Source organism: Pteropus medius, unplaced genomic scaffold, assembly GCF_902729225.1.
Source record: "Pteropus medius unplaced genomic scaffold, Ma_sr-lr_union100, whole genome shotgun sequence".
Classification (NCBI taxonomy): Eukaryota; Metazoa; Chordata; class Mammalia; order Chiroptera; family Pteropodidae; genus Pteropus; species Pteropus medius.
Window position 1 is genome coordinate 2,917,812 of NW_024356249.1, and position 144,179 is coordinate 3,061,990.

At 40.9% G+C, this 144,179-nt stretch overlaps 4 protein-coding genes and 1 pseudogene across 8 annotated transcripts in view; 4 read left to right on the top strand and 1 right to left on the bottom strand.

Annotated features, from left to right (window-relative positions):
* Positions 1-2,236: 2,236 nt before the first annotated feature.
* On the bottom strand, positions 2,237-39,298 carry IFT56 (intraflagellar transport 56). The gene is given in 18 exon segments (XM_039861080.1): positions 2,237-4,552; positions 5,954-6,087; positions 10,629-10,735; positions 11,599-11,668; positions 12,597-12,680; positions 12,883-12,971; positions 14,399-14,462; positions 15,452-15,505; positions 16,575-16,630; positions 17,931-18,033; positions 22,669-22,743; positions 30,965-31,136; positions 32,079-32,224; positions 32,842-32,897; positions 34,398-34,512; positions 36,002-36,094; positions 38,236-38,373; positions 38,914-39,298. Coding segments are annotated over 18 exon segments (1,671 nt in total). The 5' UTR covers positions 38,917-39,298; the 3' UTR covers positions 2,237-4,440.
* Positions 39,299-44,366: 5,068 nt separating this feature from the next.
* Positions 44,367-101,044, top strand: ZC3HAV1 (zinc finger CCCH-type containing, antiviral 1). Of its 3 annotated transcripts, none has more exons than XM_039861079.1 (13): positions 44,367-44,549; positions 68,206-68,341; positions 72,260-72,512; positions 75,706-76,863; positions 77,297-77,395; positions 79,779-79,902; positions 81,833-82,007; positions 84,919-85,039; positions 86,257-86,359; positions 90,183-90,273; positions 91,032-91,162; positions 91,524-91,657; positions 97,090-97,352. In XM_039861079.1, exons 3-13 carry the CDS (start codon positions 72,395-72,397, stop codon positions 97,350-97,352), a joined length of 2,517 nt encoding a protein of 838 aa, XP_039717013.1. In that variant the 5' UTR covers positions 44,367-44,549; positions 68,206-68,341; positions 72,260-72,394. The 3 variants fall into 3 exon arrangements, with proteins under 3 accessions (XP_039717013.1, XP_039717012.1, XP_039717011.1); XM_039861078.1 differs by lacking the exon at positions 44,367-44,549 and adding an exon at positions 52,940-53,704 and having other exon boundaries at positions 90,186-90,273; positions 97,090-101,044; XM_039861077.1 differs by lacking the exon at positions 44,367-44,549 and adding an exon at positions 52,941-53,704 and having other exon boundaries at positions 97,090-101,044.
* LOC120601415 (uncharacterized) lies at positions 65,967-66,090 on the top strand (annotated as a pseudogene).
* Positions 101,045-103,628: 2,584 nt separating the features above from the next.
* On the top strand, positions 103,629-111,624 carry ZC3HAV1L (ZC3HAV1 like). Its single transcript, XM_039861081.1, has 4 exons — positions 103,629-104,097; positions 105,050-105,185; positions 106,898-107,156; positions 108,302-111,624. Exons 1-4 carry the CDS (start codon positions 103,736-103,738, stop codon positions 108,436-108,438), a joined length of 894 nt encoding a protein of 297 aa, XP_039717015.1. The 5' UTR covers positions 103,629-103,735; the 3' UTR covers positions 108,439-111,624.
* A 15,031-nt stretch (positions 111,625-126,655) lies between these two features.
* Positions 126,656-144,179, top strand: part of KIAA1549 (KIAA1549 ortholog) — a 109,024-nt gene continuing 91,500 nt past the window's right edge. For all 3 annotated transcript variants that reach the window (XM_039861040.1, XM_039861041.1, XM_039861042.1), the window contains exon 1: positions 126,656-126,818. In XM_039861040.1, the coding sequence (XP_039716974.1) occupies positions 126,671-126,818 (148 nt within the window). In that variant the 5' untranslated portion in view covers positions 126,656-126,670. The remainder of the gene's footprint in view (positions 126,819-144,179) is intronic.

Here is a 144,179-nt window from a genome sequence, read left to right on the forward strand (position 1 = left end):
TAAAGAATAGGTACAATTAAAGATTAAATATCTGTAAATATTATTCATGACTTCACTTATACCATTATTGTCATCCGACATAAGTGTTTACTCATTCGCTACCTAGTTGAATTTTGTGCTTCAAGTTTCACCTTAAGATTCGCTTCTCTCATGGAGCCTTTTCTATGTAACCTGCTGCACAGTGTTTTTCTCTGTTGAATTTCCTCAGTAAATGCATAAACTCTAGCATCCCATCATTTCATTGCTTTTACGGTACCTTGCAATTATTCTTTAGGTCACTATTACCTACATTTTTATCCTAACATATGCTTGTAATTTTTAAAACTTGAAATGACTTGTCTTGGCTCCACCACATTAATAACTACTCTTCAGTCAAAAACTGGCAGAGAGTATAGTTTTATGTTTATAGAGGAAATTAGAAATTGATGGACACATTTAATTAGTTAACTGAGTCGTAGGAAAGAACTGTCCCTGTTTAGAGCAATGAGAGTCTCTTGAAATTTTTGTTAAGCATGTAGTTATGTCTAAGTTATAGTGCAGAAAGCCTAATTCAGAAACACCTGAACAATCAGAGATCCTTGAGGATCCAGGCTCTACTGCCCCTTAGGGCATTCATTCACACACAGACTATGAATTTTCTATCTGGTTGTGTTTCTCTCTTTGCTTGGGTTGGTAAGAAGTCTTAAGGGGAACTTCTGGTATGCAATTTTTGTCTATGAAATTTACTCTTCTCTTCCTTTACTCTTAAATGCCTTCTATTGTTATTTTGGAAAATTCTCTCAAATCTGGAACCCAGTGGGATATAAGTAAGTGACCAAGTAAATACACAAGTACAGGAATGACTATACAAAAAATAGGATGAATCAGATTAGATAAAATACGTCCACAGTTTATGCTATGGATGCCCAGATCTGTGCTTCCCATTGTCCTCATCTGAAGCTTACCCGGCAGGGTGCTCATTCCTCGCACTTGAGGTTTGTAAACTGTTGCCCTAAGGAGGGCAGCCTGGGTGGTGAACCTGCTGCGTCTGCTTCCTTTCCTCTCATTTGCCCTGACCGCCAGGGAAGTTCCTAGTTGTATTTGGCATCTGGATTTTTTTTCAAAGAAAGGGTTTTCATGCAAAAAAAAAGTGCCAGCTTGTCTATACGCTACACACTCAATACGCACACGTCAGCTGATTGTATTCATCTAGTGTTTTATTGTGCACTCTTATATTCTTTGCATATTCCTGTGGTCCAGAGTCAAGGTGGGGTACAGACACATTGTCAGGTCTCCAGTTCTGCTTCTCCGAGAGCATCTCTAAAGAAGCAGAATACTGTTTGAACATTATCATAAAATACATACAAGCCTTAAAAGTATTTTATAGGATGAAGAAGAGAGATAAGAGGACTATCCAAGTCAAATTGAGACAGTCCTAAATATAGGAACTAGTAAGTCACTAATTTGTTTTTGCCACTGGAAAGTAGATATAACTATTGTGATATAATGCCTACCTGCTAGCGAGTTCTTCAGTGTGCCAAGCTGTAATAGAGGAAAGTAGTCCTTTGTCTTCTGTGTGCCTGAGTGTATGTTGCATGTGCTGCACACGCGGCAGAAGCCTGTGTATCTCGCTGTTGCATTTTAGGATCCGTTCTAACTGCTTCTCCTAAATGAGGTGGGGGTGTCCCATTTCTTGGCCATAAACATCCCCATCGCCTTCCTTTACCTCTCAAGGCTTTGTTTCTACTGACAACAACAATCATGTTAATGTGTTTAGTTGCGTAGACTCTGTTGGATGGAGCTCCTTAAGGGTCAGGACTGTAAGTTGTTTATCTTTGTGTTCCTAGCACCTCGTATATGCTTGGCACATGAAGAAACAATAATTAGATGGGAACCAAAACATAAGAGGTCAGGTCTCACAAGTCTCCTGCTCTACTATGTACTAAATGTTTAATTATTCAGTAAACAAATATTTGAGAGCTTTCTATATGTGAGGTGTTATAGAATGCACTGGTCATAACAATTTCTGGAATGGGCTATAACTTAGCAAAGAGCCAAAACTAATTTGATTTAGCAGGAACCACAAGCATTGGTGGGCAAGGATTCTTAGAGAATATCTACTTTCCTCTCTTATAATAAAAAAATAGCTTATGGAGCCCAAAATTTTGTTTTTTTTTCCCTTTTACTCTAGGGTCAGGAAAGAGAGAAGGCACTTGACATTCCCAAGGCTCACACTCACCACACTCACAGAATATCATAGTAAGAACCAAATAAATTTTAATTTGAATATATTACAGTAGAATAAAATTCTCTTGAAATACAAAAATAATTGCAAAATTTCTTTCCATTCGCAAGTAATATTTGTTACAGGCTATAAATGGTACATTGATGCTATGAACTGTATAGATTATGCTACACTGTCTCCTATATCACATGAAGAAAAGCAGCTGTGCAACACTATTCTGCAGTCTTGAGACCCTGCCAAGACATTTCACAAGCAGTTATCCCTAATGGCAGAATCAGATGGTTATTGCTCCTAACTCAGTCTTTATGTGTTTTGGCTCAATTCTATAGATTAAAAACTTTTTAAAAAATTAGTATAAAATTCAGGAAATTGCTATTTTTGGAATATCTGATTTTTTTTTTTGTCCCAAAGACACAAAAACACAGAGAGAAGTGTTAAATTCAACAAAAACTCATTTAAAAGTAAATCACCATCAATGGAAAAGCTTTTCAAGTATAGGAAATTTGAAAATAACAGCAATTAATGAGAAGACGCATTTCATTGCCAAAAGCCACTGAGGGGTTCCATCTGTCTTTTTCCACTATTCCGTTTCCTAATATTTGAAGTGAGGTAAGAATCACAAGAAGGATTCTAAGAATTATAGCAGGTTCTGCCTAGATCTGGCCCACCTACTACTTTAGATTCTGAGAACCAATTATTTAAAAAGTAGGAACCACCTAAAGAGGAAACAGGGAAGCTTTGGCATATGAAAAAGGATGTAATTTTGTTTTCTAAAATTCCATTTAGGCCAGTTCATTTTGATTTGTGCTCTGAACTATTTGTGGTCTAAGAGAAAAGACAAGAAAACTGGTCATCTTCCCGAGTAGAGAGCTGAAAGAACCTCTTGGCAACTGCCTGGGAGGCGAAGGCTCTCTGTGGTCAGTGGTCTTCTCTCCTCGGCTGCTTTGCCTCCCGCCACGTTCCCATCTCCATTCCATACACCTCCTCCATGCACGGTGCGATGCTGGGGGCTTAGGCGAAACAGCTGATGTGGTGCTAACAGGAATTCTTCCGTTTTCAGTGTTTCAAGGAACTATGACTTTCTTTCAGTTCTCGTGCTGGATAGGAATGGCTCTGCACTTTCTACATCTATAATACCGGGTACCTTAAACTAATAGAAAAAGAATGACATAGTGTAGAAATAAAGGTGTCTGGTACAGAAACACATGGCGGTCTGTCTTCTAGAAGAAAGTAGCTTGTGAGCCTAAGAATGCTCAGTTGTATAATAGGTTCGTGCTGTGAAAGCTCAGACATGGGGCTGGAATTTGACTGAGAACAGAGAGTAGCCATTAGGAGACCCCTCAAAAGGCTCTACACAACCCATGTTCTATATCCTTACATCAATAAATGGCCATAATGCATACATATCATCTTTGTAGCCCTACTTTCAAAATTCATGTTTATTCAGCAAAATACATGAAGGGAAAAAACACCTAAACTGTTTTGTTACCTAAAATATAAGGGAGAAGTGATGAATGCGATTTGTATACTTTGCTTTCTAAATAACCTTATATGTGCCGCACAGATTTTTTCATAGCATTTACCTTTTAAAAAACGGCAATACTCACGTTACTCCACTGTAACACGTTATCAAGAATTCAATTACTGCAGAGTAATCCCAGAAGCTTATATTCTCTATTAATGACTGGATAGCTTGATAAAAGATCTTACTGCCATTCTTCGAATCATATAGCTATTTATAATCTCTGGTCTCCCAAGATTCAGAGATGCATTACAGGAGTCTTTCTGGAATTCCTCAGTACAAAGGGGTAGTGTACAGAGATGGCTGGGAATGAGAAGACAGAATGATGGTGACTCTTAAGCATTAACGGCATTTGTCATCGAAGCTTGGAGAAAATGCTATAGAATTTTAATATAAAAAAAAAAGTTACGCCGTTCTCCTTAAAGTCATTAAATTATATTAGAGTAAGAGTATTTTTGGAAGAAAGGCACCAGACAAGTCCAAAGTCTTATTGCTAGTCAGATCACACAGAGGCCACAGCACAGGCTGTGGCACTTAGTTCATCCAGGAGGCAGGGCCTAAGCAAGCCAGTCACTGGTCTTGAGGTTTGAAGAGCAAGGAGGGAAAATGTCAATAAAATAGAGCCCTGCGTCCTTACATTAAACGCGAAGAAAATGATTTCCAGTTTTATGTCAACATGGTGACTGGAGCTATTTTAGATAGGCACTCTGTTTTCTTTGGCCCATTTCTTCATAATCCGGATGATGTACTCTACTTGGGTGTTACCAGTGCTTCTCAGTAAATGGAGCACTTCTCGAAGAGTCTCTCTAAGCAAAGGATTTAAAAGGACAAAGTGTTTCAATAGGGAATGAAAATTAACAATTAAATAAACTCAGAGCTATTCTTTGTATACTTCTAGTAGAGCAATTTTGGTGACAGACTCACTTCCTGTGTATTCATTAACTAATTATAAACTTACTAGCCTTCTAGTCTTATGGTGGCATAGTAAAATGAAAAGTCTATGACATCTTTCTCTCCAACCCAATTTTTCCTTGTTTACTTATACTATCTATATCCATGCTGTTAATCTTTTTGTCCCACTACAACATAAATATTTCCATTTCTGTCCTCATTCTGCATGACAGAGTAGAAAGAGGGTATATCAGGAGCTGGGTTCAAATTCTAGCTCCATACCAATATGTCACTCAACTTGTCTGAGTCCCAGATTTCTTCTTTGTTTAAGGTGATAATCACCTTGAACTTGGTGTCACTGCCATATTTATAAAATTTTACGAAGCCAGAGGAATAGATGATTTCTCCATGAAAAACAATATATTAATAAACATGGAAGACAGGAAAGGTAAGGATCAAGATTTGGTAAATGTCAGTATTTATAAGTATTTTAAATTTAATTACAATTAAAATTCATGTTTTAAGTAATGCATACTAAAACTTCCCTATTACCTAATCAAATCTACAGGTAACTGCTGATTGACCCTCTTCCCTAAGAGTTCTCTCGTATTTTTGACTTCTTTTTTTCCTGAGCAACCTCTTTTACTTAACCAAATTCTTTTAAACTTTAATTTAGGACTGGAAGTAGATACAAGGCAGGAGGTAATTTTTGATAGATTATTTACTTATAAAATAATCACATCTCCTATTCATACATTGGTAACAAGTACATTCTGTGAGGTTATTTTTAGAACACTGAATTTCATTTTAAGTATTTTAATTTTTGTTTCAAATGAAGCTACAAGCAACTTAATTCTATATCATCTAATGTCTCAGTATTTCCTGAAATATGAGAAGGCAAAAGAAAAAAAATAATTTTTAATCACATCCACTCCATTTCTAATTCTTTGAAGCCTAAACTAAAAGATGCAATAAAAAGCCAATGGGCAAAAAAAAAAAAAAAAAAAAAAAAAGTAGAAGATATTGAAAAAGACTATGAAATGGCACTTCATTTGGAGCCATATATATATCTTGCTGTCATAGCTGAGAGGTTTAGTATACTCAGCGTGCCCACTACATATGATTGAGAATCTAAAAAATAAATTCCTGGAGGAAAGAGTTCAGATAGAAATACACAACATCTTAACCTTTTATTCATCATTCTAAAACATCATTATAATTTTGAGTTTTCAGAAGACGATGCCTTCCACAAAAGCAATTCCTTTATCTCACAAACCAGCAAATGAATAGAAGTTGTGTTTCGTCTCTTCACTTACTTGGGTTCCCTTCCAGCTAAGATCATCTGGAAAATGCCCACACAGGCACCCCTCTTGCCTTCCCAGTATTCGGGGTTGGGATCCAGTCTCTCCAGGACATCAAATGCTTTGGCTGAATAGTAAAACTGGCCCATCTGAATAAAAGAAAGCATTGTGGTAATATCTGTAGTCACAAGATCGCACAGAATGAAACTAAACGTGAAGATACCATGAAACAGCTGCATAAAATGAGTGCGTGGGTAATGACAACACTGTCGGTTAGATAAATTTAAATTCCTTATTAAAATAAGAAAAAGGAAAATTACTGTTTGGGTACGTTAGTTCAATTTAAATCACTCTACCGTCATTCAGGTTTCAACAATATAATATTTTTTCTACATATAATCAAGTTATGTTATAATCAACACGTTATCACTTCTTATTCTAATCTTGAGGATAAACTCTGATGACTGCGATTTGACCTGGGTATTTTTCATGTCTTCTCAGTACATTCTGTGGATGATTACCATCATTTATTTTATGTTAACTTGATCATTTTCAATCCAAGAGGATAGTCTTCCCCTAGACTTGTTCCTGACTTCTCAGAGTGCCTGGGTGTACACTGACTTACTGCTCTAAACGCCAAATCTTTTAACCATTTATTTTGGCAGATATCTTTCCCAAATAGACGACACATTTCCTGGGCATTCTAGAATATGCTGAATACCATTAAATTTGCTTACATGAATTTTCTTGATTAGCGATCATAAATGTACAGAGTTACCAGTTTCACTGAAGGCTTCAAGTTGCTGACTAGTCCTTTAGCTCAGTGTGGTTCGGTTACTTCCCCATTCCTGTGAAGTATTGTTTTAAACCTTTGTCAAGTTCCTTAAGGTCTCTACTGAATTCTTAGCTTAGCTGCTTTCTGTACTTTGTAGAGAAAATATAGCTTTCCTCCCTTCGGTTCAAATTATACCTTTATTCATTCTGCCCTCTTTTCGCTTATCTCCCGGGAAATTTTCTTATTCTTTTTTAAGGTTAATCCTTCTTCCTATGTTCCCGTAAACATTTTTTTGGGGGGTGGGGGTGAAATAACACCCATAGAGAATGATGCATGACACATAAATATATAGTTTGATGACTAATTATGTGACTGCAAATGTAACCACCACCCAGGTCAAGAAATGAAATTTTGACAGCAAAACAGCTCTGTGTGTCACTTCCAGACTACAATCTTCTTCCCACCAGAACTACTTTTCTGACTTTTATGGTCTTCAGTTCTTTGACCTTCTTTATAGTTTCATCACCTACGAATACATTGTTAGACAATATAATTGAGAATTTTATCTATATGAAATAATGCTGTAAATATTCTTTTATGTCTTGCATGTGTTTGTAAGATTCATCTATATTGCTTGGATATAGCTCTAGTTGGTTTATTTTTTAAAAACTTAAAATTTTGAATTATAGATCGACAGAAAGTTGCAAAGACAGTACAGAGAAGTCCCATGTACCTTTCACCCAATCTGCACCCCCGCACACACACCTTACAGCTTATGTAACAATATCACAATAACAAAATCAGGAAGTTCACACTGCTACAGTGTGTGTATAGTTCTGTCATTTTGTCAAATGTGTAGATTCACATAACCGGCATCACTATCAGAATACGCAACTATTCCAACACCACAAAGATCTCTGTCGTGGTACTCCTTTATAGTCACATGCACTCCCCTCCCTGCTCACCATCCCTAAACGCCGGCAGTCACTAATTTATTCTACATCTCTATAATTTTTAAGAATGTTATATATATAAAATCAAGCAGTTATGGGGCCCATTGAGATTGGCTCTTTTCTCTCAGCATAACGTCTTTGTTTTTCCAAGTTACTGTATATATCAATAGCTTGTTTCTATTATGTAACCCCGTAAATGCACAGGTGGTTCTGGCAGTTTGGTTTGGATGTCGAGAATGATGATGCCACCCACACGCCAAGAGGGTATGAGGTTTTCTACTTACGTAATTGAGGTCTCTGGGGAGAGTAGGGCAGGGCCCTCAAGGAGATCTAAAGTGGCTTGAGAGAGCAAGGAAAGGAGAGCGGCCTGGGTTTTTCCTGTGGTTGGGGGCGGAGCCCAGGTGAGGGTTCCTGAGAAGGTCAGGGGCTTGTGTGGTTTGCATCACCTGATGGTGCCAGAGAAGGGAACAACCAGGGAATCTTATAATTTTCTCCAGGGCACAAGGGGACTTGGACAGGGCGAGGCTTAAAAGCTGTCAGCAGTCAAACATCAAAAAATGGAGTCAGACCCGTCATTACAGTTCCTCTTTTTTTTGCCAAGTAGTATTCCATAACAAACTACAGTTTATTTAACCCTTCGCCTTCTGAAGAACACTTGGATTGTTTCCAGTTTGGGGCTGTTAAAAATAAAGCCACAACTGACGTTTGTGAACAGGTATTTATGTGGATATAGGTTTCCCTTTCCTTGGGATAAAATGCCAAGGAGTGAGATTGCTGGGTTGTATGGTACGCATATGTTTACTTTTTAAACAAACTGCCTAATAATTTCACAATATATATTTTTCCATCCTTTAATTTTCAACCAATTTTTATCATTATATTTGAAGTGAGTTTCTTGTAGAGAGCACCTAGTTGGGTCATGTTTTTTTTTTTAATCTACTCTGTCGATATCTTTTAATTGGTGTATTTAGACCATTTACATTTAATGCAATTATTGATATCTTAGGACTTAATTCTACCATTTTGTTTCTATTTGTCCTTTCTGTTTTTCCTGCCAAGAACATGTCTTACAGTTTGTAGATGGAGAAAGATATGACTGTGCAATCTGCACACAGGAAGGACAAAAAAGCCTGTGCTTGACCTCTCTAGTCTTTGCCTATACATAACTCTTTCCTGTTGTTCTGCAGTGTAATAAGTCTTAGCCATTAGTATCTCCTTATGTTGAGTTGTATGAGTCCTTCCAGTGAATCTTGGAACTAGTGGGTAGTCGTGGGAGCACTGAGACACGAGGTAATGCTGAATTGTTTTTCAAAATCATTATTTTCCTTTAATCTTAACCCCACTTCCCTCTCGTCTCCTCTAGGGCCTTACTCCAACAAAAATGCTCCCACTCTCTTGAATCTTTCATCTCCCTATATAATGGCTCCTCTTCCTCTGCCTAAAGATATACTCTTACTCACTATGCTAAAATAAAAATAACTCTCCCTCCACCTGCAAAAATAACGCGCCCCCAAATCCCTAACCTTGTTTCCCCTTTTAAGTTAACACATTTTTCTCCTTATCCTCAGTATCAATCACATTTTTCTCCTTATCCTCAGTATCAATTTTTCAAAAGGCGGTGGTCTACATTATATCCATTGCACCTGCTTTTTAATCCGATTCTCTTCTCTATCTACTCCCGTTTTCTCAGGCCTCATGCAATTCCATCTAGTTGAAGATTTGATATTCTCCTTCCTCGGCTTTTGATAAAATAGCATGTGGGGTTAAAAAGGTCATGGAAAGCACATTTTTCCCTCTCCTGGGTTTTTTTTCTTTCTTTTCTGTTCATCTTCATCCTCTCTTTCCCTGACTCTTCTTCCTATTTCTGTCCCATAAACACTGGTGTTCCTCATGGTTCCTTACACCGTCCACTAGTTAATCTCTCTCCCCCATGCTCTCCTGCTGCTCCTGCTGCTGCTGCTCCCACCGCCACCACCACCACTGCTGTTAACTTCTGAAGCCACATCTCTAATCCTGACCTCTTGCGTGAACACCTGATAATTTCCACATGTAATACCTCTGCCTGGGAGCTCCAAACACACTTCAGATTGATTATATCTCAAACTGAATTCAGTTCCTGTCTTTTAATGCTTTATTTTTCCCTCTGCCGCCCCTAAGTCACTTAACGTCACCAAGCCATGTTAAACAATTTCAGGTTTCTAATGTTTTGAAACCTCTTCCACCGATGGTGATTCACTTTATTTTTGTAATGATTCACTTTGAAATGAGCCATTGTTGATTAATTTAACACTAGACTCTCTTTGTCTGACATTTTCTTGTCTTTTGGATAGAAAGACGTATTTCAAAAATAAGAATTTCTGGAATTTGAGGGTAACTTTTTAAAAAGTTTTAATCTATAGGATAGGGCCCAGAACTCTTCCCTGCCTTTCCAACCCCACACACACACACACACACACACAGAGTCCTTTATTAAATGACTACTTTTTAATTCTCTTTTTCTGGTTCCTTTGTCTTTCCTGTCTACTATTTATATCTTATCATTCCCCAAGATTTGGTTTGAAATCTCTACTTTTCTCACTCTACTTCCTTATCTGGGTAATCTCACTGTTTTTCAGGGTTTCAATTACTCCTGAAATGATGATTTCTCCAAATCTGTCCCTAGATGTCAGAGAACATCTTTCTTGAGCTTCAAAACAAAATTTACGACTGCCACATGAATATCTCTATCTGGATGTTATCTAAAGATTCACAGCCTTTAGAAATCTAAAACTTCCTCTCTAAATCATTATTTCATGAAAAGCTGAGTTCAGTTCATTCATAAAAGAGATGACATTTCTGATATCACTATGCGAATCCTCTCACCAATAGCCATTTAGTCTCTAGGCCACTTTCCCCTAATATTTAGCCAGTGCGGCAAAGTGATACTGATCTTCGGTTTTCCTTTATTCGCAGTCTGGCTCACCTTGTAGCAGTCATTGGCAATGAGCTGTAAGAGGCTAAAGGATTCGCCAGAGGTTTCCATCTTGAGGTAAAGTTCCCAGGCTAGTCTTGGTTTCTTATTCATAATATCTACAAAAAGAAACAAATGTTTTTGCTTTTTAAATGTACAAAAATGCATTTCTGCACCTTGCTATTCTACAGATTTGCTTCTATGTTTCAAATATACAAAGTGATGGTAAATAGCTCCTACATGGAAAGCTTGCAATTTTGGCATTAAGCTGGTTCTGAGCTCTACCATACTTAAATTTTTCCTTTACGTTAGAATTCAGTTGCTTATGTCTTCTTAGGTTGGACTGATTTCCAGTAGTTCCCACTCAGTTCATCTGCTTAAAAGAGGACACCTATCATTTATTCAATCTTACTCATATAGTTTCAGCTTCACTTACTATCTGATTGTTAAAATTTTCCCATAACTTCAAAAACTCAGTGAATACTTTAAATCAAGTGAACAAAAGGAACAAGAAAGGATAGTGAAGAGAGAGAGAAAGACAGAGGTTATAGGCTAAACAATACACCAAAAAATGATGTTTTTGACATTTTGCCACTTTTAAGGCCTGCATCATAGTGAAAAGGTAGAATGAGCATAACAGGATGATTTCACACACACACACACACACACACACACACACACACAGTGTAAACTGGGATTCTGGAAACTTTAACAGGGCTAAAGGAAGAACTTGGAGTCTTTTAGAACTGCATATGCTTGGTCAATGTTGTATGGTAGAACTAATCACAGGGCAAACTAACATGATATATGTACATGGTCACCCTCACTGATTAGCATTGATAACATAATTTTGATGTTTACTCATTTTACAGAACAAAATATAAAACAAAATTAGAAAATGCTCAATATAATTTCTAACCAGAAGATTATGCAATAGAGAAGAAAAAGAAGATTCCTCTGTGACATTTAAAAGAAGACTCACAGCATCGAGCTAACCAACTGAGGTAAATGTAATCATTTTTCATCTTCTCATTTTGGATTAAAAGAAAAACCTGTGAGAAGAGGAAAGAAAGAATAAACATGAAGATGCTTTTGCAGTGAAAACATTCATATCAGCTTACCTAACATTCATAATTAACATAGTCTTATGGATGACCAAATTCTATACAGGCTGCTAAGAAAAAGTGAAGAACAAAATTGTGGTGATTTTAACACATTTCTCTCAGTTATTGATATCACAAGCTGACAAAAGGGTGGTAAGGATAGAGAAGATTTGAACAGAATAACTAACAACTGCATAATACAGATTATTTTCAAGAACACATGACCAAGCTACTGGACAATAAAGCAAGTCTCAACAAATTTTAAAGGACTGGTGTTATACAGACCACGTTCTATGACAATACAATTAAATTAGAAATCAAAATAAAATAATCTGGAAAGGATAATCCATGTTTAAAAATCATGAGACACATTTACAGAAATTAGAAAATATTTGCAATTTAAATCATACTGAGTTGAATAATTTGTTTAATAAAAAAATTCAATTGAATAATTCAACTGAATCATTTTGAATAATTTAGACAAATCAATTTATGAAGTTAGATGTCAAGATAGTGGTTAGCCTTGGGAGAAAGGGAGTGACACAAAAAGATGAGGCGGTTCCTAGCGTGATGATCAAATTCTATTTCAAGATTTGGGTACTGTTTATTTGGATATGTTCACCTTAAAAATCCATCAAGTTGTATATTTTGATCTGTATACTTTTCTCGATGTATGCATTTATAAAATTTATAAAAAAGGAAAATATTAATGTGGTTATGATATCTATATATCTAGTCACATTGCATTTTTTAATGTAACCTAATAACAAAGGAACTTTTAGTAATCTTTTACTCCTGAATATTTTATTTAAGTGAGAAAAAGATAACAATATTTTTAGATAGAATCATTCAAATGCCTTCCAAAGCAGGTACCCACCTCTTCACCCTCACTGGTATTGCCTGTTGCAGCTTTGGCTTGGGCATAATTAAAGTTAAAGATGTCATCGTTATAGAAGTAACTCTGAAAAACATCCCAAGAACAGGTCACATTGAGCATGAACATACAAAATATAAAAACATCAGATATACCAGAGAAACACAAAAATAATCTTACCGAATTAACTGATGCCACTAATGCCACAATAGTAAAGGGGCCATCTTATCTCTGACACATTATATACAGTATTTTGTATAGAAAGTCCTCTAGAAAAGTCTATACTGACCTTAAATGAATTGAGGTAAATCAAGACATCATCAAATTGCTTAAGCAGGAAGAAACAGGAAGCCATGCACTGCCTCCCTGGTATTGTATCTGGAACGGAATGGGAAAAGAAACCATGGGCATTCATGTGTACTCATGAAATTAAAAGTTCCCTTTAGCTGTGATTTATTTTATAACTTAGATAGGAATGTATTCCGAGACATCTTTCTAGATTCTGAATTACAGATGCTATTCAGTGGACAAACTCTGAATAGAGTTTTCTCTATTCAGTTAACTCTCAGAGCCCAAAATAAACACATGGCCTGCAGGCTCTCCTCCAGATCTTTTTCCAGGGCTTTGATTCTCTCACTCAACTCCAATACCTGCACATGCAACTAATGTGGCTTGGTCTCCATCATTACTCACCTAAGACAACCTGGCGCTTTTAATCTCAAAGAGAGAAATAATTTGCCATGGAACCATCTGATCCTGATCCTTACTCAACTTTTTGTCTGATATCACAGTCCTATTTGGTGTAGCAGATGATTAGTATAACTCCCTCTTGCCACTCTCAACCCCCCTTATTCTGTCCAATTCATTCCCCATAGCACTCATCACAACACACTACATAATCTATTTATTATGCTTTTAGCCCGTCCCACTATGCTGTACACTCCACAAGCGTAGCAGGATTTGTATGTTATGTTTACTGCTGCATCCCCAACACCTCGATAAATTATTGTTGTCTGAATGAATGAAATAGGGAAAGGAAATACTATTCAATAAATGGTTTTAGTGAAACATTTGAAAGAAAATGAATGTCTAAGAGTGATAAAAATAATAACCAGTTCAGCATGAATACTGTTCAGTGGAATAGATGCCAGCCATAGACAACCAGTACAGAGAGCCATATCCTTAACTGGCTAACTATCAGCCCTTTTTATAGTCCTTACTCAAATTTTACAGTGAATCTTAACTGATGAAATCAATACTTTAATAATAGAAATGAAGTCATAAAACTACTTTTGGAGAATATAGGTGAATATTATGTAACTGCTAGGGTAGGAAAGCATTGTCTAAGCTTGGTATCTACATAAGAAATCATTATAGAAAAGATACACTTAATTCAATGAGATTTAAATATTTTTATATAGGAAAAAATATGATAGGTAAAGTTAAAAGTCAAATGATCCATTGGAAAAAATATCTACAACATAACAAATGTTTACTACATAAAGGGCTCTTGAAAAATCAATAAAAGTTAACGTTTCAAATCAAAAATGGAATCAAAAATTTAAAACTCTCATGAACCAAAGAATACATTTATTCTCCTCTATTTCTAGATTCCCTCATCCCGTTTTAGATGAGACGGTGAGAAGAGCTAATTCCAATTTTCTCCCCTGTGTCTGACTCCCCCACTTCATACTGGAAAGTCTAACATGTATCCCTGGGCGAGAATCAAACTCCATCAGTCAGCACACAACACAGCCAGCTCCCATCATGACTTGTGGTCACAAGCATGGATCTCAGACACACACCGCATTCACTAGCTGATCCTCCCACCAGCTGGAAGAACTGCTGGGCAATTTTCATATGATCCCTCTGAAAAACAAAGCAGAGCAGATACAGAAGAATAAGCTGAAGATATTTCATTTGTATTATACTTTATGGTTTTAATGTATTTGTCAGGATTTAACATATGCCCTTGTTTTCGGTCCTCCCCAAAACAATACTAATTCTAATTGGCATAAGCAACAAAAACCGATAACCTGAAAATAAATTAAAACCTACACCGGATCAGATAGAAAAGAAGAAAAAAAAAATCTACCCCCAAATTCTATCCTAAAGTACTTTCATTAAATGAATTCATTCATTTATTCAACAAATATCTATTGCTCTTTTACCATATATCAGACCTTGTGGTAGGAGCTATGGTTATAACAAGGAGTATTTATTAAATTAACTCATTCATTTATTCAATAACTATTTACTACCTATCTGCTATATGAGGCACTGTGAAGTGAGCTGGAGATAAGATTTACTTATATTCTGCTTTGTTCTGAAAAGAACTTAATATTCTTATTTAGAATATGAGAATTCCAAAAAATAAAAGAATTCTTATTCTTTTTAGAATATTAGATGAATAATATTTAGATGAGTCGGAGCTTAATTTTAGACAGTGTTTTGGAGTTTATGAAAAGCTTTCGCAGAGACACAACTATCTCCATTTCACAGAGGCCAAAATTAGAGCTCGGAGGTGTGCGATGTTAAAAAAAGAAATCGCTGAAAATAAGAATGGAGCTGTGCACTGATTTGTTGTTGTTGCTGTTGTCATTAGATAGAAACACTGTTTAAAAACTGGGCTCTTTTTCAATAAAGCAGCAATTTTTAGCACAAAAGCTCTTTTTTTTTTTTTTGTCTTTAACATGGAATGTTTTACAATGGAAACTGGATTAGGGGATGTGGAAAATGAGGAGCTACAGAAGAGCCTATTTATAAGCTGATTGCTGGTTGAACTCTGACATTCATTTTGACCCTTTCCATACACTATGGCTTTGCAAACTGTAGACGACAAGCGATTTCACACTCACCGAACCCATTTCCTGGCCGAGGGCTGCATTGACCACTCCTTTGAGGATATACTCCTAGAAACATGAAATGACTCTGATTTAAAAGGAATGTGGAGCTATGAGATATCTTTCAAATCAATTAGTTTCATCATCGCGATACTTTATATTATCAAAAGTTACCCGGGGGCCTCCTTTTTCTGTTTCTTCCCTGGCTTGAATGAGAACTCACTGTTTGTAAATCCTCAGGCTTAAGCAGAAATAACTCAGTGGAAACTTCCAAGAGTTAAGTTTTGTATTATTTCAATTTGATGGAAAAAAAAGTTAACCGTAAAATGTTTACGTAATAATTTTATAATCTTATTAGCCACTTCCATTTTCTGTGACCACATCATATATATTATTTTCCCTTTCCACTGATATAATGACCTTTCTTGGCTAGTGATCCTTTCTTCAAAAAAAAAAAAAAAAAAAAAGTCTTCTGGTTTCCGTTTGTAAGGTATTCTCTTTTGGCGTCCTAGGGCCTCACCTATATCCTTTTCAGACTTGGTTCTATTCTTCAACAGATACGCTTCTTAGCGGCTTTATCAATTTTTATGTGGATATTATTTTTATTTAAGAAGTCTCATTAAAAGAATAGTACAAAAGATACTGAAACTCTTAATACACTCAAGAAATATACCTGGATAGACTTCATGGAGTCTGGAAACATTTTTCAACAGTCTTTCATTCAGTAAGTAAAGTGATTTCTGAGCGCCTAGTGTACAGAGCATTGGAGACACAATACGGACACAGTCCCTGCGTGCAATAAGCTACAATCTAGTGGGGGAGAAAGACGTTACAGACAGCTATGCTAGTGATAAGCAGCTATCACTGCTTTCATCAGAATTCTAGGTTTCAGTATCTTCAAACTTCTACCCTTCTGAGGAAATGACCACATATAGGGAGTTTAAAAATATAAAAAAAAAACAAACATTCATTCTTACATCAAAAGTCTCACTTAACATTCCTAGATCAATATACATATATATGAACTTTCTCGGGATTCGACAAGCAGGAAACTTCTCTAATATGTCTTCCAACTACTACTGTTCCGAAGTTCCGTTTTCAGTAGAACTCAGTAAAAATATAACACATTCTCGATTACCTGAGGAGTAGTAGGTTCGAGATCCTTAATTAAATTATAAGCTTCTTGTACATCATCTGAAATATAAGAAACAAGTAGCTAGTTGTTTCTGAAACTCTTCTGAAACAGTCCCCCAAAGGTATGATCCTTCTGTACCCAAACATTCATGGGAAATAGGATCTATTTTAGCTGTTCCAATACTCTATCAAGTTCGATGTTGAGTAGTTATCCTAAAGATAACCAAATATCCTTAGGGAATCCATATTAAGCCATAAAGCAGCTAAAGAAATGTTCAAGCTAAGAATTTGGATGGGGTGTTATATACCAATGGCATTATAGTTATCTAAGAAAAACAACCATTTTTAAAAAAGAGATATATTAAGTGTGTAGGAGTGAAATGACATGAAGACTGGGATTTGTTTTAAAACATTTTAGCAACAAGAAAGGAAGAGGGAGGATAGATGAAAAGTTTGTCAATATCTTGAAAACTGTTGAACCTGGGATTAATATTTCAGTGTTCATTTTGGGTGTTCATACTAGTTATGTTTATGTTTGAAAAGTTTTATAATAAAAATTAATATATAAAATATACAAGATGTTTCTTTAATACTTGTCCAAAAGGCAAGAATTCTTTGTGCTTATATAAAGAGAACTCTTTGGAAGTTCATGTTCTTACTTTAATAAACACATATTTTCCTCGATGAGGAATATGTTGTCTGGTTGATTTCTGCCAGGCCTCTAAAAAAGTCCACACTGTTGTTAGTCCAAAGTCCATTCCAGAGTGTCACCCCTTGCCACTAAATGAGTGGTTGTGACTTCCCTGTACTTAGAGCTGTTATATATTAGACTGCTTTAGGCATCTGTCTAATAATAATTTTAACTTTACTTAGAGGCAAAAAATATCACATCCTCTTTGAATCATAATATTTCTGATAAGAAACCATGGGTACAAAGCAATAGAAAGGCTGACAGAGCAAAACAAAACAAAACAAAACAGTTAATGATAAAAAAGATGTAAGAAAATGTAGATGTATATTATACATGGGGGAACACTAGGGAAAAAAAGAACTGCAAAGGAGGGGAAGGGAAAACAATGGGAAAACTGAAATACAATGGGTAGAGAACAAAGGAGAGAAAAATAAGAGGGAAATAGAAAAAGAATGGGGTAGAAGGTTGCAAGCAACAGAGGAGGAGAGAGAGGCTAAAGAGTAAAAGCACAACAAATAAGCACCAATAAATTCAGTCTGTCCTATGAGCCGGCTGTGAATTCATTTTTGGAAATATTATGGATTTTACAAGTTAACAGAATAGTTCAATTAGAGATTAAATGTTCTAAAATATATCATTATAAGCAAGAACAAGACAACGTTTTTGTACCTTGACGAAGGTAGTAAATCACTAAGTTTAGCCGAGCTTCTGGAATGACATCGACCAGGGGAGGCAAAACCTGCAAAGCCCCTTCACCTCCTCGGAAAACAACCTAGAGACAGAGAGACTGTGTTTCTGTGGCAATAAGTACAAGTATGTTTATCGGTGGAAATGTTTAGGAGCTCCCACTTATAACTGAGTACATGATGTCCAACTGAAGTAGCTCTGGGAATCAGTGAACATGTTGGGAACTTTCACACTCACTGAATGTATTACTGCCTAACTATTGCCTGTGCCTCTTACCAGTTCTCTTCCCTCTTCTCTGATTCTAATCTTTCTATTTAATAGCCTATCGTATTGAAATAGGTCATTTTTTTATACTATTTAAAACCTACCTACCGCCACTATCAACCTCTATACCCTTATCTTTCTTTATTTTAATTCACGGCACTCACAACTTCATTTTATGTATCTTTTGTCTGTTTATCTGTTACACCCACCAGCATATATACTCCATACAACAAGGAACTTTGCATTCACTATGTACTCCTGGGTCCTAGAACTATAACTAGTAAAGCTGGCACTCATTTATTCTTTGAAAGAATGAATATATTTTTGAAGTTCTCTATATTATACACATGACGTTGACGTCATTGAAAAAAAGCCATTGTCTAAATTATAGTAAGTATAAGAAGCAGAATAAATGTATTGCATACTTTTTTTTCAAAAAAACTGCAGAAAACTCTTAAAGTACCAAATAATTCCTTTGCATTTTTTATTTTACATTATACATAGTACAGTGGTTACATATTTATATAATTTATGAGGTGATCCCCCTGATTACTCTAGCACCCATCAGGCACTACACACAGCCATTACTACAATATTGACTATATTCCCTATGCTGTACTCTACATCCCCGTGACTGTTTTTTAACTACTAATTTGAAAAGTACCGTATAATTAAACAATTTTCCTAGACAGATATTCTACATCGAAAACCCCATGAAAGAATTTATATAACCTTTCTGAGCCTGTTTTCCTCATCTCTAAATGGCGTTAGTAATGTCTACCTTTCAGGCTTATTATGAAAATTAAATGAGTTAAAGTGGGATGTGTGGCACGTTATAGATAATATTTCATTTAATTCAGTAAATATTCATTAGCACCTACTATATGCCTGGTATTATAATAAGCAGCAGGGTTACGGTGGGAACAAGCCACTCCTCCTGTCACTATATAGGCTATATTCAAGTAGGAAGAGATCTTCAAAAAGCAAACACATAAGTATGTTTTCATATACTAATAAACGCTGTAGAGAACAGCCAAATCAAAAACACCATCCATGAGAGGACAGTTTTGTGTACTGTGGTGCTCCCAGAGGCTAGGTTGTTTCACAAGTAAATAATGCAGAAATCAGGACCATCAGACATGAACTCCCTAATCCCTTCTTTCTACCTCAAAATACCTATTTGGTCATCTCTTTTGGTTCCTTCTTGTCTGAGATGTTCCCTTCTTTTGCCAAGATTAATTCTTTTACCTGTCTTCTTGAATTCATGACTTCTAACTCCATATGAACTTTGTTTCTCTATTAATTATTCTATTTTCATTAGCCCTGGTTCTGCTTCTCAACTTTAAATATACACAAAGGTTTTTGCTCTCTTGGAAAGTCTTCCACGTGGTGCCATTGTTCTCTCTGAATGGTGCCCTATCTTTCTCCTTTCTCCTATGACCTACTTCTAAAGTGTGTGGCTTCCTGTTTCAACTATCTTCTCATCCTCTCACTCCTTAACGTCCCAGAAAACTGGCTCCTGCTCTCGGCACACAAGTCACAAATTAACCCCTTTAACAATATTCAGTGGACTTTTGTATTTAGTAAGTAAATGCTTACTCTATGCCAGATACTTTGGGAAGCACCTTCCACAGATTACCTCTGTAGGGGCCAGGGAAATTTCCCTTACCCCTTCTGTTCTTTTGGCAGGTCAAATATTCAAATGACATACAGCAGATTAACAGGAGAAAATCGAATTTTAATATGTATGCACAGGAATTCACATAAGCATGAAAATTCTAAAGAGATGAGGCAAAATAAGGTATATGTGTTATTTTGGGCTAAGAAGGGAGAAGGGTACACAATTCACAGGTAGTTGAGAAAGAGCGAAGATTTGGTAAACGATTTCTTGCAGGGCCACCCAGAAAAAATGGGACACAAAGGGGAACCTAACAAACAGATTTTAGCTTGGATCCTTCCTGTCTGCCACACTTAATTCATACGTGCTAAGGCGAATCTGCAGGTTCCCTTCCTGAAGCAGGTCTTTCTATCTGAATCTCTTCAGGCAGGTAAGGGGGAGATAAAAGGCTCTTCCTGAGTTTGTTGGGCTTTTGTGTTCAGCTCCAAACAATCTGCATGCCAGGGTGGCACATTCTAGGGAGATTCACACAGGCCTCCCACACCTCATTTAACCCTCACAAGAACATAAGGTAGGTACTGTAATTTCCCCTATTCCACATGTGAGAACACTGAGACTCAGCCATGTTAAGTGGCTTACCCAAAGCTACAAACCTAGTACATAACTTGATTGTGATCTCAAGTCTGTTTACAAAAGTCGATGATCATAATAACCATTTATATTGCTCAATATTTTTCAGGTTTTGTTTTAAACTTTAATATGCATTCATTGGGGAAGAAACTTACATACAATATTACAAAAGCAAAAAGGAAAATTTCCATATTCTCTCTTTTCTCTTTAATGCCACACCCCAAGAATAATCTCCATTTAGTAGCTGATACTCTCCTTCCAATCATATATTCACGTGGTGGTTCTTTACTCTGGTCGTACGTTACAACCGACTGGGAAGCTTTTAAGAAACACACTGATAGCTGGGCCCCAGCCCAAGCATTAAATAAAAATCTCTGGGGAGGGGGTGATGGAGCCCATGCATCATTATTTTTAAAAATCTCCCAGGTGATTAAAATGTAGAGTTGTAAATGGCATTACATTATCTAGATGTTCTTTCTTGCCTGCCTTTTCTTATTTGCTTATTCTCCTTCCTCCAGCCCCTTAAATACAGATGCTCTCTTGGAAACATATTTTTCCCTGTGTTTGATCCTTTCCTTCATATATAGTTGTCAAGATTTTGGCAATCACTTCTCTTATGAAAACTCCTAAACCTGTACTCCAGTCTTGATCTCTCACCAAGCTTAATATCCAAACTACTAACTCTAATCCATCATTTTCCACAAAAGTGCATCTGGCTTTAATTTATAAACTACATTAGAAGTGAAAAGATTAGAGGCAGAAGCTTATAATAGAAACTATCCAAAGAAAAGTCTATCTGTGAAGCAGGCCTGAATTGGAGAAGGAATAGAATAAATATAAGACGTGGCCAAGAAAGGATTAATAGGTTAAGGGACTGAGCAGATATCAGAAATAAAGAGGGAGAGAGAGAGTCTAAAACAATGATGGTTTTCAGCAAGCATATTGGGAGAATTGGTGCCAAAGAAAGAAATAGAGCAATCAGAAGGAAAAGGTGTAGTTACTATTATTGCCATGTTTAGATGAGGAATCTGAAACTCATCGATATTAAATAATTTGCCCAATGTCCCCAGATGTCTGAGTTGAAAGTTGCTCTGCATCCACCATGTTGTACCATGTTTTGATTAGTAGAATCAAACTTAATCGGAGCCTGGAGTTTTTAGTAGTGGCCCTCATGATTCAGCGCTAAACCTAACCACCCCTTACTTTTTCACTGAGTACAGCTTTCCTTTCACTATCCCCCAGTTCAGACTTTCTGCCTAGTGAGCTCAATCTGCTCACAACCTTTCACATGTGTCATCCTAATTCTATCATGTATGTCATCCTAGTTCTAAATCTCAGGCAAAGATGGGCTCAACTCTTACTTTCACCCGAAAATCCTTCCCATTTATTCTAACCCAGGAAGATATATTCTTCTTTGCCAACAAACTGAACACTTGGATCTACACGGCTTACACTTCTTTCTAAATGTTACATATGTAAAGAGGAGCAGAGTTTGCCACCCCAAACGTGACTTTTTTGGGATAGTGATTATTTTAAGTTGGTTACTTTTAAGAAACAAATGACTAAAGGAATGTATATAGAAAAACCTGCTCCTAGAAAGAATCTATCATCATAGATAATTGTATTTTCAAGGGACCTAGTGTGGCAGACAAGGAAGAAACCTCAAAGTCTGTTTGTTAGACTTCCCTCTGTGTCCCATTGTTCCTGGGTGGCCCCACGAGAATTTGTTTACTAAATGTTTGCTCCTTCTCTACTTGTGAATTGCTTGCCTTCCCTTTGAACTCCAAACTACTATTCTCCTTTCTCCTTAGCTCAAGGTAGCTTCTAAGCCTCAACTGCCTGATTTGTCCTCAGGACCCATATTCTTATGAAGCTCTTGTATGCACACAAGTAATAAATTTGGTTATTTTCTCTTGTTAATCTGTCTTATGTCAATTTGGTTATTAGACCAGCCAGAAGAATTTAGAAGGGTAAAAGGAAAATTATTTTTCCTCCCCTACATACGTATTACTGCCTTCCCTATAAGTATTTACTTGATGAAACGACCTGATATTTTAAACTCATTTTCTCTCCTTGACAACAAGGAGGAGTTCACTTGGAATAGAGAAATATTTGCTGAGATATCTCCCTCCATTTATCATTCTAACCGCTGAGATGTACCAAATAGGTCAGGGCTCAAGTCAGTCAAAACGGGAAACAATTACTCACCAGATTGTGCCTGATGAGTTCTTTAGCAAATTCAAAGGAAGAAGAAGCGTTGTCCATCAAGCTTTTGAGTTCGGCCTAAAATTGAAAAAGGAAAGACTCATGAAAATGACAACTGTGTAGTTCTGACACCACATATTTGCACAATGCTTTATAGTTTACAAAGAATTTAACATGCTATTTCATTTATTCCTCAGGACTCTAAGAAATAGTCAATGTAATTTTTATTATCTCATTTTACAGCTGAGAACATTGAGGCTTACAAAATTAAGTGACTTGAACCTTACAGCAAGTTTGAAACTGGTAAACTCAAGTCTGCCTTCTAGAGTTAGTCTTTTCTTTCAGGGCAAAAGGTAGTAAAGGAACTAAATTTTTAACAAATGAGGTTGATTCTTCAATCTGGCCATTCTACCTATATCCTAAATTCTCACAGTACTTCCTTCCTGCTGAATTGCTGTTTATTTACATAACAATTAAATACCTTCTTCCCACTATTTTATTATTTATTAGACCTATCAGATCTCTTCTGTGTTTTCCTGCCCTCTTCACACCCCTTAGAAAAAAATTGGTCAGCCATTTCCAGTGTCTCCATTGGATTCACTTCCTCCTTTTTCTGCTATTCCTACCTTGCCAATCTATAATTTTGAGTAATCCTCCTCTCTTCCTTTTTCTACTTTAGCCAGTGAATAGCTAAGCTTTTCTGGATAAAACAACTAAATTCCTGATTGCTCTCACTGGCCACTACCAGATCGGATGGGAGTGCACGTCTACTCGGCAATCCTTACATTAAGCAATTCCAGAATGTTGGGTAATATTAGGCTAGATCAGCAGTTTTCAAGCTTTCAAATCTTAATCCTAAACATTATTAGGATCCCGAAGAGTTTTTGTTTATGTGGGTGTTAGTCATCAGTATTTATTGTTTTAGAATTTAAGTATTCAGTTAATCAGAAATGCTAAAAAAAAAACAACTGGTATACATTTACATAACATGTTTTATTTAAGAAAACTGTATTTGCCAAAACAAAGATTTTGTGAGTGATACAGTTTTACATTTTTGCAAATCTCTTCAATGTCTGGCTTAACAGAGCACTGCTAGATTAGCATATCTGAAATAGCATTTGATCTATTTTGAAATCGTGTTGTCTCTGGAAAACTTAATTGCACACCTGAGAGCATGAAAGTGAAAAGATGAACTCTTTTACATTATGAGGATAGTTTTAATCTCAGACAGGGCTAGCTGGAAATAAGGGTATGGCAGGTGAGGTGCCCAGGGCACAGAATTTAAAGCAGCGTTCATTCATGTCTGTGCAGTGGTGCAAGTGCTCACCTTTCAATTTTGCACCCAGGGAGCTTGCTTGCTTCATACAAGTCCTACTCCTGCCTCACAAACCCCATGAAATGGAGTCCCAGATCACACTTTGACAGCCACTGGCCTAGTTTATTTAAATCAATTATCCTACTGAAAACAACTAAATAAAAAGTTATATTATTAAAACATTTTCTTAAGAATACCGAAGACAGTAAGGAATTCCCAGATCAAAAATGAAAGAGAAAAGATGCATGAAAGCCATTTTTGCCTTGAAGGCTTTAAAGAGTCTATAAAATTAAAATCTTTAATTGACAGTTTTGCCAGGCAACGAGGACAAAAAACAAAGCCTGGGACCTGCACAGGAAGTCTAGCAGGAGGCCCTCCCCACACTCAGCCAGGACTCCACAGAGCTCCACTGGCAAGGGAAGGATGGAATAGAAGTAGAACTAGCACATCCCTAGCGCAGAATCACACCCCAGCTAGGAGTCCGTGGGCAGTCCAGGCAATCTCAAGCCTTGAATGAGGTTTAAGGTGGTCCTAAACTGGTAGTTCTCCCAGGTATGTGGAAGAGCAAAGGCCTATCACACAGGGAGGAAAGTGCCTTCACTGTAGGCCTTAAATTATTGCTATAAGTAATTTTTCAAATACTGTGTGGAACTCACGAAGATAAGCTGACATGCAAAGAAACTAGATTCCCCGAGGGAGAACCAGGAGCAACAAGAGAAAATAGAATCAAACCCACAAAAATTTCAGAAATTCAAATTATCAAACTCAGATCACAAAACAAGCAGGCTGACGAGTTTAAGAAAATAAAAGACAAGCATGAAAGCAGAAAATGGACACTGCAAAAAATGAAGATTTTTAAGAAAGAAAGAAAGAACTTTTAAAAATATAAAATATTGCAAATAAAATTAATCACTAACTAGATGGCCAGGTGTTATATATACGAGTCAAAAATGGCCACCGTATATTGGCCTCTAGGTTGTTTATTTTTTCACAGCAGCCCAAGACCAAATAGCTCAAAAGTTTTCTGGCACCAAACTCAAATTTTACACATCTAATTGTTTTAAACGTAGCTCACATAAGCAGATTTTTAGCCTTTAACATCCTGGCTGTTTTTTATACTCCACAAACTTCCCCCCAAATCTGCTAGCCACAGATAAGATAAACCCCAGGGCTATAAAGCGGTTGTTGCCTATCAGACCTCAAGCAGTCTCTGACCCAATACCCCCTACTCTGCTGCTGAAAGATAGCATCTAGCCACATAGCTCCTATCCAATTCCCCTTCTGCCTAAGAGTTATCTTGCCCTCCTCCCATTCTGGATGGTGGTCCCTGTGCCATAGCCTCTGGACAATCACATGCTGTGAGGGACTTCCCCCCAACAAAAACCCTTAGAAGAGTCACCCAAATAAAGTTTGTACATGTTGCTGTCACATGGTTATATCTTTGCCCTCGATCAGCCCTTCCTAAAATCCCTACACCAGGTTTTACAGCAGATTAGACATATCATAAAAAGGAATTAGTGAATGGGAAATAGATGTGAAGAAATTCTCTAGAGTATAGCATGGAGAGTCAGAAGGAGGAAAATAAGAAGAGAGGGTAGGACTTAGATGGCACTGTAAAAAGATCTAACATACGCTTACTCAGTTTCTGAGTGAAATATGAGAAACAACGGGAAGAAGAGAAATCTGAAAGAAAATGATTGGGAACTTTCATTAACTGATTAGAATCATTAATCCACCAATTCAACAAGTCCCATAGTGAAACTGGAGAAAATAAAAGACAATGGGAAAATTTTTAAAGAAAAATTTTTTAAAACGATAGATTACCTTCAAATAAAGTTAGATTGATAGTTGACTTCTCAACATAAAAATGTGCCAACAAGGTATCTTACACCTAGTAAAAATACCTTATAATATAAAAAAGGCAAAATAAAGACATTTTCAGACAAACAAAAACAGAGTTTGTCACCAGACTTTACTAAAGGGATTCTGAAGGATAAACTTCACTTCATTCAATAGGAAAAAGATCCCAGATGGAAGGTTTGTTACAAATAAGAATAAAAAGGAAATAATACAATATTTAAATATGTTGATAACACTAAATAAATATAGACTACATTTAGCAGAAATAATTTAAAAAATAGAATACTAAAGTACATTGCAACAATGACATATGAGTTAGGAAGGTGGTAAATGAAGTTAAAATGTTGTAAATGAAGTTAAAATATTGTAAAGTCTTTGTACTGCTTAGGAGGAGAGTAAAGATGAACATTAAACTTGATTAAATGAAAGATATCTATAGTAATTTTTATGGTAACCACCACAAGTATGAAAACAGAGTGTATGACTTCTGAAACTAGCACAAGAAAAAAATAAAGATAAAAAATAGCCAATCAAAACTAATTCTCCATACCCAAAAATAGAACAAAATAGGAGAGAAAAAGAAACAGAAGATACAGTAACCAAATAAAAACACAAAATAAGATGGCAGATTTACACCTAAGCAACCAGTATTACAATATAACCAGTAATTAAATCTAATTCTATTAAATACTCTAAAAGACAAAATTTCAGACAAGATAAGCAAAATCAACTATATGATTACAAGAGACACACTTAAAATATGAATTTGTAAAGAAAAGGGAAAAGAAGGTTAAAAAAAAAAAAACTATATCCTAGGAATGCAAACTACAAGAAAAACTAAATTAAGAGCACACAAAATGGGCTTTAAGGTAAAAAACATAATTAGAGGAGAGTCACTTTCTATTGATAAAAGGTTAAATTCACCAGAAAGATGTAACCACTTAAAATTTGTACCTTCCTAAAAAAAATGGCCTCAAAATATATAAAGTGAAATGTATCAGAAGAGAAAAATTCATAGTAAGAGATTTTAACACACTTTTCTCTGTAATTAACAGTAAGCAGATACAACAAAATTAGTAAAGTGATAGAAGCTTTGATATATTATAAAAAACTAACTTAATGGACACATATGGAATCTACACCAAATACTTCAGAGTACACATTCCATTCAAGTACATAAGGAAAGCTTAGAAACACTGGCCACATATTGGAGCCATACAACAAGCTTCAAGAAATAAATACCAAAGGATTAAAATAATATAAGATATGTTCTCAGGCAACAATATAATCATGTTAGTAATTGTAACCAAAAGATAACTAGAAAATTTTCCATGTATTGGGAAATTAAGAATTCTTCTAATTAATTCAAAATAACATACTGGAAATTAGAAGTTATATTGTGTACTTAATCTTAGAATGTAGTTAAAGCTATACTTGGAAATTTATTACTTTAAATGAATATTTTAGAAAAGAAAGGCTGAAAATTAATAAGCTAAACATCCATTTCAATAATTTTTAAAGTACAGCAAACCCACTGAGAGAAAACAGTAGGAAGGAAATGACAAAAATAAGTATAGAAATTAATAAAGTAGAAAACAACTAAACGATAAAGAAGATTAATAAAAACAAAAGTTGGGTTTTTTTGAAAGACTAAAAAAATTGTAAACGAAATGGTCAAACTTCTTGAAAAATACAACCCGCTAAAAATAATACAAGAAGATATAGAAAACATGAGTAGTCCTACAAGTATTAAAGAAATTGAATTAGTAATTTCAAACCTCCCAAGCCTAGATGACTTCATCAATAAGTTCTAGCAAACATTTGAGAAATCCTGACAGTCTTATACAGGCATACCTCATTTTATTGTGCTTCGTTTTATTGTGCTTTACAGATACTGCATTTTTTTACAAATTAAATGTTTGTGTAACTCTGCATTAAGCATTGGCATTATTTTCCAACAGCATTTTCTCACTTTGTGTCTCTGTGTCACATTTTGGTAATTTTTGCAATACTTTACATTTTTTCATCATTATTATAATTGTTATGGTGATCTGTGATCAGTGATCTTTGATGTTACTTTTTTCATTGTTTTGGAGCACCACAAACCGTGTCTATATAAGATGATAAGTGATGTGTGTGTTCTGACTGACCAGACATTCCCTTGACTCTCTCCCTCTCTTTGGGCCTGAGACATTGAAATTAGACCAATGGAAATTAGACCAATTAATAACCTTACAATGGCCTCTAAGTGTTCGAGTGAAAGGTAGAGTTGCATGTCTCTCGCTTTAAATCAAAAGCTAGAAATAATTAAGCTTAGCGAAGAAGACAAGTTGAAAGTCAAGATAAGCCAAAAGCTAAGCATCTAGTTAGCCAAGAAATTGCCACAGCCACCACCCTGATCAGTCAGCAGCCAACAACATCATGGGAAGACTGTCTACCAGCAAAAACATTATGACTTGCTGAAGGCTCACATAATGGTTAGCATTTTTTTTCAGCAATCAAGTATTCTTAAGTGAAGGTATATACATTGTCTTTTAGACATAATGTTACTGTACTCTTAATAGACTACAGTATAGTATAAACATAACTTTTACATGCACTGGAAAACCAAAAATTTTGTGTGACTTCCTTTATTGTGATATACGCTTTATTGCAGTGATCTAAAACTAAACTCATAATATTTCTGGGGTATACCTGTATAAACTTTTGAAGAAAATAGTAACATATGGTCTCTCTCCATTAGGTTAATGAGGCTAGTATAACCTCTGTACCAAGACCTGACAAGATCTGTATCAATAAAAAATGAAATTATAGATTAATCAAATTGATAAGTATTGATGCAAAAATCTTAAATGGAATATTAGCTAACTGCATCCTGTGAAAATTTGTTATAAAGCTGTAGTAGTTAAGGCAACATGGTATTGAGAACAGGAACAGAAAAATGGATCAAAAGACTAGAACTTCAAAAGAGAACTTCAAAATCAGATGAAAAAGGGTTTGAGACTTGAATATGCCTCTTGTAAAATCTTGGGCAACTTATTTAAAGTACATTAAGAATTAAGTCTATCATTATATATTATTTCATGCTTACTACGGAAGAGCAGAATGCTGTTGGTGTTTGTGGAGAGAACGAGCCATATAATATAGAACCCATTATACAAGTTACTAGAAGAATGCCTTATTGTAGATGTTTTAATAAAGTTATCATAAGTAAACATAAACTACATCCTATTGCTACAAAAAAGTTTCTTAGGATACACCTGACAGAGTCATCTATTGCTGGAGTACATTATAAAATCAATATGTAAACTGCACTGAAATGATTGTAAACGAAAAAGCATGCCTTTTTCATTGGGAAGTGCAGTTTGGTGACCTGACTTGGACAGCAAAAGCCCTACAGAATATTGGTTAACTGTGCTACTCATACCAGACTATGAAAAGAACACGTGCAGATAAAATGTTAACATTTAGTATATTGGACCTTATATCAAAATTGGCAAAGTCCCCAAGACTGACTCAAGGTAGAAAGGTAAGAATATATTTCTTTTATTTGTTCTTACTAATGAAGAAAACTCGAAAGAGATCAAATCGCAAACTCAGCTTACTATTAAACTGCTGATGCTGGAAACTGGCCAATTAGGGAGACTCAAGGGACTCCTTAGTTGAAATGAGTATACCCAAGAATGTATTTTATATAATATTTAAATGGATTGTCTGATTGTATACTGAGCAATTTAATTGATGGGCATTTCTTTTGCCACAACTGGCCACTTTTTCCAACATAAGCCATGAAAAGTGAATCTGGGCTTGTGTTAAGGACACGTGCTCTCTACCCACCTGTCTCCCTCCCATTACTAAACGCTGTTTTACTCAGGAGATGACTCTTCTGTCAGCATGAAGCATGTTCATAGTGCTTCTTGCTATTTCGTTTTCACAATAAATTTTACTTTGATATAGTTAATTTGCTGGCTTCAGCATGATGCCATCTGGAACTGTTTTTAGGGCAAAGGTGGGATTTAAAAATTTTAGCATGTGCAGAAATTTTACTTTTAAATTTTGGTGGCTTCTGACATTAACTAAAGTAATGGCTAAGGTAGTAATGTCCAAGCATGGCCCCCTCATAGGGTTAACCTAAAAATATATCTGTATAAAGTATATACATAAATATGCATATGTACACATATTATATATATACCTGAAACTGTATATAGATGTAGTATAGAACATGCTGTCTAACTATGTATTTATATCTATATCTATATGTATGTATATATGTGTATGCATGTGTGTGTATATACATAAAATGTTAAATAAAAGGGGGTCCCCTATATGGCCTCCTGTACACTCTCAGTTTCTCATAAAAAGAGAGCTATAACAGAATTTATCCACGGGACAGTTAGGGAAACTAAATAATAAATATAAAGTGTTCTGCACAGTGCCTGTAACTACCTAATTTCTACATATTTATAAAATGTCTACCACTATTGCTGTTTGAGGTAACCTTACAGGAGACACTGAGGTGTATCAGCAGAGAAAGACATTCCGGGAAATGGGAATGGTGTATGCAAAGCCGTGGTAGCAGGAGAGTATGGTGTATGGAACAAACTCAGTGGCTGGACTGGAGAGGACGAGACTAGTGTCAGGGAAAGCACTGAAATAAGAGACGAGGACTAGAACAGTGGCAAAAGAGAAAGGAGGGTGGATAACGGAGATATCGAGGACATAGAACTGATGGGAACTGGTGAATGGTTAGATGGGGGATGAAGAGAAGAGAGGTATGGATGTCCCAGGTTCTGATGTGAATTACATATTCCTGACATTGAACCACAGAGCCTCAAGCATATTTTAGAGGAAGAAGTGAAAATGTTTGGTATTTGAGTTACGTAAGGCTTCTAGGTAAAGATCATCTACAATATGTCGGGCACACACAGAGAATTCAGAAGTCAATATTCTTTTTAGATTTGATCAGTGTAAATACTGAAATAATTAGGCTCTTATAGAGTGACGCTGGCAATAACAAAGGGATGTTGATCAAGAGTTAGAGATTATAGTCATGAAAACCTGGGAAATAGAGGGTAATTCAAATGAAATTAAGTTAAGTTGAAAACAAATTTCCATCACTACCTCGGCTGCTTTACCGTTGTAAAGGCGGAAATGATTACAGGCCTTAAGGTTGAGTGCGATGGTACTATCAGGGATTTGTTGGAGGTAAACAGCCAGAACTTCCTGAGACACATCATAGTAATCCAACTTGTAGTAACACAGGGCCACATAAACATTGAGGGCAAGGTACTCCCTGTTAGATGAAAGAATTACAAGTTAACGGTTTAAGTCTACTTCAGAGAAATGTCAAACTACAAAGACTTTTTTAATGGCTCAAATGAATAGCAAGGCAAAGAGAATATGAATTTTCCTTTTGAAGAAAGAAGGCAAGATATAATCAGTACGATATTTCTCTTTTGTATTCTCATGTTTGGGGAGTTTTGATATAAGAACTGATGACAACGAGAGGACAAAAAGAAAAGTTCAATTCCTACCTGTTCATGTAGGAGTTGAAAACTAACATATGCTGTAATTGAGCATAAACACAAATAAACACATACCATACAGAGAGGACAGACAGACAAGGCAAGTAGACTCGAAGACTGAAAATGGGAATGGGTGGGAGAATGTAAAGATAAAGCAAAAGAAGGAAGAAGGGACATGGATGAGATAATTTGGGGACATGGGACAGAGGCCAAGTGGTCCGTGATAAAGTTGGAATGTTAATTTTTCAGAATTGTTTCTCTCTAATTTTGTCAGTGAGTTACCCACAATGTAATCATTACACTGAAATTGATACATCTAGACTGTGCATCTTCAACAGGGTTATCATTCCAAAGGGGCAAAAATTGGTTCTTATAAGGAGGTAGGAAATTGTACTCATTTTATGTATGAAGACTACATACTCATATAGTACATAAACAGATATACAGTATATCTGTGGTATTAAAATTTCATGGGAGGGCGATCAGGAAAAACAAGAGTCTAAAAATGCTCCTTGGCAGGGTGATAACGAAATAAAGGTGGATAAACCTTGGTCGAGACAATAAGGATGTATTAATCTCACTGGATTATCAGCTACACAGATTTGAACACATGGTGATTCTATATCCTAAGGACACCAGGTCCTCAGCCAAACAAGCTACAAAAGAAACTAATGGAATGAGATTTTGAGTAGGCGTAAAGGGACACAGACCTGTTATCTAGCAGTATTCGCTTATAAATATCAATAGCTTCTTGATAGTGAGAGCGCATATAGTGGATTGAAGCCAAACTGAGTTGATCTTCTGTGATATCCTGGAGATTCTGATGAAAGTTCATCAACTTCTTCTCATCATTAAACTAAAATTGTGAGGGAGAAAAAGACTTATAAAGATTCACATTAGAGTACAGTCAGAGAAATCAATACCTTCAGCTGTTTAACTCTCTGTGCTCCCTACTTTCCTTTAGTTTCCTGTCTTCTCCTTTATTTCTCCTTCAGAGGAAGAATGGAAATAGCCTCCGGAGGCATTGCCTTGACCATGAAAGCCTTTAAGTCACAGCTCATATTAATTACATGACCGCCCACTTCCTCTTACCTTTTTTTTCTTTTCTATGTCTTTCTTTATATTTTCTCCCTTTCCTTTTTTTTTCTATGTCTCTTGATCTTTTTTCATATGCAGTTTATAAGAGAGACATTTAAGTTATAAGGACACAGAAAGGTAGAAAGTAAAAGGATATAAAGAGATAGGATAGGCAAATAGTAACCAAGAGAGCTGGTGTAGCTATACAAATGTGACAAAGTAGACATTGTGCCAAACAGAACTTTTACAGATAAAGAAAGACATTCATAACGAAACTTTTAATCCACTAGACTGACGGAACAAGAATTTCTAGTTAATTATTTTTCACCATTGTTGGTAATGGAAAAAAAAAAAGAAAAAGATATTTTAAAAACAAAAAGTCTGAAATGAGAATACCTTGTGAGCCAAGTGAAAGAGGAGGCGTGTGTTTCTTCAAAGTCGGGCTTTTTGAGCTGAAAAAAAAAAAAAAAACTAAGCTGCTTATTACAGAACTCAATTGTTTATGGCACTTAGTCCCATGCAGGAATGACATGAGACTCAGATAAATCTTCCATAATCCTTATCTGCTCCTGATATGTCTCTGCTATATAATATATGTTATTCTAGTCTAGTCTGTACCTGCAGTAGCAGCAACAGTATCGAGAACCAGAAGAAAAACGTTCTCCCTGGTTCTATTATGGTGACTCAGACTACAGCAGTCCACACACACAACCCTTCGCTGTGTTGTTCACTAACCAAAGACTGAAAACAAATAGTTACGGTCATCTCAGCGCGTGAAGGAACCCACTCTCGGTCAGCTGTTCTTTCCAGTATTCCTTGTCAATTCCTTCTGAAATCTCGTTTTCCACAATTACACTGCTATATTTTCTAAAATTCTACCCAGCCCCTACTCCACAGATCTTCTAGCATGATAATCTGCCAAAATGAAACAGGTAGCCAAGCAAAAAGGTTAACACTTTTCAAGTTCGAAATCCCCTTTGCACTCTTGGAGAATTTTCCTAATTCTGGAAACCCAATCTTATATCTCTATGCAAAAAAGTCATATGTTAGTGTATAAAAAAGAAAAACATATATGGAAAGACAGATAGCTACCTTGATCACCTTCTATGTGTCTAACACTGTTCTAGGCACAGGTAAAGTCTAGAAACATGAGATAAAGTAACTTAAAGGCCCTTCTAACTAAATTAGGAAAAATTACATTAGTACATATGAAACAATTTGGGTACAAATCAAGAAAGGCTTCAAGTTCCACATTATGCATGACTTTGAGTATGAAGTCTTTATAAATGTGTATATGTCAGTTAATTCACTAAGAATTCTACCCTGGAATATACTCTTACCTAACAAATTTCCTAACAAACATTCTCTTACCTACATTCCCTATAGTCTTTTGAATTTAATTTGATTCATACTCTAATCATTCTTAATCTTTCTTCTCTTTGTCCTACATGTTTCCCTTTGTCCTACTCTCATTTGCCAATTTGAGTCCAGTTCTCCTAAGATGACTGTTATGACAAGTAAAGCAAAACGAAAGACATTGGAATTTTTCAAACTGAAATTACCTGGCTTCTCACTCAAAAGCAGGAAAAGCAGCCTTAAAATCCACATCCATTAGAGCCTGAATAAATATACCCAACTCCTACCAACATGGTGAATATCCTACTATGATGGGGCTTAAGAAAGAAAGACATCTTCCCCTTTTTCTTCTCTCATTCTTCTGCCAGAAGCTGTAGCTTCTGGGGAGCCAGGCTGGGGAGAGGAAGCAGCACAGATATTTACTCCCTTTAAACATAAAGTTGTTCAAATCCACGATTCTTGAGGAGCAAAGCTATTTTTTAGCTTTCTAATGTCAATTGGTTTTTGCTCAACAGAAAAAGTAACCAATTTTTAAATCTCTGAAATGACTCTTACTATTAGTGATGAGTACTAGATATTAAAAGGGCCCATTTTACCTTTAAATCCAGCAGCTTCGGCTTGTTTATACATTCCGAGAAAAAAGTAGGTACAGGCTAGGTTCACCCAGACTTCAGGATTGCAATTTTCCTCCTTTGTTGCATTTTCATATTCCTGAAATTTATGTTAAGCAGTGATCTCCTTTTGACAGTTAAGCAATCGACAGGCCATCTTTCTATAATGGAATAGGATTTCTTTTTTTTTAAGTTTTTAAATTCTATCTATCTATCTATCTATCTATCTATCTATCTATCTATCTATCTATCTATCTATTTTTAATGCCTACAGCACCTGGTATTCTTAGGTGGTCTCCCATCCAAGTACTAACCAGGCCCGACCCTGCTTAGCTTCCAAGATTAGGATTTCTTACTGAGACTGGGCAGCTTCACATTTAGGGAATTCTACATGAGTAACTCTTCTATACTTGTAAGATTAAACACTGGAGCTAAAGCTCAAACCTATCTATGCAAGGCCATTGTCCATATAATTTTACATGTATTTTTCTTCTCCTTTAACACTTATATGGGCTAACCATGGAGAGGAAAAGTAACTAATATATTTTATTTTTGCTAACTTAAAAAGACATACAAAAGAGACCTGATTAAAAATGCATAGGTTCAGTGAATTTAAAATCTGATAACCTTAGTATACTACAAATTCCAATTCATTCTAATTGTTTTCTAGCTTTGTTTATTTGGCTTTATATTTTTAAAGGATATATTTTTTCTTTCCAAGGACCCTTTCTGAGATTCACTGTCAGCTACACTTTCTGTATACTCTTAGTATTTATCAGTCTTCACCAGATGCCTTTGTTTCTTTTTCTTACTACATTTGGGTTACTCCCTTTCTCTTACATCTTCACAAATACTACCAGCCTCTATTCCATCCTTTTCACATCTTCCCTTTTCCTTCACTGATTTTGTTGCTTTTGTTCTTGATCTTATCTCCTCATTACCTGAGCTTGGATCTTAATTATGTACGTTCTTTAAGTATCCTTAGATTACATTTTGGGAGTAAGAACATATGGGAAATGTTTTAAAAATTTCATTTATGAATTAAAAATTGCTTGACATAACACGTCTATAATTTTATTTAGATCTATAATCCTACAGACTGTTCATTAGATAGGTAGGGTTGACAATGACCAAGAAAAACAACTTCTAAAACTATACTTGCAAAAATATATATCTTTTACTATGTGCAAATATAACCAAATAAAATAAAAAGGAACTTCTTTTAAGAAAAGACTCATGAAAATTTTTCTCTCAAAATGGTATATTTTTCTTCTCCTGGAGACTTACTTAAGAAATATAGATGTTAATACATTGTATAACCTCATTAGTTTATGTCTAAACGCAAAAAATAAACAAGATATATATACCTACTTGAACGTATACAGAAGATTTCTGAAGCAACGCATCAAAAAATAGCTAATGGTTTATCCATTAACAAAGAAGTAGAACTGGGGATAGCATACGGGATGACTTTTTTTTCCTTTGTTCCCTTCTATGTTATTTTATCATGAGCATGTATTATTATAATACAAAGCTTCATAACATTTTCAAAGCCCTTCTGTTATGTATATATATATTTTTTTACTAACCTCCAAAGCTCTCTTGTAGTCTCCCAGGTGAAAAGCACAGTATCCAATCCATAAATTAGTATCTTCTTCTTGTTCCCCAACATGACGTTTGAACTTCAGGTTAAAATTTCATTAAAAAAAAAAAAAGAAAAACTTTTAAAAGTAAGCCCTCTGTTTTAAAAACATGCTACATTAAGTGACTGATGAATAATAAGAAATCGTAAGTAATAGAAGCTAATAAATACCCAGTTTAATTAAATTTATACCTACAGAACTCAGCACAATTACTTTCTAACTGTCATAGAAATTAATATTTTTCAAACTTTTCATTTATTTTTCTCACCTCAGCCCAGAAAATATTTAAATGCGATCCTCATAACAATTCTGGATGATGTATAATGAACATGAGAAGTATGTGAAATATTTAGTTGCAAATAACTGAAGGTTAGAGAGATTAAGCAATAAACTCAAGGCCACACAGCCAGTAAGTGTGGTGGCAGGGACTTAACATAATATTTGACTCCAAAGCCCATGTTCTCACCCTCCATGCTCTGCTGCATTCACTCTCATGCTTCAAATCTGTCCTACTAGTACACACATGTATTTACTCATAGGTTATAACCATTCACTGAAGACAAGCCATTAAATCATTCTATGACCCTTGACCAAGCTAACCAGGACTTAGAAGAGTTAAGGATGTTCAGAATACTGGCATCATATATGTCCACTATGAATAAATATATATGAATTCATCACCCCATAAAAGAAAAGTCTTGTTTTGGAGGAAAGGATTGAAACTCTGAAGGTAAAGTCTGAACTACCATAATAAGGTGAGAGTTTTTCATTCCACAGAGTGATAAATCAAAAACATGGGTGAAAAATTAAATAGTGAAACACATTTACAGATATTGCTACAGAACTTTAGGTGCCATAGTTATTACAAGATGAAGATATCCTTTGGTACCTTCTTGTTTGGGATAACAACTTACTCCTGTAGCTAACTCCATTATATCACAAATCCTCCTCTCATCAAATGTTATGAACTTAAGTTCAGTGTCTTAAGTCTGAAAAAAAATCTTATTTGAGGTCTCCCTGAATTTGCCGCAGGAATTTAGGAGAGCTCATGAGACTTCTTCATCCCAAACCATGGAAGTTCTCATTTCCACACATCATGGCACTTCTACTGGCTACTTAAAGGCAGTGTGAACTTACACAAGAAGGAAAATGTGGTCATTGCCTTAAAGGAAAGAGAGAAGAAAAACAGTGACTGAAAAAATGTAGACATATACCTACCACTCAGTCCACTCACTGATTTACCGAGCTAGATGGTCCTTCCATGTTAACTCCCCACTTTAAAGATGAGAAGGCTGATACAAAAAGTTAAACAATGTGCTCAGTACCGGCGCACTAGGAAGAAGTGTAGCACTATCCGTGGAAGACTAAGAAAGATATATAAAGCTACTTAAAACAGTTATTGCTGATAGATTATCAGTAATATGTCTGGAGTAGTGCTCTGGAGAAATGACCGTGGCATAACGTAACCAAGCTTGCTGTCAAACATTATCTCTTCATTCTTTGGTGCACTCCTTCATTCTCCTACAGCATGTGCTTCTCACAAAGCACTTTCTCAAAGTGCAGTGTCCTTGAACCATCTACGTCAGAAACACTTTGGGTACTTGCCTAAAATGCAGGTTCCTAAGTATCACTGAAGACTTATCCTGTAAATAATCAGAGTCCCTAAGGCAGAAGCCCAGGAATATACATTTTAATAAGCACTGCAGGTAATTCTGATGCATATTAAAAGTTGAGTACTACTGCCACATAGGTCGAAATATTTTCTGAAGATATACTATTTTATACAATAAGCATGAAGCATAGTAGATTTAAGTTTCATCAAACTTTTATAATACATAATAGGTATAAATCATAAATTGGTCAGGGGTTGGGATAAATAATGTGTGAACTGTTGTCGCATTAAATGACCCTCCATATTTTTAGGTTGGATTCACCATCGGAGGGACTAGACATAATTTAAAATGTCCCTCAATAAATAAATCTATCTTTTTTAGTTCATCTTTAATCAGATTTACAGTTAAGTCTGGAACCTGTAATCTGTGCCTGGCTAGATTTACAGGAACCCTCAGAATGCACCCCCCCTGTTCCAACAGCAGAGCAACCAGCATTCACCCAAACATTCGTCTATATTCTAGTATTCACCTCCTAAGAAGCAACCTTCTTTGGACATTGGACATTACCTCCAATAGGGTAATAGCTCCAGTGAAATCTCTTTGTGAAAGTAGCTCCTCGAGTTTTGGAATCTTCCTACCTTTCTTCTTTCTTTTGTCAGTGTGCGGTAGGTCTCCGCCTACAGCAGGTTTGGCCCTTGAAAGCATCTGTGAAAGAAACAACAGACATCTGTATGAACCAATTCAGATGGTCAGTTTTAAACGGTGAGTGACAACTCCGGGATTTATAAGTCAAATCCTTAAAAACGAACCCCAGGAAAGCCTATTCGAACTCTTTTAGTAACACGTATTTTACTAAAAGGGCACTTCTACTGGCTACTTAGAGTACTTAAGCAGGTTCCACCCTGTACTTAAGCTGAACCAAATAGCTACTCTCAACTTCTTTGTCTTCTCCAATTAGAGGGAAGTAAGAGATGCTTTCGTGCAGCTTCGGTCATCTCAGCTTTCCCTTGGTCTGCTTTTCATCCCACGCACAACTCAGGTGTGGGGAAATCGAGAAGCAGGAGGGAAGAAAGCTTCAAAGTATTTACAGCTGCATCCCTGTCCCCTGTGGGAAGACGGGGAGGACAGGGAGATAGATCATCCTCCGCTGACACTCCTAGATTTTACCCAGAAGTGTACTGGGAACCTCTAATCTCCAGTCCAGGACTTATTCAAAATTCTCCCTCACTGTTCAGAGCCACTAACCATCTTGGCGTCGGTCCTGTGAGCCCCCTCCGCAGAGAGACAGTAAGGGCCTGGCCTCAGCGCTCCTCCGCATCTACAGCTCGCTCCGTCTCCATGGCAACCCCGCGGGGGGCGGAGTGGGGAGCCTGGTCCGTTCCAGAGAAGCGCTCGTGGGAGAACCGGTGCCTTCTGCTCTTTGGTTCCACGCCGCTGCCGCCGCTTCACGAGTGGAAGTTCCTCTCTTGAGAACGTAGTTTTCTGTGCTGAGAGCGAGAGTTTGACTGTATCTCTGTTTATGAGTTTACTTTAGGAAAAAGCGAATTCGAATGGCATTATTTTCAAATATGGTTTCTTGGGAAAGTAATCTTCAAGGACTACTTCCGATTTGGACCGCGTTGGGCTCCATAGCAACCCCCGGGGCTGACTGACACATGATCTACTTCTCCTGCGGGTGCCGGAAGGTTAGAAAAAAAATTCTGCTGAACCGAGGAAGCTGATGTTTGGAGGCGGGAGTTCATCAAAATGCAACTTCTTATTTCCATAGATACACCTACACACAAAAGGTACCGTAATAAATATGTGTTGATTGGACGATTTTATTTTACTCATGAGCCCAGCTAACACGGCTGAAAGGGTGTTCTAATGTTAGAACTGGATGAAACCTTTAAAGGGCATCCAGTTCAACCCTCAGAACAGACTAAGGAACTAACGTCTGGAGAAGGGCAGTAATTCTCCCGGTTTATAGGTAGTTATGGCATGGTTGAATCACATTACATACCATTCAAAATAACTAGCCCTATGTAGACTCAACTATACCATAAGCTCAGAGAAGGCAGATATGATTTCTTAGTTTCTTTTAGCATCTTCTTCGTGCTCCATTACGCCCTGCCCCGCAATCACTTAGAGAGTAAATGACTACATATCTTAATTCATATATATATGTGTATATATATATGTGTGTGTATATATGTGTGTGTGTGTATATATATACATACTTTTGTATACAAACAAATATAGATATGTAAAGACACATACAGATAGGAATATGCACAGACTTCAGAGATGTACAAATTCACCAGCACTATACACCTGCCCCCATCACCTCCCAGCCTGTGGCAACTACTAATCTATTTTCTGTATGAATTTGCCTCTTCTGGACTTTTCATATAAATTAAATAATATAAACAGAGGTCTACATACCATATGTCTAAATATTGAAACATTTTATATATCAGCCTAACAAACTGTTACAGTGTGTTGTCCTCCTACCTTAACAAATATACCATCCTGAAGGTCAGGCTTCAATTTGGAATTCTCCAACCTTGACAAATATACCATCCTGAAGGTCAGGCTTCAATTTAGAATTCTCCGTCTCTCAGAATTCTGTGCTGCAGGTGACGGTGTGGAGAGAGCCAACACCAGCCCTCAGTCCAGACCCTTCTCTTCTCAGCTCAGGCTCCACCCTGCACCATGAGGGGCTTTGCACATGTGTGTGGATACCCAGACAACAGATGCAAGCTCTAGTCACCCACTGGCCTGTGAGTTGTCACCCCCTGACAGACTTAAAGGGAGGTCAAATCTAAGGCTGGGAAATAGGCTTGGAGTTGTATGGGAAGGGAATTCAGAGTCCCGGACACCACAGCATAGTGAGGAGGGTTGCAAGAACTCTGAAGAGAAAAAAATTCAGAGATGTTCTAAATTAAATTACAGCGGCTGGAGAAAGAGAAAAACTGTTAACAGTTAACCTGTGGACCAGCTCTGACAAAAGACTGCTCATATTCCTGTATATCTGTTGGAATTTAGGATTAATTTCCAGGTGGCCATTTCCCCAATTATCCTAAAGAGAGACTAGCCAGACTCCATAGAACCCCAGGACCCTCCACTTATTTGCACATGAACTTTCCAGTGTGCTGCCCACAGCCAATCACAGGAGTGGACTCTTCTTCCTTGCAACTAGCTCCTGCTTCACCTTCTCCCATCCCCTTTGTCTTCAGCTAATAAAAATCCTTTCAGACCAGCTTACATCTTTCTCCCCGCTACCTGATGTATAAAAATCTTGCAAAAATGATGGACATGTTGTCTTTCCTACCTAGCCATGCTGCTGGTGGTTTGGACTTCATGCCCCAAGACTGGTCTTTTTTTTTTTCCCCTAGCAATGGGCTGATAAATTCTTTTAAAAAGACTTTCAACTGTGGAAGTTAAATTTTTTTTTTTTAATTTAACAACCCCTTAGCTCCATGGCCTCTTTACATCTGGTATAGGGTGCGGTCAGAGTCCAGAGCAGGAGCCGTTCACATCAGGGTCTAGGGACAGCATTGCTGATAATACCGTAAACAACCCTGTTGAACTTGCTAAATCTATTGAAGTGACCTCTATTTTTCAGCAGTTTGAGATACTGCTTTAAGCCTCTAAATCCCTGCAGAGGCTGTTTGAACTGTAGCTGCAATTATGAAGGGTAGAATATGGCATTGAGTGTGCTCGAGAAGTAGTTATTCTCACCTACAGCTCTAAGACTCACCCAGGTGTTATGAAACACATAATAACATAAACACACAATAGCTGGCTGCATGGGTAAGAGGCAAAGTTGGAACTTGCAATTTTATTGCAGTTGCAATAGAACAGAAGTTTCTGAAGGATTGTAAAAAGTAATTCATATTGTGATCTTGGTCGTATACTATGTAAATTTACTAAAAACATTGAATTGTATATACACTTAAAACAGGAATTTTATGATGTGTAACTTGCATCTCACTCTATCTGTGGGGTTTTTTAAAAGAAATAATCCAACTTTGAGCTCAGAGTGATGTTCTAGAGTCACTGTTACTACAATTTAGCCCTGATGCACAGTGATACTGACTCTGGGTCCTAGGAATCATGGCCTCATTATTCATCAGAGGGAATGTAAAAGACAGTAAGAAAATTTGGCTTTTTTTTTTTTTTTTGCTAGGGTGGGTTTTCCTTAAGGAAAAAGTCCCATGAAAAGAAGAACCCTCAGCATTTCTGCTATAGAACCACGGTAACTCTGTTCATCAGCTCTATTGAGTGCTTGGTTCTTTCATTCTTTTGTTCACTGGCTTCACGAATATTCTAACTTACCGTCAAAAGGAATGTTTAAAAACAAATTTTATTTCACTCCCTCCTAGCGAGTTACATGGGCTCATAGAGGGAGGACCCCTTTTTGACTGTTTTAAGCAAGAGAAAGAATGACTCTGGGATTAAACATTTGAAAATATAGTCCTTAATAAATATGTTTTTCTATTATTTTAAAATAACTTATTTTTAAAACTTATAAAAGGACTACGTATTTACTATAGAAAATTTGGAAGTTACTGAGAATTAAAATGGATAAAATGTAAATTATCTATAAATTTATAAGCAAGAAACACCTATTAACATTTTGCTTTTTAAAAATTTATTTAACCAGTAAGTACTAAAGTATAATATAGTCATGGCTGTACTACTAATAAATTGGAGAACTAGCTAATAAGAAATCTATAGGTGATAAATGTTGAAGCTAGGTGATGAGTACATGAGTGTTTATTTTACCATTTTACTTTTGTGTATGAATTTTCCATAATCCAAAATGAAAAAGAGACATCTACTTAAAAACTCCCAAGTTCTCCTTGATGACCAATTTTTTAACTGAAGAGAGCTAAAGATATGATAGTTAATATTTATTGAAATATAAAAGGTAACTTTTATATATACCAGTTAGAATTAAATGGATTTGTCTCTGTGAAGATACAGAGAAAAATAATTTTCAACTTCTGATTATTAATGCAATTATTTATTTGGTGGAAAGATCATTGGAAAATTGGAAAGCAATATAAACATAATAAAATGTAAATAAGAAAAATAACAGTCTTTGCAATTCATCAGCCGGTGGCTGAGGTGTGAGATCCTGAGGAGGCCTAGCTCAGTTCATCCCCTAGTCACCCAGCCTGTAGCAATAGCTGAAGGTAACATAGGGTTGTATGCTTTGGAATCAGCAAGACCTGAATTAGAACCTGCCTCCCCCCACCTCTAATTCCTCCTACCTGTGTGACCTTGAACATGTTACTTAATCTGAGTTTTTGTTTTCTGAGGTAAGAAAACTCATCTCACTGATATGCTTAAGACTCACCTGAGATTATTTACAAGCTAGAGGTAGTGTAATGTAGTGGCTAAGTGTGCATGCAGCCTCTGGAGATAGACTGCTTGGGTTCAGTTCTTGGCTCTATCACTTGCTTTAGCTGTGTGACCTGGGCAAGTCACTTAACCTATCTGTGTCTCAGTTTCCTCACTTGGTAATGATAGTAATAGTACCTACCTCCTAGGTCCATTGATTATGAAAGTGTAGAGGAGGAAACATTTTTATGCCTTTCTAAGTTCTTCTGTCTGGTCTAATAATTGAATTGACACAAGACAGATTAACAGGAGAAAATAACCAAATTTATTATGTTTGTACATAAGGGGGTTCTATAAGAATCTGGGACCCAAGGACAAATCAGGCAGGTAAGGCTTATGTGCTTATCTTGAGCTAAAGAGAAAGAGGGGTCTGTGGTTTGAGACTTTAAAGGGGAGAAAACCAACTCACATGGAGACAGATGTTTACTGGGCCATCTTTAACAATGGGACACAGAGAGGACTTTGATCAAACAGGCTTTGCTAGGTTCCTCCCTGTCTGTCACACTTAGTTCATATTGAACTGTAGTTATCTGTATGATAACTCCCTTCCTGGAACAGAGCCTCTATCTAAATTCTTTTAGGCAGTTAGCAGGGAGTCAGAGTTTCTTCTTGAGCCTTTTTTTTCTTAAAAATAACCAGCTTAATATAATGGATATCCCCAAAAAGGCATATTTTGGGGTGGCAAAACTCTGCTCCCCTTCAGTAGTTAAATGAATTATATACAGAAAGCACTTAGAATAATGCTGAGCACCATTGGTGCTATTATATGTGCTTCAGTCTTATTATTTTTTAATGAGATATAATTGGCCTACCATAAAATCCATAAAATTCACTATTTAAAGTGTACCATTTAGTGGTTTTAATACATTCACAAGATTGCCCATCACCATTATCTAAGTTTAGAACATTTTGTCACCCCCAAAAGAAATTTGTACTCATTAGCAGTCACTCCCCATTCCTCCACCCCCTGGCTCCTGGCAATCATTGCTTTATTTTCTGTCTATGTGGATTTGCCTGTTCTGGGCATTTCATATAAGTGGAATCATACAATATGTGATTATATATGTTTGGCTTCTTTCATTTAGTGTAATGTTTCCAAGGCTCACCCATGTCATTAACATGTACCGGTGCCTCATTCTTTTTTATAGCTGAATAATATTCCATTGTATGGATATGTCACATTTTATTTAAGTCTTCATGTTATAAAAGCACTTAACACATAGTTGAGGAATAGAGTGAAGAAATAAAGTTACCATGGTCAAACTCTAAGTTATTAAATTTAAGTAGGCTGTTTTAACTGGTTCTAGGAACTTAAACTTCTGAAATTTCCAGTCTTTCATCAATGCCTGGACATACATCAGACCCTCAGATGATCATCTCAATGACCTCAAGAAGAAATTGTTCCATTGCCCAGACCACCAGACATCTGAAGATTAGCCTCTTGGACCAATCCAGGGGTTAAGGATACAGGACTGGTTCTTTTCAAGAAGGTACTTTTTACTCTAAGAACCCTCAGCTTTTCTTTCACCTTTGGAACTCTTGTAGGTTTTGCCTAGCTGTGTTCCAGTTTGCAAATTCTAAATCTTTGTCATTTCTATCTAGCCAAAGCTTCTTAACTATTTGAGCACATTCGATGTAGTAAACGCTCAGGGCCTGGAGTCTTGTCAGCATCTGACCCAGTCAGTGCCTTGGGGTTCAGGGCACAGTCTGAATCCTATCTCCTCCCAGGTGGAACAGTACTCAAACGAGAAGGCCAAACTGTGAAAGGCCACCCAGATGCAGCCTGCCGCTGGGCCTCTCTCTGCCTGCCAAGCCCAGTCCTGCCTTAACTTTTTATACACCGGCCTCAGAGATCTAACATTCAGTGTTTACCCTCTCCAGCCACACACGACCTGGTAACCTGTTGAAATTCCCGCCCCCATCCAATCTGCCCTCTTCACTTAATCCGTTTTTTCAGCCCTTTGGACCTGATTACTCACCCAGTTTCTGTCCACATTACTTTGTGTTTTGGACCTTTGTTACTTTGTGTGTTTGGGTATATTGTGTTAATTATCCATTGCCGCATAACAATTTACCCCCAAATTTAACGGCTTAAAGCGATCAATGTTCTTATCTCCCGTAGTTTCTATCGAGTAGCTTAGCTGGATGGTTCTGGCTCAGAGTCTCTCCTAAAAGTTGAAATCGCACTGTCAGCTGGGGCTGTAGTCACCTGTTTCGGCTGTTGCTGAAGAGTCCCACTCCAAACAGCTCACCCACATGCCAGGAAGGTTAGTGCTGTTGTTGGCAGGAGGTCTGTTACCTGCCACGTAGACCTCTCCATGTGGCTGCTTGAATATCCACACAGCATAATGACTGGCTTCCCCAGAGCGAGTGATGAGAGAGTGAGCAAGATGGAAGTCACAGCGTTTTTATGACCTAGTCTTGGAACTCATACTGTTGCTTCTGGAATATCCTATTGATTACACAGATCAGTCCTATTGAACATGGGAGGGGACTACACAACGGTGAAAATATCAAGAAGTGAGACATGCTGGGGTGAGCCAGCCACCACATCAGGCCTCCTCATCCCCACATTAGCCCCGCCTCTAGATTAGGACACACTTGTTGCCTCTGATTTCAGACAAGTGACAGGATGGTTTGCAGCCTGAAGTTTCTCATTTTAACACCACCAAAGCAAAGTCTATAAATTTATCCTCAATGAGGGAAACAACCCTTCTCACTGTAAAGTTAACTCCTCCGCTGCACAAACAGCTTCCTCCCTTCCCAGTTCAGTTCTTCCAAGGGAGACTTGCTGCCAGGTAGGTTCAATCTAGGGAAAAGCCCTCTTCCGCTCCTACCTCCGCCCCGCTCTGTCTGGCTGACTAATGTCTCCTCTGACTCCCGTGTCTCCTGGAGAACACCTGTTTACCATGGACTTTGGACATTACGTCTGACTCAATCCTCTGATGTTTATAGCTGACTCATCACTGCCTTATGTACGTTTTGCTTCCTTTTTCGATTGGTGGTGGTTCAACTGTTTCACGTAGCCTGGTATCACACTAATGAGCCCTAGAAACTGTGGTTTTGACTCTCCCCAGATTTATCTCTGTGAAATTTTCACATATACCCAGATCTTCCAGTAATACACAAGCAAACACATTTTAAAAATCTTCCTCTAGCTACCTGAATAATTCCTCTCCTTTCCTCTTCCCTCCTCTCCCCTCTTCTTTCCTTGTCAATCTTCTAAAATGAGTAATCCATTTTGATTTTAAACCTTACCATTCTGGAAAAAACTGTTCTATCAAGAGAGCTAGAATATAAGACTCTATACAGGAGAATTTATTGATATAAGAGCATTCTCGCAGGATATAATCTTTAGCATCCCGGCAAGGACCAAGGGATGGTGCCAAATTGCTGCTAGATGGCTCGTAGAAGCCTGGAAAATTGATGGCCCATTAAGAGTGAGGTTGGAATGCCTACATTTCTGGGTCAGACAGTAGAAGAAAGGATTAAAAGACTCAGAAAAGTGGACATGCTGGAATAGATATATGATATTAAGGCCAGAAGGCCCACCAGAGCATTAGGCTCCACAGGTGGCTGAGAGGAGTCACATTCATCAAGACTACACTGGTGATAGGGACACCAATATCACTAAGAGATTCAGTGGTGCTTTCCCTGTAGGACAGAACTGATGGAAGGAGGGGCTGTCCTGGAATTTGGCTCACTGACAGCCATGGGGATGATAAGACCCTGATGTAATAGATACCAGGTAATGGCCCTTAAGTACAGAAGCCAGGGGTTTGTAACAGCAAAGTCAGAGTGGCAGCCAGGGGACCTGACCTGTAGAGAGCTTCAGAGACTATGAACAGAACCGAGTTGCCCTAGGAAGAAAATAGATGAGTAGCTAAAATGTACTGTTTCACCTGTGTAATCTAAAAAGAACGAGAATTAATAGGCAGGGCCATGAGGAAGATGGTCACCCCTCAATAAAAGGTCACAGTTCTTGCCCAGTTTTCATACCCAAATCAATGTTCAGAAGCAGAACCTGATGACTGAGAGGTGGCCAGGTTCCCAGGGAGAAGGGCCTATGACACTATGGCAAGAATGGACTGTAGTAGTTTCTCCAGTCCTTCTCCAAAGAGATCTATAGCAGTTACTTGGATGACAGAACCCTGGCACATTTTGATGACTGTGGGGTCAGAAGTCAACTAACACTGTGAGACTTGAAGCCTCTTCATGGACCCCCCGTTAGAATGGGAGCAACTGGAGTCCTAAGGTCCAGGCCACAGTGGGTCCCTTGGGTCCATGGACTCACCGGTTGTCATTCTCTTAATTCCTAAATACACGGTTAAGAATGACATTCTTGGAAGTTGGGCTAACCCTCACATTGCATCCTCGTGATCCTTCCCTACTGCATTAGCTCTCACCCGGGGAGCATCTGAAACTGCACCCTGTCCCCCCACCTTCAGCTCAGTATAGTAACCACAAAATATCATTGCATCCCGGGTTGGGGAGGGTGGCAGCTGTTAGTGCCACTCTTAATATCAACGAGAGGAAGGAATGCTGTCCCTATCCTGCCTCTGTTGAACGTGTCAATGTCGACATGGCAGCAAGCGCATGGGTCTAGAGAAGACGTCAGACTACTGCAAGGAGGTGGAGCCCCTTTAACCTGCTGCGCCTGATGTAGCAGCTTGGCTGGATTGGAGTTATGCAGCCTCAGGTACATGGCTTGTGGCCGCTGATTTGGCAAATGCATTCTTTTCAATCCCAATCAGGAAAGGTCAGAAATAGTTCATACTCACACGGAATGGATACCAACAAGCATTTATAGTCTTGCCACAGTTTTCTGCTTACCCTTCAGTCCTTATAGACCAAAGAGAACCGGAGCATTTAGACATCCGCATATCATCACCTCCATCCACTGCGTCCATGATACCACGCTGCTCAGGCAGGATGAGAAAAAGGCAGCGCATACACTTACGGCTTGGTGTGACACATGTGATCCAGAGAATGAGAAATCCTACAAAGGTTCCATGACCTGCCACTTCACTAATGATGCTAGATGGAGCAGTGTGCTGGGACGTTTCCTCCTAATAGAGACATTGTTGCATCTCAGATCCCTTACTGGAAAGAAGGAAGCACAGGGACTGTTAGGAATTTGGGGTTCTTGAGGAAACACATTCTACACTGAGAAATACTACTGATACCCTTGTCCTGGGTGACCTGAAAGGCGGCCAGCTTTGAGTGGGGCTCAGAGCAGGGATGAGCTCTGTGGCAGGTCCAGGCTGTGATACCAACAGTCCTTCTGCTTGAACTATTCAACCTGGCAGAGCCTAGAGTGTTGGAGGTGTCAATGACGGGAAAAGATGCAGTGATGGCAAGTCCCAGCAGAAGGGTCATGATGCCGGCCCCTGGGATTATGAAACGGGTATGCCAACTGCAATGAAGAAAAACACTTTTGAAAAACAGTTCCTAGCTTGCTGCTGGGCACTGGTAGAGATAATGAATGACCATGGTTCAGAACTGGCCATCATGAACTAGGTCCTACTGGACACATCAAGTCATAACGCCAGGCGGGCCCAGCATCAGAGCCATCATAAGATGAATCTGATACAGCTGGGACCGAGCACCATCAGGACTCATGAACCGAGTGAGTATGTAGCCCAGGTCTCCACGTCACTCATTACGGTTGCACTGTACCTCTCCCCCAGAGTATACCTTTGATCATATGAAGAGGGTCCCACAGAAACAGCTAAAAGAGGGGGAAAAAGACCAAGTTTGAGTTACGGGTGGGTCATTTAACTATGTGGGTACAAGCTAAAAATGACGGTGGCTTTATTACAGTCTTACTCAGGGAAGACAGCAGGAAACAGTGAAGGAAAATCTCCACAACGGCAGGGGCTCTGGGATGGGCCTTGGTCATAACGGAAGGACAATGGCCCAAGGTTAAAATATTCGTGCACGCATGGGCAGTAATGAGTGGCTTGGCCTGGTGGAGGGCCTGAAAGAAAAAAGATTATGAAATCAAAAGCAAGAAGGTCTGGGATAGAGAAATATAGGTGGACCTGTAGGAGTGGACACAAAGTGGGAAGTTGTTTGTATCACGCGTTAAGGCCCACTAGAAAGTAGCTATCACAAAAAATGTGCCAACTAGACAAAATGACTTAGCCTTTATCAGAAATCTCTCTCCCCCAACTACTACGTGATGGATGCTTGAACAAAGAAGCTATGGTGGCAGAGATGGGGGCAATGCAAAAATCTAACAGCATGGACTGTCACTTACCAAAACAAATATAGCTACTGCTACCTCTGAATGTCCGACCTGCCAGCTAAAAGGCCAATGCTCGCTCAGCTTTTATATTCCAGAAGGAGGTCAACAAGGCTACTTGGTGACCAGTTGACTACATTGGGCTCCTTTTTACCTAAATGGGCCAGAAGTTTGCTCTCACAGGAATAAACACTGATTCTGAGTTTGGGGCTGCCTTCTCTGCCTGCAAGGCCTCAGTGGCACCACTCCCTGGGGGCTTAAAGATCACCTGAGCCACAGATGTAGAATTCCATGTAACACAGCATCTGACTGGAGGACTTTCTCTGTGGCACAGAGAGCGAGGGAGTGAGCCCACGAGTGTAGGATCTTCTGTTCACATCACACACCCCACTGCCCAGAAGCTGCTGCACAGATAGAGTCAAAGTTGCAGTGGAAGCTCCAGCATGGAGGTGAGAGGTTGCCATGGTGACATTTCCTCCAGAGCGTCACAGTATATGCCTTCAATCAGACAACTTAGACACCTGCTTCGGCAGCACATATACTAATCAGACAACTTAGTATGGTGCTGCATCCCTAATAGAAAAAGTACATGGGTCTGGGAGCAAGGGCCAGAAGCATGAGTGGCCCCAGTTAGCATCATTCCAGTGACTCATTGGCCTCCCTGTCTCCACCACTCTGGGCTCTGCAGGGTTACAGGTCTTGGTCCCCCAAAAGGGAACGTTCTTGCCTGTGGTAAGAGCAAAACTTCCATTGGATTATAAGTTAGTGGCTGCTACCAGGCACTTTGGCCTTCCTGTGGTCAGAGACTGACAGGTAAGACATGGAATAGCTGTCTTATCAGAGGTAATTGACCTGGTCATCAGGAGGAGGTAGGGCCACTGTTAGACAGTGGGGGCAGGGAGGAATATGCATAGACTCCAGTGACTTATTTGGTTGTCAATTGGTACTATTTTGCCCAATTGTGACTGTGAATGGACAAGACAAGATCAGCAGCCCTAGTCTGAGAAGGTGCTCAGACTACTTAGGAATGAGGATTTGGGGCGCCCACCTCGGTGAGCTACTGAGAGCAGCTGAGGTAGTAGCTGAGGGTGAGGGGATTAGACTGGATAGCGGCGGAGGTATAGCATGAGGCCTAGTCATGGCTTGGCAACCCTGACAGGGCTATAGTTCATGCCATTAGACTTCCCTCTGGTAAGTTTCCTTTTAGGGATAGCACCCTACAGGGCCCTGAAGGAACTGTTCCCTGAATAGAGAGAGAAATAGATACACGTGGCACAAAGGGGGGACTATAGCAGACAGGGTGTCACTCGGATGCCCCTTAAGCTAGGGCTTGTTGCCCAACTCAAGGAGTATGTTTACGTGATAGCCTCCAGCTTTAGCTCCTTCAAGATCTGCGTTTGAGCTAAAACATTCTTCCCCGGGGGCCCCTCCCCCATGACTGAGTAAGGCAGTGGCCCAAGGCTAGACTCCTGCTCCCTGCTAGGCTGGAAGAATTGTGAGGTCTGCATTGCAGTCTGATAGTTACCATGGACCAATGGACCAATCGTGCTTCTTACCCTGCCTTTCTGTGTTACACCTCACGAAACCTTCTGTACTCCAAACTTTATATCAGTGTCTGCTTCCTGGAGAAGTCAACCCATGACAGCACAAATTTCAAAATTTCACGAAATGTCTGCCTTTTCCCTTCCCACAATCCCTTAAAGCATTTTTCATGGCTTCAAATTGAGGGGAATTTTATATTTCTATTCTCAACTACTTTAGCCAAACTGTACTCTTCCTTCTCAAACGTCTTGTATACCAATCGCAATGTTTAACCTGTTAAAAAGCAAAATTCAGCTGTGTAAATTTGAAGACCTAACTGGCTTTATTGAAGGATTCATGAATTGCACAGCATCCCATCTGGCAAGTAGAAGGGCTCTCTGAGGGGTTGTACAAAATGGAAAGTTTTTATAGGCAGAAGATTGTGGCAGGTGAGTTATTAGCAAAAGAAAAGAAATGACTATTTTTAGGCCAGGACATCATCTTTTTTGGTGAAAGGAAGGGCAAGGGTTTTATCGTATAAATTGTCTCTTCTTCCTCTGAGGTGGAGGGCAGTGTGGCCTGGAGAGAGCCTATAATACAGATTACCTTACTGGTTCTTGACCAGAAAATTCCAGACTAGTTGATTAAAATTATATTTCTGGGAGAGGATGAAACCACAATTAAATCAGGTATTAAATCTATGTTTAGTATCATGGGCTTTTAGCACAAGCGATGCCATTTTGGGCATGTGGTTTTCTTTTTAAGAAACCACTGATTCCCTTATGTTTGAATGTTTTTCTCATGTCTTCCCAAACACAGGTTCTTTGAGGGCAGGCACTGTTTCTTAAACTTCTGCATGTTCAGAGCGACACATTGATGTAAGGGCCACACAGAAGATCCTGTGTTGAATTTGATTTGATAATGAAAGCGCTGTCCTGGCAACCTGTCAGACCACAGATAAGGCCAAGTAGATCAAAGGCAACTATGAAAGTAACAGCTAGAGGGAACGAGAAGTCAGATGATCCTGTGTAAGCCCCACATTTGGCTGGTTTTCATACCAAAGTATGCTATTCCCGAGGGACACAGTTCATCTACCACGAATCACTAAACTGAGACTTCCCATTGATCATTTTGAAGACTTTCTAATTTGACAACCATAGTCTATCCTTTTTGGAAAAGGTTTATTTCCAATCTGATTAGTGGCCCATTTATTTTACTTGGGAGTGTTGTGGGGAAAAACCTTTTCCTCTCCAATTTGGGTCCAGTGCTTGAGGACCTGCAAATTAAGTGACAGTAGACAGGAGAAGAAAAGACAAAAAAGATTTATTTACATCTTGGGAGGGGTGGAGAATATCCAGAAATTTCTCTCAATTTAACAAAAGAGAAGGATTTTTAGGGCTCCAGTGGAGAGTATGGAAGGTTCTGTTGGGGCTGTCTCCACTGGACAACTGAATGGGTAGGCAACGCCTTTGGAAGGGGGTCGCTGGAAGTAGCTGCATTTCCAGGAGGCTCTGCTTTAGTCAGAGTAAGAGAATTTCAGATAAAATTTCTTCAGCATCTTCTGTAGCTCAAATATTTTCACTTTAAAATAATGTTTATACCAACTCTGGGGGCCCAAGCCCCGGAGGGTAAAAGGTCTTGTCCAAATACCTAAAGAGAGAAACCGATCTGCAATCCTGGGTTATGTCCAGACGTGCCGGCCTGAGACTGCTGGCTGTGGAGAGGCAAGCGATGCCTGAGGCACCGCGGTTAGCGATAACAGGCAGGCAAGAAAGGTCAAGAAATGGTTCTTCAAAAAGCTCGAGAGAAGGCAAAAGGGAGGGAGAGGTATAATCGCTCCTTTTTTAGGAGGACATGGTGGTGTGGGAGAAAGTGCACATTGGCCCTAGCCAGGCGGTCCACGATCTGGGGCCTGGGGGCCAGATTTGGGGGACCTCGGGTAACACCCAGGCTCCAGCTTGATGGCTGTGCGTGTGTGCTCAAGTTTCTTCCTTAAACACAGAGCGAGGTTAATAATACCTAACTCGTGGAGGTTTTGATTAGATTGACTGATAGCGGAGGCAGGGCGCCCAGCTCGGAGCAAGCGCTCACTCACTAGGTATGCTCTTTCCCGGGATGGGTGGGGTGCAGAGAGAACTCCTCCAGGGGGCTCCCAAACTCGCGTCATTCGCCACTTGGGCTGGCTTATAAAAACTGCACCAGCGCCCCGAGATCATTTTTAGTTTCTCTTCTTTCGGAGGAAGCCTCACCCGCTGGGGAACCTCACCCTCGTGGACGCCGGAACCCAGCGGGAGCCGCCGTCCTGCTGCCCGCTTTCCTTCCATTCGGTTGCCGTCGCGGTTGACTTAAAATCCGACAGGCGGATCGGGTCGCTGACATCTGCTCTGTTGACCCGGAGCCGAGTGGGAAACCGAAACCACTGGGCTCGGTTAACGGCGGCGGAGAGCGCGCGCTCGCGGGCCCCGGGCGCGCCCAGCCCAGCACCGCCCGCGCCCGCCCCCGGGGCTCTCATAAGTTTCGATTCTCCCCGGAGCTGCGTCCCGCGCCGCGGCAAGGCCAGCGCAGCGCCATGGCGGACCCGGAGGTGTGCTGCTTCATCACCAAGATCCTGTGCGCGCACGGGGGCCGCATGGCCCTGGACGCGCTGCTCCAGGAGATCGCGCTGTCCAAAGCGCAGCTCTGCGAGGTGCTGAAGGCGGCCGGGCCCAACCGCTTCGCGGTGTTGGAGACCCGCGACGGGGCCGGGGTCACCCGGTCCGTGGTGGCCACTACCGGAGCCCGGATCTGCCGTCGTAAGTTCTGCAAAAAAGGCTGCGGAAACCTGCACCTCTGCAAGCTCAACCTGCTGGGCCGCTGCCACTATTCGCAGTCGGATCGGTGAGTGCGCTGCGAAGGAGGGGCGGCTCCCCGGGTCCCCGGCTAGACGACTCCGGGGGCTGCTGTCCGCGAGGGGCGCGCCCTCGAAGGGACCTCGCACCCCACAGCCCCTTCCTTCGCCCCCTCACTTCTCTGCTCCGGTGGAGAGACCTTCCTCTGGCGCCTCCAGACCTTGCCGGGAGTATGGCTAACGCCACATTGCCCCGGGGAGTCCGCTTAACTCCCCGCCCCCATAAGAGTAAAGTACTTTGGGGGCCCGCCAGGCCTTGGGCATTGGGAGGCAGGCTTGGGAACGAAGGAAAGTGCCTCCACTCTCAGGACTGTTGAGTCTTTCCCCCTCTGCCATCTCCGTCCCTAGGCGCGTTGCGGTCTCCCCGGCGCCCACGCCACGCTCGGCACCCGGATCCTTCTCCACCGCCGCCGGCCGCGGGTCTAGCCGCCCCATCCCCCTCATTGTCGCTTTTCTGATATCTGACGCTCGTCCACACCGCTTGACAGAATAGTCCTATTCCAGGTTACCAATGGTGTGTCCTCTCGGGGCGCTCCTTCGCATGGTCTCTCCGCGGTGATCCAACCGCTGACATCCCGCCCTGGGAACCACTTTGACATAGTGCGGCTTACTTCTCAGGCAGCTATTTGTTTTTCCAGGTTTTTTGTTTTGTTTTGTTTTGCCTCGTAAATATAAGTGTGCCCCGAGGTTTGAGTTAAGCCTTTTGACCTATCTACCAAGTCTCCCCGAGAGTTCACTCCCTGGGGTTCAGCTGTCACGTCTTCAAAAATGGCTGCGCACCTGCCCGCCCAGGCCTTCCAGCTGAATCTATGTTCTCTGTCTCAGTGTCTGACTATCCCGCCAGTATGAGTCAAACTCATCTTCTGTCCCCCAGGGCAGGGTCTCGACATTCCCCCCAAACCCTCTCTTCATCTTTAATCACCAAGTCCTTTTCCTGAAGTCTCCCGTCCCTTCCCGGAGTGTCTTCCTTCTCATCTCATTTCCGAATGAATGTCTTGAATTAGTGAATGATTCTCTGGTCTATAGTCTTTCTCCCCATCGTTTCTGTTCCTGTGTACTTCCGCTCAATTATTTTTCTTGATATAGTACTTTTTACTCTCATCAAAAACTTTAAGTGATGTCCCCGTATCCAAAATGGCAGTCCTCAAACTTTTGATCCCGCGCTTGTTAGTGAACTTTAGATCACTCACTCCCAATATATGTAATAAGACATACAAAAGACATTTTAAATGGATAAGGCGGATAAGATAGTGTTTTAAATTTTTTTTATATTTGTTTAGGGCAAAACTCAAACTTTTTAAAAAGTGCTTGAATATGCTTCGTCATTTAAAAAATATTTTTTTGAATATGTTTTGAGGCACCAATCAGAAAGTCTGTGTCTGGGTTTTGGGAAGTTATGTGTTTAGAAGGAGACATCTATTCACAGCAATGGTTGAAATCGGGAAGCAAGGAGGCAAGAGGGGGGAGGATAGAAAGAAGAAAAGGAAGGAACATTCTAGCACTATACTGAATAACAACAGTTGGAAGTCTTCGTCATCCTTTTTTTTTCTGTTGTGAAAAAATTTTTCACTAACTAGTTGGCTTTTAACTTACTAACTTTTAAATACATATGCTTCTTTTAATTTTCAACTACGGATATTTTCAAAATATACTGTCGTAGTAAAGTAATATATATCATTTCGCTTCAACAATTTTCAAAATAGAGACAATCTTGTTTCATTTATTTTCCCCCTCCCCATCCCTGTCCCCAACTCCAGTGTGTTATTTTAAACCCAAAAAGAGATCATTTGCTTTGTAAATACTTTAGTATTTCTAGAGGATAAATACTCTATTTTATTAACATAACCACAGTACAATGATTGCATTGTTTTACAATTACAATTTTAATATCATCTAAGATCCAGTTGGTTTTCCAATTTTCCTGTCATATAATCTAACTTGCATTTTCAGGTAAAAACCTACGCAGACATAATCCATAATTGTTTCAATATATTACATACCCAGTATATTTAGAAACTTTGTTTTTGTTTCTTACAATATGTTAAGAAACTTTCGTTTTTTGTTTTATAAATTTTATTGGTTTTTTTTTTTTTGGCCTGGTTGAAACATCAAAACCATTTTAAGCTCATAAATTGGGTTGTTAACCCGTACTTCCTCTATATTTTAGAAGAATATATGTAACATAGGGATAATTTGGTCAATGTACGTTTGGATGGATCTTTCAGGGAATTCATTAACTTTTTTTAGTGAAGTGGTAAATTCTTATTTCTTACATTTATTGGTCTTGTCATATTTTAAATTAACTTAATTTTCTTTTATATCACTTTTGAATTAGAGAATTACAGATTTTTAATCCATTAATGTACCATGTGTCCTCGCAATAAAGACCCTTGTGAGAATCTTTTTTAGACCCAAGCCTAGAAAATGTTTTTTTTTTTCTCCCTTAAGTATACTTAAAAAATATTCTCTCTTTTTTAGCAGCTTATGAAAGCTTATCTTCTAAAGCTAGAAGTGTGGGAGTGTAAGGACTTTGTGGATTACAGGTTAATGGGATCTGTAGCTCAGTTGGTACCCAGTTGAGATTACCATTCAGTTTGATAAACTGTTGCCTGTTTGCCTGAGGACAGTTTGCATTTTTCTGGCTTTATAAAATTTCCCCTCTGATATTGTTATTCATAAATGGAATGTCTCCTGTCTATTCTGTAGCTCTCCTCTTCTCCTTTCCCTTGTTTTTAAGCCATACGTATCAGTCAACAGTAGGGCTTGCTCCAGTGTTGGAGGATTATTTGTTTTGGTGCATCAATTTGGATATTTCTATTTGCTTTTCTTAATTATATGCCCACACAGGGAGTTCTAATCCCAGTTCTGACACAAACATTAACTACCATTTATCGAACAAATAACTATGTGCCAAGTACTCTGATAAGCACTTTACAGATGGTATCCAAGTTAGTATTTACCGTGATTCTTGAGGTAGGTATTATAAGTCCTATCTTACTTAACGTAAGGAAACTCAGGCCTAGAGCAGTTCAGAAATTTACCGAAGGTCTCTGAGCAGGTAGCTGGCAGAGTTAGTGTTGAACCTGGATCTGCATGACTTCTTAACTAGCTTTCGTGTTGTCAAAGCTGTGTGAGTGTGATCTTCCATTCGTTATTTTTTTGCAAGCGTGATTTCTGTTTCAAGCCAGTTGTCTGAGTGTCTTCGACTAGCTTTGTGGTTTCTGCTAATGTGGCTATTTCCTCTGAGCTTTTTCCTGTTTGTATGCCTTTCCTGTGTGGCTGACTGAAACTTTGGGTGGGGGTGGGTAGATGAGAAGAGGATTAGTTGACTATTTCATAAATCGAAAAGAAAAAGTGCAAAGAATAATATAAGGGGCATTGGACTATATGTATTCTGAGTATATAATATGACAGAAGTTAGATATAGTATTATAAGCTTATAACTCATCTCCCAGAATATTTACATTTTTCATTTCTGCTTCTTATCTATTAAAATAAAATAAAAGCCGTAATAGTCCTAAGGTTATATTTTTTCTCTTCCCTAGTCTTTTCCCAGAAGCAAGCTCAGTTATGATTTTGGTGTGTATTCTGCCCTTCCATAATTCTGTAATTTCCTTACTTAGATGTTTTTATTCATATCTTAAATGTAGTATTGTTTTATGTGTTTTAAATTTTTTATTCAATGTTATGTTTTGGGGATCTTATCATGTTGTCATAAGAGTCTAGTTCATTAATTTTAACAGCTGTATAGTATTACATCATATGATTTATACCACAGTTCAGTACTTATTCCTCCAATAATGGGCATTTGGGATATTTCCAATTTTTTGCTGCAACAAACCACGCTGCCAAGAATATACACGTCTCTTGGTGCTCATGGCGGGAGCTTGTAGGATGGATCATTAGGAAATGAAAGTGCTGGGTTGAATGATTGTACAGCTTCAACTTTTCCATATTCTGACAAATCGGTATTAAACTGGTTGTACCAATTTATACTTTAATGTTTGAGAGTCCCAGTTGTCTCCATTTTATGGCCAATGAGCACTTGGTATTTTCAGACTCTTGATTTATGCCAGTCTGAAAGATATAAAATGGTATCTTTCATTTTAATTTTAAAAGAATTTTCTCATTAAAGTTTTTACTACGTGATACTTAAGTCTTATGAAAATATATAAAGCATACAATAAATATCTGTATACCCACAAATCAGCTTCAGAAGTAGAATATTCCAGAGTTAGACCCCCCCCTGAATTCTCTTCCTTGATCATCTCCCCCATTGTAAAGGTGATCACTACAGATAACCACTTTTTTTTCCCTCCAGCTTTATTCAGGGTATTATTGACTAATAAACATTATATATATTTAAGGTATACAATGTGATATTTTGATATACAGCAAAATAATTCCCTTGATCAAACTAATTAACCAGTCCATTGCTTCATCTGTCTCCTCCCTTTTTTGATGATGAGACCACTTAAGATCAACTCAGAAAATTTCAAATATACATTTTTATTAGCTATAGTCACCATGCTGTACCTTAGTTCTTCAGAACTTACTCACCTTATAACTGAAAGTATGTACCCTTTACTGATATCTCTCCATTTCCCTAACCCCAGCCCTGTCAATTCTTTTATGAGTTTGACTTATTTTAAGATTCTGTGTATAAGTGAGATGTAGTATTTGTGAATAGCTTATTTCACTTAGAGTAATGTCTCTTAGTGTGATACATGTTGTCATAAGTGGCAGGATTTCCTTATTTTTATGGCTGCATAATGTTTTATTATATACACATATACCAAATTGTTTCTCTATCCGTTCATTTGTGGATGGACACTTAGGTTGTTTCCATGTCTTGGCTACTGTGAATAATGCTGCATTGAACATGGAAGTGCAGATATCTCTTCCAGATAGTGATTTCATTTCCTTTGGATAAATATACTGATGTGGGATTGCTGGATCATGTGGTAGTCTGTTTTTAATTTTTTGAGGAACCTGCATGCTCTTTTCCGTAATAACTGTACCAGTTTACAATCTCAGCAGCACTGTTCTGCATTTGGTGTTTATTTTTCTCATTTATTATTTTTCTACGTATGTGTATATTTCTAAGCAATATTTAGGGTTGTTTTGCCTGTCTTTAAGCCTATAAATGACATCAATATTAGATGTACAGACGTTGCTTTATTCACTCTTGTTCGTGCAGCATGGTGTTTCTGAGACTCACCCCTAATTTACAGAGCCCTATTTCTGTACCACCTTGAAACCTGAGCAGGGTAGACTTCTACCCTGTGCCCTCTGCTCTCCAGGACCAAGTTCCGGGCCCCTTCCAGTAGTATTCTTACTTTTTGAGGAGTCCATGGGGCCGAGGAATCATGCTCATTTAGAATCTGTGGCCCTACCATGTTCTAGACTATTGTCTGGGTTCCTGGGACCCTGGAGTTCCCAAGCCCGCTTCCAGAGCCTGTGTGGGCTTCTTTCCCAGGTCTTCCTGCACGTGGAAGGAATTTGGCCATTGCGTCCATTGCCTCTACATGAGCAGTGTGGCAGAGCCTGGCTTGGGAAGAGAATGGTGGGCTGGAGCTGGGAGCTACGGCTGACCTCGTTCTTTCTGCTGTAGTCTGTCATAGAACTCTGAGGAGTCTGAGAACTCTAATCCCAGCTTGGCCTTCCTGGTCATCATGGAAGTATGTTTGTCAAGACAGGAAGATAGGCCATATTTCATTGAATCATTTCTTAGCTTGATTAGTTTTAAGTATTTCAACACTCGGTGTGTGAACCTCCATTTTATCTTGCCCCAGCCCCACAAATTTTAGAAAAGAGACTGTTCATTCAAATGTATAGCTTTCTTTTGTATGAATGTGCACAATTTACATATCAATTTTTCTCATTAAAATGTAGATTGGTTTTAATTTTTTGCTATTACAAACTGTGATGCAATGGACATTTTGATATATCTTTCCTTGTGTACACGTGGAAGAGTTCTAGGTATCTATTTAGTAGTGGAATGCCCATACTTATCTTAAGTTTTATAATGTCAAATTGCTTTCCAAGTGTTTATACCAAGTTTTATCCCACCAGAAAAATATGAGTGTCTCCTTGTTTCATATTCTTGTCAATTGATATCTCGTCAATCAGCCTTTTAAAATCTGCGCCAATACAAGGAATATGAAATGTACCTCATTGGGGGTTTCTTTGTATATTCTGGGTTTCTAGCCCTTTTAAGCCATAATGCTTGTTTTTAACGTTTGTCTTACTTGGTGTGTAATTCGTAGTTGCTTCTTATTTGCCTGTTGCTTTTTTGGTCATCTTCACATTCTGTTTATTTTTGTCTGTAATAACCCTTCTTTTCTTTTCTTTTCTTTTCTTTTCTTTCTTTCTTTCTTTCTTTCTTTCTTTCTTTCTTTCTTTCTTTCTTTCTTTCTTTCTTTCTTTCTTTCTTTCTTTCTTTTTCCATTTTAAAGTTCATTTTATAGTTCAATAGCAATAAGTACACTCACGATGTTGTGCAGCTGTCATTACTGTCTAGTTCTGGAACATTTCCATCACCCCGGAAAGAAGCCCCACACCCATCGGCAGTCACTCCTCACTCCCCGCTCTCCCTAGCCCCTGGGGACCTCCATCTCCTTTCAGTCTTCGTGGATTTGCCTCTTCTGGATGTTTCCTATAAATGGAATCATACAAGATCTGCCCTGTTATGTCTGGCTTATTTCACTTAACATCGTGTTTTCAAGGTTTTCCTTTTACTTTTGCATGCTATGTGTCATTCATGTGGGTGTATTTACCCAGGAGGCATCTTTCTGGAAGTTCCTTGTCTTACTAATTGTGCTCTGTCCGCGGAGTCACGTTGTCAGGCCAGTGGCCTTAGAGACACGCTGTTCAGCATGAAAGGGTGTGTGCCCCACAAGAATCATTTGAGAACTTCTCTTCTGCTTTCAGATTTGCTTCATATTTATTTTAATTTGATCAAATTTGACTTTCATTATCTATAGCTTTCTGCAGAAATTAAGCCAAGAAACCACAACATTATAAGTGATACTGTGAATCGTGATAAAATCTTAAATAGTGACAAATAAGCATCTGATAACAAAATATTTTCTACTTTTTACACAATATAGAGATGGTGAAAGTAAACAAGTGAAATACGTATAGATTCGTTTTCCTTCTGCATAAGGGTTCTAACTTGCTTAGCGCTGCTAGTCACATTTACCTCCAAACATGTATCTGTGATCGTCACTTATATGCTACGTTGGAATTGACAGGGCTCCAAGATGGCGGTGCAAAGGCAGTAAAAGAATCCGGGACGACCTCGGATTTCAGGCCCGATGAGAAATCAGTGTAACTGAACTGAATTCGGGTTGGGAGCAGAGAGTAGAGACCCAGGTCATGGTTCTTTAACACCTCCCCACTGAGAAGAGCTCTTAGCACGTTTCAAACCAACTCGAGCATCAGGTTAAGAGAGGTCATCCAGGGACTTAGTCGCCAAACATTATTTACATAGAAGAAAATATACCTGTTTAAAGTTACAGTTTGAAGAGTCTGACAAAGGAATACACCTATGTAACCACCACGATCAAGATAAAGAACATTTGTATCAGTCCTAAAGGTTGTTCCCTTGTTCCCCTCCTAAATTAACGCCTCTACTCTTCCACCCCTATCAGCCCAAGCAATGAGTTTTTTACTTTGTTAAGGATAGAAAATAAATATAAAGAGTCATTACTTTTTTCCTCACATGTCGATGGATCAATCTTGGGTGGCCCCAGCATCGGAGCAGTACTTCTCAAATATTGATGTGTATCTGAATCACTTGGGAGGATCTTATTAAAATGCAGATCCTCAGGTCACACATCAGAACTTCTGGTTCAGAAAGGATGGGTTGGGGCCTGGACTCTGCATTTTAACTATCACCCTAAAGATTCCTTGGTCCAAGAACCACACATTAAGAAACAGTATCTGGGGTGCACTTCCCAGCAGAGTACAAATGCAAGATTTTATGTGGCTTCATTGCTTGAGAGAATAAAAGAGAAATGGACCTTTAGTGCAGAATGAACAAAGATGAAGAAAGTTATTTTCTCTAAGTTTAGGGTGACATGTCTGTTACCCATACAATAGAACCAGAAGACGTTCAGGAAACCGTGGACATTCCAGGCACCCCATCAACAAATATTTCTTGAGCACATACTTTGTGTTGCAGACAGTAGACTGTTTTTGAGGAATCTCACTAAAGAAATCCTCAAACACTGTTTATTAGTTCATCTTTCTCTCTCTATTTTAATATTCTTAATTTTGAAGGTGATTTATGTTGGTAAGATGGCAAGGGGCATGTGTGAAGAGAAGAGCCTTATGTGACCTACTTCTTCTAATCAAGATTTTAGCAATCCCGTCACCACCTCCTACCCTTTACCCTTGTCACTTACTACACTTTTCCTCACTCCTGATGTGGATGGTTTCCAAAGTTTTGCTGCACATCGGAACCACTTGCAGAATCTTTAAGAAATACTGATGCCCAGCTCCCACCTCTAGACGTTCTGATGTAATTGGGATTTTTTAAAAAAGTCTGTTGGTAGTTCTAACAGACAGCAAGGTTTTGGAACCACTAATTTAGGGGACCAGAGAAATAAGTCAAGACTGGGGAGATTGCCTACAATAATAGGTGATTTGGGGGAGGCACGAGCACTGTTTGCCCCACTCTTGGTGCAACTCTAGAATATGCCCCGTTCCTCGGGGAGGCCCCTACCTCTCCCACCCTCAGCAGGCCGGGTCTCCTCCTGTTGCCCTCTGCTTCCCAGCGTCTTGCAGCCGACCAGATGCATGCTTCTCCAGGCGGAGGCCTGTAGCTGTCGGCACCTGGGCTCACCGTGCAGCAGCAGACAGCTGGTGGTCTCTTCTTTGTGCCTGGTGTGTTCGTGGTAACAGTTGTGGTTATAGCGGGCCCATTTCTTCTGCTCCACCCGTTTCCTTCCCCCCACTGTTCTTACTCCCCCCCACCCCACCCCTGCTCCCTACTGGTCTGCTCTGGTTCTCCCTCATCTTACTAGGAGTTCCAGATTCAGCGAACCACCCCCGCCTCTAGTAACATGGCATTTTAATCCTGAACATCAGAAGTACAAACATATAGAGAATAGGAGCCTCGTGACTTTAAAATAATACTTCACTAGTGTTGTTTCATCGATGACATTTTATGTTTTAGATCAGTGTTCTCTAGATTTTATCTTTCACACATCCTGGTTCCTTTTTCACCTGGCTTATATCATGGTGAGCTATTTCCTGTTTTCTGTACAAATGAACTCTCTTTATTTTTATCAACCCCCATGAAGTGTTGGGGAGCAGAGGGGGTGAGGGGGGGAAAAGGGAAGGAGAGTTTAATAGAAATGATTGTCAAAAATATTAAAGCTCTCCCTTAGGTTGTTTTCCCCATTGGTCTGGTTGGTGAGCCTAGAGCTGCCCCTGAGTTTACCGACTTGTGAAGTGCAGCAGGCCAGAGGTGAACATCTAGTTCAAGAACCTAACTTAGAATCTAATCTGACAAGCGCAGCTGGTGATTCTCAGCCCAGACTGCACCGTTGAGTCACCTGGGGCCCCACCTTCTGTCACACTAAATCGGTCTCTGATGTGTGGCCCAGGCTTAGAGGGATTTCTAAACACTCTCCAGTTGATTGTTATGCGTAGCCAGGGATGAGACCCACTCTGCAGGCTAGGCCTCATCCGTGGTGGGGGAGAGTGTGTTGCCAGGGTTAAAATAACATTTCGTTCTGTGGCTGGAAAAGAAAAGTGAAAAGATCATTTGTTTTTAAGCTTTTGGTCTGAGATTCCTGAAAGAGAGACAATTCTGCCTGTTTCAAGGCCATCTTCGCTGTTTTTTTTTTGTTTTGTTTTTGTTTTTTATCTTCTAACTCTCGCTGTTTGAAGTTTATCTGCTCCAAGTGCAGGCAGCATTCTGCAAACACCTGTTTATCCCTGGGCAGTTCATGAGGGTTTGTAGGAGAGCTCTTTTCTGTGCCAGGTGGTGGGGAGTCCCTGTGGCTGCGAACTAGCCTTCTGTGGGACTCATTGTCCTTGGCTGGAGAAGGCAACCTTGAGCCCCGATACTCCAAGCATACTCTCTGGATCAGACCAGCAGCCTCAGCATCACCCACGAACTTGTCAGAAATGCAAATCTACAGTCCCCGCACCAGATCTACTGATTAGTAGGGGGTGGGGCCCAGCAATCTGTTTGCTCTCTAACCCTCTAGATAATTCCTATGGGTGATAAAAGTTTGAGACTCACCCAGAAGTTCCAGGATGGGGCTTGATAATTTGCATTTCTGACAACTTCCCAAGTGATGCCTGTCTGGGGACCTCACTGAGAACCACTGGCTCAGAGAACCCCAAGAAGCCATGGGAGACTTTCACACTATTTCTTAGCTAAAGCCTTCAAGCCAGTATTAGAGACCTGGAGCTGGGACAGAGTGACCAGAGGAGAGTGGGAAGGGAGCACCTGCCACCTTAAACCTGAATGTGACCTCCATCAAGCCCTAATGTGACTGGTGCTCCCGAGCTTATATTCTCAACGCCAATTGTAAGAAATAGTCATTTACTGTGTCCCTCCTACACCCTTTATAAGGTTTACGCGTGTCCTCTCCTTGTATTCTGCTCTCAATTTTCCATTTAGTGTGCGGAAACAGTGGTTTAAATAATCCAGAATGCTTTTTTTCCCCCCCCGATTTGGAAAAGTTTTAGATTTGTCTGTTTTTATTTTTCCAGATTAGGTTTTTAGATGTTTTTTGAGATCTGGGTTCAGTTGTCAGATCCTTCCTCCTATCTGAGATATCTTTGGTTTCTATTTTTATCCAGCCTCAGTTTCCCAAAGTAAACTATTACCTCATAGGATTATTGTGAGAACCAAATTAAATAACAGGTGCAAAGTTCCTGTCACCTAGTAAATATGTACTAAATTTTAGTTTCTGTACTTCTGGTCTTATTTACCCCCAAATAGGTGAGTACAAACGCTTGCCCCCCGCCACCCCCGCCCCAGACCTTGTAGTTGATCAATATGCTGAAATTAGGGAAAAGATAAGATCTCTTCTGAGAAGTTGAGAGAAGTCTAGGGAATGTGGGGGAATGGAGCTGGGCCTCCCAGCGAGGGAGCTGCATGTCAGAAACCAAGACTAGATGTAGATGTTGCAGACCGAAGCTGGGTTCAAGGTAACATAGAATCTAGAGCAGGGAGCAGCTTACCCAAGGATGGAGAAGAGAATGAGAAGTGAAACTGGGCCCTCGGACGGGCAGCATCGAGGACCCAGACAGCACAGCGTGTGCAGCCTGGGCTCTTCTTCCAGGCATGGGTGTCTTAGGTGGGCTTGGAAAAGCCTGGACGCTCAGGGCTCCAACAGAGGGGTCTCCGTTAGGCTGCCTGGCTACCTTTAGTTACTTAGAGGAAATATTGACTTCAAGGACCTTGGAGATGCCCCACCCCTCCTCGGTTGGGACAGGACAGACACAGGACAGGTATGAACAATGCTGCATCTCTCCGGGACCTGAGTCCTCTTCTATGACTTTAATTTGGCCACTGGAGAAGTTCCATGGTCTTGGCTCCATGTTCAGGATGTCTGGACTGGAGCTAAAAAGAAAGCAAATATTCTTAATTCCCTCTAATTAATGGTTGGCCAATATCTCCAAGCCAGAGAGCAGTACCCATCTAGCTTGTGTGAGATCTTTCAACGGGGTCATTTTCAACTCCATATCGAGAGGATCGTTGATGACAACGGCCAATGGAGTGCGATGCCTCTTGAGGTGATAAGGGGAAGCCATAATGGCGGGGCTTTCTGCTTTGAGCTGAAGGCTGGGCCTTTCTTGCTGTAGATTCACTTCAGATCCTTCCTCCCACAGCGGTTGGGAGTGAGATAAGGTGGAGCCTTAGCTCAGCTACTGAGGGCTCTTAGTGATGGGGGCTGCTGGGGAGCAGTTATCTGAAACCACAGAACCCAAAAGCAAGCAGAGAGCTGAGGTCAGCCTTATCAAGGAGCGCCAGAAACACTAAAAGTCAGGGACCCTGGGTGAAGAAAGCACAGAGAGGGCCCGCCTGAACAAATGGCTGGGACAGAGGCTGTTGCCAGAGTCTGACCAGCTGCCCTCGACTTCTCCATGAAGCAAGGTGTGTGGGAGGTTTGGTTGGGTTTTAAAGTGGCTGACACAAGTGTTGAATCTGTAATCTATCTAATGAGGCACCATAGCTAGATCTGAAAGCAGTTCCAGTGGGTTTCAGAAATGCCTTACATTGTCTACAGCCATGCCACCCTGAACACGCCCGATCCCATCTGATCTTGGAAGTGAAGCTAAATAGGGTCGGGCCTGGTTAGTACTTGGATGGGAGACCACCTAGGAAGACCAGGTACTGTAGGCGTAAAAAAAAAAAAATGCCTTACACATAGGCAGCAGCATTTCAATAAGCAACTTTCAAAGATTAACTCTTAGAGAATAACTTTATATTTAAAAACAAACTATTTCATGCTAAGTGAAATAAGTCAGACAGAAAAAGTTGAGAACCATATGATTTCACTCACGTGTGGGATATAAAACTGAAAGCAACAAACGAACAAGAGAAACAAACAAAAACTCATAGACACAGACAACAGTTTAGTGGGTAGTGGAAGGGAAGAGGGCAAGGGGCAAGTAGATAAGGGTAAAGGGGGTCAAATATATGGTGACGGAAGATTTGACTTTGGGTGATGAATACACAATGCAACATAGAGATGATGTATTATTGAACTGTACACTTGAAACCTATATAATTTTATTAACCATTGTCACCCCAATAAATTTAATTTAAAAACCACATTATCAATTTCAGTAATTTCGCAAAGTCATTTGCATTTTTGTTTACCATAAGATAATTTTGTGAAGTCATTTTCATTTCTATCTACCTACTGACAACTAAAAAATCTGGTGGCAACAGACAAATGTTTAATATTTGGGAAATGAAAGAGAACTATTAAGGGAAAGATTTGAATTCTCGATAAGGAAAATAAAACAAGAATTGAATAAATGGAGCTATTTATTAAATGCAAATTAATGATATAAGTCTATTTCATACCTATCAAAGTAACAAAATAATAAAACTCAATGTTAATGTGCTTGTGGGGAAATAGACACACTCATAAATTGCTGGTATGCATTCTGGAGATCAGTGGATCAAAATGAAAAATGAGTTGCCAAAAAAGTAATTGTGTCCTTTGGGGAACAGTCCCGAAGGAATAAATTCTAGGGAAATAATGTAAAGGGAGAACGGTTATTTGTGAAAAAGTAATTGTAGCCACGCTATTTTGTATAGTAAAAATCTGGCCATTACCTAACAACTTGACAATTTGATAATGGTTGTGCAAACTAGAAAATATTAATATCCTATCATATGAATAACTATTAAAATCATAAATCTGAGGACTTTGGTGATATTTTGGGTGGCATATATAAGTTAAAAAGTGGAATGAGTTTGTTATGTGGACATTGATAACTGTCAAATTATGTGTATCTACTGTGCTATCAAGATTTCTCAATGATCTAAATCAGTGCTTCTTGGACTTTAGTGTGATTAAATCATTTGGGAATGTTGTTGAAAGAGATTTTGATTCACTAGGCCTGGGGGTGGGGGCGGGGGCGGGGGTGGCTGACATTCTATATTTCTAACAAAGTCCCAGGTAATGGTGGTGTTACTGGTTCTCCCACTACACTTTGAATAGCAAAGGTCTACATCTCTGCCCTTTAGTGTGGTACTACCGGTCAGGTGTGGCTATTCAAATTAAAATAATTAAAATAAAGTAAAAGAGAAAACTTAGTTTCTAAGTCTCACTAACTATATTTCCGTAGCCATATAGGGCTTACATCTCGGAAAGGTCAGATGACAGAACCATTTCACCATCATAGAAAGTTCAGTTGGACACTGTTGACCTAAATCATCAAGGCCTTAAAACGAAGGGGATTTTTATCTTTTTTTCCTAGAGTGGTTTGAAGTATACAGTTAAGAGCTTGTTCCATTCCTTTGTAGTCACAAATCAAGTTTACATTGGTATGTAAGATGTAGAAGAGACAAAGCTGTGAACAATTTCATGTAATTGAAATGTTTGATAAACAGAATTCTGTTTTCCCACGGACTTCATTGTCAGTATGTTACCCTAATCATTCTTTGTCTCTCAATGGACAGTCATTTCTAATAAATTGGTTTCAGTTTCTTTGCTAGTTTTTTTTCCTCTTCTCACATTATTAATGTATACTAGATGAGATACTGTTTAAAGAAGTATTGTAATAACTTATAGATGTTTATAATTTGTGAAAAAATATACATACTCTCATCTAGATGTTTCATCAATTTATATTTTTGAAGTGTATTCTGTAAGCTGGACCAATCTGTATTAGTTATCAAAAGATAAGGGCATTGATCTTCAATGGCTAAAAGTTCCCTAGATGATTTCTTTTTCTTTACTTCTGTGAATTGGAAACACTGACAATTGTCATTTTCTTCTAGGAATTTATGCAAATATTCTCACGATGTTCTCTCGGAAGAGAATTTCAAAATCCTGAAACAGCATGAGCTCTCTGGACTGAATAAAGAAGAATTAACAGTGCTTCTTGTCCAGAGTGACCCTTTTTTTCTGCCTGAGGTAAGTTACAATTCCTTGGTTTGACAAGCAGGAAGAATATAGTTGGCAGTGTTGTGTCACGGATGTATTGGAGTAGGAGCAGGAGCAGGGGAGAACTCATAGTCAACATCAGGGCTCTGCAGGTCGCCACACCAACAGGTGACCTAAGAATCTCCAGCAATTTCCTTCCTACTTGAAATATTGTAAGAATTTGAGTCTGGAATGCCTCCTCTGCTAGGTTGCTAGGGAACCCTGTGTGAGCAAATGTGATCTGAAGATGCAGTGGACTAATTGATGCTTCACACCAGGGTGGCCTTCTGGAACAGGTGGACTTCGAATTGAAGTTTGGAATTGAGGGCCTATTGGTTTAGGGTACAGGCCAAGCTGTTGTAACAAAGAGACCCCAAAATGTAGTGATTCAAATAAAATATAATTTTATTTCTCTATCACTTGATAGTCTCGATCAGGAGTCATCAAATTCCAGCCCATAGTCCAAATCTGGCCTGCCATTTCTCTTTATAAATAAAGTTCTGTTAGAACACAGCCACACCCATTCATTTACATATTGTCTATTACTGCTTTCTATATACAGAGGTGAATTGAGTAGTTGCGACAGAGACTGAATGGCCTGCAAAGCCTAAAATATTTATTATTGGTCCTTCACAGAAAAATATTTGTCGACTTTTGGTCTTGCCTATATGTAGGCAGGTGGGGCCAGTAGAAAGCAAGTATTTCCTTTTTAAAAAGGTGCCACCTGGACGTTGTACTCAGCGCATCTGCTTTCATCTCATTGGCCAGAGCTTATCACATGGTCACACTTAGCTGGATGGGAGACTGGGAAATGTAGTTTCTGACTAGATAACCAAGTGTCCAGCTAAAATTTGGGAGCTTCTATTACTAGAAGATGGGGACAGTGGTGGATAATTAACCTTCTATCCATACGGTAATATTGACTTGAAAATTAGAGAATGTTGTTTAAAGAATGGTGCCTAACCAGAGAAAAATCTTTGGAGTAGAGAAGTTAGCCTCATACTGAAAGAGAGGTACAGAAACATAATGGAAGACCCAAGTGGAGCGGGTGGAAGGGATGGAGAAAACTTAAGCAGGGTTGAAATTTAGTCGTGTTTTTATATATGACAAGATAGCTATTGGGGACCTCTGGAGGGTTAAACACTTTTTGACTCTAAGCTCAGTGTGTTTTCCTGAAGACTTAAAAAAAAAACTTATGACATGATGGGTGATCTGGGGCTGACCACTGAGCTCAGGAGAGAGAGGAATGCAGGGTACTCAATAAAGATTTGTTTAGGGAGAGGGAGAAGGAGGAAAATATATCTCATATCCTCTCCCCACCCCACTTATTCTTTCATCTAGGTACTTGGATTTGTCTCTTTCTGTTTCCAGGAGCCCAAGGTTTAGAGGTCTTGTTTTGGGATATCTATGGCCCTTGGCCTACGTGCCAGCCTAGTCCCCATGGAGAAAAATGCCCTACGCACCAACCTCGTTAAAGGTCCTGTTGACAAAAAGAGGCATCCTCTCCTTTCCCTTTTATGTGAAGGAATGATGAGATGAAGACTTGTTATGACATTTGAGAAGAGCGTTGACCTGTGGACCACCCTAGCTTTAAACTTGGAGGTTTGGAAACGTCAGTTATCAGGTCCAATCTCTGCTTAGTTCCTCAGAATCACCTAGGAATTTTTATATCAAATCCCTACAGAGCAAGGGGAGTGGCCACTCTTCCTTATCTAGGGACGAGGTCAGCCTAAGAACCTAGTAGAAAGTGCTGTTGTGGAGGGATCCCAGAGAGCCCATGGACAAAAGCACTGTAAGGATCCTCATAGGGGAATGCTCTCGTCATCCTTCTATCTTCAAAACAAGGGGGCAGTGTCACCTGAGGCTCCCTTTCCTTTTTAAGAATTCAGTACCTATGATTAGTAGGTGGGGAGGTTCATGTCTGAAGTTTATTTTTAGCTAATAACTTAATTGCCGTTTACCACTTGTCAGGGTTAAGATCACAGACTGGGAGACTGCACTGTTTCCTGACCTAGAGGTCTTCCTGTCGTGGAAAATTGACCAGAGCATCATGAGCATGTGTCTCCTCGAAAATGCTGGGCAAGAAAAGTCTCTAAAGGAGTGTTTTAATTTGGGGCATTAGAGCAGAATATTTTTGTAGGGTTTTAGCAGGAGGGGATCAGCTAGGCTCAGCTACTTCCAAGAATAGTTGGTTGAGGATGTTTCTTCCAAGGATGCTCCATCTCAGAGTCTGGGCTCTGCCGCTAACTATCTGTGTGATCTTGGACAAGGCATTTAATTCTTCTGTGTCTCCCTTTATTAGTTTGTTTTCATTTGTTCAGCTACACTTAGAAATGCCTGCAAGTGGAGGCAGCAGTGGACAAACACATTCGCTGCCCTAAAACACTAAAATCGTTCACACTTTTTTACTGGGAGAACAAAAAGCATCAGACAAGCCTGAATTTCTAATATATATATTAGAAATTCTAATATATATGTATACTTTATATAGAATTTCTAATATATATATGTACTAATATATATATATATATACTATATATATATATATATATATATATATATACACACACTTGTAAAGTTGAAATATGCTTATTAAAGGGAGAAATGCTTTCATTTGCTGGTCTAATTAAGGCTGGGAGCATTCTTACTTAAACATCGGTACGGTAATAGGAATGTCAATCAAAGCATCATTTGTGAAGTTGCTAATTGCTCTTTTTATGCTAGAGCCTCTAGGACCCTTGTTCTCTAGCTTTATTGTGCATTAGAGTTACCTAGAGGGTTTGTTAAAACACAAATTGCTGAGCCCCACCTCTGGTGGTTCTGATTCTGTAGATATGGGGTTTGCATTTCTAATAAGTTTCCAAGTAGAGCTGATGCTCCTGGTCCAAGGCCACACTTTGACAAATGCTGGTCTAGAATCAGAATCTGGATAATAGGCTCTATAGCAATGATATCTATTTGAATCAGGTTGTAGAAGTTGCTAGAGTCTGAATCTATGTCTTTGCCTAAGGGTTCAGATCACAGACTGGGAGACTGCACAGATAAATCACAGTGAACCATGTTTGATCTAGTTTGTTCAGTCTATTGAAACAGCTTGCAAATGTTTTGATCTTTAAAGTTCTTCAGGTTAGCGATTCAAACATTTGCATCGCATTTTATATTTTGCATAACACGTTCACATATTTTAATATTTCATCTGCTCAACAATGGCTTAGGTAGACAGAGCAAATATTTGTCTCCTTTACAGCAAAGGAAACAGAGGCTGGGTGTAAGTAAGTAATTCAGGTGAGGTGGTTCCAGGGCTGCAGACTTAAGATAACATCTTCTAGTCCTGCATTACATGGTCTGGCCTCAGTGGTAATATTTCTTCTGCCCTCCTTTTGGTAAGAACTACATCTCATCTCTGTAGAGTTAGATATGTAGATACATATACATTTACATGGAAATATAAAAATTGTCTTCTTTGGTTACCCTTTGGAGAGTCTTGACCATGTTCTGCCTAGCAGAGACTAGCATCTGGATTTTCCGCAGTTGCAGGTAAGACCTTGTCCCTGCAATAGTAGAATGATGTCCAAAGGTGGTCCTTCCTCTTTGGGGTACCCTTATAATGTAGGGCTCACTTTGGGTCCTGTTTGGTCCTATCCTATCTGTAGCTGGCCACCTTATTTTGAGTCTTCCAAAGGGTTATCAAATTCATGTTTCTTTCAGTTACTTTCAGTTACCTCTTCTGTCTCAAATAAATGATCACTTGAACACAGTTCATCAAAGATTGTAAAATACACATGCACTGTTTTCCTTTGGTGTATCTCTACTTGCTTCAGAAATTTTTGGATATTTAAACTTTCCTTAGTGAATATGTGGCCAGTACAGAAAGGTGTTTTATCTCTCGCTATTCTTTCTCTTCTGTAGATATGCAAAAATTATAAGGGAGAAGGTCGAAGGCAGATTTGTAACCAGCAGTCACCGTGTGAAAGGCTTCACATCTGTGAGCACTTCACCCAAGGGAACTGCGGTTACGCCAACTGCATCCGGTCCCATAACCTGATGGACAGAAAGGTACTGGCAATCATGAGGGAATACGGACTGAGCCCAGAAGTGGTCCAGAACATTCAGGACATCTGCAACAACAAGCACAACCTCAGGAAACCCTACGGGTTGAGAGGTAAGTGCTCGTCCTACTTTTTTATTAATAGGATTGACAGAAATAAACAGAAATCCTGAGGAAATAACTTTACTGAGGCTCACTCTACCTCACCATGTAAAACTCCATTTTCCATTTCAGACCTTGTCCACAATCTTTACATAATTGTAATCACAGTGTATATGTGATTATGTGATTTGAATCTCGTGCTAAGCAGTATTCCCCTCACCAGGTTTTTAAAAATGTTTATCATTTCTTTAAAAGCTAGTTGATACAGCATTTTCCTAATGAAAAAAAATATATAAAATTTTTTAGATTCATCAGCTGTTAACACTTTGTCACAATTGTTTTAGCACTTTCTCCCTGCACATGTCCACATAGATACACACACATACATTTCTGTGGTTAAAGCATTTGACGTACGATGTCAGTCATCAGGAAGCTGCAAACGTAAATGTGTGTGTACCACCTCGAAACCAGGCCAATCTCTCACAATAACCACAATACAATAATACAGGAAATTTAGCATTAATGTAAAACTACATACAATTTAATTTATTGTCCTCAGTACTGTTTCTTTAAAATTTTTATTTTTATTTTCTAAATTGTGGTAAAATATAAAATTGACTGTTTTAACCATTTTTAAGACAATTCAGTGGCATTAAGTACGTTACCATGTTGTGCAAGCACCACATTCTTCCATCTCCACAACTCTGTCATCTTCCCAAACTGAAATTCTATACCCATTAAACAATAACCCCATTCTCTCCTCCCCTCGGCCCTCAGCAACCATCACTTTCGTTTCTGTCTCTATGAATTCGATTACTCTAGGAACCTTATAGAAGTGGAATCATACAGAATTTGCCGTTTTGTGCCTGGCTTATTTCACTTGGCATAATGTCTTCGAGGTTCATCTAATCCATGTTATAGCGTGTCAGAATTTCCTTTCTTTTCAAAAAAGAATATATGTATGTGTATGTGTATGTATGTATATATATATATGTATATATATATAATTTTTTTAATTGTTGGTAAAAATACTCTTATCCTAAAATTTATCATCTTCACAGTTGTTAAGTGTTCAGTGGCATTACGTATATTTACATTGTTATGCAACCAATCTCCAGGACTCTTTCATCTTGCAAAATTGAAACTCTCTCCTCATTAAACAATAATGCCCCATTTCTTCCTCCCCCTAGCTCTGGTTAATCACCATTTTAGTTTCTGTTTCTCTGAATTGACTACTCTGGGTTACTCATAGAAGTGGAATCATACAGCATTTTTCTTTTTGTGACTGGCTTAATTCACTTTGCATAATGTCCTCAAAGTTCATTTATGTTGTTGCCTGTGTAGGAATTTCCTTCCTTTTAAGGCTGAATAATATTCTATTGTATGTATGTGCCACATTGTGTTTGCCCATCTGTTGATGGGCACTTGGATTGCTTCTACCTTTTGGCTATTGTGAATTATGCTGCTGTGAACACGGTGTACAAACACCTCTTTGAAACTCTACTTTCAATTCTTTTGTGTACATGTTCAGAAGTTGAATTGCTGGGTCACGTGGTAATTCCACACTTAATTTTTTAAGGAAATTTCGTACCATTTTCCACAGTGGCTGCACTATTTTACTTTCCCACCAGCAATGCACAAGGATTCTGTTATCTCTACCTCCTTGCCAACACTTGTCATTTTCTGTTTTGAGGATAATAGCCATAATGGGTATGAAGTGAACAGTACTATTTCTTAAGCATTTTTATATTTTTACTAGTACGAACACTTACAATTTTAAATGTCTTTATGAGATGAATGTGGAAGAGGTGAATTTTGTAAGTAAATAGAATATATAATTCTAAGATTCTGTAAGAGGTATAAACAATTACACCTCCTTATATTTGAGAATTGCTTTATAGTTGACAAGGGACTTTCACCTAAAATACCTAAAATATCTTGTCATTGTTCCTTATAGTAAAACCATGAAGAAAGGCAGGTATATTATCACTTAATGGGCAAGGAAATCAGTCTTGGAAATTTTAAGGGACTTTTATTGCAAGTAGCCTTAAATCATTTTTCGAAGAGTGAAGGATAATACTATGAATACATAAAAGTAATGTTTTCAAGGCCTCACACCAGTAGACAGCACCAGAACTCATGTGTTCTGACTCCACATCTAGTGTTTTCTCTCTCATACTACGATGCTCTTTCCTTGGGGGTACAAAAACAGGGATAGTTTTTGATGTACTTTCCTAATATGAATTTACTGTGTGTGAGAGATCTTTACTGTCACTTGTAGTTAATCTACTTAATTATTTTGCTGACAGGAGGAGGTTTGCTTTTACTATATCCTGCTGCCTCCTGGGTTTGGAAGACAGGACTTTTCTTCCTTTTTCCGTAATAGTACAAGTCACACACACTGCACACACCACACACGTGTATCCTACTCATACCAGCTATATATCACACACATGACTGTACCTGTCTCACACACTCATACTCCCTGCACACATGTATGCTACACATGCACATCCTACATGCACATATAAACCTCACGCTCGTGTGTATCACATGCACACACTTCACACACACTCACAAAAACATGTGCTCACTCACTGCTTCCTGGGGAGTGTGACTCATCAAGCTTCTAGAGAGAGGCCAGCTCTTTTTAATATCGCTCACTTAAGTTTGGGCATTTGTAGGGGAAGAACTTGGGAAGATTTTCTGGTTTAAATGAAATTAGACCTTTAGACTGTAGTTTCAATTTTTTTTTTTTTTGGTTTGTTTTAAGTTTGTGAATCCTTACTTGTTAAGGACAGCTACATCACAACATGGGCAAAATCTAGATGATTTTTGGAAAATCCTCGCTGATTTGCACTAGTCTGCCTCTCCCTTCACCACAGTGGTGAGGTGACTTGAACCAGCGGATGGTGGACAGCCCCACCTGAGAGTCTGCTGCTCGGGGGCTACCTCTGAGCCCCAGGAGAGAGGCTGAGAAGAGCCAGGGTTCTCCCGGTTTGTGGGATGGTGTTTTCTTCTGTGCTGGTAGAATGGCGGGATTCCTTCATCGCCACGATCACCCTTCTCAGGGTTTTTAGACACCATATTAAGACATGTAATTTGAGAGAACATGGGTCGCAAACCTGGAAAAGCTAGGAGGAACAGTGCTGGTGAGACCTCAATTACGTCAGCTCTGATTTTCATTGTTTCCTTCCTTTCCTAGCTCCTCCCTTACAGCGCCGAGACAGGGCGCATGGAGGTCGAAGCAAGAGTAAAGATCGATTCTACCGGGGTAGTTTAGAGTTTCTTCCATCCGCCGCAAGCTCTGCGGACAGGTCCGGCACGTCCAGTCCAGATCAAAGCGGCCGCAGGTCGCCCCTGGACGCTGTGGAAGACCTCACCCACAAGTTCCTGCGTCTGGGAAGCCAAGGTGGCCCGCAGCCCTCCGCAGCCTCCTCGTCCCCGGCTGCCGAGGTCGGAGCGCCGGGCCGGGCGGGGGCAGGCCACGCGTTCTCAGAGAATGGCAGCCCCGAGGGCTTCTTTTACGGCAGTCAGGGCGGCACTCAGCTGCCTTCAGACTTCGCGGCGGCCCCCTGGCGGAAGGACCCCGCGACCTGGCTGAACGGCCAAGGCCCCAGCAGAGAGAGTGTGTTTCCGGCGAGTCCCGCCGCCTCGCGCTCGCGGCTCGCTGCTCCGCGCACACCCGACACCGCGACCGCGACCGCGACTGCGACCGCGGCACAGGGCGCGGGCCTGCGCTCCTCGGGCCACCCGAACGTCGAGGGCAGGAGTGGGAAGCACGACGCCCAGCACGTTCCGCTTTTCGATGGTGATTTTAATGGACTGGGCACAGATACCACTTCCGCGAGATCGTCACATTACAAAACCGCAGCCACGAGGGAGAGAGAGAGATCGTTACCGAGGAATCAGGAGGCCGCAGCCGCTCACACCAATCTCCAGACCGGCAGCCAACTCCCCGACGGCGATGAAGCTGGAGTGGCGTTCGGTAACAGCAAAGACAGGGAGAAGATGTTTTGGATGGGCCAGTCTGTCCACAACGCACGAAACGGCTCTAGTAAAGTTCTGTACGAAACTACCGATGTGACCAACACTGGTGTCGTCGGGTTTGGCTTCACATCGGCAGTCAGAGGGGACCAAGACGTGTTACACTCTGGAAGCCAGAAGCCGAGAACCCAGGTCCTGCCCACACCTGCGGAGCCCACGCCCCCCACGCAAGTCAGCGCTCTGCCCAAGGCGCTGCTTTCTATACCTTCCCCGAGCAACAGAGCTGCAGCCTGTGAGGCCCGTGGTCTGAACTCTGATCAAATGCCCCTTAGCTCTGCCGGCGAGCTCACACGACGGACCCCAGACTGTGCTCTGAGTAAGTCAGTAAAGGACAAAAGGGCCCCCTGTCTTGTGTCTGCGGGAGAGCGGCTGTGGCTGGTGCTCTTTGGATGGGCTCCAGCGGTTATTAAAGGGCATAGAGTTAGAGGGTTCGTTAAGGGGAGGAACTGGTGAAGTGACTGACATAGAAGATGGAGAGACCAACCAGTAGAACAGTATGGAATCAACTGCTACGTTTATCGAGAACAGGAATAGCTTGACAATGGTTTAAGAAATACATGTAACTCCCATGTGATCCTAATGTTCACGTTTGCATTTATGGAGGGCTGTCTAGGTTCTCATGAGCAACACATGAATGGTAGGAATTTTCTTGAACATTTTAGACATTCTTTCCCATTGTGAGACCAGGGATCTTGATTTGGGGTTTAAACATTAAGATTGGCGTACATGCATCCTCTTTTGTTTTATAGGTTCCGTATCTGATGTTGCGAGTACCGCATCTTCCGGAATGGATGATCATGACTCAAAGGAAATTTGTCTTGACCATCTGAATAAGGGGTGTCTACTTAGTGAGTAACTTAAGGTCTTTCTGGAAGCAGAAACTTTATTAATAGTAATATAGCCAACATTTCTGAGCATTTGCTATATATCAGGCACAATACTAAGAGCCTTACGTGCATCTTCTTTAAACTTCATATCAACCGTAGAAGTAGGTTCTGTCTTTAACCCATTTTACAGTTATGGAAGGCGGAGGAATAGAGATGTTAAGACCTCACATACCCAAGTAACAAAATTGGGTTTTGTCCCTACACCACCCAGCCCACCTGTGTTCTTCACCACTGCGTGATAGTATACTTTCTCCTTTTGCAATTCAGTTTTAGGTGAAATAGACTTAATCAGGGACCCATCTTTTCATATACTAAAAGCAAGCTGACAGACAAATCCAAATCACAAAGGTATCCTAGCAGACACATTTTCAAAGTTCATTTCCTGTCCTTTAGGCATTGTCTCTCTTCTGGACTCTGGGCTGTTTGCATTCCTTCCGAACTCTTGCACTGAAGAGACCTGTGCTCTACATGATCTGTGTGTCCTCCTAGTTGCAGAGCCACACCTGGTCACTGTCCCCTCCCACCAGGCTTCGTATAGAAATGATTCCCATGGGACTACGCTGGGGACAAATTGCTGTACTCTCACTCTTATACCACTTTCTCACCTTTATATCTCTGTCCCAGGCCTGGGCACTGTGTCTGATTTCATTCACTTGATCACTAGTGATCTGAGACTCATTTGCCTTATGTCTGAAGGGGAGGATTCTGCCCTGTGTTCTCTCAATCAAAAGTCTTTAACTTAAAATTTTGTGTTTTTTTAATTGTGGTAAAATATATATGACATAGATTCCTCCCCATCTTAATCATTTTTAAGTGTACAGTTCAGTTAGTGTTAATTATACTCATATCAAGATCTTTTTATCTTGCAGAGCTGAAACTCTGTACCCATTAAACAATAGCCCCTCATTTTCCCCTTTTCTAGCCCCTGGTGGCCATCATTCTAGTTTCTGTTTCTATAAATATGACTATTTTAGGTCTGTCATATGTGTGGAATCACACAATATTTGTTTTTGTGCAATGGGCTTATTTCACTTAGCATAATGTCCTCAAAGTTCATTCATGTTATAGCTTGTGTGAAAATTTCTTTCCGTTTTAAGGTGGAATCATATTCCGTCGTATGTATATTCCACACTATATTTATCCATCTGTTGATGGCCACTTGGATTGCTTCTACCTTTTGGCTATTGGGAAAAATGGTACTATTAACATGGGCGTACAAATATCTGTTTGAGATTTTGCTTTAAATTCTTTTGGGTATATATCCAGAAGTGGAATTGCTGGATTATATGGTAATTCTATGTTTAATTTTTTTGAGGAACTGCCACACTGTTTTTCATAGCAGCTGCACCATTTTATTTTTCACCAGCAATGCACAAGGGTTCCAGTCTCTCTACATCCTCAGCAACACCCATTCTTTTCTTTTCTTTTTTTTTTAATAGCAGCCATTCTAATGGGTGTGTGGTACGAACTATAAGGAATTGTTATATACTTTTGAATCAGCCAAATCTCAGGCAGTTTCATTCTATGAGTTCCCTGTGATGTCTAAACCTGCCTCTTTTTGTTTTAAAATACTCACATACCTTGTGGACATTTCGAAACAATTTAAACATAACATAATGAAAGTTGTGAAAAACAACTGTTTTCTGTATTCCTGTATTACAAGCTTATAACATTAATTCGTTATTCAGCAAGCATTCTTTTACTAGCTATCTTTGGCATGCCCAGCTCTACGCCAGTCCTGCAAGGGAAATATAAGCTAAACAATGATATAAGCTGTTCTTCAATGATATGTAATTACAGTAGGGTATCAGAACTTCCACAAATGAGAAAACTGCATAAAATAAGTAAATACATAAATTAAAAAGCACAAACGATACTGAGTGCTGGCTAAGGGAATACAGAATATAAGTCAGATCAGAACAGAGAGAGATGAGTGAGGGAATCTTGCCGGAAGAGGCAAATAGTAGGCGAAGCTTCAAGGAAAGACAGCAGTGGCCTGTGCTGGGGAGCATTTTGTCTGCATATATCCACTTTGGTACAGAGAGGGTAACTTTAAATTTATAACGACCTCAAATTTACATGTGGGCAAAGGGGCTTTTTGGGGAGTGGGAATCTTTTGTTTTCTGATGAGTCTCCATTGATAATAAAGGAACTCAGAGACATAAGTATGAGACAATTCAGGCAGCAGCCAGCATGAGCAAAGGTGTAGATGGGAAATGTGCTTGCATAAGGTCTGGCAGGGTGCAAAAGGCAGGCCTTGATGGGGAAAGTCGGCAGTGAACTTGGTTGAACTAGTTGGAACCTCCACTCAACAGACCCTCAGACCTCCTCTCTGTCTTTGTAGACGACTGCAACAAAGTCCACTTCGTCCTGCCATACCGGTGGCAGATGTTAAATGCCAGCACCTGGGTGGACCTCCAGCCCATGGAGAATATTGAGAAGGCCTACTGTGACCCCAAAAACAGCGTGTAAGTCGGTGGCTGGACTCTGGATTGTGAGAGCCAGGATATCATCAAAGGAAAACAGTGCTAGCCTATGGGAAGAAGAAAAGAGTTTCCTTTAGAATCTCGTTCAAGTTTGAGATTAAAACAGCAAACGCCTGCTGAGTTAATGAAAAAAACAACAACAACCACCCATTAGCTGAGTAGATTTGGAGTCATGCAGAGCCTGACTGATACTAAGGATTCTGGGACTGTTTTCCTAACTCATACAAAGTAAACAGTGACATGATTATTTGTTTAGTTGCTATTTGTCAGTGTATTCTGCAGATAAACACAATGCAGAGGTTTGTTTGCGTTCCTATCAGCTTGTGGTAGGACTATTAAAAGTACTGAATGATTAGCTCAAAAAAGGCTTCAGCTTAATTTCATAGTTTTAGAACATGATTTGAGTAATTGCATATAGTTCTGGTGCAGAATTTCGTTGTTTACTTTGGCATTTTATAAATAGCCTTTATGTTTGCTATTTCCTCTGTCCTGGAGATACCTCACGTTTTTGTTTCTGTCAGGACTGAAATGGGTGATACCATTCGTGACCATATTTATAAGATGCATCCTAGTTTTATAAAGAAATTCTTTGGGGCAGAAAAATTACATACATTTCATCATCTGCAAATTTAATGAATTTTTGTTGGAGATTCTGTTGCTGCGTTTTGCCACTAGAGGGTGGCATCAGCTATTTTCTTGTTTCTAGGTGTTTTTTTTTTTTTTACCCCCTCAGTAAATCTGAAGCAGGGTTTCTTTTCTTTTCTTTTTTAAGTTTATTGGGGTAAAATTGGTTAATACAATTATATAGTTTTCAGGAGTACACTATAATTTGACATCTGTATATTCTATTGTGTGATTATCACCCAGAGTCCAGTTTAGGGTTTCTTGACTAAAGCACTATTTTTTGGGCCAGATAATTATTTTGTGGGGGCAGGGGGTAGGTTAGTAGCATTCCTGGCCTTTATCCACTGGGTGTCAGTTGTGATAACCACAGTTCTCTTTAGACATTGCCAAATGTTCCCCCAGGGGACAAAATCATTCCTGGTTGGGATCAAGGGGGTACTTCTTAGAGCAATAATTCTCAAACTTTTTGGTTTCAAGACCCCTCTACAGTCTTAAAATATATTGACAATCTCAAAGAGCTTCTGTTTATGTAGAGTATAGCTATCAATAAAAAAACAAACAGAAAAATTAAATATTGATTCATTTAAAAATAACAAACTCATTACATGTTAAAATAAAGGCATTTTACATAACTATACTTATATAATTGTATGCAGTAGTTCTATGCATTTAACTATACTTGTATATATGTATAACAAAAATTAACTTTTCAAAAACAAAACAAAATTCATTGAAAAGAATGACATTGTTTTATACATTTGGAAATCTCTTTAACCTATTGTGAAATCACACATTATGTAGCTTCTGGAAAACTCCACGGGGCACCTGTGAGAGTATGCAACTGAAAAAAGGCAAATAATGTCTTAACATTATAAAAATAAATTTGACCTTGCTGCCTCCCTGGAAGAGTCTTGGATTACACTTTGATAACTATTTAAATAATATAATTGAAAAAACTGACCTACTGAGAGTTTCTGACTCACTTTCTAACATTGAGCCAATCAGTTGTTTTGTGGGCACAGTTTTATTTTGGGATATTTTTTGAGGAAAAAATACATTTTGGGACACCATTAAATATGTGGAGTAGACAAGTTACATTACCGCTCTGTATCTCAGTTTTTGGTTTTGTTTTTTTTTTATGCGTTAAGACCAGGAGCTGTATCAAGAAAATTTGAAGGTTCCTTTCAGCTCTAAAATTTTAATTCTTTGCTTCTGTTAGGAAAAACCAGATTGTAGGAAACAGAAGTCACTGAAGCATTTTGTTAACTTGAAACTTTTCCCCTCTCAGCATTTCTTTGGGAAATTATAGAATCGATTTCAAGAAAATGACTTGTAACTTTAATCCCATCCGACGACTCTCCACGCCTTCATCTGTCCGGATTCCGAACGGTCTCACCTTCACCACGAAATGGATTTGGTATTGGAAGAGTGAATCTGACACATGGGTCCAATATGGGAAGGAGGTGAGTTCCATCCCTTCTTGTGGAGGCACGTGTTTAAACTTGTCAATTCCAGAAGAAAACCATTACTAAAATGTTTGACGCCTGCATGATTACCCATGGAGAGTGGACGTGGTAGAGGAAGTGTTGCTTTTTTATGTTATCCACACTGTATTTGCATTTTTATTTTTAGCAAGCATGTAGTCTGATTGCAGTCATCAACAAAAACATCTATTAGCTATTTTTAAGGAACTGCTTGAGACATGAGTCAGCTACATGTCCTTTTTTCCTCACTGTCAAGGACTGGCATGGAACGTTGAGCTGGCTTTCTATGTATTAGTAATAACTGTACAGAGACTACTGCTTCCAGCCAGAAAAGAAGGCAAGAGCGAAGAATCAGAGGGCTGATATAGATGGTCACTAGAATTCAGAATCTGGATTCGGATGGACTACAAAGACTGGATCTAGAAGAGTCTAGGCTTAGCCATACAGCAATATAGTAATGGAATGGAAGTTAGATAAGCCGAGCCTCTGTCTAGTGTCCCTTTCTCCTTTTGTTTCATCAGATTAGAGAGAGAGAGAGAGAGAGAGCAAACGAGCAAGAGCGAGCTTAAGTACGTTTCCAGGTTAGAACCTCCCTAGTAGGAACTGAGAGGCAATGAAAGCAGAGTGATGAGAAAGAGAAAGTAAAAGCAAGAGATTAAAACGAAACTCAAAGACAAAGAGGGACACGGAAATGTCAGCTTAAGGTTCGACATAGTTAGAAGTCAATGGGCCGTAAATTTGGCTCTGAGTTGCCTAGCTGCCAAAGCAAACACAGAAACAAGCTGGTACGAGACGCCCTGGACCCTATGGGGAGAACGAACAGTTACTCAGGAAGAGCTATGCTTTTTTCTGTTGGGGCCAAAGGAAGACATCTGCTGTGGAGCCACATAGAGGAGACCGTGCATGCTGTGAGTGAGGCCCTCAGCGGGAGTCCTACCGGCACTGTGTACGTAGCACAGCGGTTTCCCAGCTGTCCTGTGTTCAAACGGTCCTTCGCGGGACCGCAGTGAGCACGCTGGAGTAACAGGAGCCGCCCTGTGCACATAGGCCCGGGGCTCAGAGCCGGGCTCTTGGTCCCCTTCCCCTGCTCTCCTCTGTCCTGTGGTGGCCGCTGGAGCACCTTGGTGTGAAAACCTCCCCGATGTTGAGCTTTGTACAAGTTCTTTTTGTGTTCAGGCCAAGGATGGTGTCAAAGTGCAGGTTTTTGAAAGTGATTCTGTGAGATGCCTGTGGAGATAGAAATTATAAAGTCCAGTTAATTAAAATAAACCATGGACCTCAATGGTATTAAAGTCAAATGCTTGAAGTTTTCAATAAGATAAGAGAAAAAGGTTGGAAAATATTTACATTCTAGTGACATTAGGGTCCCAGAGACTAAGGAGAACTCTCTATGGGGCATAGATGATATTTAAATTTACCCAAGTTCCGTTATTCCATAAAACATCAAGAAACTTCCTGATGAAACTTCTTTAATACAGGATTCTTCCTGGGAAATTTAGTCTGTATTAAATGCAGAGTTTTGGAATGTAACTTTCAACCTGTGAACATATAACATGTATTCATTTAGTCTGTAGCACATATCTGTTATAAGAAGTGTTCTTGAAGATGTGACTAAATTCCTACTGTCTTATATTAATTAGAACCATTACTATATAAAATGAGTTGGTTCTTCTGTTATTAAAAAAAAAGAATGTGGCAACAGAAAGAAATCTAACTATAGGTAATGAACATACAATGCAAAAAATATATATGCCTTCCTGTTGAATCGTACAACTGAAACTTACTAGGTTTTGTTAACCAATGACACCATAATTTAAAAAATAAATAAATAAATATTTTTAAAAAGAAAGGAAGGAAAACAGGATCTATATTTGGTGTTTTTCTAGCTGGCTGTCCAATTAAAATAAAAATGGCCGTTCCAGGAGATTTGAATACAAACATAATGAGCAGCCTGGTTTCTACCATTCTTTCTTGTAACCGAATTTTAAATAAGAGTTGGGCAACTGAGGTTTCCAGGTTAGTTCCTGGCAGGAACTGGGAGAACAACCTTTTGCCAACAAAGGGTAGGTACGTATGCTTTGACAGTGAACTCTCTGGAAGGTAGACTTGATATCCTTTTATGTACATTCTGGTGCTTAACCGGGATTTCTACCAACAGAGATGGTAGACACGAAGAGGACGTGGTTTCAGGAGGAGCGATGATTGATAAGACAGGCAATTGGGCAGAGATGATGAAGGATGGAGTTATGGCAGGAGTGGCAGGTGGCAGAGCCTGGTAGGCACGAGGTGCACATCTAGACCCTCAGACATGTTTACCAGCAGGTAGCTAAGTTTAGTAGCCATGAAAGCTGGCATCGAGGAGTGGCAGGAGACCATGCATGGCCTGAGAGAATTACTCAGGGCAGGGGCAAGACATAGCTCTAGAAAGGCAATAATGTAGGTACATTATTGTACAAAAAAGCCAAAACCTGGTTACTGAAACAGGCGTACATTTGAGTCTCCTGGAAGAATAACTAATTGAAGGTTCTACCATTCTTTCATTCACTCCTTGAGAACTGGAGTACAGTGTGAGGGCAGGGCCAGAGGAGGGTCCAGCGGAACCATACTCAGCCGTGCAGATACTCAGACACCGACTCATTGGCCTTGTTCTGTCCAGTTTCTACAGGGTGGACTCTTTTCTCCTGGCAGGCAGTTGAGAAATATAGGACTTATAGACAAGACTGTAAACGGGTGTGGCGTGGCCCCAATATGGAAGCCTTTATAACCTGGTTTGGGAGGCAAGAAGCATTCCTCTTTTAATCCCATGACTAATGTAAAATTATATAAGATACAATGATAGAGATTTATTAAAAGCCTACCCTGAAATCTTTACTTTTCTTTTTTTAATTAGGTAGGCAATCAGCAAATTTCAAATATTGACTCTTCATACCTGGAGTCTTTCTTCCTGTTATATCCAAGGGGGATTGTGCCATTTCAGGCGGGTTCACGGAACTACGAGCTGAGTTTCCAAGGTAAGATTTTGCCTCTGGCAGTGGTGCCTGTCGTGGGATTCCGGCATGAGGTGGACAAGAGCAGAGCGATGTGCATGCTGCACCCAGGATCAGGGTTCTTTTTAATAAGACCGGAAATATAGGGTGTGGAAGCCAGTGGCTGTCAGAAGGCCTGTGAGCACCTCGCCTCTGACACACAGTGGCCGTGTAACTCTGTGAGGAGCCCCTGGCCTCTCCAGGCCTCAGTTCCCTCATCTGTACAATTTGTTTTATCTATTCTAGGACTTCATATAAATTAAATCTCTGTCACCTCCATACTCTGCATGTAGCTGATTTCTTTCACTCTGAATGTTTTTTTTTAGATTTATCTATGTGGTTATATGTATTGTAGTTCTTCTCTTTTCATTGCTAAGTATATTGTAAGACTATTTGTCTGTCTGTCTATCTATCTATCTATCATCTATCTATCTATCTATCTATCTATCTATCTATCTATCTATCTATCTATCTAATCTATCCATCCACTCACATACACACACCATGGTTTATTTATCCATTCACCTCTTGATGGATATTTGGATTGTTTTCACTTTTTGGTTATTATGATACTACCAGGAACATTTAACTGCAAGTCTTTGGATATAGGTTTTCATTTCTCTTGGCTAAAAAGCAAGGAGCGGGATTGCTGGATCGCACAGGCAGTGTATGTTTATAAGAAACTGCCAAACTGTTTTCCAAAATGGCCGTGCTATTTTACCATCTCACTAGCAATATCTGATGACTTCTTTTTCAAAGAGATCACTCTGTTTGCAGCTTGGACCTAGATCTACAACACGTCCGAATTGGAAATGGCATTTCACACTCGATGTAGAAACAAATCTTTAAAGTATATCTAACTCACGCCAACTCTTCATCATTGACGCCTGGTTTAGGGCAGCTTACATGGATGATGTGACTTGGTTACCCTAGCCTCTCCTCTTACCATCCACCTTTGATTTAAAGATTAGATTGATTGCCAAATGCTCATTTACCTCTTTGTTTTCTGGGTCTTATCAAAAGGTCAGTGACAGTTACAAGTTTTTATCATAAGCAGTTTCCATCCGAAATGATTTTCTCTATTCATACATGTACAGTTCAGACATGAATATTCGCTGTTACTAGCCTCTGAAAAATAACAATAAATCATTTTCCAGAATTAATTCTTAATTCTTGTTTGTTTTCTTTTTTTCTGTCTAAAGGGATGATTCAGACAAACGTAGCTTCCAAGACCCAAAAGGATGTCATCCGAAGGCCAGAATTTGTGTCTGCCCAGGATGTGGCACGGATGAAAAGTGGGCCAGAGTAAGTGTTCTGAGGCACTGCTTGCCGGCACGTTTGAGATGGTCACGCATTGATCTCACCGAGTCATTCTCGAATCCGCAGCCTGTTTTCTTGAAGTGTTCCTGTTGTGTTACATTGCAGTTTCCATTTGCGTTATCTATGGGCAAAGTGCTTGCTAAGCAGCAGAGTGTGATGGAAAGAGTACTAGAGCAGGAAATCTGTCATTCCCTGTAACTCATAGGGGACTTCCCGCAAGTCCCTTAGCTGCTCTCGGCCTCAGCTTCTTTGACTGCGATGACTATATGAATGGGGCGCACCTCGGAAGTGATCAAATGCTTCGGGTTTTGTTCTGCTGTGGGTTCTTCTGTGTAGCCTTTGTTTTGTTGAGGGAATTCGTAGAGGATGGGAGGCTGAGAAAGAAATGGGGACTGAGGGAAAGAGTTAAGGTAGCTGCCTGAGCAAGGGGATTTGGAGATACACTTGACAAAAAAGGAATTTTGAAAGAAATTTTGCTGTGTGGGATTCAGTGTAATACTCCTGTGTGTGCTCATAAAACTCAGTAAACTCAACATTGTTCATGATCATTTTTTGGAGTTGGATTTTTTTTTTCCTGGGTGATGTGCGATTATATAAAAGAGATTTCAAGACAGGTATAAATTCAAGGTGTTCTAATTAGCTTCTTTTGGTTGTAGGAATTAAGGTATTTAATGAAAAAAGGAAGTTACTAAAAGGATAAACATGGTGTAGTAAAGAAAACATTTCATGAGAATCCAAGGGTGGGAACTGAGCTATATCAAGGCCTCAGGAATGGGCACCTGTTCTTATTCTGCTTTGGAACCTGAGCAGCCTGGGGTCACAGGTCCTTGCTTGTGACGGGGTTAACAGCCCCAACTCTCGATCTACATTCCAAGGTTCAGATTCTGCCTGCTACTCATGAATTGTGTGGATTTGGGCAAGTGAATTACTCTGCATCCCCTCATCTATAAAATGGGCTTAATGATAGCACATTTGTCAAGGTTGTTTGATGAATGCATTCCAGACACTCAGGACAGTGGCCGGCACGTCAGACTGTTCAGTAAATGTTAGCTGCTTTTCTTCTTACTAGTTTTATTCCTCTGCTGTTAACAGACTCAATGACTGTATCTGTATCTATTTCTATATCTATATCTCCTAATACTTTTCTGTGGCTGTGGCTCAACAGTTTTTAACCTCAGAATTCCAATCTTCATATCTCTTCAGCTTCGCCTTCTGCCATTACTGCCTAATTATCTCTGAATATCTTAATTCAGACTCCTAGACTTGGAAACAGATCGTCCTAGCCATCCAGAGCCCCTTCCAGCTCTTTCATATTCAAATTAATAAAGTAAAAATATTGCAGCGTGGGGAAGAGTAAAGTTTGTGCCCTCATTGGAGCTTACACTCTGATGGATGAGACAGGATGTCTCTCTAATGTCTTCAGTTAGTAAGAGGTGTTAGCAGGGCAGCAGGACAGGAAGCGGGTGCTCTTTTTATTCAGGTGACTAGTGAGGTCATTGTAGTTTAACGTCTTATTCTTTCAAGTGGTTCTGGCAGGATGTCTCAATAAAAAAAAATTTAAGCTGTATTTTCTTAAAGCAACCTGCAGTTTTGACTTTTCAACAATTCTTGCACTCCCATTTGGTCTCCACCAGTGAGACCATGCTTTGTTGCCTTTCAGGAACTGGCCAGACTCTTCCTTTTTAACTTCAAGCTGGATGATTCCTTCTGTGCACATATAATTCCAAGGGAAGAATTTGGTTTGTGACATTTCCAAATATTTCATGAAATCAGTCCATTGTCTGTCTCAATAATTTACATGCCATAGTTACCTCTTGCTTTTCCATTTGTTCTTCCTCTTCTCCGGAAACATCTTCCCCATCACTCATGTGAATCCAGCGTCTTTCGTGGCCCAGCTTGAATGCCACTTTCCCCATACAGACCATACTTGGGACTGTCCTCCAGTCTTCTCCTTTGCCCTCCAGTAACACTTCGTAAGTCCCTTATGGTACTGACCCATTCGACCTTGCGATGTAGTTTTCTGTGTAGCCATCTCCCCTAGCACAGCTCTCCCTACCTCTTCCCTTCTGTTCTGTTGTTATCAGCCCCCTAAAGCTCTTGAAATATTTTGCACAATGAATGGTACATAGTGATACTAAATGGACAGCTAAGAGAGTGAATGAATAAAATGAATTGAGAAAACCCTGTTAGTGGGAGGTCATGTAGAGAACCAGCTTTAATCCTGCTGTCACCAGCCCGGAGGAGACACATTTGCTTTAGGATAGAATAAGGGCTGTGAGTGCTCTCTCACATAGTCCAAAGAGAAATGCACTCTGTAGCACACTTTTTTGTCGATGGGCACCTTAAAACAATTTAATCTGCTCTCTACTAGACAAATTCAGTATGGAAATCTTGAATTTAAAATATAGACACGTTGGAGCCAATCTCTCACCCCAAAAGAAACTTCATTTTAGAAAAGGAGATCTTGAAAGAGTTTTTTCCTTAAAGCATTTTTTAAAAATTTAGTATTTCATTATGGAAAATTTCAAAGTTGGAGAAAATTGTACTATAAGTCCCTATGTATGTGTGTGTGTGGGGGGGGTCAAGGAATCAATATATTTTATCATTCTTATTTCATTTATCTCTGCCATCATCTCTACGTTTTTTATTTTGCTGTAATATTTTCATGTAAATCCCACACATCATATCATTTCACTGTAAATACTTAAAGTGTGTCTCTAATAGATAAGAAGTTTTAAAAAACAAAATACCATTAACCCACCTACCAAATTTGATAATTCCTTAATATCATTTAATACCCAGTTCATGTTCTATTTTTTCCCCATTGCCTCAAAAATAACTTTTTACAGTTGATTTATTTCAGTTTATATCAAAACAGGGTATGTATATTAAATTTGCTATATTTGTCTCTTTAGCCTCTTTTAATCTATTAGTTTCCCCGCCTTCACTTTTTTTTTTTTTTTTAAAGAAATGAGGTCATTTGACCTATAAAATCTCCCCAATTCAAAATGTAGCAAGTTGTATCCTCACGGGGTCATTTGAGTGTAATTTTTGTGAATTGATTGTTAGATTTAGAGGGTTGATTAGATTTGGTTTCCATTTTTGATCGAGAATACTATATAAGTGGTGATTTGTACTTCCTGTCAAGTATTCTTAAGAGGTACACAGTGTCTCGCCATCCTGTTTTTAGTGATGAAGGCGGGAGAGTGGTCACTTTAGTCTGACCCCTCCATTATAACATTCCTCATCTGATATGTCACTTAATGGTTTTAGTATTTATTGACAGTCCTTGTTCAGATCCATTATTAGGGGTTGCAAAATGTTGGTTTTCTAATTCTGTCAATTCTTCTGTAATTAATAGCTGTGATTGTCTATAAAGGAGAATTTTTCCTCATGTATAGTTACCCTGAAATACAGTTCCTAGGTAGCAGGATTCTTTCCCCTGTATCTCTGAGACTTAAAATGTTTATCATTTGACACGGTAGCTGTAAGACACACTGAATTCTAACACGTTAAGACCCTTGAAGGCTGAGCAGGAATATCGAAAAAGAATCAATGCTTTTACATTTTAAATGAATGGGAAAATAACATTTAATTAATTTACCAAAATATGAATAATTTCTGCATTTTAAAAAAAGCATGATTACTGGTACATCTATATCAGAAATATGCAGGAATGTAGTCCAAAGAAAAGTACAAAGGAAAAATTCTCTGAGAAACCTTTGCTTAGTGCCCGGAAGTTAAGGACAGAAGCGACTTGGGCTCCTAGGATGGGGAGCCAAGTGAATTCTTGCTCTTTCGTTTGTAGCAGTCAGCCGGCGCAGACCCAGCTGGAGACTTTGACCTCAGCATTCCTTCCTCAGGTGGACTTTTCCTTCCCGTCCTCGAACAGATATCAGGTACTTGGTTTTAACTTTTTGGCGGGTGAATTATTTAAAGGTGAGGAAAAGTACTTTGCTACAGATCAGTGTGTGAGTGAAAGAATGAATGAATCGCTTCTGTAAAACTCTTGGATCGTGATTCAAAGGTGGACATCTGAATGGCGATTATGTCACTGTCCCAGCGGAGGACTGGCCCCCCGCAGGGCATCCTGTTGTCTCCAGAGTCCAGCCACACAGGATCTCAGTGGGACAGACTCTCAGGACAACCCCGTGAGATAGATACTAGTCTCTTCCTTTACCGATGAGAAAACTAGAACTCAGAGAGTAAAAGTGACTTGTCCACTGGTTGGAGTTAAAAAGCTGGGAGTCGCACAGACTGTGCCTCACCTCCTCACCTAGCCTGGTTGGGGCAAGACTTTCTGTATTGTTTAGCCTCCACATTATGCTCCATTTTGGGGTGCAGGCTGTTTGCTTGGGCTCCATGGGTGCCGCCACTGCCTCTGCCCCTGCACTGGCTTTGGGCAAGGAACTCGCCAGGTGACTGAACTAAATCAGACACCTCAGGGGCCTCCCTTTGCTGTTAGCCATAAGTCACCCTCAACAGATGGGCCCAGTGCCAGCTAGTTCACTACTAGAATGAACTGCCACATGGGGAAACCTAACCCAGCTTATCCCACCTGTTTTCTGAGGCCTGGCAAGGATACCCCATGACATGTGGACATATTGTGCTTTAAATGTTTCCTGTTTCACGTTTTCATATTTAAAAATTTTTTTAGTTGTTAGAGCTCAATAACCAGCATCCGGAATATGTCAAAATAAGCGAATATTTTAAAGTAAGCATGAAAAATGTCAAGATTGAAAAGATAAAGAAGATCAAGAACACACAGCTCTGGGATGCTTTCGAAAGGTTGGTGGCCACATGATCACGTTTCTTTATAGAAAGTTTGAAAAGATGGGTTCAGATCTGTCCTTTAAGACTTACATTCACTGATGTCTTTTACTGGTCAGCAGTTTCTTCAGTCTCTACTTTTCTTTGTGTAAACTTGAGCTTCTCTCGTTCAGCTTTAGTTTTACAATTCAGTGATTACATGTGTCCGTCATTTAAGTTTTCATGATATTTTATAGCTGTTACCTTAATGTTAGTAGCTCCCTTCTGAACTCTGCTGAAATAATATATTTAGACAATTAGACTGTAGTTAGGATTACTGTCATTAACCAGAGTGGGAGAGAAATGTTCTCAGTATTAAGTTTTACATTTCCTGTATTAGGAAAAAAATGAAGATGAAGAAGAAGAATGAACAAATGCTATTTTATGCAACATGCCGTGCCAATGTGGATTTTATCTGTGCGAATAATTTTGACTGGGCCTCACATGGAACTGTTGAAACCAAATACGGAAAAGGTTTGTGCTGGAATAGAGCAGCCTAGCTAGTAGAGTCATAACTCGGCTCTATACATGCTTCTCATATGAGGTATATGTAATTATTTTGTATTAACCAGAATATTCAGGCTTTCACAGTGATGGAGAGAAAATAAGCTCCCCTTAACCTTAAGTGCCCAAATTCAAGTGATAAATTGACTTGGGACTTGATTGCTACACCTTAGCCTGGCTTTTGTCTTCTGTGATTTTTTGGTGGGGTGGGAGGAGGGGAAAGACCAAAGAGTCTCATACATGGTTGCAAACTATTACACCTGTTGGCTGCATTGTCTGCCATTACTACTCAGTTCTGGCTATGGCTCTTCCTGACCACATCCATCCCTACAAAGCCCCTGGGAATAGTCTTCTATTGCCACTCATGGATTCTCATTAGAGGTAGGAGAAGAGGCCTTTCCCCATCTCAGAGTCTCTCTTATGTCAGAACTGAAATATCTATCTTAGAAAATGGAAATACAGTATAAATGTGTTCCCAGTTTGGGCCATAACTGGCTCTGATAGCGACATACATGGATGCTTAGTCTTTCTCCTCTTTTATAAACAGAAGGGTACTGAAGCCCTCTGAAATATATTTTGCTGATTTGGTAGTGTTACTCACTTGCTATTATTTTTCCTTTAATTTGGCAAATGAGGGAGAGTCGTTGACAGCCAAGAAGACACCCTCGTGCAGCAAGGATGTAGCCTGCAGTTCTCACCGATAGGCAAGGTGTTTCTCCAGGAACTTTGCCCTTTTTCCCCATGCCGCCCTCCCTTGTGAAGGTCAGGGAGTGATCCTTCTACTTGGCCTGTCTCTTGGTACACAGAATTAGGAGGGGTTTTTGTTTTGTTTGTGTTTATTTTTAATGTCAGTGTTCTGTTCCCATCACCCATGATGCTATTATTCCTGGCTAGATAGGCTGGTGCGAACCACCGGGCCTACAATCTTAAAAGGTCAGGCAGTTATCCTATAAGAGGCCAAGCGGTAGATCTCAGAGATGCTGCTACCTGCTGAGGGAAAGCAAAGCCCCCGTGGTGCGCGTGTGAGACCACTCTGCAAGGCTGTTATCTGTGTGATTTTCTAGAGACTGCCTTCAAGGGGTATCGAGTGAATAAGACATGCCTGGAAAGATAGAAGGGCTCTGGGCTACAGCTTGATAAACAGGAGATAAAAAGTGGGTATCTACTGGGAGATGGAGGATAATCATGGACAGCGTGTTAGTGAGAGAGGTCCTAAGAGCTGATCAGTCTGGATGGAGGACAAGAACCACAGCAGTTAGGGAAAAGCCACTCAGCTCTAAAGAGGAGACGATAAAAACTGAAATTTGGATAAAAAGTAGAAGAAGGTGACATTTGGAAAAGAAGCACGTATTTGGGCGGTAGCTAAGCAAAGGACCCGTCCTGGCACAAACTGGACTTGAGAGGCTAGACGGGAGGCGCATAAGGCCAGGAGCGTGTTTCAGATGTGAGGTCCTGCAAGGCTTCACGACGTCTATAAAACCACCCAAGATTCTGCAGCCCAGGTGCATCAGGATGCTAAATGGTTAGAAAGAAAGAAACGAAAATGTTATTTTTAAAGATAATATGGGTGTCTAGATAGAAGAAAGCAAAAGAAGCTACAGAGAATTGGAATGTTGGTGCTCCACACAGGAGGTGAGACGCATGCTTCCCTCTGCCGCCGGACCGCTCTGGCACCCCTTCACTTCCAGTCCAGGCCCGGGGTGGCGGGGCCTGAGGCCCCTGAGTGACCAAGTCAGAGCTAACTGGACCCTTTTGGACTGTCAGCCTAAAGAGGGTTCCTTCCCTGGTCTTATTCATAGTTTTTTTTTTTTTTTCCTCCTAGCTAAAGCCTTTTATTTTTGGCAATGCATTTCTAGATCCTATTTTGGTCATCAAAAGCTGGCCAAGATTCTTCCTTTCTCCTTATGAATTTCTTCTAATGATTCTAATTCTCTCTAAGGCAAATCATGTGTCTGGCTAAATAAAAGATGGTTATTTATAAAAAAAAAAAAAATTGCGAAAAAAACCACAATGCTTTTGACAGTATTATCGCATTACATCAATTATATCGTGTGAATCGAAAAACAAATAAGGTAGATTAAAGAAAATCAGCATATTGTGAAGTCTAAGTGTGACCTGTGGAACAAACAAAAGCTAGCTAGGCCAAAAAAAAAAAAAAAAAAAAGTGGGAAAAGAGCGTTTATGGAGACGAGAGATTGGCAAAGGCCTGGGAGGCTGTAGCTAGAGCAGCACATTGAAGGTGTGGTGGGAATGACACAGACGAGGCCGGAGCTCTAGGCTGGCGTCAGATCCTGATAGGCTTCACAAGCCATGCTAAGGGGATGGAGTTTTTTCCCCGAGGGCAACAGTAAACCATCAATGGCTTTAGGAAGGAATGACGTGATGAAGATGGATGAGACCAAGACTGAAGGTGGAGAGAACATTTGGAGGTTGTTTGAAGAGTCCAGGCCAGAAACGAGGGTGGCTTAGAACCAGGTAGTGGCAGAGAGATGAAGAGGATGTTGGGGTTCAGGGGATCTAGTCCCTGTATTTGCAGCAAAATGGAGTTCAGGTCTTAGGAAAATGGGCCATAAGGTTGGATCATTTAAGCAAATGTAGATTCCAGATTATGCAAACACGATTTAAAAACAACTGATACGTCATTTTGAAAGTCAGTCGTTTAGGGTAATGCTTACTCTTTTCTGAATGGAGAGTGTAGGACTATAATACCTGTATAAAGAATCATTTCTCATCGACTCAACAAGTCTTCCATTTGGTTATCACTGATAAACAAAAATAATTGAAGAATCAAATCAGCGCTCAGGCTTTCTTACAAAATAGGAAAAAAAAATAATTGAACAAGTGTAAAAGTAACTCAGTGCCATTAAAATGTATGTACGGCTATCTCTGAATGTTGAAAAATAAGTTTTAAGACTTCATCAAGCAATTAAAATGCACATCGAAGAAAAATATGAATGGAATTCCTGCCTATCGATGTAATCCCATTTGCTTTAAGTCAAATCTCCTTTTACCTGTAACTCTGTACTGTTTATTTTACACCTTTTACATGCATAACTGGAAATGTTAGCTTTCTGGAACGTAACTCAGAATCCGAAGGAATGAACAACTGTGTTATGGTAGGCAGAGTCGTTGTCACCAGATTCCTGTACTGAAGATCATGACTGTTTATCCTTGGAAGTGCCTCAGAATCCACTTAGCCTTATTTCAGAAAGTGTTATTTTTTTCCCTCAGCCCAGCAAGTATGCAGCGTGGGAGTAAGGTGCTAGATGCAGGCAGCAAGAAGAAAGTGAACAGCTTTTAAGTAGGAAATGAGGAAAAATGATCCGCAAGACACAAACACAGCTTAATGTTTTTTTTTTCTCATGCCGTGGCCATTAGTGTAGGGGTGACGGTTCTACCCGCCTTTAGTAGCTCCCGAGAGCAGTCCTGTGTTGTAACACCATGTGTCGGAATTCCTATCTACCTCTCACGCATCAGTAAAAGAAAGGGTAAAATGAGTTTGTTCTATTCTTTTTATATCAGAAAAACGTATATGCTATAAATTTCTTTCCGAAATAGCTTAAATTGATTAGGAGTTCTGGAAATTGAGGTAAGAGGAATAGTTCTTGGCAGACACTTAAGAAATGAGGTGTGACCGATGCAGAGAGATGGTAGTGTGATCCAGAATATGTAGTGGTTATCTGTCACAGTGAGAAATGATACAGAGAACACACAGCCTCTGCCCCCGTCTGCTCACGGAGGCTATAGCACAGCAGTGCAGGATGCAGCTGTAACTGTCGAGCCATTAACACTGAGGAGCGGGGATGGAGCGTCGTGGGCAGTGACCGAGGTGGAGTGAGTGGTGGCCAAATAGAAACGTGGTGGGTTGATGATTTTTGTTTGTGTCACAGTCATTTTCCAGGCTTGTTTTGGTTACACATCAGTAAGAGAAAGACATACGATACAATAGGAACAAAAAAGATGAAAAAGCAGTTCAGAGAAAAAGCATATGAAATGTGCCAATAAGCATATGAAAAGATGCTCAATGTCATTAGTATTCAGGGAAATATATTTTAAAATCAGATTTTTTTTTTTTGACCAGTATATTGACAACAATTAAAAGGATAGATAATATCCAGTGTAGGTAGGGATGTGGAGAAACAGGACTTTCTTCGTTGTCGGTGTTGAAATTTTTATATCGCCTTTGGAGGGCAATTTTCAATATCTGTCAAAATTGTCCCTTGATTCAGCCATTATAGTTTTGCAGTCTGTTCTACAGAACCACTTATATGGGTTCTCAAACATAATTTACTAGGATGTTTTAGAAGTTTTTGGTAAGAGCAAAAGTGAAATCAACTTATGGTTTTCATCGATACAGGATTAGTTAAATTATGATACATCCATTTGATGGAATCCTAGACAGCCATTAAAAAGAATGATGGGGGTTAGATGAACTGACATAGCAAGATTTCTAGGACTAAAGTGGAAAAAAAATTGTAGAACAGTTCGTATAGTATGACCTATTTATGAATAATTAAATGAAAACAAAACCATTTCAGAGTATATGTGCAATATGTATGTAAATGCAAAGAAACAGGTGTGAGAGAATTCTCACCAAGCTGTTATCTGCGTTTGGGTGGGCGAGTAGGACTGGGAATGGTATACAGGTGGACTTTCATTTTTTATTCTAAATGTAGTTGAACAAACAAAATAAATGAAAAAGTATTAATCCTTTGTTACAATAAATACAACATTCATCTTTTATGTTAATTTTTGCATAGAGAATCAGAATTTGCAATGTATACTCATTTCCTTTAAAAGGGCAGGGAAAAAGCTGGCAATGATAAAAATAGGACATTTTAATTTGCCAGGAAATCGTTGATCTGCTGAGTGTGGAAACATCTTTGATTATCAGAGGTTATTCTAGAGTTGAAAAGGCTGAATCAACTGCTTTGACAAGCTTTCCCAGGGCCAATTGCTTGCTCAGGCTACACCTCTCCCTTTCCCATTTTCCAGGACCTTCCCATCAACAGTAGATGACCTTTGTCCTTTACAATATTTGATGACCTCTGCTGGAATATTTTTGGTTCATCAGTCACAATTCAACTCATCTTGCGTGAACTGCATGGACTGGGCCACTGTGATATCGCCACTTTGGCCATTGATCCCAGTGGCTCTCACCATCGCCGTGAGCTCTGCACAGCAGCAGATGTTTGTTATTTCACTAGGGCCATACACTGTACTCAAGTTGACTTGTATAACAAACATTTTCTTAAGTACAAGGGAAAGTTTATAAGTATCAGTAAGGTATTGTTGACATACGCTTAGTCAATGCCTATCCTCTGAATATTTGTAAACAACCTTACAAACTGCATACCTTCTTTTATAATTGTTAACCTTTTTTTTTTTCTGATTATTTATAGGAAATTACTTCTCAAAAGATGCCATCTACTTTCACAAAAATTGCCAGCATGATTCCAAAAACATCGTTATGTTCGTAGCCCGAGTCCTGGTTGGAGATTTTATTGAAGGGAAAATGAGTTACACGAGCCCTCCTCCATTGTATGACAGCTGCGTGGATACAAGGTTTAATCCCTCGGTTTTTGTCATCTTTCAGAAAGATCAGATTTACCCAGAATACGTGATTGAATATACCGAAGCAGACAAAGCCTGCGTGATCAGTTAGAAAGGATGAACATAGCATCACAGAGGATGAATAACCGTTTCGTGCACCCATCGAACCAGATCGCCCCGGATATTATGCTATTTTATATTTTCTTGCCTGGCTATCAGATGCCTTAGATTGATGGTTCCCAAACTTTGCTGCACGTTTGGATCATCTAGAAACTTAAACGAATCCCGATGTTCAGAATGCACCCCATTCCAACTAGATCACACTGTTTCTGGGTGAGACTCAGGTGTGAAGATTCAAACGTGTCATAAAGTTTGAGAACCACTGTCTTAATGTAAAGACTGATTTCTAAAACTTCTGTGATTGCAGCAACCTCCCAACTACTCTTTTAGTTTACTGTATGGCATGGTTTTGTTTTTGTTAAATTGAAAAACAAATTAATTTGGGAAATCGGAGAGAAATCTGAAAATGCCCATTGAAATAAGGATATGAGACAGTACAGCCTTGGATAGAAGATTGTGAAAAGTTGGCGGAGGGTGTTTTGGAATATGTGGTAGGGGGCGGAATATTAAAGGTAATTTAAATGCTATTACAGACATAACTGCAGGACTGTGCCTTTGTGGTGACACTGATTTGAGGCACACATTTCATTATTTCTACGTTTATTTAGGGGACTCTATCCAGGTTGACTCTGGAATTCAATTTAAAGAGCTGACAGGTGTGGCTCAGAGAGAAGCAACCAGCTGGAGTTAATGGCCCATTTGGCCAATTTAAGTAATTATGGTAAGGTAGACATTTATATTCTAATCAATATGATTCCAGAGCAGACTTTTTTCAGGTTAGACCTTTATGAAATACCTCTATTTTGGGAGTACCGAGTTAGAATAAACAGAGTCACACAAGCATGATCGATAAATCTGAGTGCTACTGTAGTTGTTGGCTGTGACCGATGAGGCTCACCTAGGAATGAGAAACAGGGCCATCCTATGGGAGGACGGGCCCCCTAAGGAGGCAAGGTTTGTTTCCTGGTGAGCACAGAATCAGAACAAAGAGAACAGGGCCTCAAACAGGCCTTGCACCTGCAAGAGGCCTCTTTTTCTAAATATAAGAAATTGTATGGAATTGTAGTATAATCAATTTTTAAAGCAGTTGAGGTGTCTGGACCAAGAGTTCCTTCCTTATTCTGAATCACGGTTTTCTTTTCAATTTTCCTTTTTCAACATTCCATACCAATTGCCAAAATCTCCTGTTATAGTTCCTTCTAGCAGATCTGTTACAAAAATTAATTATCATTAGAGATTTTACGTTTTATATTTTCAATCAGTGCAAAAGCTTGCTACAACTCCTTGGTTTAAAGGGCTCCACCAGTAACAAATAAATATACAGAGCTTTTTTAGCGTAGGGTTATTTTCTGGGAGGCTTGCCACAAATAGTTACTCTCATTCACTTATTTTTTTTTCTCGATAGCTTCCGTTTTGGAGTTTTCCTTTCCTGATCTTGACCCTCACATTGCAGAGACGCAATTTATCCAACTCTTTCCGACTGCCTATTAGATATCTCTAAGTGGATATTTCACAGGCATTTCTACTTCAGCATTTCCAAAACGGAATTCTCGATCTGCATCCCCTAAGCGAGCCAGTTCCTTCCCAGTGTTCTTTATATAAGGATGTGGAATCTCCGTCCACACATCTGTCCAAGCAGCATTCCAGAAGCCATCCTTGACTCCTTCCTCTCCCTCCCCCTGTGCATGTTCCCAGATCTAGTTTTTCCTCTTAACTATCTCTGTTTCCCCTTCTAAGTTGTTCTTTACTTAGCAGACAGGATGGTCACATTTTTAAATTTTGTATTTAGTCATAATCTTTCAAAACACAAATATCATCATGCTTTAGAATGAAGTTCAAAATCATCATCGTAGCCCCACGTGACCACTCCCTTCCCTGCCTGCCTGCTATTATTTGTTTTCTTCCACACAAACCACTCTGGCTTTCTTTCAGTCCTTTCGTACCCTTAGCTCAGTGGTTCTCAACTAGCACTCCTGCCTTTTCTTTTTTTTTTTTTTAACCACAAATACTTTATAACATCCGCTTTATGATCTTCAAGCTGCCATTCAGTGGTTATATACTCTAGCTACACACAATTTTAGAAAAAAATAAAAAATTAGATAAAATTAATATTAACATAAGAGGGAAATAAAAGTTCTATAACTTGGACACGACTATACTAAAAGACCTAATTAAGTAGGCAGCTGTATATACCTACTTACAATGAGTGAATTTGAACTTAAAAGAAGGTAGGACATCAGAAGCTGCTTTGTACAGAGAAGTATGAGGAAATGAAACAGCAGGGATATGAGTGGACATTAGAATAAAAACTAGTGATACAGTAACTTATTTGCATATAATACTTATTTCTATAAGGACGAAATAGCCTTAACTGAAATAAAGATACTATGCAAGAAAATCTACAGGTTGTCGAAATGGAGAAAATGAGGAAATATATTTTGCAGACGAGCTGTAGGTCATACACGAATGTCTAGTGAGACATTCAAAATTCGTATAGGGTGCAGAATAATGCCTTGCTGTGAGGAACTGTCCAAAGTATTGCCAGACGTTCAGCATACTTGGCTCTCACATACTAAATGCCAGTAGCACCCTCCCCGCCCCCCAATCATGGTGACAGCCACAAACCCAATTAGCTCTAGTCATCTTTTTCAGAGCAGATGTTTTGTGACATCCTCTTTGCTGTCCTGAGATGATTCATAGATATTACAGTCTACTTACACACATGCATTTCTTAAAAAATCATCCTACTGCCCTATATTGTAATGAAGAAACAGAAGGAAAGAAATTTGTAGTAAAAATAAACTGAATTTCAATATGTAAATGCTCAGGCATGAATACGCTATACGACATCATGACATAAATATTTACTCCTACTTATAGTGGATAGGTGTGGATTTAAGAGTCGACAGAGGCTACTTCCTGTAAAAGAAGTACAGGGAAATGAAAAATAGGAATGAAGACCACTGTTAGGGTAAGTCATAACAGACCATATACCTTATCTGTATATGGTAAGGGGAAGAGCGAAATTACCTTACTTTACATAAGGACAATAGGACAAGACAAATTACAGGTTGTCTAAGAGGGAAAAAAACCATTATATTCTCTCAGTCAAGCTATAGGTCCTACATAGATGTCCAGCAGGACATTAGAAAGTCGTATAGGTACAGAATAATTCTTCGTTGTGTGGGGCTAACCCGTACACTGCAGGACCTCTGTTAGCCTTGGCTGCATCCACTCGGTGCCAGTCATAGTCTCCAATTATTATGAAACCAACAATCAACCAATTTCCAAAATGCCACAGTGAGAACCACTGACCAGTTAATATCTAGCATCTTGAGATTAGCTTGTTACCTCCATAAGGAGTCTTATAGGTCAGATTGGATGCTCGCCTCCCAAATTCCCGGTTTTTAAAATGTTTTGTGCCTTGCAGTGTTCATTTTTAGCATCTATCCAACTTGACGTTGTCTGCTTTCTGCGTTAGAATGTAAGCTCCTTGAAGGCCGAGGTAACCTGTCTTGTTCATTGTGCTACACCTGATACCTAGCTGAATGCTTGATATGCTGGTAACATTGGATAAATTTTGTTGAATAAAGTAAGCTCAGCTATTTATATTTTGGTAGTTGTATTTCTTGTTCTTCTTCAAGCTCAATTTGAGACTATCTAATAAAAAGAAATCAATATTAATTTTGCTTTGCTGCCTTTATTTGCTTTATTTCTAGGTATCTCTGAAAAGATAATCAACCTCAGGCACCAGTTTATTCAGTGGAGGACAGAGGATATGTTTTGTCCCTTCCAGCTTTATCATTCCAGGACTCAGTGACCAAGGAGTCTTGAGCACACTGCCCAGGGAAGGCAGGGTGGTGGGATGGAGAAGCCCACAGTAGGTTGGCACATCTTTTTTCTAGGGACATAGAGAAGGAGAGGCTGAAATCTGCTAACACTTTTCTTTCTCTGGTCCCTGGGGTGGGACCAGTGCCAGGCTAAGGCACAAAAGTTAAAACTGTAAATGATTATTAGAATTGTCCTATCAGTTACTCCTTTAAAAGTCCTTCTCTGCTCATTCTTTCTTAATCGCAAGGCTTTGGATGGAGAGAGAAAGGCGGAAAATCCCTGCATGGCAGCATAGATGTGATTAAAGCGAAGGCAAAATTGCCATTCGATTTGGATCTCAGTGTAAATAAAACTGCGTAGCCAATCCCATTGCTGTCAAAGCACCCACATTTAGATACATGAAAATGCCACCAAACTAAGCACAAGCAGATGTTTTGAGTTTTTCCAATTAGTTTTTTGTTCTATTTTTTGATTCACTTTGTCATAGCAAGTTCTCAAGTTTTCAGAAATGTTTAATGTTGCTATTCCCCAAGGTTCTATCCTCCCACCTCTGCTTTTCATTTTTGCTGAGTGATCTTATCAACTCTCACAGTTTCAATTACCTACTACTTCGATGTCACTCAAATCTGTATTCCCCTCCATCTTTCTTAAGCTCTTGACTTGTACGTATAATATAACTGTCTACTGAGCATCTTATTTTGGATTTTCCATTGCAAACAATACAATAAAAATCGAGATTACAATCCCTCAAATCCTGTTTCTCTTCCATGATTCCTTATTTTGCTTTTTAAGAAATCCATTCTTATTGCCATCGGGGGTCTTCCTAAAACGCCTGTCCTACAGTACTGCCAGGTACTGTTTTAAGTTTGAGGATACAGTGATGAACGAGACAAATGAGATTCCTGGTTTCCTGCCCTTGAATTCTACAAATGTATAAATAAATAAGAAGAAACATTATTACTGATAAAGTTCCATGCAGAGACTGGGGAGCTACTTCAGATTGGGAGGTCAGGAAAGGCCTTGCCGAAGAGAGGACGTTTAAACTCAGAGTCGAAAGACAAAAAGGAGACCTCTGGATCAGGAGAAAAGCATTCTAGGCAGGGGATCATGTCATTCCCTCTCTGAAATCCCTTAAGTGGCTTCCCAAAGTCTTCAGTACATAAGTCCAAACTTCTTAGCACAGCGGAGGTCTTCCAGCATCTGGCCAATTGCCTACCTCTCGCTTCTTCGCATGACATTAACTCTCTCCATCCTCACCACCACCCTGTAAGATAGCAACTAGGCTGGCCGAGTTCCGGGAGTGTGTCTTTTTCATCTTTGTACTGTCGCTGCTTAGCAGTTGGCTCAATAAATGTTCATGAAATGAGCATAATATTGAGTAAAAAGACTAGCTGCTTAATAAATGTACAGTCTAGACCTGTGCCGTCCAACAGAAATATAGAGTAAGCCACAAGTGTAACTCACAATTTTCTTATAGCTACATTAGAGTAGTAAAAGAAGCAGATGCAACTGTAATAACATTTTATTTAAATATTATCAATTTAACATGATTAACATGAAGTTATTAATGAGATATTTTGCATTCTTTTCATTCTAAATCTTCAAAATCCACTGTTTCACACACATCTCAACTTGGACCGGTCATATTTCGAGTGACCAACAGCCACTGCTAGTGACTACCTCCTTAGAGACCTTCCCCTACCATCTAAGGCCACCCAGGCCTGCATCTTCTACCATATGACCAAAAAAAAAAAAAAAAAAAAAAAAAAAAATCAGATGTTCTAACTTAAAATTACAGCGAGCAGGAGAGTGAGAGAAAGAGACAGAACAGTTAGCCTGTTGATAACTGTGGACCGGCTCTGACAAAAGACTCTCCAGGTGGCTACTTCCAGGCGACTAACTAGCCAGTCCCCTCAGAACCCCAGGACACTTGAGTTATTTGCACATGAACTTTTCCGTCTGCTGCCCACAGCCAATCACAGGAGGGGACACTTTTTCTTTGCAACTAGCCCCCCACCTCGCCTTCTCCCATCCCCTTTGTGTACAGCTAATGTAAATCCTTTCAGACTGGCTTACATCTTTCCCCTCCCTACTTGATGTATAAAAACGCTTGCAAAACTCCAGGACGATGGCCATGTCCGTTTTACCTAGCCATCCTGCTAGTGGGTTAGATTCCACGTCCCAAGACCGCTCTTCCTCTTCTTTTTCCTGTTTCTTTATGCTAGCAAAGGGCCTAATTAACCCTTTCTTTTAAAAAGGCTTACAGCCTGGAAGTTAACATTTTTTTTGTTCAATTCACTACCTAGTTCATGTTCTCCGCAGCCCTTCACAGCTCCTCAAAGTCTCTCATTTGCTGGCGTGTTGTGACTCCCCTACTGCATGAGCCCCTCAGGCCGGCGCCTGGCACGGAGTAAGCGCTGCCTCGGCCCCCGCCCGCCCTTCCCAGGCCGTCCGGGATCCCGGTTGGAAATCGTGGACGTGACTGGGAGGAGTCGGCCCGCCTCGGATTTCAGAGCTGCTGGCGCAGGGAGTCGGGCCGCGACCATGGCGGAGCCCACGGTGTGCTCCTTCCTCACCAAGGTGCTGTGCGCCCACGGCGGCCGCATGCTCCTGCAGGACCTGCGCGCCCACGTGGAGCTCTCGGAGGCCCGGCTCCGCGCCGTGCTGCGCCAGGCCGGGCCCGACCGCTTCCTGCTGCAGGAGGTGGGGGTGCAGGACGGCCTCTGGGGCGCCGAGGCCGAGGCGGCGGCGGGCGCGGGCGCGGGCGGCCCCTCGGCCTGGCGGGTGGTGGCCGTGTCCTCCGCGCGCCTCTGCGCCCGCTACCAGCGCGGCGAGTGCCAGGCCTGCGACCAGCTGCACCTCTGCCGCCGCCACATGCTGGGCAAGTGTCCGAACCGCGACTGCTGGTGAGGCGGCGGGGGCGTCGGGCGGCGGGGGCGCCGGGCGGCGGGGGGACCGGGCGGCCTCCCGGGGCTCAGGCTGCGGCGCCATCGCCGCGCGCGCGCGCCGCGGGCCTGACGCGTCCACTGGAAGCGGGGGACCCCCAAAGAGATGAAAACAGAGGGGGTCGTTCGCCAGGGGGCCGGCGCCCCCTCGGAGAGGGCGGAAGGGAAGCCTCGGGAGGGGGCGCCGCGGGGTGCTTCGGGGAGGCCTCCCCGCGCTCGCTGCCCGCTCCTGCGCAGAGTGAGGCGGAAGGTCGCCAAACTGCAGCCCCCGGCCTCCGGACCCTCCACGGGGGACAGACACGGCCGGGACAAATCGGGATCGGGACTTTGGGGTTCCTTTGGGGGGCATTCGCGGATCCTGTCACCATCCATGCACCGTTTACGCAGAGAATGCCTCTTCCCACGCAAAGATGCACAGCAGCCAGTCTGTGCCCTCCGGGTTTAGAAAGCCCGGCCCAGTCTGATTGATGGGGGACGATTTGGGAGAGGGCGTCTGAAGCTGCCTCCTGACCGCAGCCTTCCTGGGTTTACACAGGCTCCCCAAACGCGGGTGGGGACACACTTCCTTTTAAACGATGGTGGACTGTGGGGGGCGCGCAGCTATTAGGTGTGGAGAAGCCAAGTGCAGTCACCTCCAGACCAGGTGGGCACGCTCTGACAAGGCAGGGGACTGCGGGAGGGGGGTACCCTTGATTTTAAATTATCTTCATTTAAAATGAAAACGACCCTGGGAGGGGAGTCGCTTCAACTCAGCTTTCTTATTATCAGAGCTTATGAGGCTGTAGTATCTAATGAGTGAGTTCATGGCAAATTGTTTAAGTTCACAGGCAAGTTCAAAGCCGCCCTAGGCAAGGGCTTTGACAGACTGGCCCCTTCTTCGTCTGAGCCTCTGATGTAGGACTTTGTGTTCCAGGTCTACCTGTACCCTTTCCCACGATATCCACACACCTGTCAACATGCAAGTCCTGAAAAACCAAGGGCTTTTTGGCCTCAATGAGGCCCAGCTTCGGATTCTGCTCTTACAGAATGACCCCTGCCTTTTACCAGAGGTAAGTCACCAAGACGTCACCCTCACATTGTCTGCCTGGTGAAAGAAATCACCAAGAGGAGAACATCAAGTCTGCTTACATGGGACAGCCCGAGGTGTATTGGGGCTGGGGTGGGGAAGAGAGTTATGGTACGGTGCTGACCTTTTCTGGAAATCTCTGCTTTTACTGGACTTTGTTTGATACTCAGGGAGAGATGGACCTGTGTGGGATAGAAATAATAATAATGACTACTGTTTTTCTGAGTGCTAACTGCATACTTAGCAATTTATATACATTAGCTTATTAATAACCTGCCGCCGTTTTACAGGTGAGGAAACTGAGTCAGATTAAAAACTTGCCCAAGGTCACATAGTAAATGGCATATTTGAATTTAGGTCTGACTGTGAAGCCTGTGTTTTGTAAATTGCCTCTTTATGCTTTTGCCTATTTTTCTGGTGAGGCATTTGTCTTTTCTTGTTCATTTATAAGATGTCTTTAATGATACAGATTCCTTTTTTGGTCACATTTGTTACAAGTATTCCCCCCCCATTTACTTTTTTGGGGGCTTTAGATATTAAATTTAATTGCTACTATAATGGCAAAATTAGTATGTTTGTATCTGTTTAGCTAGACACAAAGAATTTTTAAAAATAAAATAGTTGGAATTCCAAAAGAATATTTTACGAGAGGCCACCAGTTAAAAGTAGTCTGCTAATCTGGCACAATGATTCTATCACAGACACCCCCAAGCGTAGTTCATGGGTAGCTCATGACTGTGGTCCCATCCAAACTCCAAGGTATTGCAGATTCTAGAAGAGGAGGAAGTCATACAGCTGGAGGTACGAGCTGGAGCCTCTGGGTACAGACTCGTCAAGGCAGAGTTTGTACCCAGAAGGCAGTACTGAAGTCGGCCTTAGGAGCCAAGATACTTCTCCTTGGCATCCATCTCCTTTCTCATTTTTTCAAGTTTTGAAGCCAGGTTTGGTATGTCATGAGCCAGATACGTTCCAACCATGTTGCCAGGAGGTGCACAGTGTCTAGTCATCTTTTTGTGTGTGTGAGATGAAGATCAGTTAGTGGTGTCCGGATTGACAGCCTGACTCATCATTATGAAGTTCCCCATCAGGCGGTTCTTGCTGCCTGGGGCAAACCCAGTTTACATTAGTCGTCCCAATGTAATTATTAATAGTGCTCCCTAAAAAATGCCCTTGTCAGAATGAAGAATTATCTGTTCACACTACCTGTCTAGGCGGGATCCCTGGAGGCAGAGCCTGATGTGAGGACGTAGGTACATGTGATTTCTTGGAGGGCTCCTTGCGAAAACTCCGTAAGGTATCAGAGACGGAAGCAGGTTACAAGGAAGGAAAAGCTACGAGCAGGGCAAAGTCTAGCCTTGACTTCATTCGTGGTGGGGCTCTCGAGCAGAAGTTATACTGAAGAATTGGTCTAGCCTGAGGCAAGGGGTCAGCCTTTAGTACCTGCATGGGATTCACTCATTGGCTGCAGCCTTTGGGAGAGGAGGACAGGTCCACTGATGGCCAAAGTCAGGGGCAACTGTGTGTTAGTGACAGCTGAGGTAGATCTGGGTGGGGGTACTGTAACACTACCCATCCGCCCAATGATTTTAAAAGCCGCTGGTGACCAGAAGTTGCCATTTAGAGAAGCTGTCAGTTTATTGGCTGAAAAGATACAGTGAAAACCGGTGTTTTCAGCGTTGCCTCATTTCTCCACAGGTCTGCTTACTCTACAACAAAGGCGAAGCGCTGTATGGTTATTGCAACCTCAAGGACAAGTGCAACAAGTTTCACGTGTGCAAGTCCTTTGTCAGGGGAGAGTGCAGGCTTCAGAGATGCAAACGGTCCCATCAGCTCATTCACGAGACATCCCTGAAGCTGCTGCAGGACCAAGGACTGAATATCCCCAGTGTCGTTAATTTTCAGATAATCTCTGCCTACAGGCACACGAAGCTGCACAAGATGCTTGAAAATAAAGGTGAGACTATCAGGGATAGACAAAGCACTATCAACATGGCAGTTTTGACCTGAAAGTGAGTCAAAGGAGAAAACACTTTTGAGTGTGTTAAGTGCTTTGTCCTTGGGGAAACTTAGGACAGTCAAACATTTTATGATACAGAACTGTGATTCTAACCAAAGGATGGGGGAATGGAGTTTATTTTCAACACTGCCAGCTGACAGCACATGCCCAGGTGTTTGAAAAGCCCAAGAGAAGCTCCTTGGTAATTTGGGGGTCAGGAAGTAGGTAGACCAATCTTAACAGCTTCATTAGGAAAAACCAGTGAGGGTAAGGATAATATAGGGATGGCTTTCTTTTATTAAATTGAATTAAAGTTTTTTTTCTTTTTTAATTGTTAGGAAATTACAGAAAAATTTGAATAGGAGACAGCAGAAATAAAAATTACATATGATTCTACTCTAATCCATAGTAATTGTTACCATTGAATTGCAGGCCCTTCAGTTTTGTTACCATAGAAATACCTGTCCAGTTGTCATCAAAGTATGTGTTAGTTTAGTATCTTAAATTTTCTCTTTATACAACATCATAACTATCTTCCCATATCGCTGCATAGTCTGTCACTTTTTAAGGTCTGTAAAGGGTGGTTTGGTATTCTTTTCATTATAGTGCATCTAAGTTACTTATTCTACTAGATTTGCCTGTAGCCGAAAATCAGTTTCGGTGAGTGGCGGGTTCAGAAAACCAAATCACCACCGTCGGGGTCTCTAAGCTTTTACTATGCAATTTTCTTATGTTGGGATGGGAGTGGGCAACTTCGTGAGCGGGTAGTACGAGAGTAGAAAGGTCTCTGCGTGTACCAGTGTCACAGACTATCTAGGGAACCCCAAATGGTGGCAGGGCCTGCCCCTCTCTATGGGGCCTGTCATTATCTTCGTCTGGTCTTGTTTAATGGGTCTCTCTTAACCATGAAATAGTTTCTTTCTGCTTGCTGAGTGTGTGTGTATTTAATATATTTTAAATCCGGAAGACACGGACTCTCGAAATTCAGCGTGTTGGGAGTTTCGTCTTGAGAGCTGATTACCTGGACCGATGCTCCCAACAAAAAATGAAGTTGAGAGTGATAAAAGGAGTCTTAGGAAACCTCATCTTTTTCTTCTTTTTAGATAATTCAGCTGCTTCTGCTGAGCATTCACAGGGCCTCGAGAAACAAGGGGGACGCGTAGCTGGGGCTGCAGAAGCTTGTCCTCTGGCTTCTGTCCCAGCCCAGTCGGCCAAGAAGCCATGCGCAGGTAAACCATAAAGGATGCCGGTGAAGTCAGAAGCTCGTCCAGTTGGAAGGTCTGAAAACAAAGCTTCTGTTGAGCTTCGATTCTTAACCATTTATTCATTTAATTGTTTCTCAAGAATGGCCATAATAATACCTACCTCACAGGGTGTCGTGAGATTAAAGAAGACAGAAAAGGAGATATGAGAGGATAAAATTGGGCATGGGTGGTTGGGAAGGAGTTTGCACGTTGAGCAGAGAAAGGGTAACACCTGGGGGCAGACAGGTCAGTGCAGGGCAAATCCTGCGGATGGCAGCTTCTGCCTGCAGCCCCTGCGCGCTGGCCCCAGGCTGATGGGCCAGAGAGCCTCAAGAGGCAGGTTTCTGGGGACTTGCTCTGTGACACAGCCACGTGTTTTTCTGTACGCTCACATACACGTTTTACACTATGGTATTCACAGAGTACGTAGACTTTATATTCTTTTTTTCTTTTTTCACCTAATGTTCCATAAGCATCTTTCCGTATTTGTTCACGTTTATCACACGTACTCATTATTATGCACAGATACACTAATATATCATAGTTTACTTAACTGTTTCCCTTATTCTGGGACATGTTCATTCTTTCTAACCCATTTTTGAATGTAACTTTTCTTAAAATCCACACAATATCGAATTTTTAAAGTTAGTCTTTTGCTTAGCTTATAGTTGCTAAATGATGCTGTGTTCTGATTTGCATTTCCTTAAATTTATGTGCAAGTGAATATTTTTCTGTGTGTCTGCTTTCCTATGTCTTTATTTTGTGCATTTTGTACATGCCCTTGAGTTACTGGCCCATGTCATTACTTCCTCTGTGCTGATGTGGGATGGCTTTTCATTAGGCTCCTTAATTTTTATATAAAAGGATGTCAACCATACTGTGCTCATACAGTATCCAACTCCCGGGGATCCATCCTCAGCCAACAATAAAATTTTAGGGTGCTAACCAGACATTTCTACCTCACTCTGTTTACTCTCCATCTCTTACCAAACTTTTACTAAAGCCCAGTTGCTGTGGTTTGAAGGATGCGTAGCTCATCCATTCCTCGAAGTTGTATTCATTCTTTTATGGATCAGGATGGACCATCAGAGATGTCTATACCTTGCCCATTTCATACTGGCTTTCCTCTTTCTCCTTTTTTTCTTCCCCCACCCACCCCCTGTTTTACTTAGAGGTTTGGGTCTTTGTTTTCATCAAAGAGTACCACCGAGAAGCAGCTTTTATGAAACCCTTTTCTGTGTTTGCTGTAATAATATCCCCAAATGTCAGTGTGTAAAGGGTTTTTAAAAAATATTTAACTGTCTTGCAATAATATAACATTTGAGAAATAAGGAAGGATAAGGTAGTGAGTTTTTCATAAAGCTAAATTTCTTTAAAAATTTTTTTTCATGAAATGCTATCTTTTCTGTTGAGGAAGATGTGCAAAGAACGTCCTTTGCAAAGGGAGAACTTGCTGTGTTTTTGCCTAATGGACAATAAAAGTCATGAACTTATGTTAATATTTTCACCTTGGTTGTCATCAACAGTATTTCTGAAAGCCCTTAACATCCTGCATATTTTGTTTCTTTTTTCCTGCTTCTGATTTCTCTTGGTGCTAATTTTTTTTAAAAAAAATATTGTTTCATTTATTATTATTATTATTTACATTTTGTCCTTTTACTATGTATATTTTTGTTGTAAGCCATCTTAAGTCCTTAATGGAAACAGAAAAATTTATAAAGTAATGTATTAATATGTATCCGTTACATTACCAGACTTGGTAGCCTTTTATATTATTGTGTTCTTTTTATATACCTTATAGTTATGCTTTTATATATGAAGTTATTGATCCTCTGTAGTCTTTGTTTCAATATTTAATTCAGTTCTATATTACTGTATTTTAATCTTAGTTCTGCTGGTATTCATTCTGTAAAAATATTTTATGTAATCATGCCTGTCTCTCTTATTTTTGTCTGATGATCATCTGTTAGAGAGTATCACGTTAGACTTTGAGATAGGTTTTCTTTGGCAATTTATTGGAGCTTGTGAGATGAAGCTACGCATCTCTATGCTCCACAAAGTCAACCTAAACTGAATGATGAACATTTTTCTAGACTTTTTCTTCCTTTTGTTTATTTTGGAATGTCACCACCTAATGACTTAAGCCCAAAACCTGCAAATTGTCTTATACTCTTCTTTCTCCTTGTTCCCCATGTCAAATCGGTTACCTAGTGTTGGAGATTTTTTCCGAAAAATCTCTCAAATAGTTATCCTTCTCTGCCCATTTTTTCCCATTCCCTACATCCTGCCTTATTTCAAACCCTCATCTCCTCTTGCATTTATTCCATAGATGCAGAACTTGGTGGTTTTCATGCCTTATGAGTGTTTTTGTGGGAGATGCCAGGTGACTCTCCTTTAATGATAGTAGCTCCATTTTAATTTTTAATATAAATAGGGTTTTGTGGATTTCATTGATCGCTTCACCTACCTTCTCTCCCTCTGCCTTCCATCTTGCTGTCTAATTGATCTTTTGAAATCCAGACCTAATCATTTGCTTTTTGCTGCCATAACCTTCATTGGCCCCATCATGTAGGGTGAGAGTCATAAACTCAGATGGCCACAGAGACCAGAAAGGTGAGTCAATGGATGAAGTGAGCTGGACGTAACAGGAACACGAGAAAAGAAGAGGTGCTGTGGTAAATTTTCCCCTCTAAAAGGGCCAACTGCCTCTTGTTTCCATGTGGGAATGTGGGCCCAGTTTGTCATGTTGTTCAATTGGACAAAAGGAGCCAGAAATCCAGATTTTTCTGAGAAATTTTCTAATTTTTAAATATCAACTTTTAATCGTGTGTACTGACCTACTTGCAAATTTTGGAACGTGCCATTTTATCTTGTGACTCTGTGTTTGTAAACGATGCTCCTTCTAACTGTCACTCTTTCTTCCTTCCATCTGCCTCAAAACCTGGCAAAATTAGATTCTTTAAAATGCCGATTTAACCTTTCCCAAGAGTGTTTCCCAAGACCCCAAGAGCATTCTCAAAGTTCTAGCATAGCACTTATTACATTACATTGTGATGCTTTGTGTTTGCATTTCCTAGCTTTGAGCAAATACATTATTTATTCTTCTTGGTAATTCTAACACTTGATAATTTTTTTTTTTTTGGCCATGTAGCAAGTTAAACTCTGCATTTGAATGCGTTGAATCAGTATCGTATTGGTCTTCATTGTTCTTTTTTCTTCCTACATATATATTTTTTTATATTCAAAATAATCTTTTTTCCCCTAAGGAATGTGTAATATAAGATAAAAATCTTTTCGATGCTTTAATTTGAATTCCTTAGATCTAAAATGAACATTTTAAGAGACTTATGTTCGTGGGACTAATTCTTCCCATCAAGTAATTAACTCTTTTCATTATTGATATGTTTCTTGATTTCTTTATAATTATAACTTGTTTTTGTTTTTGTCTAGGTCTTATCTAGCTCTTAATGCATTAATTCTTTCTTGGATAAATATATCTATGTTGCTACTCAATATGGGAATTTCTATCATTAGAATGTTATTTTAAAAATATTTGTATTTTAGTGAATTGCTTTTGTTCTAACAGTGTTGAAAGGCCTACTTGTTTTTTCTTAATATGAAATCATAGCTGCAAAAATATTTGTTTTTCCTTATGTATTTCTATTTTTTTTTGTGTTAAATAAAATTGTGATAAAAAGATATTTTTTGATATTTCTTCATTAAATATGAAGTTAATTGTTAGCTTTAAACAAAGGTTCTCTAATAAGGGAAGTGACATCTATTCTTTGTTAGAAGCTTTTAGTACATTGGTATCTTTTGATATAATCACAGAATTTTTATTTTAATCTAATATGAGTATATTAATGGTTTTTACTACATTAAAACAGCCTTAAATTCTGAGTAAACTCTACTTGATTATAGCATTCTATTCTTTTAATGTATTTTTCCCCTAATTGGTAACTTTTAATATAAGTGTATACATCTATGCATTTATAAATAAAATTCATTTATAGTTTATGTGTGTATGTAGTAATTTTTTGTTTTTATTGCTTATAAGTTCAGAGTACAAATTTTTTTCTGAGTACTGTTTTGCATTGTTTAAAATTGATTTGTAATGTCATGATTTTTATTTTTTTTTTCCAGCTTTATTGAGATATAATTGACATAACATTGTGGAATTTTAAGGTATACAAGTTGATGATTTAATATATGTATACATTGCGTAATGATTACCACAGTAAGGTTAGTCAGCACATCCATCACCTCACAGTCATTATTATTTTAAAAATAATTACTGTAGTACTATATCCTGGCATTATTTAGGAATATTTTTTCCCAAAAAATTTTTTTGGAAAATATAATAATATATCATTGTGGAAATTTTGGAGAATACAAGACTACATTAAGAAGGTAGTAATAATCTCCCATCATAACTGTTAAATACTTTAGGATATTTTTTCAGGGTTTTTAATGCATATATTCTTAAATATTGAGGGTATGTGATAAATACAATTTCACATTATGCTGTTTTGGATTTATATTATTTAGTAAGTATTTTCCTACATATAATTGAAAGCATTCATAATTATATTTGATAGCCGTATTATGTTTTTTTATGTATCATTTAATCGTCCTATGTTGTATATCTATTGTTTGCTACATTTTAGGACATAAATCTTGTCTGCATTTTTGGTTATTAGAATAGATTTCTAGATTTGGATATACTGTTTCAGAGATATGAATATTTTGAACCCTCAAAAAGTATTTCAAAATTGTCTTCGAGAGTGGCTGTACCATTTATACTTGTCATTAGTATGGAAATTGCCTCTGTCACTACACTTTCAACAGCATGTGTTTTAGGCACATTCCGATGAAAGAGACAGAATGCCTTTTGTTTCCTTAAGGAGTTCTTCGGGGCAGATATTTAGAAAAATATGTTGGTATTCATTGCTACTTAATTACATGTTCAAGGTGATATTTTAATCTATGCAGCCAGGTGATTAAGTTATGTGCCATTTCTGTCTCATCTTTACTGAGGTTTCCTTTTAGCTTTACATTTGCGTAGTCAGTTCTTCCTGTGAACCAATGATCATGCATTCATTCATCTTACAAGTGTATAAAATTTTATTCTCATGGTGCCTCCTAGGTGCTCACTCTCAGATGTTTATCTCCCAGATAATTTTTTCTTTCATTCAGAAAGGAATATTGTGAAACTGCCATCCTCTCCTACACATGGCAGGCTCTTAGTTCAATGAAGTGTCTGCTAACCTGACTTGGCTCTACCTGCTTTCAAATTTTGAAGAATTTGGCCAAGGAAAACTTGGAAGTGCCTCTGGTAAACCTTTCTTTGGCTCGTATTCTTGTCCAGGTCCTTAAAACCAAGCCAGAAAACACAGGCAGATGTTCCAGAAGGCATTTTCTTTGTTTGCTCTCTCAGCTCCATATGTTCATGCTTCTTCCTCTGGTCTCCCCAGGTGTTGGGGATCCTGACATCTGAGTCTTGCTTTCTGGAACGATGTCTAGCTTGGCTTCTTTTAGTCCCTGCATCGCTAGCCGTAAGCCCATGTACCCACTTTAACCCCATTTCTCACACCTAGCCTGTCAGGCAGGATATTTAGCCAAGTGGCTACATTCCTGGGCTCCTCATCACTCACCTAGCTGGCTGAGATAGGTCCTGCACTGGAGAACAAGGCACAGTGACAGCAGATTGCTGGCTCCAGGGGCAGGTTACTCTGTTGTCATCTGGGTGATGGAGACTAGGGTAGAGGGCCGACTACTCTGGCGGCACAACCCACCATCTTCTTCCTTTGAAGAGAGTCCAGTGAATGTCCAGACTGCTCCAACTCAAAAATCAGGCCTCGTACACAGTGTGAAGATATATTATTAAGATAAGTTAGGTTATGCTGCAACGGTAAACATCCACCAAATCTCATGACATAGCAACAAAGATTTGCTTTTCACCCGTGTTTATCGTGGTCAGTTTCAATTTTGTTCCATGCCCTTTACACTTTGGGACCCAGGTTGACGGCAGCCCCCATCTAGATCAGTGCTGGTGTCCTGGCAGGGAGGAACCACAAGCTGGCTCCTAAAGGGTCTACTCTTATTGCACGGGTCAAAGCAGATCATGTGGCTAACCATGTGTATGACAGGACGGGGATGTATAATCCTACATGAGGGGGTTGGGGTATGGCAGGTCACATGGCCGAGCCTATTGTCAATGAGCAAGGACGATAAATATTGTTAACTATATACCATCAACCAGGAAGAAGCTCAGAGAAGCGACCTCCCACGGGAAGGGATGTTGGAAATATTTTATTAAGGTAAAAAGATGTTGAATAAAACAAAAAATTTTAGGTACATTCAGATCCATTTTCTGCCAGTATTGTAAGTGTCTGTATGTGTGCATTTATGCATTCAAACTGTCTGGAAGAACATACAGACAAATGTTAACAGTGCTTCTTTTGGGGTGATGAGATTACAGATAATTTTAATATTCATAACTTTGCTTCTTTATTCTACTTTTTCTACAATGTACAATAAAAAAATTAAAGTTCTTTTTAGAAAACGAGAATTATGGCATGATCCCAAATTAATTCTTGAGAGTTCAGTAGGTGCTAGTCTTAATACTGAAAAGGAAAATTTCTTTGAAAATTCTGTTAGAAGCCAATTTCATTTTTGAACATAGTTACAAAATTCTTAAATAAAATTTCAGCAAAGAATTGAGCAATAGTAGCTATCATTGTATATAGTTAGATGCCAGTTACAATACTGAGTGACTGCCCTGATTCTCTTATGAAGTAGGTATTAACATTTCCATTTTTAGGTGAGGACATCGAAGCTCAGAAAAATCATGCCCAAAATTTCATGGTTATTAGATGGTAAAACAGTATTCAAAGTCTGGTCTGTCTTCCTCTAAACCCTGTGTTCTTAACCATACCGTGTCTAAGTAGAACACTTATCTCCAAACACAAGACTAGCAGATCACAAAGAGAATTCTGAATATGTTACATTGTGTCAACCAAATGAATAGTGAACATCAGAAGATTACTTTATAGACACAGCAAAGGCATTTGTATGATATTTAAAAGACTCAGAAAGCTAGAAGCAGATAGATACCTCATTAATTTGGTGGCTATGTTCAAAGAAAAAGTCAACATCACATCGACTATAATTAATTGTTCACTGTCATAATTATTTACAGTCTTTTTAGATAGATTATTGTCATTGCTTTAAGATGGCAAAAATGATTGGAAAGAAGATCAGAACATTGCTATAGTAAGTAGCCTAATGGAAATTCAATCATTCATTCATTAAGTATTTACTGAGAACCTACTATGTGCCAGATACTATACCAGGCATTGACCAGATAGTGGCAAAGGATAATAATAGCTGACATTAATGCAGAACTTGCTATAAGCTAGGCTCTTTTCTAAGTGGTGTATGTATACCAGCTCATTTAATCTTCATAAAACTCCACAAGATAGTTACTATTATTGTTGCTCCATTTCATGGATGAGAACACTGAGTCACAGACGGGCGAATAAGTGGTGGACCTGTGACACAAATACAGACCGTCTTGGCCCAAGTGTTCGAGCAATTAACCATTGCATCGTGTAAACACCCCTCTTTAAACAAGAAAATAATGGTCTCTGTCTTCATGGCATACATAGACGTGGAACCAAACACAAATTAAATATACGGTTTCAAATATTAAGTGCCAGGGAAGAAGAGACTAACAGGAGTGACTTATTTAGATGGGGACGTGGCAGTCAGGGATGGCTGGGGTGAGGAGTCCATCAGGTGACGGGCAGGTGATGGGCAAGGCACAGTGAAGAAGACCCGGGGTAGCATGTGAAAAGGTGGTCCCAATGGCTGATCCTCCCTGCCGGAGTCTGAGAACTTTGCAGGGCATGCTGAGCGATGGATTTTGTTTGCGGGGTGATAGAGAGCTTTCGAAGTTTTGTTTTTATGAAGTATTTTTACTATAGATGTTCTATCTGCAGATGTCTTTTTTAAAAAAATTAATCCGATGGCTAACCTGTACTGCACATATGACTCCCTCAGACTTCTTCCATGGTCATGGGTGGTGGTGGCTGAGTTTGATTCTGACCTGGGTCTGAGACAGACAATCCCTCACATGCAAATCTTGAATTTCAGATTGAGTCTCAGAAGGTTAGAGGGACACAGGGTGAGGGTGGTGAGGAAACTCAGGTACAGAAAGTTATTTTTGCCATAGATATCAGCGCTTATCATGGACCAAGTCCAGGATTTATGATCAGATCTGAAGAGTGGGTTGTAAATTGGCAGTTTCTATACATAGTTTACCACTTGGCAGACATTATACTTTTTTCCCCCATGGTCTGGGACTGTGCTGTCCAATATGGTGGCCACTAGCCACATGTGGCTATTTAACCTTAAATTAATTAAAATTAAATAACATTAAAAATTCAGCTCATCAGGTTGCACTAGCCACACTTCACGTGATCATAGCCATTTGTGGCTAGTGGCTACTTCATTGGACAATATCTAAAGATCTGTAGAACAGATCCATCATCACAGGAATTTCTTTTGGGCAACCCTGGTTTAGAAATTTCTTCATTCACTCTTTTAAATGGTGGGTGAGTTCCACACAGAGCTGTTTGTGGGCAGATAATTTTATCGTTCAGCTTCTCACAATTTTCATCCAGAGCCTATAAAATTCAAATTTTGTCAGCATATTTTATTGTTTCGAGAGTGTCATTTCCTAAAGGGCAGAGACCGTGTCCTTCCTCTATTTCTATGAAGAGCTTTCATTCACTAAATTTAATAAACATTTTCTGATGCCGGTTATGATGGCTCACCAAACTCTGCAAGGCCAAACCAATGTCATGTCTGAAGTGACCTTTTATATTTTTAAGCAATCTTCAGGTGGTGTTTCATGGTATACAGCAAAGGAATCCAGCATTTCTTAACATACTTTGAAGTCTGAGAAGTTACTCTGTCAGTGTAAAAATAGATAAGTAGATGCCACATCTTTTTTGGCCCTGGTACCAAATAATGGCGGACAAACGTATGCTCCCTTTAGGTTAATTTGCTAAATTAGCCTAATTAGTGAATTAGGTTAATTGTTAATTGGGGATCGGAGAGGGGTGAAGTGAGGAAAGAGACTGGCGTGGAGCTTAGTTCTTGTACTTTCATTTATTCATTCAACAAGCATCGCCTGAGCCCTATGACCTGCCAAACACTGCGCTAGGTACCAGGGAATAATGAGGTGAAAACGAGGAGATCTCTGCATTGAAGGACTTACAGACACGTGAAGATTTATTCCATGTGGTCAGCGCAGTGACAGAGGTATCACAGGGACTTTTGGGAACACAGAGGAAGGGCGACCAACTCAGCTCGGGGAGGTCAGGGAAGGCTTCCTGGAGTCGTGATGCGCTCCCCGCAGAAGGCTCGAGAGCAGAGATCTCTCCGGGAAGGGTGTCCATCTAGGGGTCTGAGTGAGGACGGAGCGTCCTAGAGAAGCTGAGACATTAGGACAGAGATATAGTTAGTGTGAGTTTGGCTTTCTTCATCTCATCGATCCCAACACATGGCAAGATGGAAGAACAAGGAACTGAACTAGACTCCTATCATTATTATTCTGAACGTGAGCCGGAGTCGATGAGTTTTAGAACACTGTCAGATGTGAGTTGGAGTTTGTCGAATGCCAGAGAAGGAGGGTGATTCTAAAAACAGCTCTCACCAACTGTTGCAGTGCATCGACTGTGGGATTTGGGCATACTTCCAGAGAGCTGCCCGTGGGTTTGAGGAAAATGACCATGGAGGGTGTGGGCAGGGGATTGAGCCAGTTGATCTGTGGCAGCTTGTGTGTTGGGGGTGCGGAGTTGAGGAAAGGAGGTGAAGAAAATTGCGGCAGAGGGGCGAGGCCTGGAACCTGCCTCGGGAACAGTCTCGCTTGCTAGTATTGCTACCAAATTGTGCAAGAGGGACAGATATCTCCAGGGCATTCCATCCAAGACAAGGGTCCTGGTTTTACGCGTGGCATCTGTGGTCGTTGGCACTTTGGGGATGTCTCTCCCTCCACTGCTTCCCCTTTGCTAAGCGGGAGGTCTTCCCTAGGGACTGAGTTAAGGTCATTATTTAGTGTAGATTATGGCAAGTCGAAACTCTTGGCTTGCTACGATCTGACCCTAACCTACCTATTTTCAAATTCGTCCCCAGATTCCTTCTACATCGCTTTTCCTCCCGTGGGCCAAGTGGCCTCGTTCTGTGCTCACGTTCCGTTCACTTCTACCTTCTCACCTTTGCAGTTTCCATCTTGCCTCTGCCCCGCCTTCCGCCTCGCTTTTCTCTGCAATCCCTCCGCTTCCTTTTCCTCCCTTTAACAAATGCGCCCCCTGCTCCAACTGCTCAAAGCCCAGCCTGAGCCCCACGTGGCTTGTGAAACCTTCCCTAGTTTTGCAGCTCAGGCCGATCTTTTCCTTTCTCGGACTTTCGTAGTTATACTTCAAATCCGGCCGTTTAACACTCAGACTTTCGGTGCCGGAGAGGGAGAAATCATTTTAGAGACAACCTAAGGCTCATCTCGACCCATCGCCATCTGTCCTTTGTCTCTGCTCTTGGAGGAAGACATTGCCTTCTAAACATTTTTTATTGAAAAGACCAAGATAACAATATCAAAGGACAGAATGCTCATAATTATCTCAATACAACGAATTTAAGTAGCGCGTGATTTTTTTCAGTCATGCTTATTGTTTTCTATCGGCTCGTAAACCATTTTATATTTAGTTTTTTTCCCCCGTTTAATGTTATAACCCAAACACGTCCCATGTTTTTTTCACAGTTGCTGTAAAAGAAGCATAACATTCCCTCTCGGGACTGTACTGCCATTTTATCAAGCCGCTCTCTCGATATGGGACAATGGGTTTCTGGCTCTGCCTTTTCAAAAGAAGTACATGTTGCTCTCGATCCCATCCGCTCTTAGCTCTGAGCATTTACTCTGTCCATTATCCCTTCCTTGCATGTTATTCTCTCATTTCTAAGGATACCTTCTTTTCTCTCTACAGGGATGTTCGGTCTTATCTATCCTAACACATATCTCAACCCTGCTGTACACCATTCTCTATAGCCTCCATTACTTCCCAACCAACTCATTCTTTTACTGGTATTATTTGCCCCTCTTCACTGTCCCCATTTTTAACAGAAAGTCGAGTCTCTTTCTAATGACCACATATCAAGTCCAGAGAGATTTTCTCAGTCTTTATTGCTCCTGACATTGACCATTCCCTTCCGCAACTTCCCTCCTGGGCCTTTGGTGACATCCTATGTCCCTCGTTCTCACCTTTCTCTGAGTCATTCTCTACCCTAATTTCACTGATTCCTCTTCAGCTTTTCCGAAAGGAAGGCCTTGGTCAAGGGCCTGTCCTCAGCCTTCTTTTCCTTCTCTCCTTGCTTCCCAGGCAGTCATTTATTCTCACAGCTTAAGCTAATAAGTGTGCGTGTCTGTATTTTTAGCCCTGCCTCATCTCCCAAGCCTGAGGCTTACCTCCACCACCCACTGCTTCCATTCACTTAGCTCCCTGCTGCTTGCTCAGCTCCTCACAGCCAACACACTCAGCACTAAAGGCTTCTTTTCCCCTAATCCAGCCTCTCCAACTGACTTCCTTTTATCTAGCCTTGCATATGTCCTCAAAACCTCGGAATCATCTTTTATTCTCTTCTCTCTTGATATTTCACCCGTTGATTTAACATCCAGAATATGTCTCATCCGTTTTCTAATTTCCATTCACACATATAGGTTTTATTGAAAACCAATTTAGTCCATGCTTGTGTTAAAAATTCAAATAGTATCAGTTGTACTAATCAGATGTAATATTGTACTAATCAGATGTAATATTATTCTAATCAGATGTAATATTAGTCTAATCAGAGCAAAAAGTGAACATTCTTCTTCAGAAAAGTGAATATTGCTCTTCATGAATTTACTCTCCATCCTCTCTCCAAATACTATTTCTCTTCCCAGTGGATAAACAAATTGTGGTATATGCATTCGATGGAATACTAGTTAGCAATAGAAAAGAAAAGGTTACTGATACATTCGACAACTTGGATGTATCTCAAAGACCTTATGCTAAGTAAAAGAAATCAGACACAAAGAGCTATAAACTGTATGATTTCATTTACATGAAATACTAGGAAAGACAAAGCTATAGAAACAAGTCACATCAGTGGTTCCTAGAGGCTGGAGTAGGGGCAGGGGATAGACTGTAAGCTGGCACAGGGAAACTTTTTAGGGCAAATGTTCTTTATTTTGAGTGTGGCGGTGATTACAAGACGTCATACATTTATCAAAACTCATTGAACTGTACACTTTTGAAAAGGAGAATTTGATCTGATTGAATTACCTGACTGATTTTACTTGCCTGAATTAAGCCTGACTTTTAAAAAAAAAAAGAAAGAAAGAAAGAAAAGAAAAAGAGGAAAAGAAAGAAAGAAAAGCATAAGCACATATTTATTTTGAAGTGGAACTTTCTGCACCAGATGGTGAACGGATTTTAAATTTCCGTAGATAAGGCCAAATTGTCCTCCAAAATGGCTATTCCAATTTACACCTCCACCAGTGGACCCTGAGAGTGCCTATTTCCCCACACTCCAGCACAAATGGATATAATCAATTTTTTAAAAGTTCTGTCTGTTTGATGGTGAAAAATGTTATGATTCTTGATATTTCAGGCACATACTGTTAAGATCTTATCCTAATTGGTCTCTATACTTGCAGTCTTTTTTCTCTCCAAATTACCTTATATATTGTTAATAGACTAATCTTTCTTGGGCTTAGTTCTAATAATATCTCAAAAAAAAAATTGTTAATGATACTCCATTGCCTACAAAATTAAATCCAGACCTTTACCCAGATATTTGAGTCCTGGTTTGACCCCAGCTTCCCTTTTCTCTCTTCTCCACTTCTGTCTTATCATTTTTACTAGAAAGTTCGACTCAAACTTATAGCTCAGTTTTTCTTACTCTTTTTTTTCCTAGCTCGATTGAGATATAATTGACATATGACCCTGTAAGTTTAAAGTGTACAATGTGATCATTTGATACATATATATATATTATGAAATGTTTACCACAATAAGGTTCCTGAACACCTCCTTCAGCTCACGTAATTTCCATTTTATAGTTGTTGTTATGCTGAGGACTTTAAAGCTCTACTCTCATAGCAATTTTCAAGTATACCATACAGTATTGTTAACTATAGTCACCGTGCTGTGCCTTAGACCCCTAGAGCTTACTCATCTCGGATCTGAGAGTCTGTATCCTTTGACCAATATCTCCCCATTCCCTCCACCCCTGGTCCCTGGTAACCACTACTCTGCTCTCTGTTTCTATGAGCTTGATGTTTTTAGATTCCACAAGTAAGTGAGATCATACAGTATTTGTCTTTTCTCTGACTTATTTCACTTAGCATAATGCCCTTAAGGTCTATCCATGTTATCAAAAATGGCAAGATTTCCTTCTTCATAGCAGGATAATATTCCATTATAAATATATATATATATATAAATATAATGGAATATGATATATATATATATACATAGCTGTCATCAGCTGAATATTCATATATATATATAATACTTTCTTTATCCATTTATCTGTCTATGGACACTTAGGTTATTCCCATGTCTTGGCTGTTGTGAATAAAGCTGCAGTGAGCATGGATATGCAGATATCTCTTTGTGATAGTTACTTCTTTTAGATAAATACTCAGAAGTGGGATTGCTGGATCCTATGGTAGTTCTATTTTTAATTTTCTGGGGAATGTACTTATTGTTTCCCAGCAGTCCTTACTCCCGACTTCGTATCAGAATACTGGGGAGCTTTTAAAAGCTGTGATCACCCAATCCTGTCTATAGAGATTTAGATTTAATAGGTGTGAGGTATGACCTGGGGGTATTTTTGTGTGTTGTTTTTTTTTGGAGTCCAGATGATTTTAATATGCAGCCAGAGTTGTGACTCATTGCTGCCACTGATCCAGTACTCTAGCTAGATAAATCCCATGCTTTCTTGTCTTTATGTCCTTGTTCACACCGTCTCCTCCACCTGGAATACCTGTCCTGTCTTGGTTAGCTGTCCGAATCCTCCTCATCCTTTAAGAAGCCCATAAGGCCCAACTCATTTGTAACTCCACCATGAAGCTTTCCTTGATCCCTCCTATCCAATATGATTTCGTCCTTCTTCAAACCTTTTGTAACTTCTTTCTCACATTTATCACGTTCTACTATGCAATATAGTTATATTTTAAAACTTACATTTTCCTGTAAGATTGTCAGCTCTTTAAAAAAAACTATAGGGAATGAATCTTGCTTATCACTCAGCGTACTGCTTGCTGGGGCCCTTACGCAGTAGGCGCTCAGTAAATCTTTATTTAAATGTTTACTCTGTTCCAGCTTCTTCACTTTGCACAGTTGCTGCTTCTGTCTGGAACTCTCTCCCCCAAGATATCCCCATGGCTCACTTCCATCGTAGTAGAGTGACATATATAGCTGTCATCAGCTGAATATTCACTTATTTATTTATTGCCCATCTCTTCTCACTAGAATGTAAGCTCCACGAGGAGAGGCCTTTGTTTTGTTTGCTGTTTTATCCCCAGTGCCCATGGTAGTGCCTGGCACATAGTAAGTGTCCAGGAAGTATTTCTTGAAGTTAATAAATGAACTTTATGGACATTTATTTACCTTCTTTTGTGTAATCCTCAAATTGACTCCCAGCTAGGCAAGGTAGGCATAATCAAGCCCATCATCAGATAAGAAAGATTGAGGTTGGAGATAAAGATAAGCTTTGCGTCCAAGATGACAAGCTTTTATGTGACAGAGCAGAGCTCAGAACTCAGCCGTTCTGTTCCTTAGCCCAGGGCTCTCGTTCTTGCTCCCTATTACCTTCCATCTGGCCTCTAACTATCCAGTTTGTCAGTCTTCCCTCCCATTCCTATCCAGGCCCACCCCTAAGAATTGAGGGGCCCCGGTCAGAAGTACAAATTGAGGCTCACACACCATACATCAAAACATCAGAAAGGTCCATGCTAAGCAAGCATACTATTAAATAACGTATGCCTGTTCTCCTCCCGTGGCAAATATACCTTCATAAGAACCTGGTAGGCCAGGTTCAAAAGCAGAATTTTGACTCCTTGGAGTCGTGAGCAGGAATGTGGCAGCTGAGTTGCCACATGAATATGGGCCCTGTTTCATATTCTCCTCTCACACCTCGTTCTTTGCTTCACTCCTATAGGCTTCGTGTGCTGATCCCACCCCCATCCCTCACCTGCATGTCCAAGTTCACCGATCCTCTGCAGACAAACACTCCTTCGCCATACCTTGGGACCTGACTCACCAGCTGTTGGTCCACCCTTTGAGAGAGAGAGTCCACCCAGGCACTGGAAATGAGCTTGGGGCTGAGTGGGCAGGGACTTCTGGGGTCCTGGGTCCCCAAGCATAGGGGAAGTGAGCTCCTGGTAGGGTATTCTTTTGGCCCCTAAGATTCCTTGTCTTTTGGAGAGAGGTGCAGTTGGAAGAAGCCCAGAGTGGGGCCCTCGAAAGCTGAGGGGGGACTGACCTATCTCTCCTCCTTAAACCAGACTGTATACCTTTTAGAGACCCAGGCTAATTCTCCTCTATCTCCTAGGAGTTGTTTGGTTTAACCGGAAAACAAGAGATGGAGGTTGAGCCTGAGGTAAATGAACTAACATTTTTGGCTTGTTTCTTCATCTATAAAATGAGAACTAGATGAGATAATCTCTGAAATTGCTTCCTTTATGTCTTCTTCTACATCCCCCATCGTCAACTAACAGGTCATAGCAGGTGCTTGGAAGTGTTTGCTAATATGAATGCCCTAAGGTCTTGTCTTAATCCCTTCTCATATCAGATGAATGTGTGTAGGTGTGTGCGCTTATACATGTGGGGGCATGCACATGCACACGCAGCGCACACACGTGCACACGCCCTTACCTTGTACCACTCAGTCTGTCTTGGACTCCAAGTCACACGACTTACCAGCCGGACTGTCAGAGCCCTGGGAGACATTTTCCTAGACACTGAGGCAGAATGCCCGAAATCCTAACAGAAGTAATACTTAGTTTATGCCTTCAGAGCTCAGGGATGATGGGACTCTGTGGATCTTACTTTCCTTAGAAAGTTGGTGATCTCGAGTCATTTCTGTTATCTCGAAGTTGCGATTTTAATTTCTGACTGATACCAATCCCTTCTTACTGGCTGGGCAAACATTTAATTTTTCTTGAATTGAGAGGGAGCCTCCTTTCTCTGACACGCTGGATTCTCATGTAGGTGGGAGCTTACTGAAGGGTGGGGCCAAATCTGAAAGGTTGAAGATCTTCACTGGGCAAGTGGATGCTGTGGTTCAAATCACCAAATGTATAATGAGGGTTTACTGGTGCTATGGGAAATCCTAAGCAGGATGACAAACTTCACGTTAATTTGTTTGGAGAGGTAAAGCATAAATTCATAAAAAATAACATAACAGGACAAGACAATTTAAGAATCACTCCAAGGCAGCAGTTTGTGGTCAAATGAAATTTTTACACAATGAGTTCAGAGAATGAAGAAAAGTGTGAATAAGAGGTCCCTGATCTAGAGCCATCCTATCCAGGGACCGGACATTCTGGGACAGCCTCAGCATCTGCACATCAGTACTCATCTGGAGTTTATGAGCTGGAGGCAAGGTCTGCAAAGCCTTTCTTTTATGGCGTGGAGGAGGATGGGGGAGATCAATTGCTAAGAACAGGGGCCGTTCTGATGGGGAGGCATGATAAAGTACAAATTAAAAGCATCGACAAAGGCTATCTTTAACCTTTATTCTCAATTATCTTCCTTAAAACCAACAGGTAGGCCTTATTCTGAGAAGGGGCTATCACTGACTTTCCTATCTCACCACCGGGCTAGATGCCTGGATGCGTTGAAGATGCAAGGCTGGGCCCAGTAGGAGAACCAGAAGGGAGCACGACCAGGTGCTTTTGTCAGTGTTGATGGTTCACAATCTTCACTGTCCATCATAGATAGCGTCCCGGGCAATAAGGTAGTGTTCCCAGGTCACACCTGCCTGGTGCAAGCGCTCCAACAGGATGCAAAGATTCGAAATGGGCAATTCCATCTTCCAAGACTTTTAAGCCGCCAGCGTCTTCAGAGTTTTCTGTCTGGTACGTAGCCGGTCCTTGACAAATGTTAACTCCCTTCTTCGCTTTCCTCATTTCGCGGGGGAACTCTAACCACCAAACGCCAACCCTCTGACGTTCTCTCCACCATCCCAAAGCGACACTTTCCCTAACAGGGCCTGGACGAGCGCGGTTCTCTTTAGCTCTGCTTCAATTTGGTTCAACAGGCGTCCTCTGTAGGCCTACTACGTGCGGGGTGTGCGTGAGACACCGGGAGCGTCTGGTCGTTGGTTTCCCAATCACCGGGACAGGAGGGAGGAAAGGGGTCGAGCCGCGTGCGCGCTTTCCTCGCTCCCTCTACTGCCTGTGGGGCCCTTGGGGAGCCTTTCCTCTGCTTTGTGCCCTCTGCCGCCCCGAAGGCCGTCTGTCCTGCAAACGCAGGCGCCCCGCTCACACCTGCTGCCCGCGCACAATCGAGCTGAGCGAAGGCGGGCGCGAGAGGAGGAGCTAGAGGCCCGCGGCGCTCGGGCTGGCCGGGTTTCCCGCTCTGACCCCTCCTGACGGACCTCGCTCCCTGCGTCCAGGCGCCCACGGGGGTGGAACCCGCGAGGCCACCAGGCGGCGGGGCCCAGGCCTCCCGCGTCCCTCGGCGCCCCCTCCTGGGAGGCGGGTCCTGGGAGAGGACGCGGCCCGGGCCCGGCGCCGGCGCCCCCGAGCCCTGCGCCCCGCGGGGCCGCCCCGCAGCAGGCTCGGGGCCGGCCGGGAGGGGGTGCTCGCCTCCCCGCGCCCGGGCGCGCGCGTTGCCGGGCAGCGGCTCGGAGGCTCCGAAGGGGGCGGAGCGGCGAGGCCGGCGTGCGGCTGGCGGCCCCTGTCCGGCGTTCCGGCCCCCGGCCCGCCCCCGCCTCGCCGGCCTCGCTCCGCCAGGGTGCGCGGCGTCCCGTCCCAGCCGCCGCCGCCGCCGCCGCCGCCGCCGCCGCCGCCGCCGCGGCCACCTCTCCCGGGCCCCAGAGCGCCGAGCCCCGAGGCCGGGCCGGGCGCCGCCGGGACTGCCGGGGGCGCGGCGCCGACGCCGAGGCGCGGCCATGGACGGGAGGACCCGCGCCGGGGTCGCGCTGGTCCCGCGGCCGAGCCGCCGCGGGCCTGGCGCCCGCCGCGCCCGCCGCCGCCCGGGGCTGCTGCTCCCCGGCCTCTGGCTGCTGCTGCTGGCCCGGCCGGCCTCGTGCGCCCCAGGTAAGCGCCGCGGAGACCCTCGGGCCGCCGCCGTGACCCTTTATTGCTGTTATTTTCAAGATCCTGCTCTCCCCGCCCATCCTCTTTTATTCTCCACGACTCCCTCGCCCTCCTTTTTGGAGATGCTTTTCCATTCTTCTTGGGGCCCAGCAAATAAAGGCACGGAGAATGTGAAACGAACAAGCTAGCGGTTTGTGGCCAGTCTTGCTGAAGGTCTGCAAGGCTATCCTGTTATCCACGGATCCCGAGGCGGGTCTGGTGGCTTCGTGTCCGAATGTGCCTTTATTTCCCCTGCAAAATTCAAGCCCTGGAATTGTTCCGTGCATGGCTCTATCAGTGTGGTCTATCAGATATTTGGGAATACTTCATTGTCGGGGCGAAAGGGGTACCTTCGGTGTGTGTGTGCATTACTCTGAGTAGCTCTGTGTCCCCCAGATGCAGGCAGGCTGACGGGTGTCCCCCAGTGCACTAGGACACAAAGAACATTCAAAGACTATCTCTTGGAAAGCGGCCTGGCTGTGGATCTTTCCAGGGAACTAGCTATTGCTATTACTTCTGCAAAGGCATTAGTACAATAGAGTGTGAAAATATTGTGATTCTTAAGTGTCAGGGCATGAAAGGACTCAGGGTTGTTTTTGTAATAGATGCAGTTTCCTGACGGTTCGTCAGCATGGAATTAAGAGGCATGATTTATGAAGGAGCATGTGGGCGGGTTTTGTTGTTGAGGAAATGATTTAATTCATATTGCTTCCCTGAAATGTTTATTTGTCCACCCTGAGCTTACACATGGGATGGTCTGGAAACCATCTCCGGGCTGACACGCCGTAAGCCAGTGGTTGTGCTCCCGCACACACGCACTTGACCACTTTGGGGGCAGAAAAGGAAAGGTGGAATAAGCGGCTCTGGGTGGGGAGCTGCCGCACAAACAGAAAGCCACGGAAGCCACTCCAAATCCTCCCTTCTCTTGGGAGCAGGGCCAAAGGGCTGCCAAGTGGCTTTGGAAGGAAATGGAACACAACCGAAGGTGTCCCTTGGACCTCACTGTCAGAATTATAACCAGTGTCATGTAGGGGATGGTACAGTAGAAGCCTAGGAAGAGACTTCAGGGATCACAGTGTGGAACTGCTGCTTTTGCTGAAGAGGAAACTGACAGAGAGAAGTGACTTGCTCAAGGTCACAGGCTAGTTGGTGCAGTCATCACTTTTCTATTCTCCCTGCTGCCTGGACCCGCAGACTTATACACACCTGAGGCCTCTACTCAGATTTCCTATAGCTGGGTGGAACCCCGTCTCAGAAAGCCACCAGAGCTGGGAGCGACAGAATGGGTTTCTTTCAGGCAGACGATTTAGCCTGACCTAGCACCTCAGGTGTCAATCCTGCTCTCTGCGCGTTCCAGCCCTGCGTGTCCAGAGAGGAGACGAGACCCTGGGCTTTCTGCAGGACGAGATAATCATGAAGCCTGCTCTTGGCTTTAGTCAACAAAGAAAACCCATCTGATACTAATGGATTCATCAGCTGCGGGACAGAGAAAACTAATCATTTACTGAGTGCTGCCTGCGTACCAGGTGCTACATTTAAATATGTGATCCAATCTCGTCGTGAGTTAGGCATCATGGTCCCCGTTTTACAGATAAAGAAACTAAGGCTGTAGGAGTACAGATTAGTTTGACTACAAACTTCTGTGCACTTAACCGCTGTACAGCTTCCCCCTGCAAATGTGGCCATTCGGATATCCTGCAGATGTGGAGAATGTAAGTAATTTTTTTTTATAAATCTAAAATCAACAGCGAAGCTGTTTGTTCTGCCTCTCCATAACTTTAGAGGTCTGTTCCTGTTTCCCCTGAGTCCCCAAATACAGGCAAACTCCCATTTTATTGCGCCTCACTTTATTGCACTCCACAGGTGTTGGCGTTTTTACAAATTGTAGGCGAGAGCCTCCACCAGCAAAAAGGTCATGACTCTTTGTCATGACACTCGCTTTATTAGGGTGGTCTGGAACAGAACGTGCAGTATCTCTGAGGTCTGCCTGTAATTGCCGAGAGACATGAAATTAATTATATTTCCACTCTAGAGCTGACATCACGGAAGCAGAGACTTCACCTTTTCACTAATTTGTCTATTGGGCTCCTCTGGGTTGTGCAGCTGCTTCTAGGCTGGGCTGTGGAACAGGGATTGGGGAAGTGGTGGACACGCACGCACCTGTCCTTAAGGATCCAATTAGAAACGCAGAGCAGTATGTAAGCTCAGAGCCCTGCACGGCCCAGTCACGGGCAGGGAAGGCAGTGAGTGAAAGCGGTCCAGGGAAGACCTCGCAATGATGCCCCCAATCCACTTCTTGGAGGCCGTGAGCAGTGATATGGGTGGAGGGTGGCTTCCTAAAGCATGGTGAGTGGGGGTTGATCCTGGGACGTTGCATTTCAGTTGTTTGGCTGTGGTTTCCTCTCTGGGCCACTAGGACCCTCTGGCTCCCCGTCCTGAGTGTTGTGTTTTCACCTTCGGAGTGGGGCTGGGGGAGGCTTTGGTTCCATTTCTGGAGAGGAAACGGTGTTAGTCTAAAGGGTAACCGGCACGTCTTAATCATGTTTTGGATGTCCTAGGTCAGGTACCAGTCCCTCCATGGCTGTCCGAAAACCACCTCCTTCAGAGGGCCCTTCTTCCTTGATAACTTTTGTTAAATGGAGTCCACCTTCCGGTTGCAGCCCCTCGTTAACGTCTTGATTTAAATTTCTATGTTTTATTGATTTCTTGTCCATTTCACTCAACATTTTGAACGTGCACCTTTTTGTTTAAACTTAAGTTTGGTCTCATCTGTTCACTCTTGTGGAAAACAATCTGTGATACTTTGGACTTGCTTTCGAAGTTGTGCTTTTAGGTGATCCTACATCTACAAGATAAAAAAGGAAGAATTGTGCCTATTCATTTCATTGAGGGATAAGTTTTTCTCAAAATAATATGAAGTTGATAACTTTGCAGAGAATTTGGAAATTGATGGTATAGAAAACAGGTACCCATGATCCCACAACCCACAGAAAATGCCATAAATAGTTTTCTTTGTTAACTAACATTAAAGAAATGAAAATTATATGCATAATTATATTTACTACTTCTTTCATTCAATATTTAATTTAAGCGTTTCACTATTTATTAAATGTTGTTTGAAAACACAATTTCCATCCTAATAATTTACTTAATTATTTCCAGCTTTTTTGCGCTCTTATAAATAATGCTGTGATGAATAGCTATGTAGGTAAGGCTTTGTCTATTTTTCTCTGTGGGGGGGTTACATTTCTAGAAGGGAAGTTAGAATGTAATCACAATCTAAGGCCCATGAGGCTGGATCTTTGCAAGTTTTCTTCCATGTGCTGGGTGCCTAATAGGTGGATGTAGAATGAATCGACTTTTTCTATAAAGCTGTCATACTGAAATAAACCCTAGCAGTTTATTCAGATGCCTGATTTACTTCATCATAACTAGCATTGCGTATTTTTAAAACCCTTGTTAAATAAATTTGTAATACATTGCTGTAGTTTTTCTTTTGAGTTGGATATTTTTTGTTTTGTCTTTGTATTCCATGAATTTTCTGTGTTTTTGCTCTGTGGTATGTAGAGTTAAGTCTTTATTATGGATAGCAACCATTTTTTTTTTCTCCTATGTGTTGCATTTTTTCCATTTTTCCATTTCCAATGGATTTCCTTTTAAATTTTATATGATTTTGAAATTCAGAAGTTTTTTTGATTATCTTGATTAGCAAAATCTGCCATTTTTTTCCTCTTTGTAATTTTTTTTCATTGCATTTATGCTTATGGCGGGTGCAATTTTTATCGTGTTAGTAGACATTTTGAGGTGAACATTTGTTATACTTTTTGAGTGGTTTAGTATCCTATAAACAAGGACTTAGATAAATGTTTCGAAAGTGTGATCCCTCGACTTCCTGCGTCAACAACTTGGGGGTGTGGACGTGCTTGTTAACAATTAGGATTTCTGGAGCTCATCCTTGACTCACATTCGAATTTTTTTGGTGGGGGTGCCTGGAAATGTTCATTTTTAACAAGTTCACAGTAGAGTTTTCGGCACTTCAAAGTCTGGAACCACTGATCCAGATACTGTAAATCCAAGTACTGAAAATTTAATAGCATTTCAGGGGTACTTACTATCCACTTACTATCTTGCAGTTGTCTTTCCACCGTTTAGAACAGTCGGTTTAAAATTGTAACACTGAAACAGTTTTCTTTTTTTGTTGTTGTTGCTATTATATCTTGTTTGCTTGGTTTTCTTTGGGTTGGAAGTCAAAAGACATAGAGGACTTCGTTTTAAATTCTTACTCCTGGCCCCTTGGGAACAGCTGCTGCAGCATTTGCCAGGAAATGCTTCACTTAATCCTGAAAACAACCAAGTCAGGGTGTTGTTAAAAGTCACCAGGGACCTGGGAGCCACAGGTTTTCTATCAGTGCCCTGGGTGCCAGAGGCAGCTAATTACTGTAATTGTAATCACACCAGGTTGATTTTCCCAGATAGGAGATACTGTTCTAAACTGATCTAATTTGTTGCCAAGTCGTGACCACCCACCCACCTTTCATCTGCAGCTCCCAGCGACATGATTTCATGATTTCTCTCTCACATGCGTCGGCTGCATGATGTGTTGGAAAGCACATGGAACTGTGAGCTGGCAAACCCAGGGGAGCTCTTGGCTGCTGCTGATTGGCTTTGTGACTGTGGACAAGTTCCTTTGCCCTGGGTGTCTTCGTCAGTGTGAGATGGGGCATCACTGAGGTTACTTCCTTTTAGCTCTTACGTTTCGAGTCCACACGTTGGCCACCTTGGAATGCACTCGTTGTAGACAGTGACTGTCCTCTCTGTTGAATGTGGAGCGTCGCCATCTCACTGGCCTGTAGATGGTCTTTCTAGCCCAGTGACCTGCTGAAGGCAGTTCATTCTTTCCATTGCATTCAGTTATTCTTTTTAATAAACTCTACATTTCCCCCCCATGTGTCCCTGCCTCCAGGATACCTACTTTGCTCTCTCTCATTCTCTTTGTCTCTTCCTTTTTTCCATCTTCCTTGGTAATGCTTTAGGTGTGCTTGTGCTATGGCTTATAGCTGCAGACATTGCTTCTCTTCATTGGTGAGCATTTCACCTTGCTACAGCATTACCATCTGGGAGCATGTGAGAAATGCAGAGTCTCAGGCCCCGACCCAGACCTTCTGAATCAGAATCGGCATTTTCACAGAGTCCTCAGTCGATTTTTGCACACACACTCGAAGTTTGAGGAGCATTGGGCTAAGAAGTAATGCCTCCTATACCAGCCAGTGGTGTCGGATTGCTGGGGCCAGGTCAGGCCAGATGACTCTGGAATAGACCAACATGGGGTGGGGTTGGCGGAGACACAGTGCCGGAGGGGAGGCAGTGAGCAGGGGTAAAGCCTCTCAGGTGTTTGGAGAGGGGCGGGATCCAGGCATGAGTGGAGGGATTCACTTCAGGGAGGACGAAGACGGAAGGAGAACTGGGAGGCTAGACCTGGAGATGGGCACATCAAGGGGCAGGTGACTCTTCGTGGGGAGTGGGACACGGGACCATCTTTTGAGAGGAAGTGGGACTGGGAGCTTGAGAAAATACACCTGGTTTCCAGAGGAAACTGAGAAGTGGCGAGTGAACGAATTGCCCGGCAGTGGCGAGTCCCTGCTGGAGTTGGAAGGCGGGTGGTCACTCTTGTCTTGCCCCTCTGGCAGCCCAAGTGACTTAGAGCCTTGGCGGAAAACGAGCAGGTGACAGCAGCGCTGCTTGTCAATGGGCATGTCTTGGCAGAAGGTCGCGGGCTTTGAAGGCTTGCGGCCCCTGGTGTTGGGCAGGTAGTTCACAGTCCCTGTGGAGTCGTGTGGAAACTCTGCTTCTCTCTTCGTTCCCTTGTCTCCCGTTTGGGCCTGTGGGAGGAACCGTCCATCACCAGTGTTTTGGGTGCTGGGATTAACTGTGGAGCCAGACAGCCTGCAGGGCCGCTTTAAAACACTGGGTAAATACCGCTGGGGAGCTTTCAAAGCGGGAAGCCTCAAGCATCCAAAACAAACTGTCCTCTGAAGCCAGCTTCTTGGGGAACTTGGGCAAAGCCAGGAGACAGGTGTGAACAGGTTGGAAGTCACTGCAGGTGTGGTCCATGGACCAGCAGCATCAGCATCTCCCGGCAGCTGGTTAGAAAGGTCAGCTCTCGGACCCACCCCAGATGGACTGAATCATCCTTTTAAGAGCATCTCCCGTTGATTTGTAGGCACACTAGTGTTTGAGAAGCTCTGGCCTGAGGCAGTGTCTCACTGAGGTTGGATGCATTTCAGAGATTTTTGGTTGTTATCTAGTCAGTGGGGAGAAAAATTCAGCCCAGATTTTGAGTTGCTGGGGAGGGCTGAAGGGAGGGGCAGCAGTGGGTTCGGAACCGAGCTGGCGTCTGGCTAGACGTGCAGCTCACGTAACCACTCCTGCTCCGTGTTCCCCCTCGGGGCCCGAGCATGTTCGGAGGCCTTTCTCCGGTCCTTGGTTTCCCTGCACTGGTCTCAGCAGGTGTTAGGGTGGGTGACTGCCAGGGATTTCAGAAGCACCTGGAGACAGTTGAAGCAAACAGGTATCAAAACTGAGGTGGAGGTGGAAGCAACCCAAGCGCCCGTCAACAGATGCATGGATGAACAAAGCGCGGTCTATACATACAATGAAATTATTATCCCTTCTTAGAAAAGAGGGAAATTCTGACACAGGCTACAACATGGATGAACCTTGGCATTATGCTAAGTGAAATAAGCCAGACACAAAAGACACATATCGTGTGATCCCACTTGTACGGGGTACCTAGAGTCGTCAGAATCATGCAGACAGAAAGTAGAATGACAGGTGCCAAACGCTGAGGGGAGGAGAGAATGGGGTGTTTGTGTGTAATGGATAAAGAGTTTCAGTTTTGCAAGATGAGAAGAGTTGGTTGCACAACAATGTGAATACATTTAACACTACTTAGCTGTAACCTTAGAAATGGCGAACACGGTAAATTTTGTGTTATGCTATAGTTAAAAAACTAAAGTGAGGCAGAATGGGAACTAGCTGGCTGGGTAGCAGGAGCGAACCTTCGTCTGATCTGGGAGTCACAGGAGTCTGAGGGCAGGGCAGGACCAGGCGGGCTGAGGCGGGTGACAGGCTGGGATGAAAGACACAAGCCAGATCTGGGTGGTGGCAGCGGTGGGTTGCAAGTCGGTGGCTGGTGGCTAGGACAGAGTCACTCCACACCAGGGAGGATTTCTAGGCCTCTGCCTCAGGGCTGCTTCACCTCTCCAGGCTCACCTCTCACCCCTTGCGTTGTTGGGTGTTTGCCTCCTGGGAAGCCGTTTGATGGGGAATGGGGTTGGGGGAAGGGGGCTCTAAGAAGGGGCTGGAATTTTCAACCTGGGCCCGAACAGAGGCTGAATAGAGTCTCAGGAATTTTTTAAAAATCAGATGAATCTTCCTAGCCCTTGCAATTGGGCTTTTAAATACCTTTTTGCATTTTCAGGATTATAATAGCTTTATGAGGTTTTTTTTTTTTCTGATTATAAAAATGATATGTGTTCATTGCAGTAATTTGTACTTACTGTTCCCTTTGCCTAGAACATTCTTATCTGAGATATGATCTACACGATTTATTACGCCTCTTCCTTCAGGTCTCTGCTCAAATCTCACATGCTCAGGGAGGCCTTTTAAAAAACAACCACCTCCTCCATAATTCCTTGCTCCCGACCCCGTTTTATTTTTCTGCATGGCTCCCATCACCATCTTACATATGTCTGTCTGTTCTCTGTCTTTCTCTACTAGACAGTAAACTCCACCAGGGCGGAATTTATCTGTTTTGTTCCGTGTTGTTTGTTCATTTGTTCAGCAAATCTTTCATGAATGCCTGCTCTTCGCAGGCACTGTGCTGGGCCCTCGGTACAGGTCGGTGAGTGACATTCATGACATGGTATGTTTCTAGATGACAAGTGCCACGAAGAAATGGAACAAAGGGCCAGGAATAAGAAGGAGAAGTTTTAATTGGGGTCGTTAGGGAGGCCTCATTGACAAGGCGGCTTCATCAGTTTGCGGGGGCCGCCATAACGAAGTGCCACAAACTGAATGGCCTAAATAACGGAAGTTTATTGTTGCAAAGTTCTGGAGGCTGGAAGTCCCTGATCAAGGTCGGGGGGCCGTGCTGCCTCTGAAGGATCTATTCCAGGCCTCTCTCCTAGCTGCTGGCAATCCTTGGCTTGTGGCAGCAGAGTGGCAGTCTCCATGTGCGCATGTCTGTGTTCAAATTGACCCTTTTTATAAGGAGAGCCAGATAGCAGGGGTCCACCCTGCTCCAGTGTGACCTCATCTGATCTAATGACATCTGCAGTGATCTCATTTACCAGGAAGGTCACATCCTGAGGTCCTGGGGGCGAGGATTTCAACTTACGAGTCTTAGGGAGATATGGTTCAACCCATAACAGTGACATTTGGTCTAAGATTTGAAGGAGGCAAGTGGGCAAGCCAAGATAGTTTTTGGGGTGGGGGACACAGCGTTCCCAGCAGAGGAAGTCACCAGCCACCGGTGTAAAGGTGGGAGTCTGCTTGGTGTTGGGGGATGGGAAGGAGGCCAATGCACTGAAAGCAGAGAGGGGAGGGTGGGTGGGGGGTGGAGACAACAGGACCCTAGGTGTGAGAAGAAGTGGGTGCTGGCGGGGGAGCATCTAGGCCAGCAGAAGGATTTTGGTATCGCTTCACGTAGGGTGGGAAGCAGTTGGAGGGTTTAGAGCAGATGTGACAGGGCTTAAAATGAATTTAGATGGTGCAAAAAGATGTTAGAAAGTGAAAATCACCCCAAATCCCACCGGTCACATTTTGGTGTCCCTCCTTTCAGACCTTCCCCCGCACCCCACAAGCACACGCGCGTACACACAAAGTAATGGTATCTTATTCTACCCGTTTGCTGACTGGCTTTTTTCCACTCTACACTTTGCCATAGAGTCTTTACGTTGCCAGGAGATGCAGGTCTACATCACAGTTTCACTGGATGCCACGGCTGTTCTATAATTTACCACTTCCCTGTTGACAGATAACTGTGTTGCTTTCAACTTTTACTGTGATAAAAAACAAAACAAAACTTTTACTGTGATAAAAAACAAAACAAAACAAAACACTGCTGTGAGCATCTCTGTACATCTTTACACACTTTTCTAATTATTTCCTTAGGATAAATGCCCAGAAATAGAATCTCTGGACTAGGCAGAATTTATATTCCCTTGTGATCTATATTGCCAAATTGCTCTCTAGAAAGTTTGAAGCGATCGACATTCTCTCTAGCAATGAATCAGAGTGCCAGTTTAGCTTCTGCCCTCCCTCCGTAATACGGGCTGTTACCAATCTTTTATCTTTGCCAAACTCATAGGTAAAAGAAATACCTCCTTTTAAGTCGCATTTCTTTGATCGTTAATTGGCACGGAGGCTCCCTTTGCATTGCTTTCTCTGGTTTTCTCCAGAACTCTCAGCCTGACCTGGGAATAATTATCCAACAGCTACCGAGTGCTCACCATGTGCCAACGAGCTGGTACAGTGTGTCTTGTTGAACCTATACAACCTCTACCAGGTGGGCACTGTTGTTACCCCCACTTTACAGATGAGGAAAATAAAGATCGGAGAGGTTCACTAACTTGCTTAAGGTCATACAGGTGGTGGGCACCCTTGTAATCCTGGGAGGTGGGGGTTTCCTGTGCTCTGGCTCCATGTTACAGAATGATTCTCTGGTCTCTGTTGTCGAAGTGCCCACCCACAGGCTTTGCTTGTTTGCTAGAGGGAACTCTGTGGATAGAGAGCTGTAGGAGCCATCTGTGCCCCCCACCAGCCCCCCGCCTGTGTCAGAAGCCCTGACTGTGAAAGCATGCCCAGAGCTGGGCGCATAGAAGGTGCTCACCAAATATTGGTCACGACGTGAAGGAAGAAGGCTTTTGAAAGCTAAAGTATTGTGTGGAGGTGCCATTTTGTTTCGGCTGAGTAAAAATTAAAAATTTTAAAAATAAAGAATTTTAGAAAGTTAAAATTCACATTATGATTGTATTAACCAATGTTACCCTAATAAACTTAAAAAAAATTCATATGAACCTATATTCCATATCCTCTAGCACAGAAGATAATATATATATTAAGATGATATTTTTCTTAATACTAAGTTTTACTCAGTGTTCTCTCTTATCAAGGCCTGGGTCATATCCTTGTGGTTTTGATAATATTTTGACTTTGTTTTGACTATATTTTTTTCCCGACAGCAGAGTGTGTGGTTGTAATACATCCTCATTGCTAATAAATTGGTGTATACCGTTAGTTTAAAATCAATTTCCTTTTCTTTTTTTTTTGCTTAAATGACACATTTCATTTTTCAAAGTCCTGGAGGCTACAAGTCTGGGGTAAGGTGTGGGCAGGGTTGGTTCCTCCCGCGGCCTCTTCGTTTGTCGATGGGGGTTCTCTCCCTGTGTCTTCACGCGGTGTTCCCCGTGTCCAGATTTCCCCTCCGTGTAAGTGGATAAAATCAATTTCTTATTAACTTCGAAATTTTGATGGGCGTCGATGACTTAAAATAACTTGTTCAAAACCCGAGCAGTACACCAAGCGGTTCTATGTCCATTGTTTTATATTCTCCTTGAGCGATTTTGGTTCTTCATAAAACACAGTACTGATAGCTCGAGTTCTTGCCTGGATTTGGTGTTAAAGTTTAACCTTATAATTTCTGGAATCTTAGGCCTGATACTGTTTTTTTTGTTTTTTTGTTTGTTTTTGTTTGTTTTTTTAAACACAGTTTATATCGACTTTATTCATTCATAACCTTCAAGTTTTTCCCCCTCTTCCAATTCAGGGTTCAGCTCCCCATGAGAGGAAAACAGCGTATACTGTAGAATATGTATTTTATCAGTCAGAATAAAGTGGTCGTGCTGCAGAAACAGCCCCCAAATCTCCATGGATTTCGACTTGTGGCTTCGGACTCCCCCATGCCGATCTTTCCCTTTACGTCTTAACTGCACCTTCTGAATTTCGTCTGGAACTTTTTCTTCTTACATCTTTGTTTTGGGTTTTCCAGTGCCGGAATACATTTGTGCAGGCAGACCAGTTGTATGGCGGTCTCATGCATTCATGCATTCATGCATTCATGCATGCATGGCTCAGCTAACGTTTTGTGAGGACTCCACTGCCGTGTGCTGAGCTCCACGCTAAATGTTGGCATATTGAGATAAATACAGCCGTCAGTCGCAGCCCTCGAGGACCTCCAGGAGGAGGGAGAGTGTTATGCATAAGTAACTCCCCAGCAGTGCGCTAAGTGCTGTAACAGAAGGCTGCAGTGGTGACACAGGAACTGGTGGTAGACGCAGGATCAGAGAACTGTGGGGAGATTTTGTCATGAGATGGGATGCGAGATGGAGCGTTCTTTCAGTGCCGAAGGGGAGCTTCGTTGCGGTTATCTATTGCAGTATAACAAATCAGCCCCGAGCCAAACAGCTTAAAACAATAACGGTATTTTTCTTGACTCTGGGAGTTAGGAATTTGGACAAGGCTCAGATGGGGAGATTCTTATGCTCAATGTGGCCTCGACTGGGGTCACCCACTTGGCTGCACGTGGTTCGCGCCGGGACTGGGCTGGAAGGTCCAAGAGGGTTTCACTCTTGTGTCTGGCACCCTGGGTATCTCTTCCACTCATCCGCCCTCTCTCCTCCCCTGTGGCTGTCTTGGGCTTCCTCAGAACAGAGTGGTCTTGGCGTAGGAGGACTTCACGTTTGGCTGATGGATTCCATGAGGTTCGAAGCGGAGCTGCAGTTCTCTTAAGATCCTAGGCCTGAGAGTCCCCCAAAGAAGCAACCAGAATGTTGGCTTCGCTGCATTCAGAGCAGCTCACAAGTCCGGCCCAGATTCAAGGAGTGGGAGGGAATAGGAGCCACTCACTGATGGAATAGCATGTGCTTATGAATCGATGGTGGTCACCTTTGGAGAGTGTCTACCGCAAGCACACGACGATCGAAGATAATAAGAGAAAGGTCACCGTTCCTGGAGCAAGTTCTCAGAGGAGTCAGGAATAAATAATAACAGTAGGCGTTGTAATAGCTAAGTGACATTGAATGTGCACTTACAATATGCCAGGCATTCTTCTAGGCCAGGAGTCTGCAACCTTTGTGGTACCAGGGACCGGTGCTCCTATGAGAATCTAATGCCTGATGATCTGAGGTGGAGCTGAGGCGGTGATGCTAGCGCTGGGGAGCAGCTGCAGATACAGATGAGACTTCACTGGCTCACTCGCTGCCCACCTCCTGCTGTGTGGCTGGCTTCCTAACAGGCCACGGACCCCGGCCCAGGGCTTTGAGATCCCGGTTTAGGCACTCAGCATGTATCGTATCAATTTATTTAACCTGACAACTGTATCAGATACAGTTATTAACTCCATGTCACAGATGAGAAAACTGATACACAAGGAGATGAAGTAACTCACCTTAGGTCACACAGCTAGAAACTGGGAGAGGGGGCACTCAAACTCCAGGACATTCTTGGACAGGAAGAATGGAGCCTCTTCCACTGGGACAGTGGGCAGGAGGGAGTGGTGGGTGCGGGTGTGGGTGGGTATGGATGAGGCGTGAGAGGATGATGATGTTGAGGAAATGAATGTCTGATCACCTCTTTTTAAAGGTCGCGTGGTCATCGCTTAAGTGCAATGGGCGGGATAGGTTGGGCTCCGTGAAAAACGTAGTTTATCATCATAGTGTCTGGATTGGAGCAAGAGAGCGGAGAGCGGTAAAGGGGTTATTGAGTGGCCAAGGGCCCGTGTGCCGAGCACTGCTTGTGTTTGGCACCTCCCTCCCTCGGTCCTGTGGGTTTTCTGCAGCAGGGCCTGTTGGGTAGCGAACGCCTCCCATGGGGCCGACCCCAGAGCAGCCATTTCAGCCTGTAATCCAAGCCTCGTCTGTTTCCTGTCCAGTTTCTGCGATTACCTCGGTCTTGCGAGATTTCTCCAGTAGCTCCCCAAAAGCAGCATTTCCATCATAGATTCGAAAAGAAGACACCAAACCCTCCCCACATGTGTTTTGACCTTTAATTGGGAGCCTGTTCAAGGGACCTGTCATGTACCAAACGTCAAATCTTGACACTGCCTCTAGGACCACTGAGAATGGGATCCTGTCCACACTGTGTCTCCAGAGGAGACTCTGCTCTTTTTTGGTGGGATAAAGGATGTGAGCATTGACCGTCACCCAGATCAAAGTGAGGGGCGGATGGCTTCTGCTCTTCAGGCTGTGACGATGGCCTTCAAGGGGCCTGTCTGTCCCTAGAACCACACAGGGAGAGGTTGTGAGGGTGTGGAGGCAAACACTGCATTTTGTGTCTCATTCATCTCTTAATCACCCCATTGTGTGGGGTCTTCAGTGATCCTGGTGTTTCCTAGTATGCTTATCACTTATGTTCTTGGAGACTTTGAGTCATAGGAGTGTATCTTCATAGTAGTTGATCTCTGAAAATCCGAGGCACTGCCATGTGGCTTTCTAGTCCTACACAGAGTGCGTTAAAAAGCATTTCTTGAGAAAAGCACGTTCAATACAGATAATTCCAGATACATTCCCAGAGGTGCCTGCCACTGCTGCTGGGGCTCCAGTCTGGGGTGTCTGGAAGGTTCAGCCCTTTGTTGCTATTGGAAACATTTTAGTGTGTATTCTTGACACATCATTTGCACTATATCTTAAGCTATAGAGTTCCAGGGGCTGAATTCTGTTTCTCTTGGACCCCAGTGGCCCAAACAGCCTTCAACTAATCGAAGTCAGGACATCACTCTAATTCCTGCTTTGATTCTCTTATCTCGGATTAACGTTTGCAGTGTCAGCTAAAGCTTCTACCACACCAGATCTTATCCATGTCAAGGGACCAGCGATCTTCTCTGTCTTTGCCCTGTGGTTCTGAGATCTGACCTGATGCAACACGGCCATGACATTCGGGCTTGAAAACTGTTAGTTTTTGAGGCCAGTGTTTAAAGAAGGGGCATATCTGATTCAGAGGTACAGTTCTCTAAACATTTCTTCTGTGATCATCACAAGTGAGGTGGCCTCATACCATTTGACCCATTAGTTCAGCTCTTAGGAATTTACCAAGTTACAACTTTTTGACAGCAAAATGGATCCTCTAATAAAGGAAAAAATGTCTCTAATTTAACTTTAAATCTTATTTTGCAAGCGAACTTTCAAGATGTGTATTTCATGATAAAGTAATTGATAACCAACATCGGGGTTAAAAAATGATCTAACGGTGATGACACTTTCTCCATTTGTAAAATCTGGGTTCTAAATGAAGGCTTATTCATGAGAAATGAAGACCCTTTGCCCTGTGTAGTTGGGCTTCTGCATCGTAAACCCTCTTCCCCTTTTCCCACAGTGGGGACCCTGTTAGAGTCATCCTTTTATTCCACAGCCCCCAACACAGTGTCTTGTGCTAGTGGATGAATGAGTGAATGAGTTGTTTATGGTTATAATTGTGGTAGTCTTTTAGTATTGATGATATGTTAGTTGCCAAGAGAAAGAATTAATATACACCAGGTTTTCATAATATTATTAAGATAGTTTAAAAAATTATGCACTAGAACTTTTGGGCATAGTGCAAAAACAAATCTGCATTTCTCTAATAGTATAACTTGTATGCCACCTGGAGAGGAGCAGTTTTGAGCCACACCACATCGTGTGGACATAATGGATTATTGCTGAGTGATCCAGAAGTGTCTGCTGTCCACGGTAGTTAGGGGTCGCTAGGCAGAAGCCATTCCTCTCTGGACTCGGGAAAAGAAGAGTAGCTGATGTGGAACATTGTAGCAGCAATAAACTGAACCGGAGAGAGAGAGAGATACAGTTTTAAAGACAATTCCAGGCAAAGCTGTCATCGTGGGAGGTATATGACAGGTTGTAAAATAGTTCCTGACTCATAGAACTTTACAACTGGGAAGTTACATAAATATACATGTGTCAGTTTTTTCCTTCCGCGTCCCTGCCAAGGTCCTCTGGGGCGAGCACCTTCAAGGCCCAGGCTGTAGGAGTTGCAGACTGATCCTTCAGGGCGTAGACAGAAGATGAATTTCAGCCTTTTTTTTTTTTTATTCTATCAAGATTCAAATTCTGGAGACAGAGCCTGGGACTTGGGATAGGTGCCCACTCCATGGCCAGGAGAGAGTGGGTATCTCGGGTGACAGATGTGCCTAAGTCATGCACCATGGTGGGGAGAGTGTTCTCCAAAGCAAGACTAGGGGAGTGGGCATCAGAGGCTGAAACCTCCGATGCCCACTCCCCCGGCCTGCGTGCATGAATCGCATGCCCACTTAAGCACAGCACACTCTTTTGCCTGTATACACACAAGCGCATATAACCATATATAAGCATACACATGTCTAGAGGATATGCTCATGCAAACAAAGACAGGGAAAGACAGAAATGTATATTAGTAGACATTGTCACAGACAAATACAAAAGTACATCAAGAAGCATCGTGCGTACAAGTATTCAGGTAATAGCAGCATACACACAGGTGCACGTATAGATATATACATGGAAATACATGCAAAAATGCAGACAAACTCATGAGTGCATGCCCATGGCAAAGTGTATGAGTGCTTGGAAAGAAAATGAGCAAGGAAAGGAAGGCTGCATAGCAGAGGGTGAATTAAGGAGAGAAAATAGGACGATAGAAATAAGGAGGGACAGTAGTGCTGTGGGCTGTGAACTGGGTCTAGAGTTGCACGCTTCAACAAAGGAGCTGCCTGAGATTTATAATTCAACTCTGGGTGTCTGCCTTCTTTTCATAGGCCCCTTGGCACTGTTCCTTGTCTGTTCACTAGGTTCATTTGGTCAGAAGGGCAGCGTGATGCCACAGATGGCAGCGACCCTGGTTCAGTCTTCATTTTCCTTGATCTGCCTGTATTAGTGGAACAGCTTCCGCTTCCCCTCCCCCTCCCCATCTTTCTCCCTCATTTCCTCCCTCTTTCCCACCACATTGCCCTGGACCCATAGTCCTTCCCCATAAGGGCAGCCATGTTGAGTTCTTTTATGCCTCTGCGCCTTTGCATATGCTGTTCCATGTGCTATGCTTTCTGTTCGGAATGCTCTTTCTCCTCTGTCTGGTTCCACTCCTCCCTCAAAAATTTCAGCCTAGACATCATCTCCAGGAAGCCTTCCAGAAATCTCAGAATGGTTTAGGTGCCATTTGTCCACATGCATCCGTATTATAGTACTGACCCCTCTGTGCCATAATTGTTTTTAACTAAGCTTCTCCAGGGTAGAGATGGTGCATATTTCATTTGCATCCTCAGCACCTAGCACCATGCCTGACCCTTAGTGAACATTTGAGTCCTTAAATGGATCATCGAAGGAAGGAATGATTCTGTGAATGAATGAATGAATGAATGAACCAGCGTAAATAACGACTCCATGAGTTCAGTACCCTGGACTCGTAAGCCGCTACATAAAGCTGGGCTCCCTTTTATCTTTCACTGCCCCTTACCTGAATCGTAACTCGGAACTCCTTTTCACACCCTCTTCTTTTTTGAATATCTTAATCAGTCGCCTCCATATGGTCGAACCTCAAAACCGCATTTTCTTAAACTCCTGCAGATGATTAGCTGCCATTTAAAACTCAATACCATCCATGTGAGTTCCCTGCCTGTTGATGCTTCTCTGTTGGAGTAAGAAAGGTTTGTCTGATGATACAGTACTCATTTATAGATACTTTGGAAAACACGGAAATATATTTAGAAGAAAATGAACATCTTTATTTCTAGCTAACACTAATTATTTTGTTAACAGTTCGATGTGTATCTTTCTAGTCTTTAAAAAATGTACACACATGTATGTATATATACACATATGTGTATATATACACGTGTATATACATGTGTATACATGTATATATACATGTATATATACATGTATGCGTATATATGTATATAAATGTACACACATGTATGTATATATACATGTATGTGTGTATATATATACACACATACATTTATATATAACAAAGTTGACTTTTTCATGAAGTGGGATCATACTGTCTGTATAATTTTGCATCTTGGAATTTTCAGTTTCTTGCAAACATTTTCCATGCTATGATATTCTTTAACATAGTTTTTTGATGGATGCATGGTATTCCTTTGTAGATTGTAGAGAAGAATTTTTCACGCCATTTAATTGTTGGGCATCTCTATTGGTACTCATTCTTGCTGTATACAGTGCTACGATGAACCTCTTTGTATGTTGTATGTACATCTTTGAGCTTCCGGTTATTTCCTTTGGAATGGGTTTATAGAAGGAGAAGAGCTGGGTCAAAAAGACTTTAAAAGAAAAA

Excerpts from the sequence above, each read along its gene's own strand:
- ZC3HAV1 (XM_039861077.1), top strand. The coding sequence starts at position 53,397 with ATGGCGGACCCGGAGGTGTGCTGCTTCATCACCAAGATCCTGTGCGCG. Across the intron at positions 72,513-75,705 it reads GAAACCCTACGGGTTGAGAG|CTCCTCCCTTACAGCGCCGA; the intron begins GTAAGTGCTCGT and ends TTCCTTTCCTAG. Across the intron at positions 90,274-91,031 it reads CGTCCTCGAACAGATATCAG|TTGTTAGAGCTCAATAACCA; the intron begins GTACTTGGTTTT and ends AAATTTTTTTAG.
- ZC3HAV1L (XM_039861081.1), top strand. The coding sequence starts at position 103,736 with ATGGCGGAGCCCACGGTGTGCTCCTTCCTCACCAAGGTGCTGTGCGCC. Across the intron at positions 104,098-105,049 it reads TGTCCGAACCGCGACTGCTG|GTCTACCTGTACCCTTTCCC; the intron begins GTGAGGCGGCGG and ends TTTGTGTTCCAG. Across the intron at positions 105,186-106,897 it reads ACCCCTGCCTTTTACCAGAG|GTCTGCTTACTCTACAACAA; the intron begins GTAAGTCACCAA and ends ATTTCTCCACAG.